Source organism: Hemiscyllium ocellatum, chromosome 14, assembly GCF_020745735.1.
Source record: "Hemiscyllium ocellatum isolate sHemOce1 chromosome 14, sHemOce1.pat.X.cur, whole genome shotgun sequence".
NCBI lineage: Eukaryota > Metazoa > Chordata > Chondrichthyes > Orectolobiformes > Hemiscylliidae > Hemiscyllium > Hemiscyllium ocellatum.
Genome location: NC_083414.1, coordinates 24563102 through 24707280, shown reverse-complemented (window position 1 = coordinate 24707280; position 144179 = coordinate 24563102). Strand labels below are relative to the sequence as shown.

Genomic DNA, 144179 nt, shown 5'->3' with positions numbered 1-144179 from the left:
TTAAGAAGGGTGGCAAGGACAAGCCAGGGAACTTCAGACCATCGAGCCTGACGTTGGTGGTGAGCAAGTTGTTGGAGGGAATCCTGAGGGACAGGATGTACATGTATTTGGAAAGGCAAGGACTGATTAGGGATAGTCAACATGGCTTTGTGCATGGGAAATCATGTCTCACAAACTGATTGTTACTTCTTCAAAAAACTCAGAGGATTGAGGGCAGAGCAGTAGATGTGATCTATATAGACTTCAGTACGACATTCGATAAGGTTCCCCATGGGAGACTGGTATGCAAGGTTAGATCTCACGGATTACAGGGAGAACTAGCCATTTGGATACAGAACTGGCTCAAAAGGTAGAAGACAGAGGGTAGTGGTGGAGGGTTTTTTCAGACTGGAGGCCTATGACCAGTGGAGTGCCAAAAGGAATGGTGTTCAGTCCTCTACTTTTTGTCATTTACATAAATGATTTGGATGTAAGCATAAGAGGTACAGTTAGTAAGTTTGAAGATGACACCAAAATTGGAGGTATAGTGGACAGCGAAGAGGGTTACCTCAGATTACAACAGGATCTGGACCAGATGGGCCAATGGGCTGAGAAGTAGCAGATGGAGTTTAATTCAGGTAAATATGAGGTGCTGCATTTTGGGAAAGCAAATCTTAGCAGGACTTATACACTTAATGGTAAGGTCCTAGGGAGTGTTGCTGAACAAAGAGACCTTGGAGTGCAGGTTCATAGTTCCTTGAAAGTGGAGTCGCAGGTAGATAAGATAGTGAAGGCGGCATTTGGTATGCTTTCCTTTATTGGTCAGAGTATTGAGTACAGGAATTGGGAGGCCATGTTACGGCTGTACAGGACATTGATTAGGCCACTGTTGGAATATTGCGTGCAATTCAGGTCTCCTTCCTATCAGAAAAATGCTGTGAAACTTAAAAGGGTTCAGAAAAGATTTACAAGAATGTTGCCAGGGTTGGAGGATCTGAGCTACAGGGAGAGGCTGAAGGGTGACCTTATAGAGGTTTACAAAATTATGAGGGGTATGGATAGGATAAATAGACAAAGTCTTTTCCCTAGGGTTGGGGAGTCCAGAACTAGAGGGCATAGGTTTAGGGTGAGAGGGGAAAAGATATAAAAGGGAGCTAAGGGGCAACTTTTTCACACTGAGGGTGGTACGTGTATAGAATGAACTGCCAGAGGATATGGTGGAGGCTGGTACAATTGCAACATTTAAGAGGCATTTGGATGGGTATATGAATAGGAAGGATTTGGAGGGATATAGGCCAGGTGCTGGCAGGTGGGACTAGATTGGGTTGGGATATCTGGTCGGGCATGGACGGGTTGGACCGAAGGGTCTGTTTCCATGCTGTACATCTTTATGACTCTAATATGCAAACTCCACACAGTAATCAACCTGTTTATAAACTGGGGCTCCCCAATTTACAAACTTCCAACTTATGAACGTGATCCCATACCCATATGTAATTTTAAAGATCAGACATATAAATATTTCCTGTACATAAATGAAAGCTATTTTGTAGTGTCTTACATTGTGTTCTGACAAGAGTACAAATCAACTTGTAAATGGATTTGAAAAATGGAACCCAATTGCAATCCAATTGCCTGTGTTATAACATGCACCACAAGAACCAAACACTAATATGTGGTTCTGGATTGCTAACCCGGTGACAGTACCACTGCCACATCACCACCTCAGGCTCAAAAATGTACATTTTTCTGTAATAACCTGCCTGGTTGCATGTCATTCCTTCGAGGAGAAAGTGAGGACCTCAGATGCTGGAGATCAGAGCTGAAAATGTGTTGCTGGAAAAGCGCAGCAGGTCAGGCAGCATCCAAAAGAGCAGGAGAATCAACATTTCGGGCATGAACCCTTCTTCAGGAATGAATTCCTGAAGAAGGGCTCATGCCCGAAACGTCGATTCTCCTGCTCTTTGGATGCTGCCTGACCTGGTGCGCTTTTCCAGCAACACATTTTCAGCTCTGCATGTCATTCTTCCAAAACCTCAGGTACAAATTGCTTTCCTCGAGGGATCATCACTTCTACCCACTCCAGTCTTAATGCCCATAGGTCACAGAAAGTCTCAAGTGCATCACCAATTCTCCCACTCCAGGGCCAGGCCATGATAATGCAGGAAAAGCCTACTCATGTAAATACTCTGCATTGTAACCCTTTTCAACACACGTCAGTGACACAAATATGAAGATATCTCAAGAGGGCTGGTGAAATTATAGACTCTTTCCTCCAAACTTGAATGACATGTGCACGGTGGGCGGCCTGGTCGCACACATGGTTAGCACTGCTGCCTCATAGTGCCAGCAACCTGGGTTCAATTCCCGCCTTAGGTGACTGTGTGTGGAGTTTGCACGTTCTCCCCGTGTCTGCGTGGGTTTCCTCCGGGTGCTCCGGTTTCCTCCCACAGTCCAAAAATGTGCAGGTTAGGTGAATTCCCAACATCCCTCCTCCCTATCTTTTATCTTAGTCTGCTTGGCACACCTTCCTCATTCCTGAAGAAGGGCTTATGCCCGAAACATCGATTCTCCTGCTTCTTGGATACTGCCTGACCTGCTGCGCTTTTCCAGCAACACATTTTTCAGGTTAGGTGAATTAGCCAAGTTAAATTGCCCGTAGTGTGTTAGGTGAAGGGGTAAATTTAGGGAATGAGTATGGGTGGGTTGCACTTCGGCAGGTTGATGTGGACTTGTTGGGCCAAAGGGCCTGTTTCCACACTAAGTAATTAATCTAATGTGAAGGTGATATTTCAGTATCTGATCTCTGGAGTGATGCATGTGCAATTTGTTCATTCACTGATACAACTCAATGAAAAATGCTACAATTCACCAACCAAATCCTCATACATAAAGAGGGATAAAATAAGAGGTATGATTTTTATCCAAAAAGAAACAAACCAAAAAACAAAACTGAAACTTGGACTGTGTCCAATTCATTTCACATGATTTGCAAATAATGGGGATGGGGGAAGTCCAATTCTGATCATCGTCAAATTGCTGGAAGTGTACATGCACAGATCCTGACGCAAAGAAAAGTTATTTGCAATTTCTGATGCAATGGTAATGAACCAATAACTATTGAGTTTCGACATTAATTATAGTTTAAAATTGCCTAGTTGATCATCAAGTGCTTTGGATGTTCCAGCATTGTGAAAGTGTGTAATAAACATGCAAGCTCTTTCAAATTCATTGCTGTCATAGAAAACATTAGTCAGTGCTAATGTATGAACGTGAAAATCAACACATTTTCACCTCTGAATTTTGCCACACATAAAACATCCAGTTAATTTTGTATAGGCTTTCTACTATATTGAATTTTTTACTTGTATCCTTGCCAAATTCCAACTAACTAAACTTTTGAGAATGTTTTCACTAGACTTAGTATCATAGCAAGACATTGATGAACTTTGAAATCCGTGAACACAATTCTGATAGTTTATCCAATTATGCGGACAAACTGCACCTCCAGTCTTAATTCTCAGAATATTACACACCAAACTTAATTCCATTCCTAACCCAAAACAAGCAATTTGTAATAAAATATCATATTTCCTGAAAAAAAACTTCAATTTGCTTCTGCAAAAATGAAAGTAAAACAGAACCGTTTACTAACCCATTTTTTAAACTGCACATGCTGGAAATTTGAAATAAAAACAAAAACAGCAGACCAGACAGCAATCTATAGAAAGATAACAGAATTCATGTTTTGCGTCCAGAGACCCTTCGTCAGAATAAGTTCTAAACTTGGTGCCATACCTGTGTTTCCCGGCACTCTTGATTTACGTATTTTTTCTCCTAACTTAAAGAGTTGTTGATTAAAGCAAAAAAGATGTTTATTTTATTCAATTTCTCCACCCTTTTAAAAATGCACTCCAGCAAAAACATCAATATTTATTTTCACATTGACAGCTAGCTTCACTGATAATCACAAGTGAATCAAATTCTATGTGCACGTTATATTTTATAACCCTTACTATAAGACTAATTACTGGCAAAATATTCATTTGAAACACAGAATTTTACCAATGCAAAACACAGAGACATTGGAAGCAAGATAAGCAACTGGACAATGACATGTATAAGTATCATCATTCTTTTACAAACACAGATTTCAAAAAGTTAAATTCTAATATACCTACTCATGATATGTACCTTTTTTCATTATCTTTAAACATGTATCACTAGTCAACAATGTGCTTCAGCCTGATTGTACTGCTGTATTAATTAGCCACAGTGTTTCAAATAACAATTAAACTACAAATCACTGCTTTCAGAAAACAATTACATTGATTAAGTCTCCTTCCACAAATTAGAAATATTTGCAAATTCATACTAACTTTCTTTCCCTTGAATTTATATTCTTCATTTCATTATTATCAGGAATCAATTTGCATTCTGACTTTTTTTTCTCCAGATGCATTATCTTCCATTGATATATCAGGCCCATTTAGTTTAATTCTCGTGTTAAATTGAACAATGCAAAGGATAAGCATTGATACAACCCCTCTCAATGATCAAATTTAATAAGCAATAGTTTTTAAATTAATTATAATTCTATATATATACATATAAACAGCAGCCACTAGCTACTGAATTATTCTTTTCCTTATTTCTTATTAAAAAGATGAAGTCAATGCTGCAAGTGTCCAAAAAACAACACTCCTTTTCCTCAAAAGGTAAAACAGAAATCTTACATACATATATATACACACACACACACACACACACACACACACACACACACACACAAACAAACACAAACAGAGAAACTTTTTAAAAAGATCATGGCTGATCTGACTGAGGCAGAAACTCAGCTTTCCTTTATATTTTCTATATCCTCTGATTTTTCGTGTCAATCAAGAATCTGACCTAATCTTTTTTTTGAAAAAAAAGTCTGACTCTAGCACCACCACTCAACAGGAAAGAATGTCCTACATGGATATGCAATAAATTAATTCCTTTATGGTTGGGAAACAAATGCTATCCCACCAGCATGTCCACAAATTTTTTTTTTTCAAAAACTCACAACTCTTTTGAGAAAAAACATAGCTTTGCCTTCAAAGGGAAACCTCAAATATAAATGATTCCCTCATCCTGGTCCCTCCTACATTGATGAAAGATCCTCTCAACATTAACCCTTTCAAGTCCCATCTGAATCCTATAGTCTCATTTTTTGAGACTTCAATCTATGCAGGCCAGTCTGTCCAACATGCTTCAAGTTAAACAACTTCTCCCTACTTTCAACCCCCACTACCATGTGTCAGATCAATCAAATGTACCAAATAGTTTCCAAAACTGTTTTCTTCGAGGCCAAAATCATACACAACATTCTGAACATTGTCTCACTGAAGTTCTGTACATTTGTAGCATAACATTCCTACTTGTATTTAACTTGCCTTGTAATAAACAACATCCAATCTTCCATCAGTCTTAGACAATCTTAATGACAATGCTGTCACTTGAAAAAAGGTTATATTGTTCTGGGTTTTTTTTTTAAAGAGAGGTTGTAAAGGCAGAGGTACCAAAGGGCTAGATTGTTAACAGTTTAAATGGTGAAAAGGGATTGGCCAGTTCTCCCAATTCAGTTTTTTTTCTAATTTTGTTTTAGCTGTAGCAGTCACAAGATGTTTTGAGTACCAGAAGGGTTGCAAGCTTCAGTAAATGAATTCTTGCTGACTTTCTCTGAAATCTCTTTGGATGTTGTTCCTTCCTCCATGTAAGAATTTGTGTTTAAATTTATTTTTTTTGCCAAGGGTGTGTTTATGGGATTTACTACATTGGAACAGTTGAGTTACTACATCAACTATTGAGTTAAGATTTCCAATAGTTAAATTATTATAAATTCCCCTTTTGTGTTTTAGTTGTAATGTTTAAATAAATTGTTTTGCTTAAAGCCAAATGGGTTGACCCATTGCATCACACCTGGAACATTCACTTCAAATCTACCTTTAAAATAAGAAAAAAGTTACAGTCTAGGCTATCTTAAAACATTTTGAGGGGGTCTGGCTTGGTCCATAACACTGTCCACTCTTTTAAAAAGAAAACATGATAATAGTATGTAGATCTTGAATCTAACAGGATCTCAACAACAAAAACTAAAAATTCTGAACAAATCAGGCAGTATTTGATGTGACAAAAGGTGAAGTCATGGCATAAGCTTGCCTTTCTGATACAAGACTCTTAGTGTGTTTTGAATAGTTTAGCTTGATTTGGAGGACTAAACAGCATTGTAAATAAATGCTATTCCAATACAGTTACTCATGTACAGTTCAAATTAATTTAGATTAATTTCCATATACTTTTAAAATATGGGATTAAGCCTCTGCTATACACTATTTTGGAATACATTCTTAATGTATTGATCATTAATTGCAGCTAATTTTTTTTTGTATTAAGGCAATGGATGCAAGGTCAAGTATGTGAACATATTGTGTTGGGAAATAGGAGAAAGCAAATGGTCTCTCTCAACATAAGATCCCCTAACAACTTAAATTAAATTCACTTACACACTTGGGGTTCTGTCTTAAGCACTTTTAAAAGTCAAAGACCATAAATGGCCAGGAATCAAACCCAGCCAGTTACTTGTATGCTCATCCCTACTTAAATTAAAATGCCACCAGCTACATTATTTGTACCCACATCCCCAGAGCATTATCCTGTGCCTCTGGATTTCCTTTACCAGTCACCCACCTCTCCAATAAATAGCTACCAATCAACTTACTTTTTTTTCCCTTACATCTACCTCAAGCCTTTTCTGCCTATTTAAGATTTTGAATTGCTAATTGAAATTAAGCAACTAGTTTAACTAACAAGACACAATGTTTAATTATACAATGGGTGTAGTGGGTTCCCCTCCACTCCCTCCGCTCCAATCCTCTCACCCTCAGAACGTGCAACCCTCCACTCCCTCCGCTCCAATCCCAACCTCACCATCAAACCCGCAGACAAGGGAGGCGCGGTGGTAGTTTGGCGCATTGACCTGTATACCGCTGAAGCCAAATGCCAGCTCGCGGACGCCTCCTCTTACCGCCCCCTTGACCACGACCCCACCTCCCACCACCAAACCATCATCTCCCAGACCATCCAGGACCTCATCACCTCAGGGGATCTCCCATCCACCGCCTCCAACCTCAGTCCCACAACCCCGCACCGCCCGTTTCTACCTCCTGCCCAAAATCCACAAACCTGCCTGCCCCGGCCGACCCATTGTCTCAGCCTGCTCCTGCCCCACCGAACTCATCTCCCAATACCTCGACACGGTTCTGTCCCCTTTAGTCCAAGAACTCCCCACCTACGTTCGGGACACCACCCACGCCCTCCACCTCCTCCAGGATTTTCGCTTCCCCGGTCCCCAACGCCTTATTTTCACTATGGACATCCAGTCCCTGTACACCTCCATCCCCCATCACGAAGGACTCAAAGCCCTCCGCTTCTTCCTTTCCCGCCGCACCAACCAGTACCCTTCCACTGACACCCTCCTTCGACTGACTGAACTGGTCCTCACCCTGAATAACTTCTCTTTTCAATCCTCCCACTTCCTCCAAACTAAAGGAGTTGCCATGGGCACCCACATGGGCCCCAGCTATGCCTGCCTCTTCGTAGGATATGTGGAACAGTCCATCTTCCGCAACTACACTGGCACCACCCCCCACCTTTTCCTCCGCTACATCGATGACTGTATTGGCGCTGCCTCGTGCTCCCACGAGGAGGTTGAACAGTTCATCAACTTTACTAACACCTTCCATCCTGACCTGAAATTCACCTGGACTGTCTCAGACTCCTCCCTCCCCTTCCTAGACCTTTCCATTTCTATCTCGGGCGACCGACTCAACACAGACATCTATTATAAACCGACTGACTCCCACAGCTACCTGGACTACACCTCCTCCCACCCTGCCCCCTGTAAAAACGCCATCCCATATTCCCAATTCCTTCGTCTCCGCCGCATCTGCTCCCAGGAGGACCAATTCCAACACCGCACAACCCAGATGGCCTCCTTCTTCAAGGACCGCAGATTCCCCCCAGACGTGATCGACGATGCCCTCCACCACATCTCCTCCACTTCCCGCTCCTCCGCCCTTGAGCCCCGCTCCTCCAACCGCCAAGACAGAACCCCACTGGTTCTCACCTACCACCCCACCAACCTCCGCATACAACGTATCATCCGCCGCCATTTCCGCCACCTCCAAACGGACCCCACCACCAAGGATATATTTCCCTCCCCTCCCCTATCAGCGTTCCGCAAGGACCACTCCCTTCGTGACTCCCTCGTCAGATCCACACCCCCCACCAACCCAACCTCCACCCCCGGCACCTTCCCCTGCAACCGCAGGAAATGTAAAACTTGCGCCCACACCTCCACACTCACTTCCCTCCAAGGCCCCAAGGGATCCTTCCATATCCGCCACAAGTTCACCTGTACCTCCACACACATCATCTATTGCATCCGCTGCACCCGATGTGGCCTCCTCTATATTGGTGAGACAGGCCGCTTACTTGCGGAACGCTTCAGAGAACACCTCCGGGCTGCCCGAACCAACCAACCCAATCACCCAGTGGCTCAACACTTTAACTCTCCCTCCCACTCCACCGAGGACATGCAGGTCCTTGGACTCCTCCACCGGCAGAACATAACAACACGACGGCTGGAGGAGGAGCGCCTCATCTTCCGCCTGGGAACCCTCCAACCACAAGGTATGAATTCAGATTTCTCCAGTTTCCTCATTTCCCCTCCCCCCACCTTGTCTCAGTCGGTTCCCTCAACTCAGCACCGCCCTCCTAACCTGCAATCCTCTTCCTGACCTCTCCGCCCCCACCCCACTCCAGCCTATCACCCTCACCTTGACCTCCTTCCACCTATCCCACCTCCATCGCCCCTCCCCCTAGTCCCTTCTCCCTACCTTTTATCTTAGCCTGCTTGGCTACTCTCTCTTATTCCTGATGAAGGGCTTATGCTCAAAACGTCGAATTCTCTATTCCTGAGATGCTGCCTGGCCTGCTGTGCTTTGACCAGCAACACATTTGCAGCTTGCTTCTATGTCAGTGTCCCTGCCTCTGGACCAGAAGCCCTGGGTTCAAATTCCACACATTCTAGATGTGTCATAACATGTTGATTAAAAATATTTACAATAAGTTGAAAGTTCATGAAAAGGCATTTACTCTGGATGCATTATAAAAATAACCATTTTCTTAATAGAATTACTGAAAAAAAGATGCACAAAGTTGCCCATTGCTTTCAAACAAAAAGGTATAGATGTTTCCCTCTCGAGGATGTGGAGGTGCCGGTGTTGGACTAGAGTGGAAAAAGTTAAATATCACACACCACCACATTATAGTCCAGCAGATGTATTTGGAAGCATTACTCCTTCATCAGGTACGAAGGAGTAGTGCTCCAAAAGCTTGTACTTCCAAATAAACCTGTCGGACTATAACCTGGTGTTGTGTGATTTCCAACTTTATCCCCTTCTAGAGGGGCAAAGGACTAGGTGATGTGGCCACTGCTTCCCAAAAAGTGATGTGTCACTAATTATTTTATCCATCATAACATAAGAAATGATGTAGTTGTGTTGAAGGATCGATCAGTCATGTTTTACAACCAGCTTATTATCACAGCCACATCAATGTCTGACCTAATGTTAAAAAAATTAGATTACAACTGAGAAGCATGCTTCATGTGATTCCCAGAATAAGATGGAGAACGAGACCTTTATTCCCTCAGATTACATTCTATGACACACAGACAATATAATAAGGATTATCTTAAAAGGAAAGAAGGACATACTATGTCTCCTTAAAGTATGCTAACATGCTGACCATGAGACAAGACACAACATGAAGTGTAAAAACAAAGGAAACAGAGTCATAGAGATGTACAGCATGGAAACAGACCCTTCGGTCCAACCTGTCCATGCTGACCAGATATCCCAACACAATCTAGTCCCGGCCCATATCCCTCCAAACCCTTCCTATTCATATACCCATCCAAATGTCGCAATTGTACCAGGCTCCACCACTTCTTCTGGCAGCTCATTTCATACATGTACCACCCTCTGTGTGAAAACGTTGCTCCGTAGGTCTCTTTTATATCTTTCCCCTCTACCCTGAATCTATGCCCTCCAGTTCTGGACTCCCTGACCCCAGGGAAAAGACTTTGCCTATTCATCCTATCCATGCCTCATATAATTTTATAAACCTCTATAAGGTTACCTCTCAACCTCCGACGCTCCAGAGAAAACAGCCCCAGCCTGTTCAGCTTCTCCAAATCCTCCAACCCTGGCAACATCCTTGTAAATCTTTTCTGAACCCTTTCAAGTTTAACAACATTTTTCCAAAAGGAAGGAGACCAGAATTGCATGCAATATTCCAATAGTGGCCTAACCAATGTCCTGTACAGCTGCAACATGACCTCCCAACTCCTGTACTCAATACTCTGACCAATAAAGGAAAGCATACCAAACACCTTCTTCACTATCCTATCTACCTGTGACTTCACTTTCAAGGAGCTATAAACCTGCACTCCAAGGTCTCTTTGTTCAGCAACACTCCCGAGGACTTTAACATTAAGTGTATAATTCCTGCTAAGATTTGTTTTCCCAAAATGCAGCACCTCGCATTTATTTGAATTAAACTCCATCTGCCACTTCTCAGCCCGTGTCCATCTGGTCAAGATCCTGTTATAATCTGAGGTAACCCTCTTCGTTATCCACTACACCTCCAATTTTGGTGTCATCTGCAAACTTACTAATTGTACCTCTTATGCTCACATCCAAATCATTTATGTAAATGACAAAAAGTAGAGGACTGAGCACCAATCCTTGTGGCACTCCACTGGTCATAGGCCTCCAGTCTGAAAAACCCTCCACCACTACCCTCTGTCTTCTACCTTTGAGCCAATTCTGTATCCAAATGGCTAGTTCTCCCTGTATTCCGTGAGATCTAACCTTGCTTACCAGTCTTCCATGGGGAACCTTATCGAACGCCATACTGAAGTCTATATAGATCACATCTACTGCTCTGCCCTCAATCCTCTGAGTTTCTTGAAGAAGTAACAATCAGTTTGTGAGACATGATTTCCCACGCACAAAGCCATGTTGACTATCCCTAATCAGTCCTTGCCTTTCCAAATACATGTACATCCTGTCCCTCAGGATTCCCTCCAACAACTTGCTCACCACCAACATCAGGCTCGATGGTCTGAAGTTCCCTGGCTTGTCCTTGCCACCCTTCTTAAACAGTGGCCCCACGTTAGCCAACCAATAAAATATTTCATTTTCATAATAATCAGATCACTACAGTTGTTTTGTTTCTTAGCTTAATTTTTACATTTTTCCTTTATTTTATCTAAAAACTGTTTTCTTCTTCTCGCTTTGTACCTCTTTTCAAGCTATGAAGCATATTTCATAACTAAGATAGATAACCTGGAAACCTACTTCAGAGTCTCCATTCATGCCCTTCATTAACCAGTTGCAAGGAGGTACATGATAAAATAAAGATTGACTTGTAGAACTTGCATCTTTTGCGAAATGTTAAAGATAAAGTCGGACTCACTCCACAACAAATCATAAATGCAAATTCTTAGTCCAGCACCTCATTGGGGAGAGTAGTAGAATATCACAGCTTACTTTTAATTGTGAATTAATTGTTCTCTAATCCTTTATGAAGGTATGGGATTACATCCTGATTAATGGTACATGGTTAATCATGTACAGTATATATTGTTTTTACTTAAATTAACAAGGAGTTGTCTTATAATTCAGAAGTTGTAATTCAGAATATTATCATAATTAGCCTACATACCTGTGAGCCTTTTTCATTATAATGTCTTGCGTTTCGAAACATTAATTCAAGTTGTTATATTTACTTACATTATTCCACTCACATCCATTATGCTGAACTCAGAGGGCCTTAGGCACATGCACCTTGGGTACTGAGGTTGTTGGGAGTGGTAGAGGATACACACGGGGAACAGGAAAACTCAGAGATGATGACCACAAGCCGCATGCAACCTGCATCTATGGATAGAGATTCAATAATAGAACTGGACAAAACCTTATATCATCTCATTACCATGTAGGCTTTATGATGTTTTTACATCAATTTTAACCACATGCGTGATGCCTGATTCATCTCAAAATACTTCAACAAATTCAGAGTAATTTTAAGTTTTAGTTTCAAGCCATAAGATACCACAAGTAACAAAATTAGTAAATTAACTCTTCTTGCAAAATCACTAAAGAAGTGTACTAATTTGTGATGAACAAATGAGTACATATACATTAGAAAACTGCAATTTAAAGTTAGGTATATGAACATCTAAAAGATATGAGTAAATGTAGTTGGTCACTCAGTAATGAAAAACCAAAACTTAAAAACCAGTCCAGAGTTATTCATTTCAATAATGAATGGCTGAGGTTAGACACAATTTGATATATCACTCCACTAGGATTACTGGATGTTGAGTATTAACTCTAGCAGTGATCACCATTTGAGATTACAGATTCCTAACTCTTAAGATATCTTACTAGTAATCAGCTTTTGGATAACTGATTTATTGGATTGACACATATCAACTGGTAATTAGCAATGTTTCAGAGTTTACATGACCTTAGCCCTGTGGGCTACATGGGTGCATCAATCTTTTGGCATTTGTGGGAAAAAGCAAATGCTTCATAAGAAATTGGAGCAGGGGAATTGTAAAAAAGATACACATTTTATCCTAGCTTAAAAACAGCTACAATTCAACAAATAGAGTTAAAATACAAAGATTATACATATGCAGTATCATAGCAAATGAAGGGAAGTGCAAACTTCTTTTATTCACTCATGGGATGTGACCATTGCTGACTGACCAATATTTATTACCTATCTCTAGTTGCCTGTGGGAAGGTGGTGGTGAACTGATTACATTTGGCCACATTGAAATGCATAGTGCACCCAATCACACTCCAAGCACATTCTAACTCAATTTGGCTTTATGCTTCTCTTAAATGCATCGGTCCGGATCTCCTGCAGAGCAGCAGTCATTGTTGATATCACAAACATATAGTTGTAATGTTATAGATTTTGTAACAAACTGTAATCTCCTTTTAATAATAGACATCACTTTCAGAAGATTTTTTTAACCCTTTTATTGATTCAACTGCATTTGAAACTGGACTAGTTATTTCAAAAAGGTTCAGAAGAGATATCTGAAATTCAGTGTGCATCTCCACAAGGGTGAACAGAAACTCATTGGCATTGTCTTCCTAACAGGTGGGAATAGCTCGTCCAATGTCACCAAACATGGAAGAGTTGGATTATTCAAGTTAATGACTGAGACAGCTAAAAAGTTAATTACCTCAGCCAAAAGACAATGAATGGGGCTGTGTTTTGGCTAAACCAATGTGCAAAATGGAAGTACAATTCAACAATTTGGGATAGCAGCCATTTTGAATTTTTAACTATATAATGAGAGCTGCTGAGAACAGTCACTTATTGAGAATCAGCTAACGATCATGAGATAAAGATTTTAATACGAAAACAGCTTATGACAGGAAAGACAGGAGAGGGCATCCAGGGTAGGAAAAAAACACAAAGGAATGCTGTACCAAACCAGGATAGCAAGACCTATGACTTGTCCAGCCATAAAAGTGAAACAAAGGAGCTTCAGTCATTCCATGAATCTGTTCCATTGACTAAGTCCAGCTGTAGGAGCAACCTTCAACTATGTGGCATAGTGGCTCACTGGTTAGCACTACAGCTTCACATTGCCAAGAACCTGGGTTCAATTCCAGCCTCGGGCGACTGTCTGTGTGGAGTTTGCACATTCTCCCTATGTCTGGGTTTCCTCCAGGTGCTCCGGTTTCCTTCCACAATCCAAAAATGTGCAGGTCAGGTGGATTGGCCGTGCTAAATTGCCCATTGTGCTAGGTGTGTTAGTCAGAGGGATATGAGTCTGGGTGGTTATTCCTCAGAGGGTCGGTGTGCACTTCTTGTGGGGAAAGAATAGGAATGTTGCAAGACAAGGGGTAGTAGTGTCAGGAGAACTAATTTCCCTATGTAGACCATGATCAATCTGCTTCCACATACAGCTGCAGCCTCTCAACAAACTCATCAATCCATTGTACTTCCTGTGTGGACATGAAGTTTGGAATCCTGCTAGCACAGTTCCATTTGGGACTATAGAGAGAATCAAACATTCAGATATAAGGTCCAAGCAGTGCAATTTATAGACGTAATAAATGATGCACTTTACATTATCACTCGTGTCTCCGAGAAGTTATCTTCTTTCTATCCCTCCCACTGGATCTCAGTGTAGTCCCTGGTTCCACAGCCCGGTGAAGTTAGGTCAGGTGACCCCAGGAGCGGTTGTGTTTGGATGGCTCAGATATGCTGAGGATCTTCTTGTTCAAGGCAAATAGGGTGCAGGTGGAAGGTCCAGCTATCTCTGCCTCCTGTCACCACTCAGTCTCCATTCAGGAAGTGGTACCTGGAGTGTGAGCAGGGCTCCTGTCCCCTTGTCACCATGTCTTCGATCCTGAGGCTGGGGCAATAGAATGTAGATAGAGTCATAGAGATATACAGTACAGAAACAGACCCTTCGGTCCAATCCATCCATGCTGATCAGATATCCCAATCCAATCTAGTCCCACCTGCCAGCACCCGACCCATTTCCCTCCAAACCCTTCCTATTCATATACCCATCCAAATGTCTCTTAATGTTGCAATTGTACCAGCCTCCACCACATCCTCTGGCAGCTCATTCCATACACATACCACCCTCCGTGTTAAAAAGTTGCCCCGTAGGTCTTTTTTATATCTTTCCCCTCTCAACCTAAACCTACGTTCTCTAGTTCTGGATTCCAAACCCCAAGGAAAAGACTTTGCTTATTTACCCTATCTATGTCCCTCATAATTTTGTAAACCTCTATAAGGTCACCCCTCAGCCTCCAAAGCTCCAGGGAAAACAGCCCCAGCCTGTTCAGCACCTCCCTATAGCTCAAAACCTCCAACCCTGGCAACATCCTTGTCAATCTTTTCTGAACCCTTTCAAGTTTCACAACATCTTTCCGATAGGAAGGAGACCAGAATTGCACACAATATTCCAATAGTGGCCTAACCAATGTCTTGTACAGCCGCAACATGACCTCCCAATTCCTGTACTCAATACTCTGACCAATAACGGAAAGCATACCAAACGCCTTCTTCACTATCCTATCTATCTGCAACTCCACTTTCAAGGAGCTATGAACCTGCACTCCAAGGTCTCTTTGTTCAGCAACACTCCCGAGTACCTTACCATTAAGTGTATAAGTCCTGCTAAGATTTGCTTTCCCAAAGTGCAGCACCTCGCATTTATCTAGATTAGACTCCATCTGCCACTTCTCAGCCCATTGGCCCATCACTTCTCAACATCTATTTCCCAACAGTCTATATGCTGGATCCTGGCTCTCTACAGCAACCACCAATCTGTCCAATCAATGAAGACAGCCTGACTGTCACATGATAGCTACAGTACTGTCACATTGAGGTGCTCACTATTGTGTTCCCCAAAATGAGGGAAGACATTGAATGAAGCAGTGATAATAATGAGGTTCTTAATGGGAGGTGGGGGTAGTTGCAGTTTGAGTGTGTGTGTGTGTGAGGTAGCAGATGCAACGAGAAATTTTCAGGGCCTTCTCATCATGTCTTCACAAAACTTAACATATCTCACATTTTATATAAAAAAAGCTTCAGCCTCTAGTTTCCAACTCAAAACATGAAACTTCCATGGAATTGAAGTTTCCACGGCTTGAGAATTCATGGAGTTAATTGTTTGCACATAACTTTTTAGTGTGACTGTGGGAAAATATTCACTAAAATTAACAAATGCAAAATGTAATACCCTATATATTTACATTTAGCAATGCAAAAGTTGTTTCTTTGTGAATGATGAATAGCTGTCAGCTTAAAGGTTGGCTTCATTGCATGTTTATAAAATCATGAAATAGGATAATGTCAGGCATGCATTATGCAATTCTCATTATGTAATTTTCAAACACCTTTAATGAAAGAGTAAATGAGCCAAACTCCAATTTATATTTTTTGTTTACTATTTTGTTTGTACAAAGACACAGATAAAATTAATTTGTGGATTAATTCTAAATACATTGTCAGAAAAGAATCTTGTCAGATTAAACTAAAAATTGTTACTGTAAACTTTCTTTTTCATTCCTTCCATCACTTTTTAATTTGACTACAAGCAACCAAACAAACAAACAAATTGATCGAGTTGATTAGCTAACCATTATCAATTTTTGTGGGAAAAGATGATTAAACAGGAGACTTCAATTCACATCATCTATAGTTTTAGCAATATTTATCCTCTGCTGACATTAATCCACATGCAAACACATTAATTATATTGAATATCAACTCATTACCGACTTAAATTATGACACATTTAAGAAATTTGAACTGGCACTCTTTATAAGGAATAATCTCATGTTCAGAATTGGAAACCTTAAGTTACTTTACAAGAATTTATGGTCTCATGGTCTAATGTATAGACCATTATATACATTATGGTCTAATTTCACAATATCTGGATAAAAGATATTTTTCACAATTTAATACCCTTGTTTAACTCAATTACTTGAATTAAATTCAGCAATATTTTAAATATAACATAACACAAAATAATTAAAATGATCAAAGCAGCATGTATTCCAGTAAATTATATGGTCTTTAATTTTGTTCTTTCTCCAAAACCTTTATATTAAAGTTAATTATAACAGAAGAAAAATAGTGCTGACACAACTAAACAAAACCTTTCTAACATGCTTACACATTGAGGAGGGCAAAGTCAACAGTGATATTGAAATATCTGTGCAGATGTTTTAAAGAGACATTACATAAACAACATCAAAAACAGCTTGTAAACAATAAAAATCTTTGAAAGGGCATCCGAAACCCAATGCTGAACACAAGACTCCGCTAAGTGAGAGAGGCAGTTTATTTCAGGGAATGAAGTTTGGTGTAGGACCATGGGAATGACCCTGCAGAGGTAAGAGGCATGGTTGACACGAGGTCAGGCCCAGTGATGTATAAGGTTCGGGTATGTGCTACAATCCTGAACAGACCCGTGGACTTTATGAATGCTGCAAACTCGCAAATGGTGCAGGAGCAATACACTTCTGGCTCCTCAACTTTTCCGAAACCTGTGGGTTCCCCCTTTCCATTAAGTGTTGAAGATACCTCAGAATCTAGGATGGACATGTTGCATGTTGCTGCCTCAAAGTCTTTGCCACCTGAAGAGAGGAATGAATTTCTTTTGAGATGCTCTGGGTGCAAGAGGCAAGCTAATATGCATCACATGCTGCCTGTGTCAGCGGCAGAGTCAGAGGAACATAACCTAGTGCTAAAATGCCCCGGGAGCAGCTGCAAAATAAAACTAGCCCATGTCCTCAGATGGAGAGGGAGAGAGATGTAGTGATTGTAATGAAGTCAGCCAGGTTTGGAAGCCATACATCCCAAAGACCTTGTGGGTCATACTAAACAGTGTATGCTTAGCTGTTTGCAACAAGCAATCTACTGACTGTATCAAAACAGCCCACTCTTACTAAATTCACAACACGGTGCTGAACGTTGAATGTGATTCTACAATTGGACAATATTGGTGGCTAATTCTAAATGTGAGACGAATTATGCTGACAACCAATTAAAGATTGTCAGTTAGGCTCGCAGTATGTGTATTGGAAGATGATCAGAGTCAAACTTTAAAAACACTCCACAGATCCTGTCACCAAACCCCCCCTTTATTTACATGTGGAAAGTCCTTCACCACTGTGCATGGAATACAGGTGCCCCCCACCCCCCAACCAATCCCACCAGCAAACCAGCAAGCCACCCGTCCTTCCCACCTTCTGGCCATTCTAAGGCAGCCTGCCCTTAGCCCTCTCCCGGCTCTCGGTCCAAACTGGGACACCTTCTGGCCACCTCTAGGACAGCCCGTCCTACTTCGCAGCCTCCCCAGGACAACAGCAATCAGGATGGCCTACCCACCTTTCGGCTTCCCTAACCGCCCTTTGCACTTTCTGGCCAGCTCTAGGACAGCCCGCTCCGGTACCTGCCCGGGGTGACAGCACTGAGGACGGCCTACCTGCCTTCCGGCTCTCAGTCTGCCCCTACATACCATCGGGCTCTCGCCCACCCTGATGCACCATCCGGCCTGTGGACTGCCCCGACACACCTTCCAGCCACCTCCAGGACACCCCGTCCCCTTACCTGGGACGAGAGTGCACAGGGCAGCCTTCCGGATCTCAGCCGCTCTGACACACCTTCCGACCACCTCTAGGATAGCCTGTTCCGACTACCCCTTCCTGGGACGATAGCACTCGAAACTGCCCACCCACCTTCTGGCTCTCGGGGCGACCGTGATCAGGGTGGCCTACCCACCCTCCAGCTTTCAGAGGTAGCCTACCAACCTTCAGGCTCACAGGTTGTCCAACCACCCTCTGGCTCTTGGGGTGACAGCTTTCAGGAATGACCTATGAGCCTCCCAGCACAGAGTAAGGTCCATCAAACCCTGGGACACACAAGACAGTGCAGGTGATAAACCCAAACACCAAGACAGAATCAATTATCCACAAACAGAGTCCCTTCTGGTACACAGAGTCCATTATCATAAACAATTCTCTTCAAAATGTAGAGTCCGTTCCCAAGATTAGAGTTCACCCCAGTGTACAAAGTGCATTGACAGAAATAGAGTCTACTCCAATGTGCAGAGTCCATTGTCAAAAACAGAGAACACAACCGGGGGCAGAGTCCAGTCCTGAAGAGAGCGAGTGCACACCCCCCAGCACACACACGTGTTCAGTCTCTATAGAGACCTGACCTATCCATAGAGAACCAGGCCCACTCACAGGAACACATTACATTGTGAAGCTGCGGTTAACTCACAGGGGGGTTTGGTCCACTCCCGCAGGCAGAGTCCACTCCCAAACTCCATGATGCAGCAAATGCTCACCTCCCAGCACACATACAGGTGTTCAGTCTTTACAGAAGCCTAGTCCACTAACAAAGGGCCAGGGCTACCCATACAGGAACAACTCATCTGGAAAGTTGAGTTCCCTAACGAAAATTGAGTTACACCGCAAATGCATTGACTGTGTAGATCAGGCAGTTTAAAAGTCAGTCCTCAATAAAGAATACCAGTTAACAAACTGATTATATAATTAAGCCAGTTTAGGAATCAGGTTTCCTCCAAAAACAATCAGAAACCAACTGTAGCAGTCCACACAGGATGTGGGCAGCAGCTCAGAGTCAGTCCCCTCCCTGACACAAATGGAGAGTCCTTCACCACACACTGACCTAGCTCCCTCAGAGCCAGCTCTCAGAGCAAACAGAACCTCTGACACTGCTGTTTTTTAAAAAAAAAATTCCATTAAACAGTACAAAATACTGTTTACAATAAACAGAAAGGAGCACTTCACAAAAAAAACACTATATACAGTGGAAAGGGCAACTAAGCCAAACCCCACCGTTCAACCAGTTTTCAGGGAGATGAGGACAAACCTCAAATCCCACTTCCATTCATCACAAAGATAACAATAACAAACACAGACAAAACAGTGCAAACAAATGAGAAATAGGGCATTGAGCACAGACCCAATATAGCTATAAAAAAGACACATGAGACCCGCCCACACCACATACTGATCAGACCACCCTTGGCTAGTCTTCCTGCAGGACAGTCGTCGGCCTTCCAGTCTCTGCATACGGACTGACTTTCCACAGGCCTGCTTTCCTCCAGACTGGTCATCGATTACCCAGCTCCCAGTCGCTGGGCGTACTGACTGGACTACCCCAGCCCACTTTCCTCCAGGACGGATATCGGCCACCTGCTCCCGGTCATCCTGCATACTAACCAAGCCATTACCGACCTGCTTTCCTACAGTCGGGCTGTCGGCTCCGCGTACTGACTGACCCTCTCCCCTGGCCAGCTTTCTTATGGAGCGGCCATCGGCTGTCCGGCTCCCAGCCTCCCTGTGTACTGAGCGGTTCCCCCTCTCCCCGTCAGCCGCTTGGCTCAGCGTCCCTGCATACTGACCGGCCTGCCCTATACCAGTTTTCCTGGAGGACGCTATCAGTTGCCTGGCTCTGCCCACTGACAGGCTCCTCCTGCCCTGCTTTCCTCCAGGCCAATCTTCAAACATCTGGCCCCAGCCATCCCACATACTGGCTGTCCGTCCCTTGAGCAGCTTGCCTATCAGCACACTGTCGCTGCCTAGACCCCAGCCATTCTGCATACTAGCAGACCCCTTGCTCCTAGCCCACTTTTCCCCAGGCCAGTCATTGACCCTCCAGCTCCTGGTCACCCCAAGTACTGACTAGCCCACCCTGGCCTGCACTCAAACATAAGTAATTACAAAACCCACATACAGTAACAGAATTCACAAAATCCTCAATACAGTTTCCAGTTCAAGGACAGAGTCCATGCACGAAGGCACAGACCACGCCTGAACTCCAGGATGTTGCAAATGCTAACCTCTCAGCAATACACAGGTGTTCAGTCTCCATAGAGGCCTGAACCTTCAAGGGAAAACCAGGCCCAGTCTCAGGAACCTAGTACATTGTGAAGCTGCAGTTAACTCACAGGGGTTTGATCCACTCCTGAAGGCAGCGTCCACTCCCGAAGGCTGAGTCCATGCCATACACACAGGTGTTCAGTCTTTAGAGGTCTGGTCTATCCAAAAGACCAGGCCTACTCACAGGAACACAGTTCATTGTAAAATTGCAGTTAACTCACGGGGATTTGGTTCACTCCAGGATGCAGCAATTGCTCACCTCCCAGCACACACATCAGTGTTCAGTCTTTACAGAGGCCTAGTCACCCACAAAGAGCCAGGCCTACCTATATAGGACTAGCTCATCTGGAAAGATGTATTTTCTCACAAGGGCTCAGTCCAAACACCAAAAAAAGTGAAAACACGTTCAAAAGAAAGAAAACTAGAGTGCAAAGGCTGAGCCCTGCCACAAAATCAGCATAGTCCTTCTCTCAAAGTAAAAGAGAAAAGAGTAATAAACAGGCAGCCAGTGAAACAGCAATTCCCTAATGAGAACTGAGTTACACCTGAACATTGGATAGGCGTATGGATGAGAATGGAATTGTATAGGTTAGACTAGCTTCAGATTGGTTTCATTTGGCAGCAGGATATCAAGGGCTGAAGGGCTTGTACTGCACTGTAATCTTCCATGTTCTATATATGAAACACATTGACTGTGTGGATCAGACAGTTTAGACATCAGTCCTCACTAAAAAAAGGTATGCCAGTTAACAAACTGGATTTATAATTCAGCCAGTTCAGGAATCAGGATCCCCCCAAATAAAAACAGAAAGCAACAGCAGCAGTAACACACTAATTGCAGCCCAGTCAGTACAGAGTCAGTCCCCTAAAATGAGGAGATTCTAAATCTCCTGTTTATACCTGTCAATTAAGGCTCCCTGTTTGGACCAGATTAATAGCCACAAATACTATGTACTGGGCTGATCTTTTTACAACCATACAATCTTCTCCTTTCTCCTTCTTTATTCTATCATAGAATAACATTTCCTTTTTCTCTCAAAGCAATTTCAATTTCTTACATTTTCTGCTAGTTTGTAAAATTATCATACTTGTCAGTAGGCTTCACACAATCATTAAAGAGACATCACATACAAAGTGAGATAAAGCCAAAGTTAGTACATACTTGGAGGGTCATAGAGCTATACAGCACAGTAACAGACCCTTTGGTCCAACCAGTCCATGCGGAACATAATCTCAAACTAACTAGTCCCACCTGCCTGGTCCCGGCCCATATTCCTCCAAATTGTAATTGTTCTCAAATTCATCATTTCCTCAGGGACTTCAATCTACATGTGAAACACCCTAAAGAATTTGTTTGTCATTTCTTTTTAAAATCTTTCTCCTCTTATCTTAAAATCTTGAAATTCCCCATCCTAGGGAAAAGACAACTACCATTAGCTCTATCTATACCCTTCATTATTGCATGTAAGTTTGCTTGCTAAACTGGCAAGTTCATTTTCAGACATTTCGTCACTGTGGTAGGTAACATCATCAATGAGCCTCCAGTGAAGCTCTAGTGTTAGTGACCCACTTTCTATTTATGTGTTTAGGTTTCCTTGGGTTGGTGACGTCATTTCCTATGGTGATGTCATTTCCTGTTCTTTTCTCAGAGGGTGGTAACTGGTGTGCAACTCGATATGTTTGCTGATAGAGTTCTGGTTGGAATGTCATGCTTCTAGGAATTCATGTGCATTTGGCTTGCCCTAGGATGGATGTGTTGTCCCAGGTGTAGTTCCTCATCCATATGTAGTGATACTAGAGAGAGTGGGTATGTCTTTTTGTGCCTAGTTGATGTTCATGTATCCGGGTGGCTAGTTTTCTGCCTGTTTTTCCACTGATGATATTACCTGGTATCATGATGAAACGTCTAAAACTGAACTTTCTAGCTCAGCGAGCAAACTTACTTACAGAACCTGAACCTGAGCTACAAATCTTCTCAAAACTCGCTAACACCTATTGGCGCAATACTCTAAAACTGGCCTGAAAATGAGAAACCAATGCCATCCGACACAGCGCCACCCGCAAACAGCTGTACTTACTGCACAAATGCGTAAGGAAACAGGTACTACCTAAATGTCTTGAATATAAACTTCCCCTTAACAACCCACTAGCCAAAAGAATAACAGAGCAAAATGGCCACAGAATGCTTAAAGAAATTATTAATGATGCCACAGCAGATTCCATTAATAGAACCAGGAAATTTTGTATCAAAACTTTTACTCACTAACGCAATAGACCACAAATGGACAGACACAGTATAAAAATCCACTGACATTAGACAGTGGCAAACACAGAAGATGAAAATACTAGACCTGCAGAAAAAACTAGACAAACCCACACAAAATAACATCACAGCCAACACAGAAGCATGGATTAAAAAAAAAATTACCTGACCAACTTTTAACAGACACTGAAAAGCCGTCTTAGTAAGAGGATTAAATTACAACTTCCAGGATGCAGACAAGGAAAATTTCTTAGCAGTATTAAAAACAACACCGAAAAACAACAAACTCATAGAAGAAACCCAGCAAACCATTAGACAGACAGTTGCACCAACATTAAGCAGGAAAAAGGAAGAAAACAAACTCAACAAACAAGAAAGGAAATCACTAGAAGGACACAAACAATATCAAAACATTGTTATCCTACCTGCAGACAAAGGACATTTGACAATCATTTTAAACTGAAGAGATGACATTGAGAAAGCAAACACACTGCTTGCAGATACTAACACTTACCAAAAGGTGGCGATAGACCCAAACAAACAGCTAGAGAACCGAATCACAGCCTTACTCAAAACACTTCAGGAATCTGGAAAATTAAATAAGACAGACTTTCAAAAAATGAAACCAGAAGGATCCAATACACCATGCTTCTACGGATTACCCAAAATTCACAGACCAGGAGCCCTCCTCAGACCCATAGACTCGCAACCTGGAACACCAACATACAGATTAGCCAAGGAGCTACACCATTGACTAAAACACTTAGTAGAAGACTCAGACCACTCCATCCACTCCATCCAAGAATTCCTGAACACCATCAAAGGCACCAAGATAGAAGAGGATGAAATAATGGTCTCCTTTGATGTAACAGCCCTGTTTACATCCATTAACAGCAACCTGGCCAAGGAAACACTGACTACACTATTAGAAGAGCCAAAGACACATACACCAAACACCACTAACTTCATCAGCAAGGAGAACATCGTCAAGCTAGTGGACCTATGCCTTACCACCCACTTCACCTTCAATAACAAAATCTACAGAACACCCATGGGATCTCCTATATAAGACTTATTAGCAGAGACAGTAACGCAGAGACTCAAACAAACAGCTCTGCCAACAATCCAACCCAAACTTTGGGTCCACTCATGTGGATGACATGTTTATCAGCACTAAATGAAACGAATTACAGGAAACCTTCAAGACTATCAATAATATCCTTACTGGCATAAAATTCACTAAAAGGGAGGAAAGCAACAACAGACTGCCATTCCAAGATATCACAGAAGAGAGAACAGCCAATGGGGAACTTCAAACCAGTGTCTACAGGTAAACAACACATACAGACCAAATATTGAACTACAGAAACAATCAGGTAAAAGTAAGGACTGCAGACGCTGGAGATTAGAGTCGAGAGTGCGGTGCTGGAAAAGCATAGCAGGTCAAGCAGCATCCAAAGAGCGGGAAAATCAACATTTCGGGAAAAACCTTTTCATCAGGAATCAATCATCCCAACACCCACAAACGAAACTAAATTAGAACATTATTTCAATGAGCCACCACACACTGCAGCACAGAGGAACTACAAAGAGCACAGGAAAATTACCTATACAGTGTATTCAAAAAGAACAGATACCCAATGAACATAGTCTGCCAATTTCTCAGCAACAAACCCAAACAAGCAGACAAGCGTTTGGGAACTCTAGCCACTCTCCTCTACATCAAAAACACCTCAGAAATGACTGCCATACTGCTCAGATCTCTTAGCATCATGGTAGCCCTCAAACCCACCAATACATTAAATCAGCAGCTAATGAACTTGATTTCATACAGACAACAAGCAAACCTAATGTCATTTACCAAATACCTTGCAAGAACTGTAACAAACACTACATTGGACAAACAGGCAGAAAACTAGCCACTAGAATACACGATCATCAACTAACCACAAAAAGACATGACCCACTCTCACTATTATTCTTACATACAGATGAGGAAGGCCACCATTTCGACTGGGACAACATATCCATCGTAGGGCAAACCAAACAGAGACTCACACGAGAATTCGTAGAAGCATGGCATTCCAACCATAACTCAATCAACAAATACATCAACTTGGACCCCAGTTACCATCCTCTGAGAAAAAGAACAGGAAATGACATCCCCACAGGAAATGACATCACCAGTGCCAGGAAACCTAAACATATAAATAGAAAGCAGGTCACTAACACCAAGGCTCACTGGTGGCGTTACCTAGCATGGTGACAAAATGTCTGAAATGAACTTTCCAGGTCAGCGAACAAACTTATATACAGAACCTCAACCTGAGTTACAAATCTTCTCAAAACTCGTTAATTCTTCATTATTTTATGAACTTCTATCAGGTCTCCTCTCAACCTCGTACCCTCCAGTGAAAATGCACAAGCATCCCATGTCCCTTTCTGTTGCAGCTTTCTGCATTTTTATTTAATTTAAATAATACTGTTTTTTTGTTCTTCCTTCCAAACTGAACAAATTTACACTTTACTGAATTTGCCATCTTTTTGTCCATTTTTTAACCAATCAATATCTCTTTGTAAATTATTTGCATCCTTCTCGCAACCTGCCTTTTTATTTATTTTTGTGTCATCTGTAAATTTGACTACAGTCTATTTGCTTCCTTCATCCACATCATTAATATATATTCTAAACAGTTCCAGTCTCAGTAATGATTCTAATGTACACCACTGGTCACAGGTCACCAATATGAAAAAGAACTCCTTACCTCACTTGCTATTTTCTAACCATTAGATAATTCTCTATCCCTATCAATATATGGAGAAGTTGGGCCGAAACGTCTGTATGACCCTATGATAATATGATAACTTCCAACACTATGGTCTTATGTTATGACCCTAACCTTTTGTGTGGTACCATGTTGAACACCTTCTGGAAGTCTAAATATAAAACATCCACAGGTTGCCCTCTATCTCTTCTGTTGATATTCTTCAAAAACTCAAATAAGTTAGTTAGACATGATTTCCCTTTCATGAAGCCATGCTGACTCTACTTGATTAGATTATGGTTTTTCAAATGCTATTACTTCCTTCATAATTGATGCCAATATTTTTGGTCTTATCTTTCTGAACCATCTAAAACATACCAGTTTAAACAAGCTGAAAATTTCTCCATCTGCTGTGGATGCCTGAACATGGCTATACTTGGCACACATACAACAGTCATTAACAATGTCACTTACATTACACTGGTCACATGAGCTGCAGGAACAGATTACCACTCTCCAACTTCCCTTTGGGTTGAAACAAACTGATGTTAACATCTTCTTCCCTTTCTGTGTTTTACTTTTTGATATTTCATTCTTAGTCAGTATTTTTCTTTTATCTCACATTAAGTCTGCATGTTCCACCACTCAATTTTTCTAATCTTTTTAATTCCAAAATTGTGGATCAATGCAAGGAATCTTCTCTCGATATTACATAACTGAAATCTTGTGTCTGTCTGTCATATTAAACCACGCACCCATGAGTCAACTTTTTTTTAGCTGTACAGGGGTGTTGTAGCTTCTCAACCCTAATTTGCTTTGAGAAGATGTTGGTGAATGCCTTTTTGAATTATTGAAGTCCATTCAGTGCAGTTACATTTACAGTGCTTTTCAGTAGGTAATTCAGAAACAAATCATCCTGTGAATTTGTCTTTGAACCCAGTCAGTGCTGACTTTGAACTATTATTCAGACTGCTTACAAATGAAATAGTTGTGTACAGCTACATTAACTGCAGCACAGTCACATTCACAATATTTTGTGTAGAATTTCATCTTGACATTCCATGTTCATGAAAAAAATGAGTAACTTATGTGAGATTCAGCCTTGGTATCAGACTACAGGAAATATTGAACAATGTATGTATGCTTTATCTCAGCTATATAAAAAAGAGAAGTTAAAATATTTAAAACATAGTAAAAGAGATACGACCTGTCAAAATAGTCTTGTGGTAGCATGTTCAGTCTGGCTCTGAGAACATTTTAATTAAACTGGGCTTATGTCTTCATCAAATCACTCACGTATTATGGAAACATAAGCCCATTTATGTGCCTTCATGTCAATAGATTTCAATGACTCTCCAAACCAAATAGTCTCATAACCATTCCCACAAATTCCAAATGGTCATGCATAGCCTATTATAGCTATATTCCCATAATACAAGGAAACCACAAAAGACAAAATATCCTCTGATGTAACTATACATTTGTCCAATGTGTTGACAACTTTGAATTTAATGATCCCACTGAAATTTTAGAAACCTCCAGCACAGAAAGAGTTTATTTGCCCTATCATGCCTAAGCTAGTTCTTTGAAAATGTCTTCCTGCTCAGTCCCAAATCCCCCTTTCCAATTCATCATCTTCAGGTACTTGTCTAATTCTTCTCATATTATTTATAAGATCAGCTTCCAACACCATTTCAGACAGGGCAATCCAATTTCTGATAACATTTGAGTGAAAGTAGTTCTTGTTTCCCCTTCAGGTATAAAGCTAAGAACTTTTTGTCAATTCAGTCAACATCTTTCATCTATGTTCCCTCTAAACTGCATAGCTGCTTGGCAGTTATGGACACTCCAATTGGTATATCGACACCATTCTGAGCATTGACTTCCAGTTCCAAAAGCCAATGCCATTCACTGACATCGGAGGCCACACAGCAGATAAAATAATTAGAAGAAATATTGCTTGCCATCATCTTGTAAACCTTAATTAGTAAACCTGTTGAACCTGCGCTGTTCCAAGGGGAGCTGTCAAAACTTTTCCAAACTCTAGGAATCTTACATGCCTGATAAGTGCAGGGAACTGAAGTTCTTTATGCTGACATCAGTGAACTTCTAATGCCTTTAGGTCATTCCTGAAGATTGGAGTCTATAATTATCAGGAGTATTCCAGTAATAACTAACCAGTGATTTATGAAGCTCCAACATGTTTTTTTTTGCCCTTAATAAACCCAAATAATCTCACCTATGTTTTAACCACTTCAGCGACTTGCTCTGGCACATTTTAAGAATTTATATGACACCAGCATCTCTCTATATATCTATATGTTTTAAAATTGTACCATTTTCATTTACTGTCTTTCCTTTTTAAACTTTCAAAATGCACCAATTTACACTTTGTATACTGAACGCCATCTGACATGCCTCTTCCCATTTAACCAACCTGTCCATGTCATTCTGAGATCTACAACTGTCTACAATCATTCCAAGTTTTATACCATCTGTAAGCATTATAATGCTGCTCCCTGACCTTGAGTGTAGGTTGGTATAAAATTTGGAAAGAACCAATAATCCAAAATTGACCATTATAAGACATTGCTGCAAATATTCTTCCCATTTGAGAAACATTCATCCACCACTCCTCTCTTCTTCTTGTCATTGACTAATTGCAGACCCACAGTGCTATTTTCCTTTCATTTCATGGGGCTCCATCTTCTTAGTAGGTCTCTTGTATAGTACTTTGTCAAATGACTTCCAAACATTCATTCAGATATCTCTGCCATTGCCTTGATCACCTGTATCTGCTAAATCATTAGAAACTTTAGTCAGACATGACATGATTCCTCTCTAACAAACCCATGCTGATAGTCCTTGATTAATCATGCCTTTTTATTTCGATTCTTAATTATGATTTCTCATAAAGGAGGGTTGCTGACTAAAGAGACCTTGGAGTGCAGGTTCATAGCTCCTTGAAAGTAAAGTCGCAGGTAGACAGGATAGTGAAGAAGGTGTTTGGTGTGCATTCCTTTATTGGTCAGGATTTGGAGATGCCGGTATTGGACTGGGGTGTACAAAGTTACAGATCACACAACACCAGGTTATAGTCTAACAGGTTTTAATTGGAAGCACTAGCTTTCGGAGCACCGCCCCTTCATCAGATGCTTGTAGAGTGCACAATTGTAAGACACAGCATTTATAGCAAAAGTTTACAGAGTGATGTAACTGACATTATACATTGAAAAATACCTTGATTGTTTGTTAAGTCTCTCATCTGTTAGAATGACCATGATAGTTTCACTTCTTTCATACGTAAATCACAAAACTTTATTTTTAAAAGTTACATTCTCATGTTAACTGTAGCAATTGGTGTCAGCACAGATAAGATGTTGAGATGTTGAATGTGTTAGCCCCCTGTGTTCCCTGTCTGTGCCATAATGCTTAGACTGATTCTAATCTAAAAAGTGAGTTAACAGAGTCTTACATGGATTCATGCAGTATTTGAGCAAAGTACAATGTAACTCTGCAAGTACAAATTCACCCCACAAACGTATATGTGTATGTGTGCATGTGGGTTTTTGTATGTGTGTGTGTGTGTGTGTGTGTGTGTGTGTGTGAGGGGAAAGGGGTCTAAGTCTGTGAGAGGGTGCATGTGTGAGTGTGGGAGTATGTGTGTGTCCGTAGGAGTGTGTGTGAGTGTGTCTGTGTATAGGAGTGCATGTGTGTGCACGCGCACGCATGCATAGGAATGTCTGTGTGTGTGTGTATAGTGCAATGGTGGTCACCTGTAGTGTGACATGAACCCAAGATCCCAGTTGAGGCCCTCCCTATAGGCACCAAAATTAGCTCTCAGCCTCTGCTCGGCCACTCTTCGCTGCTGCCTGTCCCGAAGTCCGCCTTGGAGGATGGTCACCCGAAGGTCCAAGGTTGAATGTCCCGGACTGCTGAAGTGTTCCCCAACTGAGAGGGAACACCCAGTCTGTTGATTGTTGTGCGGTGCCCATTCATCCTTTGCCGTAACCTTTGCTCAGTTTCACCAAAGTACCATGCCTCAGGCATCCTTGCCTGCAGCGTATGAGATGGACAACATTGGCTGAGTCGCATGAGTACCTGCCATGTACAGGGTGGGAGGTGTTCCCAAGCTTAATGGTGGTATTCATGTCCACACTCTGACACAGGAGCCAAAAAACTATGCCATGTTCTTTGTGACCTGCAACACATTATCAATGAGGATGAGCACCTTGCCAAGACCTTCCCCACACCTCCACTACTCACTTTTTAAACAATCACCAAACCTCAAACAGATCATTGTTCATAGCAAACTGCGTGATTTTCAGGACAACTTCATACAACCCTGTCATGGTAGGCGCTACAAGACGTGTCAGGTACTCATGCGACTCAGCCAACATTGTCTATCTCATACGCTGCAGGCAAGGATGCCCTGAGGCATGGTACATTGGTGAAACCGAGGAAAGGCTATGGCAACAGATGAATGGGCACCGCACAACGATCAACAGACAGGAGTGTTCCCTCCCAGTTGGGGAACACTTCAACAGTCCAGGACATTCAACCTCGGACTTCTGGGTGACCATCCTCCAAGGTGGACTTCGGGACAGGCAGCAGTGAAAAGTGGCCGAGCAGAGACTGATTGCTAAGTTCCGTGCCCATTGGGAAGGCCTCAACCAGGACCTTGGGTTCATGTCACACTACAGGTGACCACCATTGCACTATAAACACACACAGACACTCCTGCGCACACACACATACACTTACAGGTCTCCTATACACAGACACTCACACACACTCCCACACTCACACATGCACCCTCTCACAGGGTTAGACCACTATACACTCACACACACGTATACATTCTCTCTCACAGACTCTCACAACCCCCCACCCCAGACACATGCACACTCCTATAGACACACAGACTCCCACACTCACACATGCATCCTCTCTCAGACTTAGACCCCTTTACACTCACGCACACATATACACTCTCTCCCACATACACTCACAAACCCCCAGACACACACTCACAAACATAAAAACCCACATGCACACATACACATATAGATTTGTGGGGTGTATTTGAACTTGCAGAGTTACATTGTAATTTGCTCAAATACTGCATGAATCCATATAAGACTCTGTTAACTCACTTGTTAAATTAGAATCAATCTAAACATTATGGCACAGACAGGGAACACAGGGGGCTAACACCTTCAAGATCTCAACATCTTATCTGCGCTGACACCAATTGCTACAGTTATCCTGAGAATGTAACCTTAAAAAAAAGTTTTGTGATTTTCATATGAAAGAAGTGAAACTATCACGGTCATTCTAACAGATGAGAGACTTAACACACAATCAAGGTATTTTTCAATGTATAATTTCAGTTACATCACATTGTAAACTTTTGCTATAAATGCTGTGTCTTACAATTGTGCACTCCACAAGCACCTGATGAAGGAGCAGCGCTCCAAAAGCTCGTGCTTCCAATTGAACCTGTTAGACAATAACCTGGTATTGTGTAATTTGTAACTTTATTGGTCAAAGCATTGAGTATGGGAGTTGGGAGGTCATGTTGCAGCTGTACAGGGCATTGGATAGGCCACTTTTGGAATATAACGTGCAATTCTGGTCTTCTTCCTATCGGAAGGATGTTGTGAAACTTGAAAGGGTTCAGAAAAGATTTACAACAATGTTGCCAGGATTGGAGGATTTGAGCTATAGGGAGAGGCTGAATAGGCTGGGGCTATTTTCCCTGGAGCGTCGGAGGCTGAGGGGTGACCTGATAGAGGCTTATAAAATCATGAGGGGCATTGATAGGGTAAATAGACAATCTTTTCCCAGGGCGGCGTGTCCAGAACTAGAGGGCATAGGCTTAGGGGAAAGATACAAAAGGGACCTAAGCACCAACTTTTACATGCAGAGGGTGGTATGTGTATGGGATGAGCTGTCAGAAGAAGTGTTGGAGGCTGGTACAATTGCAACATTTAAAAGGCATCTGGATAGGTATATCAACCAGGAGAGTTTAGAGAGATATGGGCCAGGTGCTGGCAAATGGACCAGATTAGGTTGGGATATCTGGTCAGCATGAATGAGTTGGACCCAAGGGTCTGTTTTTGTGCTGTCCGTCTCTATGACTGATGTGAGCTACCTGGCAGTGTAGTTTCCTGCTTTATCCCTCTGCTTTTGAACAATGGTAAACTATCTACAGTCTACTGCAAGGCTTTCAAATCTCACAAGTAGCAACATCTGTTTCTCTCAACTCTAGCCTCTTCTGCATGATTGCATCAGCTTCTTATTCTCTCTCCTCACTCTAAAAACTGTCTGAATATAAGAAACCTTTTCATCGTGTTACTAAACGAAGATTTACCAGATTGTGGCAGCGAATGCTATAAACAGACGTTGTGGTTTGGCTGGCCAGTAAGCCGTCTCTAGCACGGCTTTCCACATCTGCAACCTCCAAAACAGGGGGCAGCTGGTGCATGGGAACTAATATGCTGTAATTCTTATGTGTGAGCTGTGGGAGGCAGTGTATGAACTTTTGAGATATTTATGGACATCCCCCTCAGAGATGACTCACTGACGGTCGCTCTCATGACTGGAAGCGAGTGTTGGCGGATGCATGTGTGTGCGGAATATCCGCGGTTCGCCCACACTCCCATTAGAAGGCAGACGGGGGTCCGTGTCCGCTGAGTAGCAACTTGGCTGTTGCCTGTTGAACTTTCCAATTGTGTGTCCTTTGGGAGTTGCAGTTGAGCAGTTAAAGGGTCTATTTGTCTTACTAAATGGCGTCTACGTGCTCGTTCACTGCTAATGTCCTGTGGTGCACGGTGATACTTTTGCCTGTCGGTGAGTTTTTAAATATCTAAAACATCCGTTTGTAATTATTTGTTGCAGATTCTTTATCCACTCTTAAGAGCCGGAGTTGTATGGGACTTTGGTTGAGATGTTGTTTAACTCTCCCTTTCTGTGCAGCCGCCTTTAATAAATAGGTTTCGTGTTTTTATTCTCACACTACCTCTCCCAGATTTTCTTGAATCCGGCACTCATGAAAAAATATATTTTCAAAGTTGGTACCCAAAATAACTCAAGACGGGAAGGAATGGGATCTCATCTGATGTACCTGTTGATTAGGGTCAGAGAAGGGGGAAGTCGGCCGGAATTGGTATGAGTCATGATGCCCTTTGTAGTCAAATAGTTAACTTGGTCATGTCAAGCCTCCTCCATTCGAAGAACTGACCACGTGAACCAATTGCTGAACCCCTCAACTTGCGAGAGCGGCATACATCATTTAAAAAAAGGGTCGAAATCAGCTTAGGTTGGATGGAGGTGACTATCCATCCAGCAGTTATGCCAGCCTTGACAAGTAAGGAATGTCCTTTGCTCAGGAGCCAAGTGAAGCAGCTCTGCATTTTCTGTAGTGATGGATGTGGTCACACTAATACAAACCATGGATCACATAATACATGAACTAAGCTGCTGACCCACCAGTGAAATCTATTGGCTGCATTGAATGTGACACTTGAATTGTCTACTTCCCTGACCCTCAATAAATTGCTGAGTTGGCTAGGCATGAATATGTGCTTTATTACCATGTGGCATTTCTTCCTTGAGCACACAAGTAAACATTGATATCGCTTTTTGATATGTTGCTGGGTAATAGTTAGAGGTGGGAAGGGGAGGAATCAGGCAGTGCAGGGATCCCCTGTGGTCGTTCCCTCAACAATAAGTATACCGCTTTGGATACTGTTGGGGGGGAAACGGCCTAGCAGGGGTAAGCTGCAGTGACAGGGTCTCTGGCACGAGGTCCGGCTCTGAGGCCCAGAAGGGAAAGGGGGAGAGGAGGAGAGCGCTAGTTATAGGAGACTCTATAGTTAGAGGGACAGACAGGCAGTTCTGTGGACATGGGCAATACTCTCGGATGGTTTGTTGCCTCCCGGGTGGCAGGGTCCGAGACGCCTTGGACCTTGTCTTCAGAATCCTTAAGGGGGAGGGTGTGCAGCGAGAAGTCGTGGTGCACATTGGCACCAACGACTTAGGTAGGAAGAGGGTTGGGGAGGTCATTCAGGAGCTCAGGGAGTTAGGCTGGAAGCTAAAAGCTAGGACGGAGAGAGTCGTCATCTCTGGGTTGTTGCCGGTGCCACGTTACAGTGAGGCAAGGAATAGGGAGAGAGTGTAGTTGAACACGTGGCTGCAAGGATGGTGTAGGAGGGAGGGCTTCAGGTATTTGGACAATTGGACTGCATTTTGGGGAAGGTGGGACCTGTACAAGCAGGACAGGTTGCACCTGAACCAGAAGGGTACCATTATCCTGGGAGGTAGGTTTGCTAGCACTCTTTGGGGGGGGTTAAACTAATTTGGCAGGGGAGTGGGATCTGGACTTGTAGTCCAGCAAGTAGGTTAGCTATTTTTCAGGATGTCCAAGAATGTAGGGAGGCTGTGGAGAAGGTAGCACTGACAGGGAATACTTGAAGACACAGAGATGGGCTCAAGTGTGTATATTTCAACACAAGGAGTGTCAGAAATGAGGAGGGTGAACTTAAGGCATGGATCGGAACTTGGGACTACGATGTTGTGGCCATCATGGAAATGTGGATAGAAGAGGGACAGGAATGGTTGTTGGAGGTTCCTGGTTACAGATGTTTCAGTAAGATAAGGGGGGTGTGGTAGAAAAGGAGGGAGGGGTGGCATTGCTAATTAGAAATGGTATAATGGTTGCAGAAAGGCAGTTCGAGGGGGATCTGCCTTTGGAGGTAGTATGGGCTGAAGTCAGAAATAGGAAAGGAGCAGTCACCTTGTTGGGTGTTTACTATAGGCCCCCCAATAGCAGCAGAGATATGGCGAAACAGATTTTAGAAAGGTGCAGAAGCCACAGGGTAGTAGTCATGGGCGATTTCAACTTCCCAAGTATTGATTGGAAGCTCTTTAGATCAAGTAGATTGGAGAGGCGGTGTTTGTGCAGTGTGTCCAGGAAGCTTTTCTAACTCAGTATGTAGATTGTCCGACCAGAGGGGAGGCCATATTGGGTTTGGTACATAGTAACAAACCGGGACAAGTGATGGGCTTGTTAGTGGGTGAGCATTTTGGTGATGGTCACCACAATTCTGTGACTTTCACCTTGATTATGGAGAGAGATAAGTGCGTGCAACAGGGCAGGTTTTACAATTGTGGGAAGGGTAAATACGATGCTGCAAGACAGGATCTGAGGAGCATAAATTGGGAGCATAGGCTATCGGGGAAGGATGTCGTTGAAATGTGGAACTTTTTAAAGGAACAGATACGACGTGTCCTTGATATGTATGTATCTGTCAGGCAAGAAAGAGATGGTCATGTGAGGGAACCTTGGTTGACGAGGGAGGTTGAATGTCTTGTAAGGAGGAAGAAGGAGGCTTACATAAGGTTGAGGAAACAAGGTTCAGACAGAGCGTTGGAGGAATACAGGATAGCCAGGAGGGAGCTGAAGAAAGGGATGAGAAGAGCTAAGAGAGGGCATAAAAAAATCTTTGGCGGGTAGGATCAAGGATAACCCCAAGGCCTTTTATGCGTATGTGAGAAACATGAGAATGACGAGAACGAGGGTAGGTCCGATCAAGAACAGTAGTGGGAGACTGTGTATTGAGTCGGAAGAGAGTTCTTGAATGAGTACTTTTCTTCAGTATTTACAAATGAGAGGGACCGTTTTATTGAAGAGGAGAGTATGAAACGGACTGGTAAGCTAGAGGAGGTACTTGTTAGGAAGGAAGATGTGTTGGGCATTTTGAAAAACTTGAGGTTAGACAAGTCCCCTGGGCCTGACGGGATATATCCTAGGATTATGTGGGAAGCAAGAGAGGAAATTGCCGAACCATTGGCAATGATCTTTTTATCTTCACTGTCAATGGGGGTGGTGCCAGGGGACTGGAGAGTGGCGAATGTTGTGCCCATGTTCAAAAAAGGGAATAGGGATAATCCCGGGAATTATAGGCCAGTTAGTCTTACTTCGGTGGTAGGCAAAGTAATGGAAAGGGTACTGAGGGATAGGATTTATGAGTATCTGGAAAGACACTGCATGATTAGGGACAGCCCAGCATGGATTTGTGAGGGGTAGGTCTTGCCTTACAAGTCTTATTGAATTCTTTGAGGAGGTGACCAATCATGTGGATGAGGATAGAGCAGTGGATGTAGTGTACGTGGATTTTAGTAAAGCATTTGATAAGGTTCCCCATGGTAGGCTTATGCGGAAAGTCAGGAGGCATGGGATAGCGGGATGTTTGGCCAGTTGGATAGAGAACTGGCTAACCGGTCAAAGTCAGAGACTGGTGGTAGATGGTAAATATTCAGCCTGGAGCCCAGTTACAAGTGGAGTTCCGCAAGGATCAATTCTGGGCCCTCTGCTGTTTGTAATTTTTATTAATGACTTGGAAGAGGGAGTCGAAGGGTGGGTCAGTAAATTTGCAGACGATACGAAGATTGGTGGAGTTGTGGATAGTGCGGAGGGCTGTTGTCAGCTGCAAAGGGACTTCGATATGATGCAGAGCTGGGCTGAGAAGAGGCAGATGGAGTTCAACCCTGTCAAGTGTGAGGTTGTCCGTTTTGGAAGGACAAATAAGAATGCGGAATATAGGATTAATGGTAGGGTTCTTAGTAAGGTGGAGGAGCAGAGGGATCTTGGGGTCTATGTTCATAGATCTTTGAAAGTTGTCACTCAGGTGGATAGAGCTTACAAGAAGGCCAATGGTGTATTAGCGTTCATTAGCAGAGGGATTGAATTCAAGAGTCGTGAGGTGATGTTGCAGCTGTGTAGGACCTTGGTAAGGCCACATTTGGAGTACTGTGTGCAGTTCTGGTCACCTCATTTTTGGAAAGATGTGGAAGCTTTGGAGAGGGTGCAGAGGAGATTTAACCAGGACGTTGCCTGGAATGGAGAATAGGTCGTATGAGGATAGGTTGAGAGTGCTAGGCCTTTTCTCATTGGAACGGCGAAGGATAGAGGTTTATAAGATGATCGGGGAATAGATAGAGTAGACAGGCAGAGACTTTTTCCCCGGGTACAACAGAGTGTTACAAGGAGACATAAATTTAAGGTGAAGGGTGGAAGGTATCGGAGGGATGTCAGGGGTAGGTTCTTTACCCAGAGAGTGGTGGGGACATGGAATGCGCTGCCTGTGGGAGTGGCAGACTCAGAATCATTGGTGATCTTTAAGTGGCAATTGGATAGGTACATGGATAGGTGCTTAAGCTAGGACAAATGTTTGTCACAACATCGTAGGCCGAAGGGCCTGTTCTATGCTGTATTGTTCTTTGTTCTATGTTCCAATGATGCTGTTGTAGATGAATGCATTTAACTATAAACCTTTCACCTACTTATTTTCTATGTCAAGTTCCTGACTTGCCAGTTTTTTGTTTATTTCTTCCTGCTCGGAAATACACTTTTCTATTTTGCCATGATTATGCACAGAACAATGTAACCTACATAAAATGAGAAAATAATGTGCAGTCTTCCATGCAACATTGGAAGTCCCCTATATTCAGTCTATCTTACGAACTTCAATTGGATGGGCATCTTGTATAATTGTGAAAATGAACTTTTCTGCCAGCGGGGCTTGAGATTAAATATTATGTGTTATCATAATATCATTTTCTTTTTGTCACTGCAAGATTTGATATGAAAGGAACTTTAGTCGCTATGAGTTTACAGCTTACTCAAAGTTTGGTATAACATTAGGACTGTAGAATGGAATAGCATTTCATTTTGGCAAAACAGTGTGTTTCCTCTGTAACTGGCCACTCTGGCCTCATAAGCACCCTCTATTTCCTTCACCCCTCAGTGGTGACCATACCTTCAGGTGAGCATGTCCTTAGCCCTGGAAGTCTCAGCATAAATCTGTTTCTCAAAAACTCTGTTCATCTGTTTTGTTCTGAATGCTACATTGATTCAGATGCAGTGTATTTAGCTGTATCCCTTTTACCCTGTTTGTAAAATCAAGTCTTATCTGAAGGTTGACAGATTCATACTCTTCATACCTTTCTGTTACAGTTTGTTTCTCATGTTAATTCCTTTCCCTTTGGTCTTGACTCTACACTTTGATTCCTCACATCTCCCCAAATTTAATCTGTTGCCTCCTCTCTATTTTCCAAGTTATGCAGTTTGCAAAAACAGTGTCCTTACTGTGGTTCAGGCAGAGGCTGAATTGGTGCCTGTGCCCCACGAACCAGAACCTATTTCTCCCACACCAGTCATTGAACTACGCATTCCTCTCCCTAAACTAATTTTCCTATTCCAATTTGCATATGGCTCAGGTAAAAAGCAGCAATTATGACATTTTGAGATTCTGCTTAATTTGGCCCCTAGCTCCTAGTACTGACCCTGCAGAACCTCTTTTATTCAACCTATGTTATCAGTACTTACAGGAACCACAACAACTGGCCTGTCCTCAACCCACTACAGGTTCCTCGGCAGATGACCTGAGCCCTGGCTCTGGGCAGGCCACGGAGCCTTCAGGACTCATGTTTTTTGCTGCAGAGAACAGTGTCAAACCTCCTCACTATACACTCCCCTAAGACCACTAATTCCTCTTTACTCTTTCCTTTTTGAGTGACTTCCTTTGCTATAATGCTGTGGTCTGTTATGTCATCCCCGCCTTGCAGTCCTCTCACTCAGACAATCTGAAAGAACGTTCAGCTTACTGGACAATTTTAAAGGCTGAGGCTCCTACCGTCTGAATCTGCTTATCTGCCTCATTTGTCATACTCCCCCATGCATGAACACTGACCAAATCAAATCCAACTCTGACATGTGGTTGCCTCCTGGAATAAAGAATCCAGGGTCCCTTTCAACCTCCCTGAGGGAGTTGGGCTTGGGAATCTCTCTTTCAAAGGTATTTACTGCCTGGTTGAGGGACCTGGAATTGGGAGTTCAGTTCCATGCTGAGAGTGTCTTTCCCCTAATTTTCCTTCTGTACCCCTCCCATGAACCATCCTGCCTTCCTTCACCTGTGGCCTAGAGGTTTTGGTAACCACTACCAACAGTAGTCACTTCTCCTAGATGAGTCAGGACACTATTTTAAAATACAACAGATGCTGTCTGACCTGCTCACTGGATAAGTTCTGCAAGGAATTATGACATTGATGTTTAAACAAATTGCAAAGGAACTGACTTGCATTAAGAAAGTTGAAATGGACAATACGGAACAGACCTCTCATCTGTAGAAATGGCCAGACACAAAGAAAGTCTACTAAAAGTCATTATGCAGAGTAGAGGCTGAACCCCCTGTCTGTTTCAATGACATCTGTACAGTTTATAGAATGAGAGATCAAAGCTCCCATGTTCATGTAGATTGCCTTAACCGTATGCCAATAGCCAATTTCACAAGATCTGGGAAGAGCTTGCATTATAAGCTTATCTGTTAGCAACAGCAAGATGGCCTGTATGATGAAATGGATCGCAGTTTCCAGTCAACAGTTTTTGACCCCGTCTCTGTCACAAGTTGGAATACATCCCAGAAAAGGCCAGCTTTCAATTTAAAAGAGACTGTCTCCTTAATAACCCCAGTTTAAAGAGCTGCAGTCCCATGACCACCAAGGAACATGTAATTCTTATACAAATGGATTTTAACTTTTTTTTTCAACTCCCCTTCCTCCATTCTCCAACCTGTTCTATGTTGCATGCTAGTGTGTCACAGGATTCAGTATGGGTTTCACCTTTTGATAATGTTTATACTTTTAACAGAGTGAGGGTTTTAATTTTTTACTTGCTCACTTGAATACTGAATTTGAAAAAGTACATGTTGTTTTAAAAAATCAACTTCTGTTACATCAAACTCCAGTGAAAAAGAAGAATTTATTCTCCCTACTGGACTTTGGTTGTCACAGCGTTGTTTATGCACCACAACATTTGTTTCAATGCTTCAGCAGTTTCCTCATTTTGAAGCTTCTGTCCATATAGCTATGTGAGGCAGTAGCAGACAATTATCACTCTGGATACCCTGACTTTTACACACTACCATCCAAGGTCTGTCCAGACACTTGAACTGCATCTCCAACATCTGATGGTATGTTTTGTTGATCATGTGACTTGTACCATTTCTAGCTGTCTGTGATAGAGATCCTTGCAGGATTCATCAGCCAAATCTTCAGGGAGCAATAACATGAGTCTGCAGGGAGCTATCCTGAAACTCAGCCTGACATTGAATACCTAGGAGCTTTAATTGGGATAGAATTTACACATTATGGTAGCTTTGAGAACTTTGAACCACACATACCTTTGAGGTAAAAACAATGACTGCAGATGCTGGAAACCAGATTCTGGATTAGAGTGGTGCAGGAAAAGCACAGCGGTTCAGGCAGCATTCGAGGAAGAGGAAAATCGACATTTTGGGCAAAAGCCCTTCATCAGGAATACAGGCAGAGTCCCTGAAGGGTGGAGAGATAAGTGAGAGGAGGGTGGGGGTGGGGAGAAAGTAGCATCGAGTACAATAGGTGAGTGGGGGGTGGGAATGAAGGTGATAGGTCAGGGAGGAGGGTGGAGTGGAAAGGAAGATAGGTAGGTAGGACAAGTCATGGGGACAGTGCTGAGCTGGAAGTTTGGAACTGGGGTGAGGTGGGGGAAGGGGAAATGAGGAAACTGGTGAAGTCCACATTGATGCCCTGGGGTTGAAGTGTTCCGAGGCGGAAGATGGGCGTTCTTCCTCCAGGCGTCTGGTGGCGAGGGAGCAGCGGTGAAGGAGGCCCAGGACCTCCATGTCCTCGGCTGAATGGGAGGGGGAGTTGAAATGTTGGGCCACAGGGCGGTGGGGTTGATTGGTGTGGGTGTCCCAGAGATGTTCTCTAAAGCGCTCTGCTAGGAGGCGTCCAGTCTCCCTAATGTAGAGGAGACCGCATTGGGAGCAACGGATACAATAAATTGATGTGCAGGTAAAACTTTGGATGTGGAAGGCTCTTTTGGGGCCTTGGATGGAGGTGAGGGAAGAGGTGTGGGGAACAAGTTTTGCAATTCCTGCGGTGGCAGGGGAAGGTGCCAGGACGGGAGGGTGGGTTGTTGGGGGCGTGGACCTGACCAGGTAGTCACAGAGGGAACGGTCTTTGCGGAAGGCGGAAAGGGGTGGGGAGGGATATATATCCCTGATGGTGGGGTCCGTTTGGAGGTGGCAGAAATATCGTTGGGTGATTTGGTTTATGCAAAGGTTGGTATGGTGGAAGGTGAGCACCAAGGGCATTCTGTCCTTGTTATGGTTGGAGGGGTGGGGTCTGAGGGCGGAGGTGCGGGATGTGGGCGAGATGCATTGGATGGCATCTTTAACCACATGGGAAAGGAAATCCAGAATATTAGAATCTTTTGCTGATTACAGAAATCTGATTATTAGTCGAGTGGAATCTCTCTCAATTAATAACTCTAGGCTGATCTAGACACAGGAACTACGTCTGTGGCTCACAATGATGATTCCTTGGACTTGTGGGAATCTAGTCAGAGTGGCAAAGCTGAGCCCATAGGAGTTCTGATTCAGCTGAGAATTTTTGGGAGCTATATTTTAATTTTGATCATAATTAAAGTAGTTGCATGATTTGATGGAAGGGCTGGACTGGCAACCCGACATTCCAGGGTAAAAAATCTTTAGGTGAGACAGAGGACGGTATAAAAAGGGTAGCGGTGTACCAGTAATGATTAAGGAGTAAATTACTGCAATAAGGAGAGATGATACCTTGGAAGGATCTTCAAACAAAACCTCGTGGATAGAACTTAGAAATGTTAAGGGAGTTTCTGCTTGATTGGGAGTGTATTATTGGCCCCCAAAGAGTCGGTGGGAAATGGAGGAGCAAATATATAGACAGTTCACAGCAGTGTGTAAGTGTGATAATTGGCTAATTACACTAAGAAATTTCAATTTTCACAACTTAAATTGTGATATTTGTAGTGCTAAGGATTTAGAGGGGACAGATTTCTTGAAATGTAACCAGGAGAGTGTTTTGTATCAATAGAAGGCCCAATAGAAGCGCAGTGCTGGTTCTAGTCTTGGGGAAAGAAGCCGGACTAGTGTTCAATGTGGCAGTGGGGGAGCATTTTGCAGATTGTTACCACAAAAACTGCATGGTTCAAATTTGTGTCTCAAGGAAAAAGGTGGTCTGCAAAATATGACTTTGGATTGAAGAAAGGCTGATTTTATTAAAGCAGCATGTGCCAACAGTTGACTAGGAATAGCTCCTTGCGGGTAAGTCTACAGCAGAGCAATGGGGCAGCATTCAGAAAGGAGCTGGGGAGAGCACAGGTCTAACATGTACCCTTCAGAGGCAAATGTAGGAGCAATAAGTTCAGAGAACCCCAGACATCAATGACAGTTCAGGACTAGCTGAAGAAGAGGAGAGCTCTTAGCAAGTCCAAAGAGAGCAATTCCACTGCAGGCTTAGAGGAATATAGAGAGTGCAGGAAGGCACTTAAGAAAGCAATTAGAAAGACGGCATGAAGAAAGCACTTGCAAACTGGATTGGGGAGAATCCTAAGATATGTATAAATACATTAGAGGGAAGTGTTAACTAGGGAAAGAGTAAGGCCCATTCGGGACCAAGAGGGCAACCTGTCTGTGAAACCGCGTGAGATTAGAGGCATGTTGAATGAATATTTCCTTTCGGTCTTCATTCTGGAAAAGGAGAACATAGGTATAGAATTTAGGACAAGGGATTGTGAGGAATTTGCACAGTTTGACATAGAAAATGGGGAGGTATTTGAGGCTTTGTGAGGCTGAAAAACAGACAAGTCCCCGGCCCAGATGAATTGCATCCCAGGCTGCTGTGGGAGGCAAGACAGGAAATTGCAGGAGCTCTGACATGTTTTTTACTTTCCCATGGCAGAGTCCCAGGTTCAATTCCAGCCTTGGGCAACTGTCTGTGTGGAGTTTGCACATTCTCCTAGTGTCTGCGTGGGTTTCCTCTGGGTGCTCCGGTTTCATCCCACAATCCAAAGATGTGCAGGTCAGGTGAATTGGCCATGCTAAATTGCCAGTAGTGTTAGGTGCATTAGTCAGAGGGAAATGCATCTGGGCGGGTTACTGGATGTCTGGTGCAGTTCTGGTCACCTTACTAAAGGAAGGATAGAACATAGAACATAGAAGGATACAGCGCAGTACAGGCCCTTCGGCCCTCGATGTTGCGCCGACCGAATCCTACCTAACCTATACTAGCCCAATAACTTCCAAATGCCTATCCAATGCCCGCTTAAATGACCATAAAGAAGGAGAGTTCACCACTGATACGGGCAGGGCATTCCATGAACTCGCAACCCGCTGTGTGAAGAATCTACCCCTAACATCTGTCCTATACCTACCACCCCTTAATTTAAAGCTATGTCCCCTAGTAACACCTGACTCCATTAGCGGTAAAAGGTTCTTAGTATCTACCCTATCTAAACCCCTAATCATCTTATACACTTCTATCAGATCTCCCCTAAACCTTCTCTTCTCCAATGAGAACAGCCCCAAGTGCCTCAGCCTTTCCTCATAAGATTTTCCTACCATTCCAGGCAACATCCTGGTAAACCTCCTCTGCACTCGTTCTAAAGCTTCCACATCCTTCCTATAGTATGGCGACCAAAACTGCACACAGTACTCCAGATGAGGCCTCACCAGAGTCTTATACAACTGCAACATGACCTCAGGACTCCGGAACTCAATTCCTCTGCCAATAAAGCCCAGTACACCATATGCCTTCCTCACAGCACTATTTACCTGGGTGGCAACTTTCAGAGATCTGTGTACATGGACACCAAGATCCCTCTGCTCATCCACCCTACCAAGTAGCCTACCATTAGCCCAGTAATCCATCATCTTGTTATTCCTACCAAAGTGAACGACTTCGCACTTAGCTACATTGAATTCCATTTGCCACATTTCCGCCCAGCTCTGCAACTTATCTATATCCCGCTGTAACCTACCACTTCCTTCCTCACTATCCACAACTCCACCGACTTTTGTGTCATCCGCAAACTTGCATACCCAGCTTTCAAGTCCTTCCTCTAGATCATTTATAAAGATAACAAAAAGCAATGGTCCCAAAACAGATCCTTGTGGTACACCGCTAGTAACTGCGCTCCAAGATGAACATAATCCATCAACTACTACCCTCTGTCTCCTTCCAGCCAGCCAATTCCTAATCCAAACCTCTAATGTATCCTCAATGCCATACCTCCGAAGTTTTAGCATTAGCCTACCATGGGGAACCTTATCGAACGCCTTACTAAAATCCATATACACAACATCTACTGCTTTACCCTCGTCCACTTCCTTAGTCACCTTCTCAAAGAACTCAATAAGGTTTGTGAGGCACGACCTGCCCTTCACAAAACCATGCTGGCTATCCCTGATCACGTTATTCCTACCCAGATGTTCATAAATCTTATCCCTTACCATTCTCTCTAAGACTTTGCCCACCACTGAAGTCAGACTCACTGGCCTATAGTTACTAGGGCTATCCCTACTCCCTTTCTTGAACAATGGGACCACATTCGCTATCCTCCAGTCCTCTGGTACTATTCCCGTTGACAATGACGACATAAAAATCCAGGCCAATGGCTCTGCTATCTCCTCCCTAGCTTCCCATAGGATCCTGGGGTAAATGCCATCAGGCCCAGGAGACTTATCTATATTCATCCTTTCCAATATTCCCAAAACCTCTTCCCTGCATATTTGTCCACGTTGGCACCAACGATATAGGTAGGAAGAAGGGTGAGGATGTCAGACAGGCTTTCAGGGAGCTAGGTTGGAAGCTCAGAGTTAGAACAAACAGAGTTGTAGTCTCTGGTTTGTTACCCGTGCCACGTGATAGAGAGTCGAGGAATAGGGAGAGAGAGCAGTTAAATGCGTGGCTACAGGGATGGTGCAGGAGGGAGGGATTCCGGTTTCTGGACAACTGGGGTCCTTTCTGGGGAAGGTGGGACCTCTATAAAAAGGATGGGCTACACCTGAACCTGAGGGGCACCAGTATCCTTGGGGGGAGGTTTGCTAGTGCTCTTTGGGAGGGTTTAAACTAACTCCGCGGGGGCATGGGAACCAGGACTGTAGCTTTAGGGTACAGGACCTTGAGTGTAGGGAGGTTAGGAATAATGCAGCGATCTCTAAGGAGGGTGCCTGTAACCAGAAGGGTGGATTGAAGTGTGTATACTTCAATGCCAGAAGTATAAGGAATAAGGTAGGTGAACTTGCAGCGTGGGTTGGTACCTGGGACTTCGATGTTGTGGCCATTACAGAGACATGGGTAGAACAGGGACAAGAATGGCTGTTGCACGTTCCAGGGTTCAAATGTTTTAGTAGGATCAGACATGGGGGTAAAAAAGGGGGAGGCGTGGCATTACTTGTCAAAGATAGTATCACAGCAGTGGAATGGACGATGGAAGAGGACTTGCCATCTGAGGTAGTTTGGGCTGAGGTTAGAAATAGGAAAGGTGAGGTCACCCTGTTAGGTGTTTTCTACAGGCCTCCTAATAGTCCTAGAGAAGTAGAGGATAATATTGCGAGGATGATTCAGGAAAAGAGTGAAGGTAGCAGGGTGGTTGTTATGGGGGACTTTAACTTCCCAGATATTGACTGGGAGAGCTATAGCTCGAGTTCATTAGATGGGTCGGTGTTTGTACAATGTGTGCAGGAGGGTTTCCTGACACAATATGTCGACAGGCCAACAAGAGGGGAGGCTATATTGGATTTGGTTCTAGGTAATGAACCAGGCCAGGTGTTAGACTTGGAGGTAGGTGAGCACTTCGGGGACAGTGACCACAACTCGGTGACTTTTACTTTAGTGATGGAGAGGGATAATCGTGCGCCGCAGGGCAAGAGCTATAGCTGGGGGCAGGGAAATTATGATGCAGTGAGGCATGACTTAGGATGTGTGGATTGGAAAAACAGGCTTCAAGAGAAGAACACTAATGAGATGTGGGGATTGTTCAAGGAGCAGCTACTGCGTGTCCTCGATAGGTATGTACCAGTCAGGCATGGTGTAAAGGGCCTTGTGAGGCAGCCGTGGTTTAGTAAGGAATTGGAGTCCCTTGTGAAAGGGAAGAAGGCGGCATATGTAAAGATGAGGCGTGAAGGTTCAGTAGGGGCGATTGAGAGTTATAAGGTAGCCAGGAAGGAGCTAAAGAGGGAGCTAAGAGAAGCGAGAAGGGGACATGAAAAGTCTTTAGCTGGTAGGATTAGGGAAAACCCAAAGGCTTTCTATAGGTATGTCAGGAATAAAAGGATGACTAGGGTAGGTATCGGTCCAGTCAAGGATAGTAGTGGGAAGTTGTGTGTGGAGGCGGAGGAGATTGGAGAGACATTAAATCAGTACTTTTCATCAGTATTCACTCAGGAACAGGACACTGTTGCTGATGTGAATATGGAATCACAAATAATTAGAATGGATGCCCTGGATGTGATCATACTAGATGGGATACGGAGGAGGTTCACCACAATGTTTTCTGGGATGATGAAATTGAGATCTAAGGTGATACTGGATAGGCTTGGATTGTTTTCTTTAGAGTAATGAAGACTGTGGGAAGATGTGATTGAGGTGAATAAAATTGAGAGAGATATGGACAGGGTGAATAGAGAGCAGCTGTTCCCCTTGGTTGAGGGGTCAATCATGAGAGGGCATAGTTTTAGGGTAGGGGGCCAGAGATTCATAGGGGATTTGGAGAAAAGACGTTTTCATTCAGAAGGTGGTGGGATTCTGGAATACACTACCTGGGGAGATGGTGGAACCTGGAAACCTTACAACTTGTAAAAGATATTTGGATGGATACTTCAAATATCATAACATTCAAGTATATGAGATTAACAAAAAAATTTGGGATTTGCGCATTTTAGTGGTAGTTCAGTCGGTGCAGACTCAATGGGCCAAAGGATTTTTTCTGTGTTGTATGAATCTAGGAGTCTATATGTTTAAAATTAAATTATCTAATAGCGTAAAAAATAATTCCTGGAACTCAAATCTTCCAAGTGTCCATTTTAAAAAGAAAGCTTGGTTTGGTGTATTATCAGATTATTATGGATTTCAGTAAGGCATTTGATAAGGTTGAAAATGTGTTGCTGGTCAAAGCACAGCAGGCCAGGCAGCATCTCAGGAAAGGAATTCTCTATTCCTGAGATGCTGCCTGGCCTGCTGTGCTTTGACCAGCAACACATTTTCAGCTGTGATCTCCAGCATCTGCAGACCTTATTTTTTACATTTGATAAGGTTCCCCACGTAGGCAATCGCACAAAATACTGAAGCATGGGACTGAGGGTGATTTAGCAGTTTGGATCAGAAGTTGGTTAGTTAAAAGAAGACAGAGGGTGGTGGTTGATAGGAAATGTTCGTCCTGGAGTTCAGCTATAAGAGGTGTACAGCAAGGATCTGTTTTGAGGCCACTGCTGTGGCTTGGATGAGGGCACAGAAGGATGGGTTAGTACGTTTGTGATGACAGTAAGGTTGATGGAGTTGTGGATAGTGCTGAAGGATGTTGCAGGTTTCAGAGGGACATAGAAAAATGGAGTTAAATGCAGAAAAGTGTGAGGTGGTTCCCTTTGGAAGAAGCAACAGGAGTGCTGGGCTAATAGTGAGATTTGTGGTCACGTAGATGAGCAAAGAGATCTCGGTGTCCATGTACATAGATCCCTAAAAGTTGCCACCGAGGTTGATAAGGTTATTAAGAAGGCATACAATGTGTTAGCTTTTATTAGAAGAGGAATTGAGTTTCGGAGCCACGAGGTCATTCTGCAGCTGTACAAGACTCTCTGGTGCGGCTGCACTTGGAGTATTATGTACAGTCCTGCTCACCGCATTATAGGAAGGATATGGAAGCTTTGAAAAGGGTGCAGAGGAGATTTACTAGCATGATGTCTGGTATGGGGGAGAAGGTCTTATGAGGAAAGGCTGAGGGACTTGAGGCTGTTTTCATTAGAAGAAGGTTGAGAGGTGGCTAATTGAGAATATAAGATAATCCGAGGATTAAGTAGGGCAGACAGTAGGGCAGAGCCTTGTTCCTCAGGTGGTAATGGTTAGCACGAGGAGACATAGCTTTAAATTGAGGGGTGATAGATATAGGACAGATGTCGGAGGTAGTTTCTTTGGAGGTAACTTTGGAGTTCATTTTCAAATGTTTCGTCATGATACTAGTTAACATCATTAGTGAGCCTCCGGTGAAGCACTGGAATTTCTTTACTCGGAGAGTAGTAGGGGCGTGGAACGCACTGCCTGCAACAGTAAGAGATTCACCAACTTTAAAAGCATTTAAGTGGTCATTGGATAAACATATGGATGAAATTGGAATAGTGTAGCTTCAGATTGGTTCCACAGGTTGGCGCAACATCGAGGGCCAAAGGGCCTGTACTGCATTATGTTCTATTACAGAACCAGAATTCCATGTTATTGCACCTCTGATACGTTGATAAGATGCAATTGTAGGTTAGAAAAGAGACAACAATGTCATCTCCCAGAATCTCTTATCTATACTTACCCTCTACTTGTGGGAGCAGTTATCAATTAAAAATACTCAACACAATTAATGGCATGAGCTAAAAATGTGTTGCTGGAAAAGCGCAGCAGGTCAGGCAGCATCCCAGGAGCAGGAGAATCGACGTTTCGGGCATGAGCCCTTCTTCAGGAATGAGGAAGAAGGGCTCATGCCCGAAACGTTGATTCTCCTGCTCCTTGGATGCTGCCTGACCAGCTTTTCCAGCAACACATTTTCAGCTCTGATCTCCAGCATCTGCAGTCCTCACTTTCTCCTAGAAAATTAATGGCATGCTCAATCAGGCCCATGAAAGTACTTGCCATTTTAAAACACAATCAATCCATAATATCCTGGGTGGTAGGTGAAAGAATTGGGGAAATTCCAGGATTGGAAAAGGAAGAGAAAGGAGACTGACTTAACATGTAAGAAAGATGTTTTCTACTTCACCCCACCTCCACCCCCACCATGCCATTTATGAGTGAGTAAAATTTTATGATTTTAATGTGACATATTGGAAACATTCTTAAATTTGTATTTACCATTTTATATTTCGATTCTTCAATTATGGTTATTGAATCTGAGTTCTGATTCTGCAGCTTGCAAAATACAGGAAGTAGGTCTGTTGAAAATTACTTTCAGAATTTCATTAGCCACAAAATTGCCTTACTAAACACCCTGCAATTGAATTTGGGTGGAGATGTCACGGAGTGTAATAAAGACTTGTCCTAGAATGAACTATACTGCCAGATGCACAATCTAACTTGCTGTTAGATTGCTCTCCCATCTTCTAGGTGTTGACTCCACTTCACAGTAGCACTTAGGGGAAAGCCTAGTTCTTCACAGGTTCAATCATCTCTTATCCACAAAATCTCATCTGACATTTTGGAGCGCATTCAATACAAATACCTAACTAAACAAACCTAGCATTACTATTGTATTATTAAGCTTGATGTTGATCTATCTTTTAATCCATCATTTGTAATAGGAGCTGAGATTAATATGGTGACGTTATCGCAGATTTCAACATTTTCAGTAATGCCTGTGGAGTGGATCTTTTGACCAAATGTGATTAATCTGGCTCTGATCTCATTAGACATGAAGGCTTATATTAAAGAACACTCTGGTATAGCATTTGTATTTGAAATCCTGGATAGTTTTGTTCTTTTTTTTCTCTCTTTGCACTTCTCTGCTGTACTCCAACGCTAGTGGGTTGGCCACTTAAGAAGCCCCTAACCCCTGTCCATTGTAATGAATACTCACAATATATTGTTGCTATTTGAGAACTTGGGTTGTAAAGTGAAGGAAAAATAGATTTTAGTTTTCAGTTTTGTGGAAATCTGACTTGTTTTTCTTACAGGTGAAAAAGTAATTTTGAACAGTGAGTTAATTAATAAGTGAGCTGAGTTATAGAGTCTTAGAGATATACAGCACGGAATCAGACCAGCTAGTCCAACTTGTCCATGCCGATCAGGTATCCTAAATAAATCTAGTCCCATTTACCAGTGCTTGGTCCCTTTTAAACACCCTCTATTCATGTACCCATCTAGATGCCTTTTAAATGTTGTAATTGTATCAGCCTCCACCACTTCCCCTGGCAGCCATTCCATAACCTCATCATACTCTGTGTGAAAAAATTGCCCCTTAGGTTCCTTTTAAGTCTTTCCCCCCTCACCTTAAACCTATGCCCTCTAGTTTTGGACTCTCCCACCCTTGTCTATTTACCTGAACGATGCCCCTCATGATTTTATAAACCTCTATAAGGTCACCCCTCAGTCTCTGAAGCTCCAGAGAAAATAGCCCCAGCCTATTCAGTCGCTCCAAGTAGCTCAACCCTCCAACCCTGGCAGCATACTCGTAAATCTTTTTTGAACCCTTTCAAGTTTCACTACACCCTCCCTATAGCTGGGAGAGCTGAATTGAATACAATACTCCAAAAGTGATCGAACAAATGTCTTGTACAGTTGCAATATGAACTCTCAACTCCTATACACAATAAAGGAAAGCATACCAAATGCCACATTCACTATCCTATCTCCCTGTGACTCCACTTTCAAGAAACTACAAACCTGCACTTGAAAGTCTGTTTGTTCAGCATTACTGTCCAGGACCTTACCATTAAGTGTGTAAGTCCTGTCCTGATTTGCCTTTCTAAAAGCAGCATCTCACATTTATCTAAATTAAACTCTATCTGTCACTCCTCAGCCCATTGGCCCGTTTGATCAAGATCCCATCGTACTCTGAGATAACCTCACTTTGTGTTAACTACAGCTCCAATTTTCTGCATTTAAAAACTTACTAACCAATGTTCACATCTAAATCATTTATATCAATGACAAAAAGCAATAGACCCAACATTGATGCTTGTGGCACACCGCTGGTCACAGGCCTACAGTCTGAAAAGCAACCCCCCAGAACCACTCTCTATCTTCTGTCTTTGAGCCAGTTCTGAATGCAAGTAGCTAGGTTTCCCTGTATTCCGTTTTAGCAACTTGCTTCGGTACCTTGGGGGAAACCCATTGACTGATAAAAATAGGATTGAGCGAATGCACTGAAATCTGCCAAAAGGAAACCAATTATAGTTGTGCCAACTGAGCAACAAGCTCTTGTGTAGAGATAGAGATGACTTTTCACTGAGTGTTCAGCTCTGTAACACTATTGCTGGAATAAAAGGGTTGAATCTCTTTTTTCAGATGTTTATAGTGAGATTTTACCAGCTGAACTTTTATAATGTAATATAGTTTCTGTTCTATTTTTTGTGTAATAAACTTTTGTGTCCTTTTGTTAAAAGTACATCAAGAGCCTTTTGGTGAATATGTTCCGTGACTGACTTTCATGGTAAACAAAAACTTTATTCGGCTTGCGGTTTACCAAGTTAGGTTTCACTCTGGAATTCGTCTGGTCCAGTATTACCATCAGCTGGGATCATAACACCTTCAACGGTGAATGAAAATTGATGGATAATCCCGAGTCCATAAGTTTTGATCTTACATCTATGGTCTACCAATACACAAAATGCTCAATAAAAGTATTTTTTTATTCAAAGGCAGGTCTCACCAGCAGAACAGGCCTTCCACCATGTGTAAGGCAAGGAGACAGCCCTGAAATCCACCCCATCTGTCCCTACTTTTTCTATGCCTCTATCAATCAAGGAAAGTATTCCATATGCCGCCTTTACAACCTTCTCTACATGCACTGCTACATTTAGGGACCTGGGCATGCCAAGATCTCTCACTTCATCTACCTCTCTCAGAATACTTGATTGATCCATAGTAAATTCTGAGGGTGTTTTGACAGGATAGATATGAAAAAGGATGTTTCCTATCCTGGGAGAATCTAGACTCTATAGGAGTAAAAAAGAACCAGAAATTGCTAGAAAAACTCAGCATCTATGGACAGAAATCAGAGTTAACATTTCCAAGAACTGTGATGGGATGGTGGGTGAAGACAAGAGAGACCCTAATGGTGTTGCGGGAGGGAAGAGAGGGGGTGAGGGCCGAAATACAGGAGGTGCGTTGGACTCATCTGAGGACATTGAGGAAGAATTTGGACATTTAGGAGCCTCTCTTGTCAAAGTCAGAACGTGGAGTCAATGTTCAAAAGCTGGGATATCACCCATTTAAAATAGAGATAAGGAGAAAATGTTACTTTGAGGGTCATGTGTCAATGGAACTCTCTCTTCCATAAGAAGAGGGGGAATAACCCTTTTCAAAGCTTTTAAGGCAGAGGTAATGGATGCTTTATAAGCAAGGGAGTGAAAGACCTCCAGGGTAGGAAGCAATGTGAAGTAATCAGGTCAATCATGCTTCTGTTGAGGCCTAATCTGTCTGTCAATGCATGTGTTCAACATAAGACTAAATTTGGAAAGGCCTGTAGTAGGGATGGGTTTGAAATTACTATTGTGCCAAATGCTTAAAAGATTTCCCAAAGTGTAACTATCTTTGAGAATATTGGAACCAAACAAATGTAAACATGCTTGCATCTGCTTAATACTAAACTTCTGGAACATTCTTGGGGGGGGGGGGGGGGGTGGGGGGGGGGTGGGGGGGGGGTGGGTGGATGGTGGTCGTATGTGTAGCAGAGAAAAGGATGGAAAACAAAAGCAAACTTGAAATGGCAAAATCCATCCGAATAAAGAATTTCTTATATTAATAATGAAACTCTCAAAAAGCCACCAGCATTTAAGCATTTATTTGAAACATTACGATAAAATAAGATCGTGGATTTGCCACCAGGCAGGTTAAATCTTGCAAAAATTCTACAAGCTGTCTGGAAAAATCATGACAAATTGTAAACGATGAAAATCATGCTGAACAAGCATGGCTGTGTCTGCACATGTGCTTATCCTGTCGTTGAGCAGCTATGATTTTGCATGCTTGATCAGATGCATTGAATTTTGTTCCCATAAAGATTTAGATCTCACCTTGTTCGAGAGGTGTTGGGCTTAATTTTATCAGAAATTGAGTATCTTAGACAGGTTTCATGGAGGGTTTCTTGGTGGTTTCCTCATATTTTGGATCTAAACTCACCTCTGTAGTTACATACCACATCCCCAGACTGCCCTGCTCATCTGATGGAGCTTGATCTCCCTCTCGTTTCGGCTGGAGTCACTCTCCACTGTCTGAACATCCTGACGCCATTTTTAAAAGGCCCTTGTGCACCCAGTCACCCACTGTCATTCCCTGCACAATTAGTGAGATCTGCCCTGGACATGGCAGTTACAGGAAAACTGGAAGCCTGCCTTTGGGAACAGAGCTGTGGAGCTTGTCAGGGCCCAGTGCCTTCGCATTATCCACTTCCTTCAGTTGTTGATATTAAACAATGTAAATTGAATTGGCTGAAGATGGGGCACCCGTGATGCTGGGAAAAGGCTGAGATGGATTGCCAGTTCAGCATTTCTGGCTGAAGATGTTTGCAAAAGTTAATTGGATTCAGCTGACACCATCTCTTTTAAGTATTTCAGGGAGAAAAGGAGTGGTTAGGGTGACGATAGAAAGTTCTTGGAAAAGCTCTGGCAGCATCTGCAGACTGGGAAACAGTGTTAATGTTTTAAGTCCAATGTGAGCTGTTTTTGAAAGGGAGTTGAAGATGTACTGGTAGTTTGCAATAACTTAAGTAGATGTGAGCCCAATTAATACAAACTATTCCAGCTCTGCTACTGAGCCAATTGACAAGGGATCTTTCTGTGTTCTATATAATAAACCTCTTCAGACATGTTATGACACAACTCTAAAGCAAGTGCAATTTGAACCTGGGCCTCCTTATTAAGAGATATGGATACTACTACTGCACCACAAGATGCCTTTTCAATCTGCTGTTTCAGTCTGGGCTGGAGTGGAGCTGTTATAATAGACTATGATATCAAGGGGCTAGGGAGGCAGACCTATCCAATAGGTGATGGGCTAATAGTATTGTTGCTGAACTGTTAATCCAGATGTGATCCAGATTCAAATTCTGCTACAGAAGATTGCGGAATTAAAAATCAATAAAAATCTGGAAATAAAAGTCTGATGATAACCATGAATCCATTATTGATTGTCAGGAAAACCCATTTGGTTCACTAATGTCCTTTTTAAAGGAAGGAAACTTTCATCCTTACCTGGTCTGGCCCTTATGTGACTCCAGACCTCCCACACATTTGGTTAACTTTGGGCAATTAGGGCTGGGCAATAAGTGCTGACAACGCTAGAGATGCCCATCTGATGTGGATGAATTTTAAAAAAGGGTTTCTTCCATTGACTTGTACTACAAATGTGTAAAATGGGAGAATAAAATTGGCTTATTCTGTGATTTCCCCATTATGTTCTGGTCATTGTTTGGATGCTGATTTATACGAAATAAGGTGTCTACTTTATGTAGAGGCTTTCAGGACCTTATGACTTCTCAAGGTGCTTTACAGTCAAAGAAATGTAGTTACTGCAGGGGACAATTCATGGACAGCAAAGTCCCACACATAGTAATGAAGCTTCTCATGGCACTGAATGCCTGTAAGAATCATGACCTTTAGGAGGTAAGGAATAGAACACAATCAAAACTAGGATTAGTGTTAGAGAGGAGTCAACTGCTCAAACTTCCAACTCAGTCAATTATTGAATTAGGGCAAATTCTGAATTTAACCAGGTTAGCATTAGTTCACAATTCGTACATTACCCTTAGTGCTGAAACTTGGCGTAACTGGATAACTGTGCACGAAAACATGTGTCTCGTATTCTGTTTAGAGAGAGCAAGTTCAGAGTTGAGCAAAGTACTTGGCATTACGAATGAGAATAAATGAAGTCACCAGATCTAATAGCTTAGACTTCTACTGTGTGAAACTGAACTGGCTGTGAGGATAATCATGATTTGAAATCTTTTGAATTGTTGAAATTGAAACAAACTTTAACTTCCAGTTTAATTGCAGAATGAGCGGTTTCTACTTAATTATCTTGTAAAATGGAAATTTCACTTACCTGTAACATTTGACAGCTACATTTTTTCCCACTTTCAGAAATCTCCATTTTGATCTAGATTTTTGTCTCTTTGTTATCCCCCAGTTTCGGCAGGCACTTGTGATGACGATGATTCGCCATTCTGTCGCCACCAAAACCAGTAAGTATTTGCACTTTCTTTCAATAATTGTAAGGCAGAATTTGAATTTTTTTTCATTCTGGGGCATTTGCTTTAGAAAGAGTTACCCAAATTAACCAGCATTTTAGTCGTTGAACTTGTGGTTTTGGTTTGCTGATCACTAGAATGTGTTATTTGTCAACAATGGTTAAGTAGCGTGGCTTCAGTTTACTGGTTTACTTAACAGCTCAGACTACAGCTTACGTTTACAGATAACTAGGTATGCAACCTGATTCTGACATTCTTCTGCTGGACTACACATGGCAGCTGGTCACATTTTTATACTAGTACTTAGCTGGTCAGTGCATCCTAAAGCAATATCCTCTCCTAAAACATACAGTTTCAAAGCAATAATACAGTGTCAAACCTGTGGTCTGAGTGGCAACAGGATTGAGTCGAGTCAGAGAGTGGGAGGAGTAGTGCGACAATGGAGTGAGGTTGAGAAGTGAAATTCCCAACAAAACTTAGGAAACTGTCACTTGTTCTTCATTACAATCTTGTAAGAAAATTGCTGGAATCTGGATGTCACTTTGAGAATCCGATTTCATAATAATTTTGCCTTAAGGGAGGAATTCAAGCCCAAGGTGATGCAAGACCATGAGAATGTTTTAAAAAAATAGGAATAGCAGTAGGCCATTCAGTGCCTTGGAGCCTGCTCTGCTAATCAGTAGGATTGTGGCTGATCTGATATTCCTCACTTCCACTTTCTTGCCATTTTCCCCATAATCCTGGTCTTTCCTACTGATCAAGAATCCCTCTACCTCAGCCTTAAATATACACAAGGAGCCTGCCTGACAAGTCTCTATCACAAGGAGTTCGAAGATTCTCAACCCTTTTGAGGAAAAGAATTCCTTCTCCTCTCAATTTTAAATGGGCGCATCTTTGTTTTGAGACTATACCCCCTGGTGCTAGACTCTGCCATGAGGGGAAAAATAGCCTCTCAGCTTTTGCCCTGTCATGTCCCTTAACATATGCAATCATTTGTAACTGGAAATCAGTTGAACGGGTCATAAATACCCTTTAGCCATTCAATAAGATCATAGGTAGCTCAAGTTGGCAAATTTCCTGATTCAGCTGAACCACCTTGATTCAAAGAGGCCTGTTAGATCCAATTTATCTCTGTGGAGGTGGGTGCAACAGAGAACTAGGTCCTCCAACCCCAGAACTGGGACAGAGGCAGCCTGGGGATGGGTAAACATTGAGGAGGACTGGTTAGAAGGCCACATCCAATCACCTTATGTTTGGAGACTGAAGCGGTTAGTTGGAGATGATCATGGAGAAACGTGTGTGCAGTTATGAAGGTAAAGAATGTCCCATGCTTCCTGAATACCATAACCAACATTTCCTGAAGAAGGGCTTATGCCCGAAACGTCGAATCTCCTGTTCCTTGGATGCTGCCTGACCTGCGCTTTTCCAGCAACACATTTTCAGCTCTGATCTCCAGCATCTGCAGACCTCGCTTTCTCCTACCATAACCAACACACAATCGAGCATTATGTTCTACCCCAACGATATCATAACAATGTGTGGAGTTTCACTGATAGTTTTGTACAGTAGAACTGAAATGAGGCTGTTCAAAATCGCTTACATTTTCAGGCCATTGCAACAGAAATCATTCTAGTAATCTGATCTGGAATCAAATCCAGATTCTAGAGGCCAAATGCCCAATGCAGTGAATGTCATTTTTGCAATGCCTTGCTATAATTGTTACATCAACAGGGTATGATTGGCTTTTTGGTGATGTGAAATCTGCAATGAAGGTTGATGCCAGAATTAGCCATTAAACCTACAGGTCGAAGATGAAAGGAATGATGAGTTGTCTGGCTTCACTTCCTGGGAAAAATTACTGCTTGTCCTCACAAAGTTACTCAGCTTCCAAGCTGGTGCAGTGTTGACAGTCGAGTAAGCATCATTTATGTTTTTAGCAGTGAATTTTGAATGCTGTCAAGCAATTGATTTAATAGGATGTTTGGACACGTCATTTTTTTTCTTGAGGTGTGGCTTTGATTTAACTGGTGCTTTAGAATCTGTTTTACAAAATGCTGTTTACAGAGTGGTGCATCTGTGCATTCTTACAAAACAAATGTCACAAAGCTGGTCCTTTTTTTCCTAAAACATTATTCCTTTTCTCAAAAGCGTGGAAAATCATGTCTCATGAATTTGATTGAGTTTTTGGAAGAAGTAATAAAAGGGATTGGTGAGGGCAGAGTGGTGGATGTGATTTATATGGACATCAATAAGGCGTTCGACAAGGTTCCCCATGAGAGAATGGTTAGCAAGGTTAGATCTCATGGAATACAGAGAGAACTGGCCATTTGGATACAGAACTGGCTCAAAGGTAAAAGACAGGGTGGTGTGGAGGGTGGATTTTCAGACTGGAGGCCTGTGACCAGTTGAGTACCACAAAGATTGGTGCTGGGTCCACTACTTTTCATCATTATGGAAATGATTTAGATATGAACATAGGAAGTTTAGTTAGTAAGTAAGTTTGCAGATGACACCAAAATTGGAGGTGCAGTGGACAGTAAAGAACGTTACCTCAGATTACAACAGGATCTTGATCAGATGGGTCAGTGGGCTGAGGAGTGGCAGATGGAGTTTGATTTAGATAAATGCGAGATGCTGCATTTTGGGAAAGCAAATCTTAGCAGGACGTATATACTTAATGGTGAGTTCCTAGAGAGTGTTGCTGAACAAAGAGACCTTGGAGTGCAGGTTCATAGCTCCTTGAAAGTGGAGTCCCAGGTAGACAGGATAGTCTACATTTAGTATGCTTTTCTTTATTGTTCAGAGCATTTGAGTATACGTGTTGGGAGGGCATGTTGCAGCTGTACAGGAAATTGTTTAGGCCACTGTTGGAATATTGCATGCAGTTCTAGTCTCCTTTCTATCAGAAGGATGTTGTGAAACTTGAAAGGGTTCAAAAAAGATTTACAAGGATGTTACCAGGTTTGGAGGATTTGAGCGATCGGGAGGCACTGAACAGGCTGGGGCTGTTTTCCCCGGAACGTCGAAGGCTGAGGGGTAGCTTCATATAGATTTATAAAATCATGAGGAGCATGGATAGAATGAATAGACAGTCTTTTCCCTGGAGTGGGGGAGTCCAGAACTGAAGGCATAGGCTTAGGGTAAGATGGAAAAGATATAAAAGGGACCTAAGGGGCAACCTTTTCACGCAGAGGGTGGTGCGTGTATGGAATGAGGTGCCAGAGGATGTGGTAGATGCTGGTACGAATGCATCATTTAAAAGATATCAGGATGGTATGTGAATAGGAAAGGTTTAAAGGGATATGGGCCAAGTGCTGAAAAATGGAACTAGATTAAGTTGAGAAAGCTGGTTCAGCATGGACTAGTTGGTCCGAAGGGTCTGTTTCCATGTTGGACATCTCCATGACTGATACGGTGTCCTTTTTCTTCAGAAGGGTCATAGAGTCATAGAAATGTACAGCATGGAAACAGACCCTTCGGTCCAACACGTCCATGCCGACCAGATATCCCAACCCAATCCAGTTCCACCTGCCAGCACCCGGCCCATATCCCTCCAAACCCTTCCTATCATATACCCATCCAATTTTAAGTTTTGAAATTGTACCAACATCCTCCACTTGCACTGGCAGCTCATTCCATAACTGTACCACCTTCTGTGTGAAAACGTTGCCTCTTAGGTCTCTTTTATATCTTTCCCCTCTCATCCTAAACCTATGCCCTCTAGTTCTGGACTCCTCGACCCCAGGGAAAAGACAATGTCTATTTACCCTATCCATGCCCCTCGTAACCTCTATAAGGTCACCCCTCAGCCTCTGACGCTCCAGGGAAAACAGCCCCAGCCTGTTCAGCATCTCCCTATAGCTCAAATCCTCCAACCCTGGCAACATCCTTGTAAATCCTTCTCTGAACCCTTTCAAGTTTCACAACATCTTTCCGATAGGAAGGAGACCAGAATTGCACGCAGTATTCCAACAGTGGCCTAACCAATGTCCTGTACAGCCGCAACATGACCTCCCAACCCATGAACTCAATACTCTGACCAATAAAAGAAAGCATACCAAACGCCGCCTTCACTATCCTATCTACCTTTGACTCCACTTTCAAGGAGCTATGAACCTGCACTCCAAGGTCTCTTTGTTCAGCAACAATCCCTCAGACCTTACCTTTGAAGTGTATAAGTCCTGTTAAGATTTGCTTTCCCAAAGTGCAGCACCTCACATTTATCTAAGTTAAACTCCATCTGCCACTTGTCAGCCCTTTGGTCCATCTGGTCAATATCCTGTTGTAATCTGAGGTATCCCTCTTTGCTGTCCACTACACTTCCAATTTTGGTGTCATCTGCAAACTTACTAACTGTACCTCTTATGGGTCAACAGTTCCTGGCTCCGAGGTGGCTAGTTTGGTACAGAGATGAAAAAGCATTTTGAGAGGCCTTTTATTTATATGTAAACAGATGCGACTTCAGGCCAAAGTGATCATGTTTTAGAAGTGACCTGTATAATGAAAGGAAAGCGGTCAACTCTCTAGCTGAGCAGTTCAGTCCAGGCCTAGTTAGGAGTTCAGCTGTGTGGAAACAGGCTGCTAGACTCTCTCCTCTTCTGCCCTTCTAACTTCAATCTTGTTTCATTTTTACTGTGTTTCAGGGGTTTGCTTATTCGGTATATTCAGAACAGCTTAATTAAGCCAAGATTAGATAGACTGAGTTCTGTAGGGGTTCTTTATTCTGTTCTTTGTGTTTCATTGTGTAATTTTGTGAATAAATTTTTGTCTGTTTTAAAACCTGGTAGTCAACCTAGCTAACTTACTCCAGGTCATTTTCACTGTGCATTTACCAAAACAAATTGCAAAGTTATGGTCTTGGCTGCCTGCTTAAGAATGTTTTGAGTGGTCTGACCTAGTCCATACCAAAACCTAAAAATGGCAACAAATAGCAGGTTTCATAGTATTTTCAAATACTTTCAAAATGAAATATGAATATATTTTTTTCACAAGAATGACTCATAAAGATGCTCTAACTGTTCTTCTTTGCTTTGCAATTGAATGAATTGTGTCTGGCAGCTTTGTTCCTCCCATTGTTACAAACAAGATTAGGGAAAAAGACCTCAATATTGTGGACAGTAGCCAGTAAACAGTACCAAAAGCTTTGCAGCATTCTCTGCAGGGAATCTGTGCAAACTGGACAACAGTTTGTGTCTCAGATTAAAGTAGCCTTCTTAAGGCGTGCAGAGCCTAAAACAGGAAGGGTAAGTTAAAACATCAATTCAGTCTAAAATCCCAGACAGAAAGTGTAATAAAGAGTAGGAAAGAAAGGTGGCATTGAGAGAGAGAAAGAAAAGTAGAATTGAAAGAGATAGAAGAGACAAACCATTGCAATAGTTATGTTAGAACTCCAACAATAAATACCATCTGAAGTCATGGGGATTTGACTTTAGGTATAAGCAGTTTTCAATGCCTGAGACAAAATTTGATCACAGGTCCTTATGTCAGTTCCTAATTTAATCCATGTTTTTGCAATAGAATTGTGATGTTACCTTTTATGTGCAGAGCAAAAGGGGACTGTGCTCTCTATGATCCATTTTTTTATGTTTGCCTTGAGAAACTCCATGCATACTAAATCAGCCTTCTGAGTTGAGCAAGGGCTAATGTATAAACAGTGAAGAACAATGTGTACAGGAAGGGCCCGGCATTCCTCTCCTAAAACATTGACGAAGCATGAAGGTTTTCCCACTGTTTGCATTGTCATTTTAAATTAACAGGCTTGCTGATGCATTTCAGCCCCTTGTTCGTTGTCAGTAACTATTGTAAATCTAACCTATACACACTTACAAACAAGTTAAGAAATTATCAGAATCAAAATGACATTTACCTTCATAATCTGGTCAGGATAGGGAAATCGCTGAATAATTAATTTGTATAACAGCCATCATTATGGCGTGTGCATTCATACTAATTAATTCAGTGCATATTGAATATTCTTAATGTAGTTTAAACATGTTTGTTGGCAAGTGAATATTCATCTGGGCTATTAACTTTGGAGTAATAGTTCTTCAAAAGCTTCTTTCATATTGCCTTGTGTAGGGAGAGTGTGTTAACCATTACACAGTCTGTTATTCAGTCATTTGCAATTTGTAGCCAGCCTTCGCAGACTGTAACTCTGGTCTATTCACTTGTGTAGATTTAGTGATATTGTGACAATGGAGACTTGATTGCAGTGTGTTTGTGTGATAAAGTCATACTGTTGCTGCCACTCACATGTTTGCTAGTCTCAGGACTCCATCAGCAGTCAGAAAGACCCAGTTCATATGAGACCAGTGGATCAAGAACAAGATGCCAGTAACCAATGGGAAACAGCTTCAAGCTAATACATTGTTCTGGAATAGGACCAGATCTGTATTTAGTTTTGAACTTGTAGCTAATTCTTTGGGTGAAATCTTACAGCGGTTTGGGTGACATATTTAATGGTGTGATTTTTGGCAAAATTTAAGACCATAAGACATAGGCATGGAAGTAAGGCCATTTGGCCCATCGAATCCACTCCGCCATGCAATCATGGCAGATGGGCATTTCAACTCCACTTACCTGCATTCTCCCAGTAGCCCTTAATTCCTCGTGACGTCAAGAATCTATCAATCTCTGCCTTGAAGACATTTAGCATCCCGGCCTCCACTGCACTCTGCAGCAATGAATTCCAACTCTCTGGCTGAAGAAATGTCTCTGCATTTCTGATCTGAATTGACCCCCTCTAATTTTAAGGCTGTGTCCTTGGGTCCTAGTCTCCTCGCCTAACGGAAAAAATTTCCTAGCGTCCACCCTTTCCAAGCCATGTATTATCTTGTAAGTTTCTATTAAATCTCCCTTAATCTTCTAAACTCCAATGAATACAATCCCAGGATCCTCAGCTGTTCCTCATATGTTAGACCAACCATCCCAGAGATCATCTGTGTGAATCTCCGCTGGACACGTTCCAGTGCCAGTATGTCCTTCCTGAGGTGTGGGGACCAAAACTGGACACAGTACTCCAAATGGGGCCTAACCAGAGCTTTATAAAGTCTCAGTAGCACAACGGTGCTTTTATATTCCAACCCTCTTGAGATAAGTGACAACATTGCATTCGCTTTCTTAATCACGGACTCAACCTGCATGTTTACCTTTAGAGAATCCTCGACTAGCACTCCCAGATCCCTTTGTACTTTGGCTTTACAAATTTTCTCACCGTTTAGAAAGTAGTCTATGCTTTTATTCTTTTTGCCAAAGTTCAAGACCTCACATTTGCTCACGTTGAATTCCATCATCTGTTTCCTGGACCACCCTCCCAAACTGTCTAGATCCTTCTGCAGCCTCCCCACTTCCTCAGTACTACCTGCCTGTCTACCTAACTTCGTATCATCGGCAAACTTCGCTAGAATGCCCCCCAGTCCCTTCATCCAGATCATTAATATATAATGCGAACAGCTGTGGCCCCAACACTGAACCCTGCGGGTCACCGCTTGTCACTGGCTGCCATTCCGAAAAAGAACCTTTTATCCCAACTCTCTGCCTTCTGTCAGACAGCCAATCCTCAATCCATCCCAGTAGCTCACCTCGAATACCATGGGCCCTCACCTTGCTCAGCAACTTCCCGTGTGGCACCTCATCAAAGGCCTTTTGAAAGTCTAGATAGACCACATCCACTGGGTTTCCCTGGTCTAACCTACTTGTCACCTCTTCAAAGAATTCCAGCAGGTTTGTCAGGCATGGCCTCCCCTTACTAAATCCATGTTGACTTGTTCTAATCAGACTTTGCTCTTCCAAGAATTTAGAAACCTCATCCTTAATGATGGATTCTAGAATTTTACCAACAACTGAGGTTAGGCTAATTGGCCTATAATTTTCCATCTTTTGTCATGATCCTTTCTTGAACAAGGGGGTTACAACAGTGATCTTCCAATCATCCGGGACTTTCCCTGACTCCAGTGACTCTTGAAAGATCTCAACCAATGCCTCTGCTATTTCCTCAGCCACCTCTCTCAGAACTCTAGGATGTATCCCATCGGGGCCAGGAGATTTATCAATTTTAAGACCTTTTAGCTTTTCTAGCACTATCTCTTTTGTAACGGCAACCATACTCAACTCAGCCCCCTGACTCCCTTTAATTGTTGGGATATTACTCATGTCTTCCACTGTGAAAACTGACACAAAGTACTTGTTAAGTTCTCCTGCTATTTCCTTATCTCCCATCACTAGGCTTCCTGCATCAGTTTGCAGTGGCCCAATGTCTACTTTTGCCTGTTGTTTGTTTCTTATGTATTGAAAGAAACTTTTACTATCATTTCTAATATTACTGGCTAGCCTTCCTTCATATTTGATCCTCTCCTTCCTTATTTCTCTCTTTGTTATCCTCTGTTTGTTTTTGTAGCCTTCCCAATCTTCTGATTTCCCACTGCTCTTGGCCACTTTATAGGATCTCTCTTTCTCTTTAATACATTTCCTGACTTCCTTTGTCAGCCATGGCTGTCTAATCCCTCCTGGATAATCTTTCTTGGGCATGAACCTCTGTACAGTGTCCTCAATTCCTCAATTATACCCACAAACTCCTGCCATTTTTGCTCTACTGTCTTCCCCGCTAGGCCCTGCTTCCAGTCTATTTTTGTCAGTTCCTCTCTCATGCCTTCATAATTACCTTTATTTAACTGTAACACCTTTACATCCGATTTTGCCTTCTCTCTTTCAAACTCCACCATATTATGATCGCTGCTTCCTAAGGGTTCCCTTACTTTAAGATCTTTTACAAAGACTGGTTCATTGCAAAGCACTAGGTCCAGAATAGCCTTGTGGGCTCCATGACAAGCTGTTCCAAAAAGAGATGGGTGTCGCTTCATGAAAGAAGGGTGTCGCTGGCTAGGCCAGCATTTATTGACCCTCTCATGTTGCCCAGAGAGCTGGTTAGAGTCAACCACGTTGCTGTGGCTCTGGAGCCACATGTAGGCCAGACCAAGTAAGGATGGCAGTTTCCTTCCATAAAGGATATTAGTGAACCAGATGGGTTTTTCTGGCAATCGGCAATTGATTCATGGTCATCATTGGACTCCTAATTCCAGATTTTTATTGAATTCAAATTCCACCATCTGGCATGGCAGAACCCAGATCGTCAGTACCTGGCTGTCTGGATTAACCGTCCAGCGATGATAATAACCAGCCACCACCACCTCATAGGAAGAATCAGACGGGAAGTCAATTTCATGATCACCTTGCTGCACCTTTTATGCTTTTGCCAAGTGGCATGACAAATTCGAGTTACCTATTACTGAGATTATAATTGGGTAAATATCTTATTAATGGGACAACTCACCTCATTAATATCCAGCTTCCTATCTTAATCGGTATGTGAAACATGGAGAAATCTCAATATGGCAAACACCTGGTGACTTCAGCTCACTGCTGCCTCTGAAGGACCTCCATGTTGGACACTGGGCACCCATGTTTCAGGGCATTGGATGATAGTTTTGTTGGGCACTTCACGTACTTCAAATAAAAGAATTGAAAAAGAAAAGAAAGCTAGTGCCAAGTTCTGACAGCAAAGTAGTGAAATGCAGATGGAGCTGAACACTATAACACAGCTGGAGAATGATTTATTGGAGACCAATAACAGACAGCAAGAGTGCTGGAGGGTTTGAAAGAGGAAAGCTGTGGTGCAAGAAGCCAAGCAAAGTGGGCACAGCAGGAAGCTGTAAAATACCAACAAACAGGCAGGAAGGGTGATTCGAACTGAAACATAAGCTGCAGCTTCATGACAGAGTTTGAGAGGACTTGCCAGGCCAAAGACTGACTGCAATCTGCAGCTTTAGATCTGAAGAAAATGGTTCCATTGCAACAATGTCCTTTGTTCATTTAAAAAAAAAACTCCTGTTTTTGTAGTAGCAGGAAGGGTGGTGAGAGTGAGGACCAAGGGGCTGCCAGGAAGGTAAACTCCTCCTCAAGTCCCACAGTCACTGCTTCCTGGAGTTTTATTCTTTTCTAAGGGCTTGAGGGCCTTGGTCAGCTCATCAGAGATGAACCTTCCAGCCTCTCCCATGTGCTGTCATATCAGACTTTCGATCAGAAGAAAAGCTACATCTTTCTGTCACCCATGTGATACCATGAAAAGTTTTTTTTACATAAAAGCAAAACCAGAGTTGTAACTGTTTATATGCTGTGACTAACAGACCCACACAGGTTTCTTGTAAGTGTTAAAATGAAAGTATATAGTATTTATGCATTAGCGAGTTTGGAGAAGATTTGTAGTTCAGGTTGAAGTTCTGGGTGTACATTTGCTCACTGAGCTGGAAGGTTCATTTTCAGATGTTTCATCACCATACTAGGTAACATAATCATTGAGCCTCTGGTGACTCACTGATTTATGCATTTAACACTCAGTATGTAAAAATTATTTAGAAAAACACTCCAACCCTCACTTAGTTATGCTTTCAAGAGGTTCACATACAGCACATGTGGATGTAAGTTACAACGTGATAGGGCAAGTTAGGTTGTTTTGTGAGCCAGAAAAGAGAGTCAGTCATATACTGATCCTGTAGTCTGATGTCTTGGATGGTTGCAGGCAGCACTTAAAAATCTTTCTTGATTCTACATCAAGATGATTTAAAATGTTGACCGATTAATCTCTTGTCCTTTGCTGACCCCACCACCAAGAATCTCTTTCCCTCCCCTCTCTATCTTCCGCAAGGACCACTCCCTTTGTCACTCATTGGTTCGTGCCACTTTCCCCACCAGCCCCCACAAAACCCCACCCCCAGCACCTTTCCCTGCAACCGGAAAAGATGCAAAACCTGCAGGACACCACGCCCCTTATCTCCATCCAGGGCCCATATAGTCCTTCCAGGTGAGACAGAGCATCACTTGCCCCTCCTCCAACTTAATTTACTGTATCCAGTGCTCCCGACGTGGCCTTCTCTACATCGGGGAGACCAAGCTTAAACTCAGCACGTTTCACTGAGCGACTCAGCCAGGCTGACTTGACCTACCAGTTACTGCCCATTTTAATTATTCTTCCCACTCCCTTTCTGACATGACGATCCTTAGCCTCCTCCATTGCCACAGTGAATCGAACCGCAAATTGGAGGAACAACACCTCATCTTCCACCTGGGCATCTTACAGCCCAGAGGATTCAACATTGAGTTCTTCAATTTCAAATAACACTCTTTTCCCCACCCCACCACCACCACCACCACCACTCCTGATTGAGCCTTCCTTCCAATTACCAACTGGATTCATTCCTCCTGTCGACCAACCAGATTGTACTCTCTCCCAACCTCACCACCTCCTCCAAACCTGCTCCCTCCCTTTATCTGCAGTTTCCTTTCCTCCATCCACAGCCTTGAAGAAGGGTTACACTCGAAACGTTGACTTCTGCACCTCTCTATGCTGCCGGGTTTGCTGTTTTCTTCCAGTCTCTTCCTTGTCTAACTTGGTTTCCAGCAAGTGCAGTATTTTGGCTCTGAATTTGGCAGTTGTTTGATTTACATTGAAGATGCTGCCTATATGTCAGAATACAGGCAGGGGATACAATTACAGAATGGCTGGAAACAAGGGAATGAGATCATGAGTCTTCTTGCTGTGTTCTTCTCATGGTCCTCCTGACCCGGGAAAAGCAGTCCCTTCAAATACAAAGTGTTTTCTTGCTGTCACATGACCTCTCTCCACAAACTGGCTGTTTACCAAATATAGTCACCGTTAGCTGGAAACCCAGTTATTGCAGGGCTGCTGTTTAAAGAGTTTTGGATTACATGGCCAGTGGAATCCCTTTCTCAGCCAGGCACAATTGTCCAAAGTGCATTTCATGGCTTGGTCTGCATCCACCTGAATAAACAGATTATCTCTGGATGATTGTGAATAGCTCAGGGAATGGCCAATTTGTACTCATTTAAACTGATTGGTGTCAGCATACTTTCAGCCAGTCTGGTTCCTTTCTGATGGCTCTGTAATTTATAAAGTGAAGTTATATAAACGTTATGGCTGTCTTAAGAGCTGCCGTTTAAGTTTCCTATGATGCTGTTGTCAGTCCTTTCAGACTTATCCCAGGGTTTCAACCCAGTAGTCAATAGTCATTTCTGAAATAATAACTGGTTCCATAACTTAACCTGAGGTGTTAAATTCAATTATAAAAGCCAGTTGTTAATCATCTTTAGTTTTGACCTGATATGTCAGAATTGTTAATGATTGAAACAGTCATTGATATATCGAGGCATTATGTTTATAAAAGAATGATATTATATTGTTCTCTTATTTGAAAAATGTTTGAAGCTGTATAGTTATGCTCATCAGTTCATCATGATGCCACAGTACTCACTGCACTGCACGCTGTACTAAACAAAAAAAGTATAATTCTTGAAGCATGTAGTGAGATCTGAGAATGTTTGTTTGCTGTCAGCTGCAATATCTCTGTCAAACAGTGTGATTATTTCAAACTTCTAAGAATCATGAGACAGAGCAAGGTTGGGTGGAGGGAGAAAGAAGGTGAAACTGGAATTGAAGCTAAAGTTGAGACTTGAATCTATTGAATGGTGGAGAATGTGTGACAGTACCTCGGTTGTACTTTCCTTGACCATCTGCCATTGGGCAGAAGATACAAACGTTTGAGAACACCTATCAACAGATTTAAGAACAGCTTCTTCCTTGCTGTTACCAGACTTACAAACACATTTCTCATATATTAGAGTTGATCTTTCTCTGCACCTTCTCTGTAACTTAAAATCACACAACATCAGGTTATAGTCTGACAAGTTTATTTGGAAGCACTAGCTTTCGAAGTGCTGCTCCTTCATCAGATAGTTGTGAAGCAGAGCCAAAAGACACAGAATTTATAGCAAAAGATGACAGTGATACAAGACATATTGAACAAACATAGATTGTTAATTCTTTCATCTTTTAGAATGGATTTGCTGGTTTTGGTTCTTTAATATGTAAATCGCAGAACAACTATTAAGTAACCTTCTCAAGATAATTGAAGGTTTTTAACCAAAGATAATGTCTCCGCTCAGACAATGCTTTAAACATATGAGTCAGATCAATCTTAAGTCAGATTGGATCTATTTTCAAAGTGAAATTTATAAATATTAGATGGATCCACTGTCTGCATTGACTGCTTGCAGGTTCTGCATTTTTGAGTAAAGTAGAATGTATCTGCAAATACAAATTCACCCCATAAATTTGGGTGAGAGTGTGCAGGAGAGAGAGAGACAGACAGACAGACAGACCGACAGAATGAGTGTGTGCATGTGAGTGCACGTGAGTGTGTGTGTGATGGCATGTGTACGGGTTTGGCAAAGTGAGTGTGATGGGGCATAAGCCTGTGAGAGGGTGCATGCGTGGATGTATGTGTGGGAGGTGTATATCTGCTTATGAGAGAGAGCTTGTGTATGAGAGAGGGTCTGCATGAGTGTGTGAGAAAGAGTTTATAGTGCAGCGGGATCACTTGTATTGTGACATGAACCAAAGGTCCTGGTTGAGGCCATCCCCATGGGTGCCGAACTTGGCTATCAGCCTCTGCTCGGCCACTCCACTTTGTTCCCTGTCTTGAAGTCTGCCTTGGAGTATGGTCACCCAAAGATCTAAGGTTGAATGTCCCTGACTGCTGAAGTGCTATAAATTCTGTGCCTTTTGTCCCTACTTCACAAACACCTGATGAAGGAGCTGCACTTCAAAAGCTAGTGCTTCCAAATAAACCTATTGGACTATAATCTGGTGTTGTGATTTATAACTTTGTCCACCCCAGTCCAACACCAGCTTCTTCAAATCACTTCTCTGTAGCTGTAATACCATATTCCATTCTGCTCTATTACCTTATATAAGTACAGTACATCAGGTATGATTTGTCCGCATTTTAGCATGCAAAGCAATATTTTTCACTGTTCCTTGGGACATGTGACAAAAATAAATCAAATCCAATCAAAACCATATGATCTACTCTTGCTCTGTGTCCATGAGAGGCCTCCTGAGTTGAGAGAAGAAGCTTATTATAGTAAAGAGAGTAGGTAACTGAGAAGGTGCCTCAATGTGGAGGCACACAATTTTTTTAAAGCAACTAGAGTTATTCAGCCCCTCAAGCCCATTCTGCTGTTCAAGGAGATCTGTGGCTGAAATCCATATACCTGTCTTTGGCCCATATACTCTTACTACCTTGGCTAACAACAATTTGTCTATCTCCTATTTAAAATTAACAACTGATCCTGTATCCACTGGTAGAATAGAGTTCTAAAATTTTACTACCTTTTACCTGTAGATATGCTTCCTCAAATCACTCCTGGACAGTCTGGCCCTAAATTGAGTCTATGCCCCCTAGTTCTAGACCCTCCAACCAGTGGAAATAGTTTATCTTTATATACTTGTCTTTTCCTGTTAATAACCTGAAGATTTCAGTCAGATCACTCCTTAACTACCTAAATTCAAGAGAAAATAGTTTTAATTTGCCTAATTTCATCTTGTAACTTAACTCCCAAGGTTCAGATGCCATTCTTTTAAAGTTATATAGTACTCCCTCCAAGGCTCATGTATAAGGCAAGGGTCCAAGTGCTGGAAAATGGGATTGGAATAGTAATAGAGTCACAGAATCATACAGCACAGAAACCGATCCTTTGGTTTGACCATAATCCCAAACTAAACTAGTCCCACCTACCTGCGCTTGGTGTATATACATCCAAATATTTATTATTCATGAACTTCTTCAAATGGCTTTTAAATAGTCATGGAGATGTACAGTTGTAACTGAACTCATATCCACCTCTTCCTCTGGAAGTTCATTCCACACGAACCTCTCTCTGTGTAAATAACAATAGCTCCTCATCTTTTTTTTTAAATCTTTCTCCTCTTGCCTTATTAAGCTCATTCATCTTGAAATTGCCCACCTGCTATTCACCTTATCTATGACCCTCATGATTTTATAAACCCCTTTCAGGTCACCTCTCAATCTCCAATATAGCAGTGAAAAGCCTATCCAACCTCTCCTTATAATTCAAACCTTCCATTCCAGGCAACATTTTGGAAAATCTCTTCTGAACCCTCTCCAGCTTAATAATATCCTTCCTATAACAGGGAGACCAGAACTGGACACAGTATTCCAGAAGAGGCCTCATCAATGCCCTGTATGTCCCAACTCCTACATCATAGGGCTGAGTAATGAAGTTTTATAGTTCTGAGGAAGGGTCCCTTGACAGGAAATGTGAACTGATTTCTGTCCACCGGTGCAAGACCTGTTCAGCTTTTCTGGCAATTTCTGCTTTTGTTTCTAATTTACAGCATCCACAGTTCTTTTGGTTTTTATTAAGTTATATAGGTGTTTTTGACCAAAGGGTTTTTCTCCTGTGCTGTGCACCTTTTGAGGTATAAGGCAAGAACCTGCTTTCTGGCACGTCAGGATTATCTCTGGACTGGGTTCACAGGAGAACGCCTTCTCACGTTTTACAGTGGAGTGGATCTGTGTTGTGTGGTTGGCTTTGTATTTGATGTCATGACAGCATAATGAATCATTATGATAGACTCTGTAGTTTTGAGGAATTCTGGTGCTGTCTGCCCATCCCTAAGGCTTGCATGGACATGTCTGGATGTGAACATTAGTATCCTGTGCTGGTAGAAAGCAAATTGGATTAAGTTTCCGTTACCCACCAGTTGCACTGGGATGTGCCAGGCTCATTTGACCAGTTGCTTTGGCGGTTATTATTGAAACGATATTTTTGCGACAAAAAAAACAATAAATAGCCAGACAATAAAATTAGCTCATCGGTCCCTTTTAATATTACATCTGACGTGGAAAATGAATCACTGAATGAAAGGCACTTTCACCCATTCTCATTCCTTCTACACTTTCCAGCTCGAAGGAATGCTCCTATCCACTGTTGCTGTAGTTTTGTTGGTAAAAGAGCAGAAACACGCAGGGGAGTGTTTGCACAGTTCATTTAAAGTGATTATATTGAAAAAAAATTATTCGCCTAGAAGATAGATGCGTTACTCTGAGACTGTTCCACTGCAGCTTGGGAAACTCTTGCATGCTGTAAAAGGAATTGGAAGATTTGTACACGAGAGGATTTTTCATTCCTGCCTCTGAACTGAAGATGTTTTAAAAATCCCATATTTAGCTTTAGCAGGCGGTAAGGAGATGAAGTGGCTCCTCAGAGCTGCTTGCAACACGGTTCCAAGTCCCAAGCATTTTTTTTGTGAGTGAAGACTGCTTGACTTTAACTGGCTGATACCCAAGTGTGATGCAGCCTAAGCGGGCGTGGCTGAACCTGGTTATTTATCTGCTGCCAACGTAGCAGTCTAGTTTGTGTCTCTGCTGCTTTCAGTCTTGTTCATGCTTAACGACATCATGAACGCTCATTATCTTTAGGGCGTAGAGCCTGGATGATATTTTTTTCCCCTTCCCAGCAAGGTTTGAGTTACGGATGGTGCTACATTTCACTGAGTTCTGAGCATCTGCTGCACACACAAGATTTCGGATACTGTGCTTGGCTTCTTTCTTGAATTTAATTCAAAATGAGTTTTAGGTAAGTTTTAACTTTGTCTGTTCCTTTGTGCCCTGGGTGTAATTTGCAGCAGTGTACCAAAAGTGATCGGATTTGAGATTAAGGTTGACAAGCGAAGGACGAAGAACAATGCATTGTGTGACTTCCTGCAGTAAAAGACGGCGTTTGTAGTGGCTGAACCTTTTTTATTTCAGGAAGTATGCTTGGAATCTGCACGTGTTAACACTTTTGTTTACTCCTTAATTGGGGGTTTCTCAATTTTCAACGGTTTGGGTGGAGCTCTCAGTGGTTAGGTTAGGTTAGATGAACTTTGTACCACTCACAGCCTCCATAACACACGTTTGGACGTAAGAGAAGTAAAATTCATTGCCCCTTTCCTCTGGGATCCAAAGATCAACATTGAAGGGGAACAGTCCTGACTACTGTTTTTGCATCCCTAGTTTCCGTTGGTGCTGTTCACTGGTTTTGCTGAGGGAGAATGAGACTAGGAGCAGCTGGCAAAACAGTCCCCTGTAGGGATCAGTATAGAGTCATATTCGGTGCTTGTCAATGGGAAAATTCTGAACTAGATAGTGGGTAGGCCCTGACTGAGGCCAAATTTAGTGATGGTTGGAGGTTGGCAAGGCCCACTAATTTTCTCCTGTCCCTTCAGAGCTAGGGTACCAAAGTGTCACTGTTTTGCCCCCGGCCACTTGCCCACCAAAACTAAAGAGATAAGATTCTGGCTATCATTCAAGTAAGCTGTTGAACCAAACTTATGTTTTGCCTGTTCTATTGATGAAGTAGATAATGAGACCAGGATGGGTATTTTGCTTATTGGCCTATAATTCTTCCACAAACCAGGGTCACTAAAGCCAGACTAACTAGTTTTTTTTTGTGTGGGACAGTATGGGCAACTTAAAAATAATTCATCATTGATCTTAGACTATTCTGAAAGGTATAATTTGTTATGCAAGTGTAATTTCATTCTTTATTAATTCATTAGAGTAAGAAGGTCATTGCCAGTTACAGTTCTGCACATTATCTGGGATAATGCTAAGGACTGGATTATAGTGGTCTCCTCAAGCTTTGCTGAATATTTTTTAGGGATTGGAGAGGAATTTTCCAGAGTTTTCCAATTAGGTGGTAATTTCTGTTTCTGCCATGAGATTGCTTTTATCATCAGGGTAACTGATGGACATGGTGGCTCAGTGATTAACACTGCTGCCTCGCAAACCAGGGACCTGGGTTCGATTACAGCCTCAGGCAACTGTCTGTGTGGAGTTCGCTCGTTCTCTACTTTCCTCTAGGTGCTCCAGTTTCCCCCCACAATCCAGAGATATGTAGGTTAGGTGAATTGGCCATTCTAAATTGTCCATAGTGTTCAGGGATGTGAGGATTAGGTGCATTAGTCAGGAGTAAATGTAGAATAATAGGGTAGGGGAATGGGTCTGGGTTGGTAACTCTTAGGAGGGTCACTGTGGACTTGTTGGGCCAAAGATCCTGTTTCTACACTGAAGGGATTCTGTGACATGTCTGTATCTAACGTATTTAGGAGGTATATGATGGGCTTATTCTGTCGTTTTTTTTTCAATTTATATATTATTAATTAATGTTAAGAATCCTTTCAACTTTAAAAATTTGTATGTTGCTAATTTTGTGCAGTATTCTCATGCATCATTTCTGGAGCCAAAACAAAGATCAAATAAGAGTGATTACTGGCTGTAGTACTACTAATGTTAGTGTCTCTTCCCACTACACAGGAATGGGATGTGAATTTAGATAGTTTTACTGGGAAGAAATTTAGCGGGCTGATGTGTTTAACTATATCCGTGAATATAAATGACCCCACCTGCCAATGGCCATGGTAATGTGGATCTTTTAACAACTTGGCTACACAAGTCAGCTGTTTGAAGAAGCATCTTCTAACTCATTAAACACTTCAAATATCGGAGTCATAGAATCATACAGCAGGGAAACAGACCAGTCCAGGCTGACCTGACATCCCAAACTAAACTAGTCCCACCTGCCCGTGCTTGGTCCATATCCCTCCAAAACTCTCTCAATTCAAGTACGTTGTCCAAATGTCTTTGAAATGTTGTAACTGTACCTGCAACCATCACTTCCTCTAGAAATTCATTCCACGCACGAACCACTCTGTGTAACAAAAAAAATTGCTCCAAGTTTTTTAATCTGTCTCTTCTCTGCTTAAAAATATGCTCCCTAATCTGGAAATTGTCCACTCTAATGAACAGATACCTGATATTCACCTTACCTATACCCTTCATGATTTTATAATCCTCTATAAGGCGGCACAGTGGCTCAGTGGTTAGCACTGCTGCCTCAGCACCAGGAACCTGTGTTCAATTCCAGCCTCGGATGACTGTCTGTCTGTATGGAGTTTGCACATTCTCCCCGTGTCTGCATGGGTTTCCTCAGGGTATTCCAGTTTCCTCCTGCAATCCAAAGTTTGTGGGTTAGGTGAATTAGCCATGCTAAATTGCCTGTAGTGTTCACGGATGCGGAGGTTAGGTGCATTAGTCAGGGGTAGATGGAGGATAATAAGGCAGGGGAATGGGTCTGGGGTGGGTTACTCTTGGGTCGGTGTGGACTTGTTGGGCCAACGGGCCTGTTTCCATACTGTATGGATTCTTTGAACCCCTTGACCACCTATGCTCCAGTGAAAAAAAAAGTCCCAGCCTCTACTTATTAACTCAAACTTTCCATTCCTGACAACATCCTCGTAAATCTTTTCTGATCTCTCTCCGGCTTAATAATACCCCACCTGTAGAGGGTGACCAGAATTGGACAGCATACTCCAGAAGAGGCCTCGCCAACATCCTGTACAACCTCAAACTGACTTCCTAACTCCTATGCTGAAAGGTCTGAGCAATGAAGGCAAGTGTGTTAAATGCCTTCTTAACCACCCTGTCTACATGTAAAGCAAACTTCAAAGAATTATGTACCCAAACTCCTTGGTCTCTTTCCTACAACATTACCCAGGGCCCTACCATTGATTGTATAGTCCTGCCCTTGTTTGTTTTACCAAAATGCAATACCTCTCAGATATCTAGATTAAACTCCATCTGCCACTCCTCAACCCCTTGGTCCAGCTGATTAAGATACTTTTGTAAGCTTGGATAACATTCTTCAGTTTCTCTCGAGGTTAGGGTAAGGTTGCACCCTAACATTCTCAATGGTCAATGTTAGTCAATAGAGGCATATCAGTCTTTAAATGTTAAGGCTGCACCACAAACAAATTGCTGGAGAGCTCAGTAAGCCAGCAGAGTTCTCCCCCACACCAAAAATAAAAATCGTGACTGTGAAAATGTTTTTGAGGCCCATATTTTTCAGTAGGGATAAAACAGGTGGTACTTCAGGGAAAACCAGGAAATCTTGGAGTCTGTTACCCTTGAGGTCTGTTTATCCTTTGATTTGGGAAATTGAGCCAATAGGAATCTAAAGTGAAACAGAGTCACCACAAGCATTATTAAAGAGAATGACATGAAAGAAAAAAGAGATTTTTTAAAAAAAAGTTGAGGGGGTTTGATTGGTCTAATGATAGAAATGTGTTTAATAAGCAAAGCTTGTGTAAAATTTGTAGACCACTGTCATTAGATGGTAATCCTTGTTGCCATTGAATTTTAACTGGTAGTTTTTTTCAGATTACAGTGTGCCTTTTGTGTCTTTCTTCCCCTAATCCACATAAAAGGCTTCGCTAAAGCCTGGGTATTGATTATTTTGTTAAAAACTTGTTGATGCTTCAGTAAATCTCTGCTGTGTTTGGATACTTCTAAGCCATATTTTGGCTACTGTGTTGGAAGCTGAAACCGGGAATTTTTCCAATTTGTTGGATCACCCTAAGTAAAAGCCTACACTTGCCACTCCAGGGAAGTGGCTGTGGAGTAGAGTCGGACAGGGCAACCCCTGGAGGCAGAACAGAGATGGGTGATCTCCAAGGTGAGAAGGCCCTTTACCGGTCTCTAGGACCTCATCTTAGAAGTTTTACTAACTGTTCAGACCATCCACAATCCTCTTAGCACACATTCCCTCCTTGCCAGCCATTCTCCAACCACTCCTAATAGCCTCTCACAGACTATATCTCAACTTGGTAACCACTCACCAGTAGTCACCATGGTTGGACAACTGGAGCTACGTGGAGCTAGAAAAGAAACTGAGCAACACAGCCTGTTCTCTCATACACAGTAATGGTTTTACAACCAGCTCCCATTTAGAACAAAGAAAATTTACAGCCCAGGAACAGGCCCTTCAGCCCTCCAAGCCTGAGCCGATCCAAATGTACAGTCTAAACCTGTTTCTGAGCATCCGTATACCTCTACTCCCCACCTACTCATGCATTTATCCAGACACATCTTGAATGAATCTACCATGTCTGCCTCTACCACCTCTGCTGACAACGCATTCCAAATGCCCACCACTGTCTGTGTGAAGTATTTGCCGCGTGTATCCCCCTTAAATTTTCCACCTCTCACCTTGAAAGTGTGACTCCTAGTTATTGAATCCTTCACCCTAGGAAAAAGTTTATTTCTATCCAACCTGTCTATACCCTTCATGATTTTATAAATCTCAATCAGGTCCCCCTTCAATCTCCTTTTTTCTAATAAAAATAGCAAAGCACCTTCCATCCTAGCTAGCACCTTCTATCCTCGCAAACCATCTCTGCACCCTCTCCAAAGCATCCATGTCCTTTTGGTAATGTGGCGACCAGAACTGTACAGAGTATTCTAAATGCGGCCGAACCAATGTCTTGTACAATGTTAACATGACTTGCCAGCTCTTATACTCAATATCCCATCCAATGAAGGCAAGCATACTATATGCCTTCTTGACCACTCTATCCATCTGTGCAGCAACCTTCAGGGTACAATAGACCTGCACTCCCAGATCTCTCTGCCCATCAACTTTTCCCAAGGCCTTTTCGTTCATTGTATAATTCGCTCTAGAATTAGACTTGCCTAAATCCATCACCTCACATATTTGACTGGATTGAAAGCTATCTGCTACTTTTCTGCCCAACTCGCCAGTCTGTCTATATCCTCCTGTATTCTCTGACAGTCCCTTATGCTTTCTGCTACTCCACCAATCTGTGTGTCATCTGCAAACTTGCTGATCATACCAACAGTGCCCTCTTCTAGATCATTTATGTACATTACAAACAGCAGTGGCCCCGATACTGACCCCTATGGAACACCACTGGTCACCTTTCTCCATTTTGAGAAACTCCCTTCAACTACTATTCTCTGTCCCCTGTTGCTCAACCAGTTCTTTATCCACCTAGCTAGAACACTCTGCACACCATCTGACTTCACTTTCTCCATTAGTCTACCGTGGGGAACCTTGTCAAACCCCATTACTAAAGTCCATGTATATGACATCATCGGCTCTTCATTCATCTATCAACTTGGTCACTTCCTTGAAGAACTTTGGTAAGGTTCGATCTCCCCCGCACAAAACCATGTTGCCTATCACTGCTAAGGGCTTATGCCCAAAACGTCGAATTTCCTGTTCCTTGGATGCTGCCTGACCTGCTACGCTTTAACCAGCAACACATTTTCAGCTTATCACTGCTAAGCCCATTCTTTTCTAAATATAAATAGATCCTATCCCTCAGTACCCTCTCCAGCAACTTTCCCATCACCGATGTCAGGCTCACTGATCTGTAGTTACCCGGAATGTCACTACTACCCTTCTTGTACAGGGGAACAACATAAGCAACCCTCCAGTCCCCCAGCACTTCCTGTATTTGTAGCATCTATTCAAAACTTTTATTCACAAGTGGTTAACCCTGCTCGAAAACAAACCAGCTTCTACTCCGATACCCAGACGAGGTAATTGTTTATTAGACTTCTCTTTAAATTAGGCAAAAGCGAGGACTGCAGATGCTGGAAACCAGAGTGTAGATTAGATTGATGCTGGAAAAGCACAGCAGGTCAGGCAGCATCCGAGGAGCTGGAAAATCGACGTTTTGGGCAAAAGCCGTTCATCAGTCCTTCCTGTTGATGTCATATACATGGACTTTAGTAATGGGGTTTGATAAGGTTCCCCATGGTAGACTAATTGAGAAAGTGAAGTCATATGGTGTGCAGAATATTCTAGCTAGGTGCATAAAGAACTGGTTGAGCAACAGGAGACAGATTAGTTGTTGAAGGGAGTTTCTCGAAATGGAGAAAGGTGACCAGCACCACTCTAATATAGACTCTCCTTTAAATTGTCTAACTGTGAATTCCAAACCCCTCTAGTTAATTGTAAAGAAATGCTGGCCTCCCAGCCTGCTCTCTCTCTGCAGGCCACAGCTGTTGCTCTACCCCCCAGTGACCCTGCTACTGCCTCAACACTTGGTCTTCTCCAACCAGCATGATTTCCAGGGAGAGGTCCTAGAGCTGGGAGGGTGTTCCTGGGGGCTATGGCTGGAGTTATGCCCACTTCCTCCATTCTTCTCTTCAAACATCTCTCTTTTGCACCCCTCCTCTCCCAACAACTCCTGTGACTCCTCAGTGCTGTCAATGTTGAAGAAGGAATCATCCACCTTCGGGTTCAGGTTCTTGAATGGCTGCTGCCAGTGTGCATGCATAGATGGGGCCAGTGATGTTATCTGCCCACAATGCAGTGTCCCAGGTGTTCTTGCTGGGCTGTGTGACCAATGTATGCCCTCGGTGATCTACGTGGGGGTGGTATTCACTATAAACAAGACCATATTGAAGTTACATGACTTGATGCTATTTGCTTTCTAACCTGCAGCAGATGGCCTGTCAATCAAAGATTAATAGAAGTTTTTTTTAAACTGCATTCCTTTTTTTCAGTTTTAAAGACCTGGAGATATAAACTAAACAGGATTTTTGACACTGTGTCATGATGCCATACCTGTCCTTCAAAAAGGTTTATCTTGATTTCATCCATTTGTGACTCTCATATGGCAGATTGTTATCCTTCAACCTCTCATCTCCTACTAGAAAGAACTAGATCTGTCAGAAATCCAGGTGATTTCCATCTCTCAGCCCTTTGCATCATTTATAAAGAACTGCAAAGAGTTGTTAGTTCCACAAAAACCCAAGCTACATGATAGTGTTATGAGACCAGGAGGAAGTGCAGACTTCCCTTACCCAGTACAGTAAGTAGAGAACATTTAATTACAGTAACATTGACTTCTTTGTGAATAGAAATGATTTTTTTTATTGGAGACTAGACCAGGATATGAAACAAAAGGCAGAGTTTGCCAAATAAAGAAAGACACTATATAAAGACACTATTGTTATTATTTAAGGATGTTAAGAACAGTATGCTATTGATGTAGCCTCCTTCCCTAAACCCAAGTTAGCATACATTTTTAACAAATAGCTTTAGGACAGAAGAGGAGGAGGAGGAGGAGTAAATGATTCAGCCCCTGCTTCACCATTTGATACGATCATGGCTGATCTCATCTCAGCTTCAACTCAACTTTCCTGTCAGTTCTTCGGATTCATTCAACTCCATTACTAATTAACTAACTCGAAAAGCATTTCTGAAGAAATAGTAATGTAATTATAGATTTTAAGAATGTTTCTGAGGGATTGTAAGTACTTTTCTTAGGACAGCTTTGAAGGCAATCCATGTCATTTGCTTTACGTTTCTTCCACTTGTAGTAGTCTTAGTGTTTACGTCACAGAAATGCTTTTCTATGCAACTATGTTAGGAGTTTGATTTATGCACCGAATCTCTCCACTGGACTTGACAAAGAAAATGCTGAGAGGCTGTTTTCCCTTTATAGACAATCCCTTTATAGGAGTTATGGATGGGAAAAATGTTCAGTAATGTTTCTAGTGAAGCCACAGGCCAGTGTTGATTCTAGGGGCAGGCAATGCTGCATAGCTGGGAGGGGCGGTCTTATCTGAGAAGTTGTCAGCCCCACTACACAGCCCAGTCCATCACACAAGCCAATCTTCCATCCATTGACTCCATCTATACTTGCTGCCTCAGGAGAACAGCGAACATATTCAAAATCTCCTCCCACCCTCGTTACAATCTCTTCCGACTTCTTCCTGTGGGCAGAAGGTACAAAAGCTTAAGCACATGTACCAACGGATTCAAGAACAGCATCTTTCCCACAATCTGACTTCTAAATGGACTTCCAAATTTTGAAATTGAGATATTGATCTTGCTCTTTGTGCACCTTCTCTGCAGCCATAACATTGTACTCCTCACCCTGTTCTATTACCCGAATGCATTATGTGTGGTATGATCTCGCTGTACACACAAAACAAAACCATTCACTGTACCTAGGCATGTGTGACGAGAATAAATCCAATCAAATCAAAAGCTCTAGAGAATTGAGGCAAGTCAGATTTGGGCACAGATGTTTCAGGGTATGGGGTTGGCCGTTTAAAGCTGAGATGTGCATAAATTTCTTCACTTGGTTGTTAATCTTTGGCATTCTCTACTCTGAGAGCTACATCATGAGTATATTTGAGATAATGGCAAGATTTTTCTGAGTATAAATGGAATACTGGTTTGCATGGAAAATTTAGAGTTAAAAAAGAATTGGCAGAATTCTGTATTAACTGCGAAAGAGATTTTATGGGGAAATCCAGCTGCTCTTACTCCTTTTTCTTTTCTTCTTCGATTTCCCCTGCTATTTTATAGTAAAGTCGCTGTTGTCCCAGAGTACCGTAGGGCTGCTCTCTCAGGGAGATGACTAATGGTGGTTTAACCTGAGGGTCACCATGCTTTAGATGAGTGGAAGAGGTTGAGAGGCGGGGCCTTTGTGATAACCTAAGCCGATATGGGAATTGTATTTGTGCTATTGGCATCACTCAGCATAACAACAAATCAGCCATCCAACCAACTGAACTGACTCCTTGGTTACAAATATGGGACAAATTGTAGTTTTTATTCATTAAATATGATAATTAGAGTGGGCTTCACTGTAGCTGCACTCTGTGAGAAGCTTAGGTTCAAGTTTCAGTATTACGTGCTCCAGCTAAATTGCCCTTTTTGTCCTTCCAACTTCCCTTTGTGTGCATGACCTGCTTCTTACTTGGTGTGGTCACATTTAAGATTGCCGTAGGGCCTTATACACTCGTATCTTTAAAGGACATTGAATTGTGTGTGTTCTGTTTCCCAATTTCCACTTGGCTGTGTATCCCACAGTAATCATTAGTACTGAGTATTCTTGTATTGTGAAAGGTACTGCCTTTCAGTTGAGATGATGTTATCAGTGTGTCGGGTTCCTCTCATTATCTCGGCTAATGATTTGCACCAAAAGAGTACTCGTTTACGCACAAATTGCATTAAAGTGACTGGACACCAAGATGGAAAGATCTGTGGGCATTGTAGGTGTGAAGGTGTAATATGCAAATATTTTCTATTATTACTTAACTGAAGGAGTTCTCCAGATGCTTTGCATGTAAAGAATGTTTTACAATTGAGATTTGCTATTTATGCTTGAGGGAAGTTTTTTTTATAAAAATGACTTGCATTTATATAATGGCTTCTGTGACCTTGGAAAATCCCAAAGTGCTTTGAAGCCACTGAAGTGCTTTTGAAGTGCATTGCTTCTAATGCAGAATTAGGTTGAGATGAATAGAAATAGCTGAGATAATGGAAGGTTTTCCCATTATGATCATTAAGAGAAATCATATTAATACATAGCTTAAGAATGATAGCAACAGATAAATGCAATTTGGTTTTTAAAAAATGTTATTTCTTCACCATTATTAATTTCTTTTGGCACATAATGTGCAACATATGCCTATAGATTGTGATAACCCTTTTTGATTCTAAACTCTTTCGTTTATTATGAAGAAGAGCAAAAGTGTGAATGTAAGCTGAAGGCTTGGGTTCAGTCTCTCTCATGGGAACCTGGCTGCCAATATTCTGATGATTTCCAGGATGACATCATTTTATTGTTTCCCTGCATGTTGATAAATGGACTGGTAAATGTGGATATGTTCTGCACCATCCAGTACCCACTTGTGTACTTGAGAGAGACCTGTGAGCTCAGTTATTGATTCTATCGAATTCTTAAAATTCATTAATGGAATATGTTAATGTGCACTTTACTTGCTGGACCAGCATCTGTTGCTCACTCACAGTTGCTGTTGAGGTTGGTGGCGTTTTGCTTTGTTGATGGGAAGGTTGTTTGAAGCAACAGAATGTGGTTGGGCCTGGGACACTACTTCGAGGAACTCCTGCAGAGACGTCATGGAGCTGAGATGACTGACCCCCAAACAACCACAACCATTTTCCAATGTGCCAGGTATGACTCCAGCCAGTGGAGCATACTTCTCTAATTCCCATTGACTCTAGATTTGCGAGGCCTTCTTGATGTCACACTTAGTCAAATGCAGCATTGATATCAAGTACAGTCACTTCTACCTTTCATCTCAGTCTTACATCTTTAGACCAAGGCTCTGATGAGTTCTGGAGCTGAGTGACCCAAACAAGACTCATAATGTGTACCAGTGAACAGGTAATTTCTAAGTAAGTCCTGCCTGATGGCATTTCTGATGACACCTTCCATCACTTTAGAAGATTGAGAGTACACTGATGAGACAGTAATTGGTCATGTTTGATTTTTTTTTTTCCCCTGCATTTTGTGCACAGGGCATACCTGGGAATCTTCCACTTTGCCAATGTGTGGAACAGTTTGACATAGGATTGCAAGTGCTGGAGCACACGTCTTCAGTACTATTGCTGGAATTTGTCAGAATCTAGCTTTTGCAGTATCCAGTACCTCCAACCGTTTCTTGATCTCACATTGAGCGAATCAAAGTGATTAAAGGCTAGCATTGTTTTGCTGTGGACATTCGGAGGAGGTTAAGATGGATCGTCCACTTGCCACTTCTGGTTGAAGATTGTTGCAAATGCTTGAGCCTTATCACTTGTACTGATGAGCTGGGCTTCCCCAGCATTTGACAATCGGGATGTTTATGAAGCTGCCTCCTCCACTGAGTTATTTAATTGTCCACCATCAAAATGGATGTGCCAGGACTGCGAAACTTAGGGTCTCTACAGATTGGTATGTTGCAGGTAGTCCTGTGTTATAGCTACAGGTTGACCCCTCGTTTTTAGGTATGCCTGCTGCTGCTAGGTTGTCCTTCTGCACTCTTCATTGAATCAGGATTGATGCCTGCCTTTATAGTAATGGTAGAGTGGGGAACATGCCTGGCCATGTGGTTATAGACTGGGACACCAGCAGAACTGTACTTGAACACGAGTGCCCAGTGGATGCCCTGTCTTATTGGGATACCAATGCAGAGAGCTCTATGGAAATTCTGGTGTTTGCATATTAATCAATTGAAACCTCAATTCTAACTGATTAGCGATTTAAGAGCCATCTTAGATGAGCTCAATTTGTTCGCTGGATCTTTTCCTTCTAAATTCTGTGACTAATGTCCTGCTCCCTCACTTGCACCTGATGAAAGAGCAGCATTTTAAAGCTAGTGTTTTCAGATAAATCCATTGGACTCTAACCTAGTGTCATGTGATTTTTCAGCTTGTCCAATCCATACCAATGCCTATCATGGCTTTCCATATCTGTCCATCAGGTTTCCATATAATAATGTGACTGGAAAAACAAGCTCATCTGCTGCTATTCAGCCAGGAGAGTTGTTGTTAAACAGAGTTCAGATTGATTCATTACAAGAGGTCTCGAACTTGTGCAAAGTTCGATCCTTCCATAAAAAATGGAGATAACACTTCAGACATATCAGGGGAAACCACGCTGTGTTGCTGGTGGGAAAAATTTGGATTGATAGCTGCTAAATTTTGGTTGAGTTCAGTTTGGTTTAGCGATTTGATGTTACACTTGTGATTTATAGAATAAAATGCCTTGCTTGATCAAAAGGTAGGGGAAATTCTATAACCAGGGTATTCAAAACTGCAGTTGTAGCACTCAACTGTAGACTGATGGCCATATTTAGTCCATAAGCCCTGGCAGTCTGGATCTTGAGGCCTGGACAACTACTTTCTGTTTATCTTCTGGACCAGCCTCTGGAAATGAGAAAGCTAGAGAATAACAACGCTTTAACATTACTCCTTCAGTACAATCTCCAGAATTGTTATCATGCAGAAGGAGGCTGTTCAACCTATTGTGCCTGCTTAGGCCTTGCACTGAGCAGTGTGATTTAGACGACGACTCCTGCCTTTCCTAATAACTCTCAACATTGTTCCTATTTAAATAATTATGCAATGCCTTTCTTGAATGCCTCAATTGAAGCTGTCTCTACCTCATGTCCTGGAAGTGCCTTCCAAACCCTAAGTACTTAGATTCAGAGAAATGTACAGCATGGAAACAGACCCTTCAGTCCAACCTGTCCATGCTGACCAGATATCCCAACCTAATCTAGTTCCACCTGCCAGCACCTGGGCCATATCCCTCCAAACCTTTTCCTATTCATAAACCCATCCAAATGCCTCTTAAATGTTGCAATTGTACCAGCCTGCACCAAACTCAGTTGCTCGTGCATTGACATAGGTTTATCAGCAGAAGGGTTGATGGACTGGATTTTGAGAGGTGTTTGGATCTGAGAGCAACCGGAAATTGCTGGACTCCATGGCCATCTCTAGCCGTGCCTGTTGGCCCCACCATGATGTTTATCATGCGATCCCACTTTGTACCAAATGTCCCCCATTTGGGTGCAGAAGTTGCTTTGGGGCAAACAGCAATTGATGCTTTGATGTAGTGTGATCCAGCAGTGTTCAAGGCCATGGATTCCAATCTCTGTTTCAGCCTTGGTTTCCTTGACAATTGAACTTGGTAATGTAGACACTTAAGCTCCTGTTGAAAAGGGAAACGGTCTGTCAAAATAGAAGCTTTGCCCACAGGTTCTACCTTGCCATAAAAGCTTTATTTTAATCACTCATCATCAATTTTGGCACACTCATTTGTTTCCTTGCTCCACATCCTGTTGCTTTCATGCTTCTTTGAAAACCTATCCCTGAAAATCACCCAGCAGGTTGATTATTGACTCTTAACCAGACGAGAAGGCCAACATGTAATGTTCCAGTTTGTCAAACATGGTCCTTCCCTATCTCTCTGCTAGGATTTTCCCTCGGGGCCTCCAATTTGGAGTCCTGCAAGTACATCCTATTGTAGTTTGTTTTGACACTTGCTGCAATTTACTGTTAGCACTTAACCTGTTTGGTCATCCAGTCAGACTAGATCCACCTTATATAATCTCTCATTCCTCAGTATGTTGTCTTTATTCTCAGTATTAAGTTGATTTGTATTCTTTTCGCGTTGAGTGCAGTTGTCACTCATGTCTTTGCCCGATCTAAGTGGGTTGTCCACATCCTCCATTATGTTGCTGAGGTCATTTGTTAAATAAATTACCCAGGAGACAATGTTTTCAAACCCTACTTGTGAGCCATATTACCATTACAAATGGATTTCTCAGTGAACCTGTGAATTTCAACCTGTTTTTTTTATTATAAATTAGTTGTTTTGATTTCCAAATTGCTGGTCTACTTGACCTAATTAACATTTTCATACTTTCATTTTGGAAGCTGCTCATTATTGTAGTTTTGTGCTGAATCCTTTGTCTTCAGTGTTACATTGGGTATGAGAATGTAATTTTGAGACTATAAACAGACCACATCTCAGCCTTTCGCACCACTGTTGCTTAGGGTTAATCACACTGAGTCTTGCTTGATGTTCTTTCACAATCTCTCCCAAGAAATTGCCATAATCATCAATATACCAAGGCAATATTTATCAGGATTAGGTCTCTGACCCTTGCTTAAAGATGGAATCTATGCAAGGACTGCACAAAACACTACATAGGACAAACAGGAAGACAGCTAACAACCCGCATCCATGAACACCAACTAGCCACGAAACGATACAACCAGCTATCCTTAGTAGCCATACACTCAGATGACAAACAATATGAATTTGATTGGGACAACACCACTATTATAGGGCAAGCCAAACAGAGAACAGCCAGGGAATTCCGAGAGGCATGGCACTCATCCACAAATTCTATCAACAGACACATCGACCTAGACCCTATATACCGGCCACTGCAGCGGACAGCAACTGACAACCGGAAGCGGCAGATTCAAACCACTATAAATGCCGGAGGAATCAGCACAGAAGCGCTTCACAGGAGGCTCCCAAGCACTGAGGATGTCACCTAGAAAGGGGACGAAACGTTTGCAACAAAAACTCCCAGCTCAGCGAACAGAACCACAATAAAGATGAAATCATTCTGACTGACTCTTCCTGTGATTTTAACTTTTCATATATGGTAAGTTTCACAGAAGAGCCATCACATACTTCCCAATTTACATTTTTTTTAAATGTAAAGAAGCACCCAAATCAGTTCAAAAATGGATAGGTGGAAGGGATGAAGATAGCGCTGGGGCACTTAAAAGAAAATGTTGAGTTCTTGGAAATCATTTGAAAATGAAGTGCAAAACTGCAAAACAGCAAAGCAGATGGAGTTCTAAAACAAGTTCAAGAATGCAGGGCCATGATGGATGCACTCTTGCCGAGCTGTTTCGAAGCCGATGTATAGCGCAGCTGCATACTGATTTTAAATTGAAATATGTTTCTCCCACAGGCAAAACTGTAATGGCTATCTTTAATATTTCCCTGTTTCAAGGTGGTTGTTGTTGTTGTTGTTGTTGTTTCAAACTGTACAGAACTTGATCAGTTAGCATTACAGGCTTTGAAACGTCAATAATTGCATGAGTGTCATTTACCTAAGCAACGTTAATTCCTTGAAAGTGGAGTTGCAGGTGGACAGGGTAGTGAAGAAGACATTTGGTACACTTGCCTTTATTGATCAGTGCATTGAGTATAGGAGTTAGGACTTCATGCTGTGGCTGTGCAGGATGTTGGTTTGATTACCATTGGAATTCTGCATACAATTCTGGTCTCCCTGCTATAAGAAAGATGTTGTGAAACTTGAAAGGATTCAGACCACATTTATAGTGGATGTTGCCAGGGTTGAAGGATTTGAGGTATAGGGAGAGGCTGAATAGGCTGAGGCTGGTTTCCCTTCAGCGTCAGAGGCTGAGGGCTGACCTTAGAGATTTATAAAACCATGAGGGACATAGGGTGAATAGCTAAGGTCTTTTCCCCAGATAGGAGAGTCCACAACTAGAGGGCATAGTTTTAAAGTGAGAGGGAAAAGATTCAAGAGTCCAAAGGGGCAACATTTTCGCACACAAGGTGCTGTATGTATGGAATGAGCTGTCAGAGGAAGTGGTGGAGGCTGAAACAATTATGATATTTAAAAGGCATCTGGATAGGTATATACATAGGAAAGGTTTAGAGGGATATGGACCAAATGTTGACAAATGGGACGAGGTTAATTTAGAATATCTGGTCGACATGGACGACTTGAACTGAAAGATCTGTTTCCATGCCTTACATCTCTATGATTCTATCGTATCTGGATGTCGTGGTCCTAAAGTAGCAGATGAAATAAACTTTGATAACATGCTCAAACAAGGCTGACAGTTACATAGCTGTATCAGTCAGCTTTAGTTGCCATGGTTTGTTGAGAGGGATAGCTGTTTGACAACACTAACAAAAGCCCGGTCAATTCTTCAGTCGATAAAAGAAAATAGCAAAGACCACTTAGGATGGATTCTGGATTTAAAAATCAACCACTGAATTTATTTAGCAATTATTGATGCAGTGTTTAAGTAGCTCTTTAGGATTCTTTCTTAGATTGAAATCTTGCAGATCTAAAGGGCCAACACTCTAATAAGATTATAATGTTTTCTACCTGTTGCTGTTATGCAATTGAAACAATCGTAATTGCTTAATAATGATTGCAGTCTGTGCTTCTAAATTGCATTTAATTGTCTTCTGCTTCCACGATCTGTTCTTAATTTCTAACCTCTGACAGACAGGGCAGATATGAAGCTAGTTCACAGAGTTTTGCAAAAGCTTTTGAGTTGTCCATTTTTTTTAAAAAGTGTTTAAAAGGAGCTCAAGATGACAAATTCCCTCTACTGCAAAACTACTGTCTTTCATCCAGTGCTGTGTGTTCTCTCAGCTTCCTATCAGTTATTCTGTTAAAGGATCATGTGATTTTTTTTGTCTCCACTGACTACAAATCAGAGGTCTGTGGCTTGTTTGTGACCCTATGTTACGTCTGTCAACTTGGCTGTGTGAAACAGTGACTTACTGTAATGAATTGAGTCACTTTCCCCATTGGGTTTCATCTGGTTCCTGAATTCAGTGGCATTGTTCTGCTTCTCTGCAAGTGGCTGTTTCATATCAGGAAGGAAATGTGTTTGTGATATAACTAATTGTCTTTGTCTTTCTACAGAAGAAAAATGTCAAAAGTGTAAGCTTTTCTTCCAAAATAAAACAATGTTCAAAGGTCATAAGAAAAATAATGCTTAACACGTCTGAGGTCAAATGAATAGGTGAAAACAACTCTTTTTGAATAATCCTTTACAGTGTAACTGTCAGTTAGGTAAGCCTTTCTCTCTTCAATCACTTTGAATTTGGACAGCAATCTAATCACAAAAGCGTGATCAATCTGGAGAAATTAATAAGGAAATTTAAAGGAATATAAATTTCCAGCAGCATCCTAGCTTTAATGATCTCTGTAGACGTTCACTGCATACAGTATAAACTGCTTTATAATCAGGTTGCTGTGGCATGACATGTTAACATAGATGCAATCTCTGTATATTCAGGATGCCTTCTTTTTTGCCAGTGTCGGGCAGTTTTAAAATGTCTCTCAGGATTTTCAGATAATAGAATGGTGTTTTCCTGTTTGTACGACTGACCATGTTCTTGCATAGTGCACTTAGGAACAGAAAATCTGGTATTGCAACCTATTTTCTTTCTATGTGTAAATTGTCTGCTGTATTTGCCTTCATAATAGCAGTTCTGTGCTTTAAAACAAATTAGTTGTGAGGCACTTTGCGATGACCGATTGTTGCCAGGGTTGGAGGGTTTGAGCTATAGGGAGAGATTGAATAGGCTAGGGCTGTTTTCCCTGGAGCTTCGGAGGCTGAGGGGTCACCTTATAGAGGTTTGTAAAATCATGAGGGGCATGGATCGTATAAATAGACAAGGTCTTCTCCCTGAGGTGGGGGAGTCCAGAACTACAGGGCATAGGTTTAGGGTGAGAGGAAAAAGATATAAATGAGATCTAAGGGGCAACTTTTTCATGCAGAGGGTGGTCCGTGTATGGAATGAGCTGCCAGAGGATATGGTGGAGGCTGGTACAATTGCAACATTTAAAAGTCATCTGGATGGGTATATGAATAGGAAGGGTTTGGAGGGATATGGGCCGGGTGGGCGTGGATGAGTTGGACCAAAGAGTCTGTTTCCATGCTGTACATCTCTATGACTTGAAGGACAGAACAAGATGTAAATGTACATTCTCTTGCTTTTAGCAATATCTTATTGTATTGAATCTGCTTTACACCTGCCTGTGCCTGATGTGCAGTGGGAGTTCCTAATTGCTGTATGGTAAACCATATACCCATTAACTCGTAATAGAAACAACTAAGATGGGTTTGTTCAATATATCACTTCAGCTGCATGTAAACTTTTGCTATAAATTCTGAATTATGGTCCTACTTCACAACCACGAAGCAGCACTTCGAAAGCTAGTGCCTCCAAATAAACTTATTGGACTATAACCTGGTGTCGTGTGATTTTTCTGATGAAGGGCTTACGCCCGATATGTCGATTCTTCTGCTCCTCGGATGCTGCTTGACCTGCTGTGCTTTTCCAGCCCCACACTCTTGATGTGTGTTTTTTTTTAACTAAGATAGCTAAGTATATGAGAACAGCTAAAGCATTTTACATTGTGTGAAAGTATGCCCAAGGTATAACATCCTATGCCTAAACAAGTTTTGCTTTAAGATTTTGTTTCTATTTGTCTAAATCCAGGTGCAACTATTGTTTACAAATCAACAGCTTTGTCATGAAGTGATCATGAATCTGATGACTAATTACCTAGATTCTACTGTAATTTGTTAAAACAGAGAAGTAAAAAGTTTATTTCTGATGTTTCCCTGTATACAATACTTTGAATTCATACACAGGATGAGGGCGTTGCCAGCATTTATTATTCATCCCTATTTGCCCAGAGGGCAGTTGAAAGTCACGTTGCTGTGGGTCTGGAGTCGCATGTAAGCCAAGTAGTGAACCAGATAGGTTATTCCTGACAATCTGCAATGGATTCATGGTCATTATTAGACTCTTAATTCCGTTATTTTATCAAATTCAAATTCCACCATCAGCTGTAGTAGGATTTGAACCAGGGTATCTGGATTTACATTTCCCCTTTGTAATGCTGCATCAGCCATATGCTGAAAATCTCTTGGTTTTACAACCTCTCCCGCTATTAAACAAAATGCATGCCTGATTTTCGTCACAGTTTTTCCTGGTAAAAAGCTTTATGCACAAGCTACTGATGAAATAGTTGAGGGAATAGAGCCAAATTTCTGTGACTGGGTGAGTCCACAATACAAAAATGTCCATAATTACTTCAAGTTGTACAATTTGGCAGCCTCGTTTACATGAACCCATGAGGATAACTGGTGTGGGAAATGGAAAATATGATTTGTGGTTGAGGACGTTGTGGCGTTGTGACAGGAAATTTATTTGGCTCACCATACCTGATCTGGAAGCACTTGATGCAGTGTGATGTGCATTTTGTTCACCTTTACTGACCTTCCATAGTCTAGTGAACTTTCAAATTTATCAAAGATACTTGAGCAAGGAAAAGAAACTGATCCTGTTTTCAAATTTTTAAATTGGAAGATTTTGCTGGCTGTTGCTTATTCTTGCTGGGTCTTTTTGTTCATTGCTTTTTAAGATCCTCCTTTTTTCAAGGTGACTATTGCTTCCTCATCCCCACCAAAGATGATATATCTCTCTTTTCTTTTCCTTACTCTTGCTGCAGTAAGCATCGAGAGGGGACAGCAGTCTGTCCAATCTCTTATCTTGTATGTGAACTTCAGAGGAGTTTACTTAACTATTCAATTACATGGAACAGCTTCGTCCGTTTTAATCCTCCTATTGAGGATTGGATCCGCATGCATATTTTTATCAGAGGATTATGTAGTATTGATAGGAATGCTTAGAAATCCTAGCAGTTTGTTTGCCAGGATGGCTAGTCACTGAACAGAGACAAGAGGCTGTCAATATACTTTTAAAAGTTTATTGCACACCAAACTTTGGTGGGGGGGGGATAGAATTATTTCGCACTACAAAGGAATTATTTGAAATATTATAACATTTCCACACTTTTATGCTCATTTGGCATGAATAAATTGTTTTCTTTTTGATAACATTCAATGAATGGAGAAATTTATTTCTTTAGCTACTGTCACGTCCTAAGGCTGTGAAACATCTAACGCATCTCACAATCATTAATTAATTTACTCTGCCATGCATTCTGGTTCTGGACCTTTACTCTTACTGACATTAAATCACTCTTAAGTATTTTCTTCTGCCCTGACTGTTTTGGAGACTGCTGATCGTCTGTGATACTGATGCAGGCTTTTTCTTCCTCTCCGAGTAATGTGCTTCTCTCTCTGAAAGAAATCCTCATGCTCTCATAATCTCCTGGGGGGAAAAAAACCCAAAGATCTATAGATGCTGAAAGTCAGGGGGGAAAAAAAAACAGGAATTTCTGGAAAATCTCAATAAGTCTGGCAGCATCTGTTTCGGATCCAGTGACCCTCCTCGAGAACAGCATGAAATCTTCTGGTTGGTTCTCTTTTTCAAATAACTTTTATTTTCCGTCTCCTCCTCGGACACCTTCCCCAATTATTTGCCCTTCGTTATAAAACACTCTGCTCAAAAGTTCCAACTTTCCAGAGATCTTTCACCACTCTCTGAACTCAAAATGAAACCAAAACTTGATTTAACCCATAGAATGCTAATCAAACATAATGCTGTATATGATTCTGTTCATTCTCAAACTCCACTTTCCTAATAATTATGCATTAGGAACCTTAATTGCTAATGAAACTTGAGATTCACTGGTAGAATGAAATAAGAGTGGAAGGAGGATGTGCAGCAAGCATACCAACAAACATCAATCCTGCACAATAATTATCTATTTTTGATGATATTTCTATTACTGAAGAAAAGAAAATTTCAAACCTTTGCTCTTAATGCTGTAAATTGCCCAGAGAAAATTGAAAGTGGATTACCTCATGGCCTTTCAGACTCTCCTGCTCCTGTTCTGTCACTTCTACATCAGGGAAAGTCCCACACCTTGTATAATCATGTGGCACAAATGGGTTTGATTACAACAAAGAGTCATCAGACAAATGGTTCTTGCATTGCCACACATGCACAACGTAAATGCACTGTAATAGGCTGTGTGTTAAGTTTTACACAGAAGAAATTTACGTAGCAAAGATATTCAAAACCAAATTTATGCTATCTTGCGGAGGTTCCCGTGTTGGAATGAGGTGGCAAGGTCAGAAACCGACGATACCAAGTAATAGTCCAACACGTTTATTTGAAATCACGAGCTTTCAGGTAACTGTGCAAACCCCACACAGACATTCTCTCCGTGTCTGCGTGGGTTTCCTCTGGGTGTTCCGGTTTCTTCCCACAGTCCAAAAATGCGCAGGTTAGGTGAATTGATACTAAATTGCCCCTAGTGTCCAGGGATGTGTAGGTTAGGTGCATTAGCCATTGGGTTACAGGGATAAGGGTGGGAGGGTGTGTCTGGGTGGGCTGCTCTTCAAGGGTCAGAGTGTACTCATTTGGCCAAATGGTCTGCTTCTACACTAGGGGTTCTATGATATCACCAAAATACTGGGATTTCCTGTTCTAAATTGAGATTTGGTTATTATCTACTATTTCTCAATAAAAATGATCTGTAAACAGACTTTGAACTTAACATTCACGATGTATGCGTGATTAACTCTGGGAAACAAAATTGTTAAATGGAGCTCGATGACATCTCTTTTTTTTAATTCATTATGAAAATTACAAATCACTGCATCCTTAATTTGATTTTACAATTGATTTTACAAATCTTCAGTATTTTTTTGTTAGTTCCTTGCTATTCCAGTTTCTAGTCATTTTTGTCATCCTGATGTATTTGGGAAGGAGTGACAAGCTAACAGTAAATTCACATTGTCAGTCCAATAGCGTGATTCAGCTGTTAGGAGATTAGTGAGGTCATGAGACAGGGAGCACAATGAAATAAAGGTTCCTTCTTTTATCATGATTTGGAGACCTCCCCGCTCTGTTCAGCTGACAGTCAGACACAGTTGGCAGAGAAAACAAATGTGTTTGTAAAGTTGCTGTGGTGATCCTAAGCGTAGTGCAATGTTCCAAGTTACTAATGCTAATGGCAGCTGCATTGTTTTAACTCAGATCATTTGAACTGTTCACATGCGTGATGACTGTTTATGGTCAGAAGATCCATATTTCTGCAAATTGACTCAATAACAGTTATAGTAGTGTAGAACTCTGCGAGAAGACTGAAAGTTAGTACACTACTGTGGTTAGTGCTGCTGGAGTCCCTGGCTGGTGGGGTGAGGTGGGAGGGCTGAGAATCTGGAAATCCCCATGTCCCAGGGAGGCCCTGCTCCTGTGCATCCAAAAATATTTTTTCTGACATTTTGACTTTGTATCCATGCAACATGGAAATAGACCCTTCGGTCCAACCAGTCTACGCCAACCATGACCTCCTATTCTGCCTGGACAGCCCAGTGGACTCGACATTTGAGTTCTCCTGTTTCAAATAACATCTCTTCCCCATCCTCAACTCCCTTCCCAACCCCTCCGCCTCCCTTCCACTGTTCCCTGCCACCAATCAGATTCATTCCTCCTATTGACCAATCTGCAGCTCCCCCTACACCAACCCCCAGCCCTGAAGAAGGGTTATACCTGAAACATCGACTTCTGTATCTCCTGATGCTGCCTGGCCTGCTGTGTTCTTCCTACCTCCGCCCTGTATATCCCAAACTAAACCAATCCCACTTGTTTAGCCTATATCCCTCTCAGCCTTGCCTGTCATGAATTTACCCTAATGTCTTTTAAATGTTGTAACTTTATCTGCATCAACCACTACTTCTGTCATCAACAAAATGTAAACAAATTGTCGAAATCTGATGTGTCTGCATAAACATGGTGTTACTATGTTTTTGAGAACGATCGTGACCTGGTTGGTTCATGCTGGTGACTAGGTATTATAATTATGAAAGATCCTTCATATATATAGTTCTGTCATTGTCTAAGTTTACACTGCAGCATTATGATTTAACTAACAGTGATTGGGAATCTGGACAGAGTTAAGACAAGTCATGCTTACACTATCGACCAGGCGAACACTGAAGCTGTGCTGTATATGTACCCAGATTGTAACAGCTCTAATAGATTGGGTGCTTCAAATGGCAGTTGATGCAATAAACACAGGGGTTAGACATAAATGTTGCCTTACCCCAACTTTGTGCAGAGTTCAAATTATTGTAATGATTTAGAAAGCATTGGATTGTGTCATCATCATCTTATCCCCATTTTTGTGCTTGATGCTGTCCAGAGTCTTCCCAAGTATAGACAGGGGTAGAACAGAGGGATTCCCAGTCACTGCCACATTAGTCCATGATTTCAGTGCACCACTTTGTGAATACACCATAAGAGATGTGAATTGGACTCTAGTTGTATAATGAAAGCAAAGAATTGCATTTCCATAGTATCTGCAACCTCTATAATATCTCAAAGCACTTTGTAATCAAAGAGAGAATTTTGAAGTGCGGTTAGTTATAATGCTGTAAATGTGGCTGTCAATTTCCCAATGCAAATTCCCACAACCATAATATGGTTGTAAAAAGATAATCTACTCCATAGGGGATGGTTATTTGGATATCAAATCTCAGCTACTTAGGTATTGGGTCTTTTTGCTTTTCAATTGATGTAGGAAAGCAGCGATCCATTGAGAGTGAACCTATGGAAAGCAACTGGCAGGATGGAGTCCCTGGCCAAGTCCTCCGATCCCATGCAGACCAACTGGGGGGGGTGTTCCATGGGAATCGGTGCTGGGTCCACTGTTGTTTATATAAATGACAAACTACTTTGGATGGGATATAGAGGGCATAGTTAATAAATTTGCAGATGATACCAAAATTGGTGGTTTAGTGGACAGTGAAGGAGGTTATCGAAGGGCACACAGGATCTTAATCAATTTGGTAGGTTGGCTAAGAAGTGATAGGTGGAGTTTAATTTAGATAAATAAAAGGTATTGCATTTTTGAAAAACAAATAAGGGCAGAATTTATACAAATAAAAGGAGGGCCTTGGGTAGTGTTGTAGAACAGAGACCTCGGGTTTCAGGTGCATATTCGTTTTGGAGTTTGCATCACAGGTTAGACATGGTGGTTAAGAAGATGTTTTAGCATGCTTGCCTTCATTGCTCAGTCCTTTTGAGTATAGCAGTTGGGAACTCATATTGAGGTTATACAGGATGTTGGTGAGGCCTTTTCTGGAATACTATATCCAGTTCTGGTCACCCTGTTACAGGAAGGATATGATTAAGCTGGAGAGGGATCAGAAAAAAAATCATGAGGATGTTGCCTGGAATGGAGGGCTTGAGTTTTAAGGAGAGGCTGGATTAGCTGGAACTTTTTCATTGGAGCATAGGAGGGTGAGGGGTTACCTTGATTGAGGTTTATAAAATCATGATTGGTATAGATAAGGTGAATGGCAGCCATCTCTTCCCTAAAATGAGGGATTTCAAGACTTGGCATTTTTTTTGAAGGTGAGAGAAGAAAGATTTTAAAAAGAACAGGAGGGGCAATTTTTTTTACACTAAATTAGAGTACCCTTTAATGTCATGTGGTAGTTCGTGAGTGGAATGAACTGGCGAAGGAAGTGATGGATGTGGTGCAATTACAACATTTAAAGACATTTGGATAAGTATATGAATAAGAATTGTTTGGAGCGATTATGGACCACGTGCAGGTAGGTGGTACTAGGGGTTTCAACATGATATCCCCAGAACACTAGCCTGGGGTTCTGTGTTAAGAGGTCAGTGATGTTACCAATACATCATTGTCTCCCACATCATCGAGAAGAATGTGTTTTTGTGGACTAATGGCTGCAGCATTGGGCAAGTGTTAAGAGAAAATCTCCGGAAATAGATTTAATTACATTGGCAACCCTTATGTTAACTATAGCAGAAAGCAGAGGCAACCCTGTCTGAACTCATGCCGATATTAAACCTGTGGATAGCAGCCTTAACTAAATTCAGGATCAAATGTACCAGGAGGTCCTTTAATCCATTCATCCTGAAGAAAGGAACTAACATAGTTTTTAAAACTATGTTAACCATATTTGCCTTTTTCAGATTATCATCTATTGAATATTTATTTTTTTTAAAATGGATCTTGAGATGGCAAGTTGACATAAAATGAGTTGTCTTGGTATGTTCAATTAATTTACAGGGTGATTCATTTAGAATATTAGTGCACTGATAGATGACTTTTTGTAATAAAATTGAATTCTAGGAGTAATTAATGCTGTTGATCGAGAGAAGAATTGAGTCATCGGTGCAAGTGATAATTTCATTAGATCTCTGCTCCTCCATTATTGAGTGGTCAGTAAGTCAAGCCAGTATCCATTAAAACAAAAGATTTGTGTGGTGATTGACTGACTGCTTTGAGGAAATTGTTGAGTGTCTAATGCCAGTACAGTATCCCATGTGGCAATATAGTATATGTTGCTAGTGGGAGCAAAAGAATATCACCTGTGTAATGCAAATGATAAAAATTTAAAATAGTATTTCAAGCTTTCTCTGGATGAAAAATTCTGTGGTAATTTTATCTTTTCAGGAAGTAAAGGCAGATTGAGTGTGTTTTCATCAATAATCTTGTTTGGCACAAAATTGCAATTTGCTTATACTATTTATAACCATGCTTTTACAGGGTGATGGTGTATCGTGATGTTAATGTCACTGGATTAATGAGCCAGTGGCTCAGACTACTGCATCGGCAACCCACGTTCATATCAAACTATGTGAAATTTAAATTCAGCAATTTTTTAAAAAGCTATAATTAGAAAGCTAGTGTCAATAATAGTGACTGTGATTGTCGTAATGGTTGATCTAGTTAATTAACGTGCTTTTGGGGAAGGGGAGATCTGCTGTCCCTAACAACCAGTCTGGCTTATTGATACCAGACTTGCAGTGATGTGGTTGCCTCTTAAATGCCCCCTGACATAACCAAGTGAGCCATTCATTTCAACAGCAATAAGGGATAGACCACAAATTAACAAATTCTGACTTTGCCAGCAATGTTCACATCCTTTAAAATGACTATTTTAGATCCTGATGTTCTAAATCTGTAAATATTTTAATATTTTTAATATTGTTTGTGACAGCTTTTAGTGAAGGGTAGATGAGAGTGATTGATCTATTAATGAAATTGCTGTGCTTTATAGCTCATTCCTCTCTCAGTTCTTCTGCTAACCTGTTTTGTTTTGTTTCTCCCTCAGTTTTAGCTCTGTTGTTGCAATCGGAGTGAGCTTCTTTGGGATTTTCCTCTTCTCGCTTGTGCTCTGTTTATGCTGCCCTTGTTGTCTTCTGTACAAGATGGCACGAAGGGGACGTCAGCGTGAGTAGCCCAGCTTTATCATTTTAAGCAGGTTCCTTGACCTTGGATTGTTCTTTTGTAAGCAGGTTGTACATCTCTTTGGTGAAAAGCACATGAGAAATACCAAGTTGCAGTGAAATCCTGGACGGACCATATTGTCTCTTGTACCACTATCCAAAGGATCAGTATACTTCCGCTTGGATGAAAAATGTGCATAAATTAATAATACTTCAGGAAAATTGTTTCAGTCCATCCAATTCACTCACCTAGACATCTGCTAACCGTTCCAGACTCCGGCCAAACTGTGTTCTCTATTTCCATATAGTTTTGACCTTTTGCCTCTATTGCCCTACTTAGAAGCTTTTTCCAGTAATGTGGTGAAGAACTTTGCCACATCTGCCCTTGGAAGTTTAGGTCAGAAGTCAGGCGACACCAGGTTATAGTCCAACAGGTTTATTAGAAATCACAAGCTTTCGGATCACTGCTCCGTCATCAGGTGAAGTGAAGGCAAACGCACAGGTGCAGAATTTACAGGCGGAGAGATCAATAGATACTACAGACGGTGTGAGTGAAGTATTCACAGGCTGAATAACAAGTCTCTGTGGGCGTAGAATCAGATGGTGTGAGTAAAGTGTCAGCAGCTGAATAGCAAGTGAAGGAATAGTCTATGATCTGATTGAGACACAGAGATAATTACAAAAAAAATTAAAAACAAATGGTGCTGGAGACAAACCAAATAACTGGGATAACATAATAGGTATAGACACCTGCACCAACCAACCCAACCGCCCTGTGGCTGAACACTTTAACTCCCCCTCCCACTCCGCCAAGGACATGCAGATCCTTGGCCACCTCCATTGCCAGATCATGGCAACACGACGCCTGGAGGAAGAGCACCTCCTCTTCCACCTAGGAACCCTCCAACCACAAGGGATGAATGCAGATTTCTCCAGCTTCCTCGTTTCCCCTCCCCCCATTTTATCACAGTCCCAACCCTCAGACTCAGCACCGCCTTCTTGACCAGCAATCGTCATCCCGACCTCTCCGCCCCCACCCCCTCTCCAGCCTATCACCCTCACCTTAACCTCCTTCCACCTATCGCATTCCCAACACCCCTCCGCCAAGTCCCTCCTCCCTACCTTTTATCTTAGCCTGCTTGGCACACCCTCCTCATTCCTGAAGAAGGGCTTATGCCCGAAATGTCGACTCTCCTGCTCCTTGGATGCTGCCTGACCTGCTGCGCTTTTCCAGCAACACATTTTCAGCTCTGATCTCCAGCATCTGCAGTCCTCACTTTCTCCCATAAGAGTCACGTGCCAAGGATCTAACCAAGTAGCAGATAATCCAAAACTGTACAAACTAATTAAGGTAGAAAGATCATAACAAGTTGTCAAGATGATGGTGTCAAAACAGGGTAGTAAGGAAGATTTAACAGATACAGAATGATATGGTGGGGTCACATGTAGCCTGACATGAGGCTGTCTTTATGGGTACTGAACTTGGCTCGGTTTAAAATAAAAAAGGTACTTCGTCCTCTACTTCAATTTAAAGTCATATCCTAGGTGTATGTTTTCCAAACAAGCATTAAGCATGCCTATAAAATCATCGTTTGGATTCTTCTGCTGTCTTACTACATTGCTCAGATTCTTGGAGATTTGTGAGACTTTTCTCCACTGCCTCCAGTTCTAGATCAAGAAATTGAGCAGCAGCATAATCAATAATTATGTAATAATTGTAATTCTTAATCAAGAATGCTAATTGAGTGTCTGTCTCTCCCTGTCTTCACCTGACCCGTGCATGCTCGCTCGCTCTCTCTGTCGCATGGTCTCTGCTTCTCTCTCCTGCGTTTGTCTCCCCCTCCCCCACTCTATTTATTCATAGTGTATGTAATTCATCTGTTCTTTTGTTCTTTTAAAGGACTACAATTAAGAAAATCCCCAGCATCTGATGCCTCAACCCAGGGTTTTAAAAGAGAGAGTTGTAGAGAAAGCCAATGTGCTAGATGTGATTTATCAAAATTCCCTCGATTCTGGAATGGTTACAGCAGATTGGAATTGAAAGTTAGCAAATCTGGCATTGCTATTGAAAGGGAAGAAAAGAGAATCCAAATGACATGTTAGCTTGGCGTCAGTTGGAGGTGATTAAACACGTGTTAACAAGGCACTTAGAAAATCAAAGTATGATCATGCAAGGACAGTGATTTTCCAAAATGAGAGATTGCATTTGACAAATAGTAGGAGTCATAAGAGGGTGCAACTAGTGAATTGAGAATAACCAGAAGACATGGATTTCCAAAAAGCCTTTGATGACATTCCATACAAATCAGTAAATGAGATGTGGGCTTATGGAGTTGGGAGTAATATGTTAGTATAGATAGGTAGACTGGTGATTGCCTGTTAACCAAGAAGTTGAGAGATGGATTAGGCGTTTCCAGGTTGGCAGGTTCTAACTAGTGGAGTGTCCTGAGGATCAGTACTGGGGCTTCGGGTGTTAACATTCTGTATTGATCAGTTTGAAGAAGAGTAAGGAGCAAGTTATCGTGCTTACTCAGAATAAGGTGCAGGGTGAGATTATAACCTTTTGCAGCCTCTTTATGTCCTTCTCACCACTTAGTGAGTAGACAACAAATTGGAAGATGGAATACAATGTGGGGGAAAATGGTCAGCTTTTCACTTTGGTGTAAGAACAGAAAGATAAACTTCTTTTTAAATCCATAAATGTTGATCTTCAGAGGGATTTGGGTATCCTCTAACAGAGCATAGTACATTTGCGTGCAGATGCAGTGAGCAAACAGGACGACAAATCACACGCCAGCCTTTATTGCAAAGGGCTTAGAGTGCAAGAGTAAGGAAGTCTTGCTGCAGAAGTGTCCTGCTTTGAGACTCCATCTATAATACTGTGCAAAGTTTTCATAGTTATAGCAGTGATCTATTTATATGGTATGTGGCACAGTGAAGGTTTATTATAATGATCTGTGGATTCCCGAGTTGATCTTTGATGATTGGCTGTGTAAATTTGGCATATGTTCATCAGACTTTAGAAGAATGAGAGGTGATTTCACTGAAACATACAAGAGAGAGCTTCAGAGATATTGTTTCCCCTGACAAGGGAAGTCCAGAACACACACACAAGGTCTGGGAATGAGGAGACCAATTCTTTAAGACATAGATGAGAAATGTCTTCACTGATACAATTCTCTAATTCAGGGATTTGAATTGTTGAATATGTTTAAGACTGAGACATATAGACATTGTTTTCGTTTCTCAGGTAATGGAGGGATATGGGAAGCAGGAATGCAAGTCAACTTGAAGCCAGTGATTTGTTCATGATCTTAGATTAGATTTTACTTAGATTGCTTACAGTGTGGAAACAGGCCCTTCGGCCCAACACGTCCACACCAACCCGTCTAAGCGCAACCCACCCAGACCCATTCCCCTACATTTACCCCTTCACCTAACACTAGGGGTAATTTAGCATGGCCAATTCACCTAACCTGCACATTTTTGGATTGTGGGAGGAAACTGGAGGAAACCTACACTGGGAGAATGTGCAAATTCCACACAGATCGCCTGAGGCGGGAATTGAACCCGGGTCTCTGGTGCTGTGAGGCAGCAGTGCTAACCACTGTGCCACCATGCCAATGATAGAACGGGGTTGAGGGCTCAAATGTCTAATCTTGTTCTTACCCCTTGAGTTCCTATGCTGTTCTGCTAGGACTTTACATTTGTCTTCATTAAATTTCATTTGTCACTGTTCTGCCCACTTACATAAGGTCATAGGGATGTACAGCATGGAAACAGGACCTTCGTCCATGCTGACCAGATATCCTAGACTAAGTAATCTAGTCCTATTTGCCAGCACTTGGCCACCATCCCTCTAAAATCATATGCCTATCTAAGTGCCTTTTTAAATGCTGTAATTGTACCAACCTCTACCACTTCGTCTGGCAGCTCATTCCATACATGCACCGAAAAAGTTGCCCCTTAGTCCCTCTAGTTCTGAATTCCCCCACCCAGGAAAAAGACCTTGTCTATTTACCCTATCCATGTCCCTCATTATTTTATAAACCTCGGTGAGGTCACCCCTCAGCCTCCGATGCTCCAGGCCTATCCACACAGTTTATAAATTGAGTTGCCTCTTCCAATTTTCACTGACCTTCTCTAGGCTACCGTTATCTGCAAATTTAACAATTTTGTCAGGTCTTTGACCTTCTGGAATTTGAAGTAACCGTAAGACTCTGAGAGCTCACCACACTCCACATGGATTGCTTTGACAGCTGTGTATAGTTGACCTGTTGCATATGGACATTTTTAATTTTATGTTGTTACAATAGCTGTGTTTGGATTTTGCATTTGCATCATTCTCCATCTAAGCTATTGTGGGGGATCTCCTAATTATATGTACGTCTGAAAACTGAAATCTGGTGAGTAAAAGTAAGAAAGCCATCCAACTGAGAATGAGTACTATCAGGCAAATGCAAGCAAGTTGTGCAGTGTAAGTACACAAAGCTCATGAAAAATGGATTCTGACTGTTTATCCTATCTTTTTTTCCCAGAGTTGAAATGTCTAATAGTAAGCGGATACATTTAAAGTGAGAGAGGGAGATAAGTTAAAAGGCAATCTGAGGTGCATGTTTTTATACCGAGTGTGGTAGGAGTCTGGAACGCCCTGTCTGTGGTGTGGTGGAAGCAGATATGATAGGGGTATTTAAGGGACTTTTAGATAAACATGTAAATATGCAAGAAATGAATTAAATGGACCAATGGCAGGTAGAAGGGATTAGATTAATTTAGCGCCATGTTCATCATAACATCGTGGGCCAAATAGCCTGTGCTGTACCGTTCTAAGTGTTTCTTGGGTTGCTTTGTGAGTAGAAGCTACAGAATTATTCCTAATTGAGTTTTATCTGTTTTACCATAACTGGTTGCAAATAAATGCAGGTGACTGTGGATGAGCTTGCTCACCCTCTCCAAAGATGTTACAACCCACTACCCTGTCCCCTTCCCCATTTTATTACCCAAGTACCCCTGGGTGTAATGAGGAACGTTTTATCACTTGTGTGGGATTGTACTGTCACTAATACGTTGCTGTGAAGTGGAAATCATTTTCACTTGAGTTGCTAGCTCCGGGTGAATGGACACTGTCACGTGACCAGCTACTGCCACCTGCCTTTCCCCTTCAATCCAACAGCCTTTGGTCTCCACTCTAATCTTCTTTGACCATTTTTGACATTAAAATTACAGTTTCGGTTTTCAAGTGCACCCGTAACCATTCTCATGGTTCCCTTCCAGCAGCAACTTGGAGATGTATCAGTAACTCTTTAAAACTCTGGTCCTGGAGGGCTGACTGCCCTATTTTGCACTACTAACTATTGGACTCTGTCATTTTGAATACGGGCCTTTTTATAATGTTTTGTCTCATTGCTGTACATCCTGAAATAAATTGATTCCATTTTAGATAATTGCCAATGGAAACGCCACTCACTGAAGTCAAAAAAACCAAAACAACGTTTTCTCAATAATATTTGAGTAAAAGTGTCGGCTTCCCAAGTGCTAACTTTCTGTTTCCAATGCTAAGTATGTGTCAATAGGTTTCATGCTTGTGCAGTGAAAGGACTTTGAGGGTTGGGTTCCAGGGCTATGTTGTTACTTCCCATGTCACGTGATTGGAACTTAACTTCGTGTGGCCTTGATTAATAGTAAACATTTCAAATTAATAGGACGTCAGTGCTTTGCATTTATGGAAATGGAACAGGGAAATCTCTGGAACCCTGTTGTTCTATTTGTTTAAGAACCAAGCTGTACTTTTTAACTTGAGCTTCCTAGAATCTAAAAATATTCTGGGCAATGCGCATGGAGGGGAAAAAGTTTGATTTCCGTCACTGATTGTAATTGACCACAAGCTGCTGGCTTCCTGACTGAGTCATTCAGCTGAATCTGTGCATGCAGCATCATCCAATCCAAACTGGCAAATATTTCACTGAGCAGGAGCCTGAGAGAACCTTTCAAATGGCCACAGTAATAACATTCCACCTTATCTGTTACTTATTTAATCAAAGCAAATCTAATACAACACTTCTAGTAAGAAGTTGAGACATTATAGTGCTTCATAGTAACATCCGTAACTAAAATTGAATCATATGCTCGTCCTTTATTGGTCAAACTAATTAAAATTGCAACACCTGTGTTAAACCAGAATCCTTTCACATTTTGTCAGCATCTACCAACTTCCACAATCTTGTTCTTGGGAGCTAATGAAGAAAGGATTTGATCTAATGGTCTCTCAGAAGTACTTTTGACTTTACCAACTAATGTAATGCAGTGGTCTTTGTCCACTTCATGAGGTCGCACAACTAGAAGATGAATAAACCTGTCATGTTGAGGCTGTATAGAACATTGAGGCCTCTTCTGGCATACAGTGGCCAATTCTGGTCACCCTGTTACAGGAAGGATATTATTCAACTGGAGAGAGTTCAGAAGAGATTTAGGAAGAAGCTGGATAGGCCAGGACTTTTCTCTCTGGAGCGGAGGAGGTTGAGCTTTTGGAGGTTTAAAAAATCATGAGGGTATAAATAAGTTGAAAAGCAGGTGTCTTTTCACTACGATGAGCAATTTCAAGATTAGAGGGCATTTTTTTTTAAGGTGAGAGGAGAAAGATTTTTAAAAAGATGTGGAGCAATTTTTTTACGCAGTGTGGTCCTTGTGTGGAATGAAGTGGTGGACGCTTAGAAGTCTAGATTATACATGAACAAGAGGGAATATGGGCCAAACACAGGCAGGTGGGACTAGTTTAGTTTGGGATTATGGTTGGCATGGACTGGTTGGACCAAAGGGTCTGTTTCTGTGCTGTATGACTCTGCTTTAAATGGTCGGGTGAGATGGGGAGAGGGGCACATAACATTTTGAAGATGAAAGCAGGATATGCCATCAAAAACATAAGTACAGAAGTTGGAAGGTGAGACAGATGAACACATAGCTGGAAAGATGGTGAGGAATGGGGGGGCTTTAATTTCCTGGGATACTGTGACTCACTCTTGCAGAGATGGCACTAGCAGGAATGGCTGCATCTGAACAGAGCTGGTCTGAGTTTGTTGCAAGGTGTTTTGGTAGTGAGGAATTAAACTAATTTAGCAGGGGACTGGAAACCAGGAGAAACTACTATCAAATAAAAACAGGATGCATGAAATGCTGGGAGAGGCTGACAGTGCTCAAGTAGAGAAATGTAGCTGAAATCAAAATAAGGGAGGAAATGGTGAGTTGCACTGCATGGCGTATAGTTAACAAGGTTGGAAAGTTACAGGGACAGACAATCTTGTGGCACTGTGATTTTGTAACAATAAAGGATCTTGTTCAAGACAGGGTAGGTATAGATGCTAAATATTCCCAGGTCAAAGTGTTCAGGAAAGATAGGAAAAGAAATTAAATAGGAGGAGGAGTGGCATTTTTGGTTAAGGAGAGCATTGCGATACTGGAGAAAGAAAGAGGACGGAATTGGTTTGGTGACAGTTAAGGGATAAGAAGAGTACAATGACGTTGCTTGGTGTAATCTATAGACCCATTAGCTAGTGAGACGAATATAGATAAACTAATCTGTAAGGAATTTATGAAGAGCTTTAAACGTTAGAGAGTAGGTATTATTGGCAATTTTAATTATTCCTATAATGACTTGATAGTGAGAGAGGCAGGCATTTCTGGATTATCTTCAGGAGAGTTTGGCACTGCATTGTGTCCAGCCAACAACAAGAGACAGGGTGGGTTGTCAGGAAGAAAGTAGGCCAAGTAAATGAAATAACAGTGGGGGAGTAATAATAATTGCATGATGTTTAGGATAATGGTTGAAAATGATATTTAGTTATTTCTTCCAGAACCTGATAGTTGCGTCCTTGTGCGACCTCATGCTATATAAAAATTGCGCAGTGCAAATACACTTAGTTGGCAATGTAATCGCATTATAGCCAACGCACACTTTAAAACTTCCTGTTTTAGGAACAGTGTTGAGAGTGTGTTGCTGGAAAAGCACAGCTGGTCAGGCAGCATCCGAGGAGCAGGAAAGTCGCTACATAGAACAGTCCGCCTTCCGTAGTTACACCAGCACCACTCTCCACCTTTTCCTCAGCTACGTTGATGACTGCATCGGCGCCACGGAACAATTCATCAGCTTCACCAACACATTCCACCCCAACCTTAAATTCACCTGGATGACCTCTGACACTTCTCTCCCATTCCTAGACCTCTCTATCTCCATCCACGAGGACCGACTCAACACTGACATTTTTAACAAACCCACCAACTCCCACAGCTACCTAGATTACACCTCCTCCCACCCTACCTCCTCCAAAAATGCTATCCTGTATTACCAGTTCCTCCACCTCCGCCGCATCTGCTCCCAGGAGGACCAGTTCCACCACAGAACACACCAGATGGCCTCCTCCTTTAAAGACCACAATTTCCCCTCCCACATGGTTGAAGATGCCCTCCAATGCAGCTCATCCACATCCTGCATCTCCACCCTCTAACCCCACCCCTCCAATTGCAACAACAACAGAACCTCCTGGTCCTCCCCTTCCACCCCACCAACCTCTGCATAAATCGCATCATCTGCCAACAGTTCATCCACCTACAAATAGACCCCACCACCAGGAATATATTTCCCTCCCCACACCTATCTGCTTTCCACAAAGACTGTTCCCTCTGCGACTACCTGGTCAGTTCCATGCCCCCTGATAAGCCACCCTTCCATCTTGGTACCTTCTCCTGTGACCGCAGGAATTGCAAAACCTGCACCCACACTTCCTCCCTCCAAAGGAACCTTCCACATCCATCAAAGTTTCACCTGCACTTCCACACGTGTAATTTATTGTATCTGTTTCTCCCAATGCAGTCTCCTCTATGTTGGGTAGACTGGACACCTTCTCACAGAGCGCTTTAGAGAACATCTCTGGGCCACCCTCAACAATTTAGCACACCGCCCCTTGGCTTAACATTTCAACTCCCCCTTCCACTCTGCTGAGGACATGCAGGTCCTGGGCTTCCTCCATCACCACTCCCTCACCACCCGACGCCTGGAGAAAGAACGCCTTATCTTCTGCCTCAGAATCCTTCAACCCCATGGCATAAAATGTGGACTTCACCAGTTATCTCATTCCCCTCCCCACCCCCCCACCTGACCCCAGTTCAAACCTTCCAGCTCAGCACCACCCTCATGACCTGTCCCACCTGTCAGTCTTCCTTCTCACCTATCCACTCATCTACGACCTTTCACCTTTACTCACCCACCTATCGCACTCTCAGCTACTTTCTCCCCCTCCCCCGTCCCCGTCCCCGTCCCCGTCCCCATCCCCATCCCCGTCCCTGTCCCGTTTATCTCTTCACCCCAGAGGCTCCCAGCCTCACTCCTGATGAAGGGCTCCAGCCCGAAACGTTGACTTTACTGTTCCTCTGATTCTGCCTGATGTGCTATGCTTTTCCAGCAACAGACAGTCAACTCTAATCTCTAGCATCTGCAGACCTCTGTCACCTTAGGAACAGTGTTACCTATTCACCCGATTGCATTACAGCCAACTCATGTTAACAAAAGACGCGTTATTGCAGAACCGACTGTTAGTCAATTCAATGAAGAAAATCAACCTCTGGAGAGCCAACTTCAGTGGGCCAAGCACTAGGGCTGTATTCTCTAGAGTTTTGAAGAATGTGAGGTGATTTCATTGAAAATTACAAAATACTTAATGCGATAGTGAAGGTTTAAACTTGATTTTGGGGGTGGGTGGGGGGGGGTCTCTCGGATTAACAGTCAGTACTTAACATTGATGGGATGAGATGCAGGTTGGTGATAGAAGTGAGAGTAGAAATTGCAAAGGCACTGACAATTGTCTTTCAGTCTTCCCTAGATTTGGAGATGGTGCTGACAGATTGGAGAATTGCAAAATTTATGCCTTTGTTCAGTACCCTGTTCTTGCTTTCTCCCCATACTGTTTGACTCATTTAGTCCTAATATCTAAAGGCTCCTTGATTCAATATTCTAGCTTCAGCTGCTTTCTGTGGCAGACAATTCCACAGATTCTCTTGGTGAAGAAATTTCTCCTCATCTAAGTCCTAAATGGCCTACTCTGAATCATTAAACTGTGATCCTTCATTCAGGATAAGATACCAGTTGCAGAACGAAATGCCAATTGGAGGAGTTGGGGGCGAAGAAAGTTTGAAATTGTTAAAGTTAATGGCCACAAGAGTGTGTTGCCAGAGATTTGCTGTCTTCATTAATCCAGTGGTTGCAGGTGTGTGTGTGTGTAAATGCAGTAAATGGATTTTACCAGATTACTACTTTTAAACAGGATCATATTGTAGGTTAAAATTGATGCCTTATAACGTGAACCAAGTTGTAAGTGCAGTTAAGCAACTTGCATTAATTATGAACATCAACCTTTGACAAAGTAGTGGCTACTTGAGGTTGAGAGGAGAGAATACAAAGAAACCCTGTGTACATTTTAAGTTGGCTTGAAATGTTGTTGCCTGCTGCATACTTGTAACCTGTTAGGATAGTCTATTGTTTTGCTTTATCTGCTTGGTAAAAGTGTGATTTTTCTTTGAGAGAAAGGTTGCTACCCATTGTGGTCATTGTACTGTGACAAACTTAGCAAATGAACTACTGACCATGTCATTAAATCAGTATTACTGTAATTGACGTGTTTTTAGGTAGTTTTGATTGAATTTTTTTTCTGGTGTGGTTGACAGTGTGATATTTTATGCTCAAAATCCCTTGATCACTTTCAATTTGAAAAGGATACTTTGAACTCCATGTAAGTAATTTTTCCAACATAGACCAGAGTTGTATGGGGACCTTGCAGAATCTCCATCAAAATGTATTCTGAAGGAATTGTGTGGAAAATTGAACTTTCTGCTGCGCAAATTTCTATACCTTGGAACCTTCAATCTCATTAAAAATCAGAATTCTTATGGTTCCAATGAAATTAACCAAAATGTTGAAGTCCTGAGTAATTATTCAGCAATTGAATTGGTGAGCTCATTGTTGGATGGCTGGTTTACAATGCAGAGTGCTGCCATTAACATGGGTTTCATTCACGCACGGACTGAGGTTACTGTGAAGGGCTCTCCTTCTTGAGTTCTCCGCTCACCTGAGGTGTGGTGATCCTGTGGTTAATGAGAGAGCAGCACTGTGGTTCAGCAGGATAATAGCGCCTTACTATATTCAACTGACTCCAAGCTCATCTCTTGTACCCCTAATTACATGTAGACTACTGATACCCCAACCCCACCAGGCCCAGGCACTGTCCTGACACTGTCACCCTGGGACCCAAGGACCTGTTGTTGTTCTGGGGCAGGATTGGACTGGACTAGACCTGAACATCATCACCACCAGCCCCACTGCCCCCCTCCCCTAGCCTAGCCCCAACCCCCACTTCCACCTCCTCTCAATACTTAACTGGCTCCCTTACCACCTTACACTCTGGCACTGTCACCCACCTGCATGGCCCCCCCATCCATCTGGCACCCAATCCTCCCGGCACCCCAGCATCAGACTTATCTTATAAACTTGACCTCAAAATATTACAGCTGACTGCTGTGAAAGAGGGAATGGTTTTCATTTTGCTGACTGTTTTATTCTGTCAAAGAACTCTCAGAATGAAAGCATTACGGACCAGTCCAAACTGCTTCAAAATATATGAAGATAGCCCAGTTACTCACCAGCATTCATTACAGCAGCAATAATCTGATCAATTAAGGACATCTCACTGATCCTGCAACCTTAACATCTTGTCCTCTAGACATTAGATTTGCAGAATGGACTGCAACAAACTGATGTTTAACTATGGACATGACAGGAGTGAGTGGAATTTAAAGGGCTCTTGCAGTGTAGTAGTAGTGCCCTTGTCTCTGAACCAGGCAGCCAGAGGTGTGTAATAACATCTTTTAAACAGGTTGATTTAGAAAATAGTAAGTCTAGTTACTATTCGCTTGAAACAGTTCCCATTCCAATAAAAGCAAGTAACTGAGCTAATATATTCCAGGCTATCATAGACTGAGTCCCTTCTACACATTTCATTCCCCTCCTTTAAACTTGAAAATATTCTTTCCCCAGGCCTATTTACACAATGTATTCCATGTTCAGGTGAAAACTGCTTTAACTTGTTGTGTTTTGATCCCAGGGCATTGAGATACTTGGGATCTCTTCTTCTGTAACAGGTAGTTTCAGCCACAGGATGTGACTGCATCTGTGGAGAGAAATCAGTATTAACATTTCGGGTCAAATTACTTTTAATTCTCATCTGACATGGATGGGTTGGCAGTTTGAATTCAATTTGGTCCACAGCACAATCTGCGACTACTTTTAATTCAAATTAACCATTAGATTATCAGTTTCAACTATGCCTTTTATTTTTAATGTGAAAGATTTTGTTGCTATTTCTACACCAATGTCTTTACACCTTTTAAGCTATCCAAACTCTTCCTATTTAATCCATGTCTATGTCTATGAACAGTGACCTGATTAGTGCCTTTAAAAATATCCAGAGGATATTATTTTCTCTGAAACTGCTACGATATCCTGCTGATTCTAAGAGTCCACCTTGAATGACACTTATGGTTATTCCTGAGATGAGATCCTCTCCGTCTTTTCTCTGGATCCAAATCCCAGCCCTTAAATCATGGTGAGGGTTGATATCCAGAATCAGAGATGCCAATCCCCACTTCAACCAATAAAAGCCGAGAGAAAGACAAATGAACAAATCCTTGCCACCCCACAAAGGGGGGCAATGTATGCTGTTCTTCAGTTCACTTCAGCTGCAATATTTCTTCTAATGCAGGAGATTTAAAAGGTGATTTTGCCTTGACTATATAACCTATACCCCAGTCTGTTTTTGGTTGGGGAGAATTTTACAAATTTTGTTTGTCACTATTCTCCAAGGCCCCTTTCCTTTTTGACACATTTGCTGATAAAAGCTGAATTAGTTTTGATGAATGAATTGATATTTGTCTGTCATTCTCTTTTAGCTGTGGTTACAAGTTCAACTACAACTACAGTGGTACAGTCTACATACCCACAGCAACCACACGTACCAGCACAAGGTTTCGTTCCATACCAAGGATATTCTCCAATGCCAATGCAGCCAGCACCAGCTATGGGTCCCTATCCTCCAAGTAGTGCCTATCCACCACCATATCCAACTCCATATTCTGGACAACCACCTTCATATCAAGATACTGTGGCAAGTAAGTAGATTATTGTAACACTTCAGGAATAAACTGCTTAAGTATGAGTAATGTGATATACAGACTGGTTTGTAGCTTGGGAGTGGAATGTTATTACATGTTGTAGGCAGTGCTCCAGTACACTCAGTAAGCAAGAGTTGCCAATGGATTTGTAGAAACATGTAAACTTAAAGGTAAGAACAAGAAACCAAACATAACTTTGAGAAAATATTTAGAAAATATTAGCCCCATTGCAGCTAGTAAGGTCTCATAACTGTGTCTGTGCAGCGGCTTCCAAAACTGAAATGAAAAAATTGTGAAATTGAATGAGACACCTGAATTGACCAGGCACCCAAACAAGATGCATTGCCAGTTTTAAGTTCTTAGAATTGAGTACGATTATGAAAACTCCCCAAGTGGAAGGTATGACTTGGGCAATCAAAACATTAAGAAACTTAACATGGAGCATTTTGTTCTGAAGTTTCAGTCATTTGAGCGGTGACAGGAATGTGAAACCTATTTAGTTTTTAGTTATCCTTCTTAAGCAAATCTGTGAAGGATTCTCAAATGTAGATGAGTTTATCATTTTTCTTTTTGGAGAGACCGGTAAGTGTTGTCCTTTTTTAGCTTGAGAAGCTGAAAGCATCTGAAGAGTGAATTTTTTTTTTTAAAAAAAACCTTTTCTAATAGCAGAAAGCTTTTTGTTCAAGTGATAGTGATAATGTTGTTTTTGGTGAAAATATTGGAATAAATTCTAAAAGGATTCAGTAGCAATACCCATTGAGTGCTACATTGGTCAAAAGCCCCTATGGGATAATATATAATCAACAAAATGCATGAATGGAAGAAGCCAGATTGATATTGCAGTTTTAAAACAGGCTTGTGAACAGGCAAATCTTCAAATTGAAGTGGGTGGATAGTGCAATCTGACTGCTTTACAAAGGAAAGAGCAAATTTTGAGAAACTTTTAGAAATACTGGATAAAGGGCATTTGGAATTTAATGTACAGCAAAAAGAGGAATATAATGTCATATTGCACAATGTTATTTTTTTTATTTCTTGTTTTTCATGATTATTGTTCAGCATATCAATTTCTTTTAAAATGTTTTTTTAAAAGGGGGAATTTATTTTCTAGTCACACCTGGCAGGGTATCCTGAGGCCACATTAGACTAAGGGATAGGTGATGCTGATATGTTAACTGAGGGTCATTGGAGTGTGAACTCGGCATGTTGTAATAAAACTTTGACGAGAAAAGCATATGCTTGGACTCCTGTCCAATCAATAGTTAACCACAAGTGTTCAGTACATCCTGCCTTCATGAATTGCTATGGTGTTATTATTCTCTCAAACAGTTTCCACTCCAATAAGAAAAGCCAATGACCAAGCTAACATATTTTAGGCTATCATAGACCGAGTTTGAGTCACTTCTACACATTCCATTTCCCTCCTTCAACTTGAAGATATTCTTACCTCAAGCTCACTTTCACAGTCCATTACATACTCAGGAGAAAGCTGTTTTAGCTCATTGTTTGTTGATCCCAGGACATTGAGGTACTCTAGTATTGTGAGCTCTCATTCTTGTGACAGTAGTTCCAGGATATTGGCAGCATATTGAAAGAAATCAGAGTTAACGTTTCGGATTGCGTGTGCCTTCCTCACTTCCACAGCCCAAAAGGTTAACTCTGATTTCTCCACCGATGCTGCCAGATCCGCTGAGCTTTTCCAGCAGCTTCCAATTTTGTCTCTGATTTACAGCATCCATGGTTCTTTTGGTTTTTATTTAGTTTCAGGATGTATTGACCATCAATAATTAACTTTAAGGAGGTGGCAGTGGGCTGCCGCCTTGGTGGGGGAAAAAAGTCTGTTGTTTTAATTGCTCAAAAGAATAATAAGTGGCATAATAAGTTGGTGTAGGAGACAAACCTCTGAAAGACTGGACTGGGTTTACAGAGCTCACTTCCATCTGTAGAGGACATTAGTGAACCAGTTTTGTGGACAGTCCGATAATGTTGTTGTCTCTTTTACTTTACCTGTTGCAGATTTGTATCTAAACTGAAATCAAATTCCAAACTGCTATTGTAGGACTTAAATTCACCTTCACTGGATTAGTAATCAGGAAGTTTGGATTACTGCCTGAGTGACATAATCACCTACTTGGTTCTGGAACAAATGCTTGATTGTTGTTCTTACACCAGTGTGTCTCTGGTGTAATTCACCTTCACTGCTGTAAATTCCAAAAAAAGTTTAAAGTATTCCGGGTTTAAATATTTTTGGGTATTCCCACTCTCGAATTGTTGCAGTCTGTTTCCCCACTGCATGTTCATGGAGTGAGATCTTTCAAGACAGGTGAATCTGTAGGCTTTTAATTTAAAACAAAATCCCGCAGGATGACGATATGTGACTGCTTACGAAGATTGTGGAAAGAGGTGGCATATCTACAGCTACAAAACCGGTGACCCCTCCTGCATTTGATAAAAGTGGGGAGTGCAATGGGTTGCTCAATTACCAGGAATGGAAATGAGTAACTGCTCGTCAACTCGACAGTAATGCCACCTTCAAAAGTAGAGGAAAGTGTTGAGGACAATCCGACTGCGAGCAGATGGAACAATGATGGACAATAGTCAGTCTGCTGGAACTGGTGCTTAAAATACAAGCCGTTCTTACCTTTTAAGCGGTTAGAAGCAAGGAAAAGAAGTAAAGGATTGTGGGAACACATGGGGTCGGGATGAGGATAGACAGCTTCACTGTTTGTTTGTTCAGGATCCCTGTGTAACTTTAACAGAGAAATGTGTAAATGTCTTTACACTCTGCACTAATGATCTATTCTGTTTTAATTTCAGCTAGTGCAAATGTGCCTTATCCAGGACAGCCACCATACAATCCCGCTGCACAGCCTCCATATAATCCCGCTGCACAGCCACCATACAATCCCGCTGCACAGCCACCATACAATCCTGCCTATGGAACTCCAGAGAAGTCACATTAATAAACATGTGGCTGTGTCTGTTGTCAAGTACATTAACTGATTTATCTTAGCCTGTTACTATTTTGTACAAGATGAATGCTGGAAAGGAATTAACTTGTAAGAATTTCAGATATGTTCAGCAGTTAACTGTAAATTACTTGCTTTCAAAAGAGTTTATTTTTTTGTCCACCCCCACTTCAGTTCTTTAACTGAGGAGATATGAAATTTATTTTACCTTGGATATCTTCATTTTTTTTTCCAACTCTTCTTGACAGATGGAGCACAATTTTCTTTTTGAATATACAAAACAAAAATATTTGCTTTAAGCTACGTTTCAATGCGAACATAGGTGTTTTGATATCTGCCTAATTTCCCCTTCTATGAAGGCTACCACTTCCTTGCTTGCAGTTAAATAAATGTTTTTCATGTGTGGCTGTTTTTTTGGATCCTTTTTCGAAAAGGAAATAAAAATATGCTGTATCTTGTTAGCTGCCCTTCCTTCAAGGGTTTTTGGCTATAAACCGAGTGCAGAGATAAATCCCAGGTGTTTCATTGATAATGCCAGCAATTGTCATGAATTTTTTACTCCTGAAATATCACGAATCTGATGACTTTTTTTTAAAAACACAAGAAATGGGAAACAAAGTATTTATAGCTTTCTTTTATCCTTTGTTATTTTATCTCTACCCTCCCTTTCATGACCTACTTTGATTTTGCCTTCAACTATCTGGCACAACTTTAATCAGAGACTGAACTAAAGAACAGTTATCGTTTGTAAGAATTCTCTGCTTTTTCACATCTCGGGCTTTGGGGGGTCTTTCTTCACCCCCTCCTCCTAGGAGAAGGACCCAAACAGTTGTTGGTCCAGTTTCTGAAAGTGAAGACAAATGGGCACATGCAGTACATTATAAAAAGTAAAACTGACTGAGGATCAGGTCTGTTGCCTTACCCAGCGCACTGTCATGTAGTTCTGGAATCCCAGTTGTTTCCATGCAAGAACTGAAGGGAAGTAAAAGAAGCAATCTCAATGATGTAAAGACCAGTAGTACTGCTAGCAGCGTGCTGCAATGGAGCATCAGAAAAGCCTTTCACCCAAGGGAGCATGATGAACTGCAGAGGAAAGAAGGAATTAAAATCATTCCAAGTGAATAAAGACAATAACCTCATGAACTGTTTTCACGGTTTGTTTTAACATTATGACTTATAAACAGGAATGTTTGAAGATTTTACTGAAGAGATGTGTTAATATGCAGCTACACCAATGTCAAGGTAACTGCTTTGACCCCCCACCCAACCAATGTAATTAGATTGTGAAATTCACTAAATACAAGTTTAAATCAGCTGAGTACAGCATGTGTGCTGCCAAAAGCCACACTGTCCTCCCTATTTGCTCGACCACTTTAAATTACCTTCCTCCTCCATCCTCCTGTACTTCCATCCAGCATTCTGAGACTGAGAGTGAGCACTTTGCTGTCATTTGCTTTATAATTATTTTGTAACTGTTGTCGAATGAGTTTTTTTAAAACTCATACATTTTGATTTTGTTGCATTTATCAGGGGCAATTGGTTTAGTTCAGATGCTACAGTATCATTTGAAAAATATACATTACATTTAATGTTAATATTAGAATGGTTGTATTGTACAATAAAGTCAACATGTTCTTTCCAAGTACTATGAGTTTATCAATTGTTTTAAAGCTGTAATTGAATCAGCTGTAGGAAATTTGTACAAAACTTCTTTTTTTGTATCTTTTAAACTGGGGCCATTAGTATTAATATGGGCTTTCCCAGTTGGTTTTCTATATTTCATTAGTATTAAATATTCCAAGGATGGATATCAGATTTTGAGAACTAGGTAAAAACACTGATTCCATGTCCTGCATTAATCACAAACTAATTTTTTTTTGAGTTCTTATACCATCCTCCTTGTAGCTTCTCTTAACTATACTGTCGAGTAGTCATAGAATCCCTACAGTGTGGAAGCAGGCCATTCAGCCCATTGAGTCCACACTAACTCTCCGAAGACCATCCAATCCCACCCAGACCCAACCCTGCATTTCCCATGGCTAATCCACCTAGCCTCTACATCTTTGAACTCTGGGAGGAAACTGGAGCACCCAGAAGAAACCCATAAAGACACAGAGAATATTGCAAACTCCACACAGGCAATCACCCAAGGCTGGAATCAAACCCAGGACGCTGGCGCTGTGAGACAGCAGTGCTAACCACTGAGCCACCATGCCTCCCTGCTGAGGATCTGTCCCACTCCTTGATAGAAATACTCACCCTGACTGCTTAACCAGCAAACAAAGTATTAAACGCATGATAAAAACAAAATACAATGGATACTGGAGCATTATACTATAGGCTGGAAATGCTCAGAGCAGAGAGGCAACTGCTCAGAGAAATGGCCAACGTTTCAGATGCATGACCTTTCATTGGAGTGAGAAAAGATTGCTGGTTCACTATTCCTCCCATTATGGATTCAACTGTTAGCCACAACCAGAGGAAAACCCCTGGTAAAAATGATCCTCTGGAATTTTTCTTAAGACCACTCTAGGTTGTAGTCCATGCTTGCAAACCGTACTAGCAACTAGCCATGATATTTAGGCGAGTATCCATAATCTCCAACATATGACCTACAAACCTGTTCTTCATTGTGCTTGCATTCTTCAGTAGGATTATTCTCTGTTCACCCAAAATTCTTTAAACAAGTCTGAGAAACCATTTTAATTCAGTCAGCCTGCATTGGATACTGAAATGGCTTCTAAGAGATTAATCAGTGGTTTTTCAACTGACAAGTCTGACTCAGCCTCCTTCAATGGAAATAATCTAGCAATGTTGAGCAGCAATGAAGTATCATTTTGTATTGTTTTGGATAGCAAATGCAATTGATAGACCTGAGTGTTGCTCAATACCAGTAGTATGAATATAGGATATACAATTAGTGTACAAGTTCCATTTTTATGGTACTGAGGTGACAAACCAGAACCTCAACAAACTAAATCTGATATCAAGCTACAGAATGCAATATTACAACAAATGATCAAAGCTTGGTTGCAGCAGTAGGTTTTAGTGAATGCGCTAGAAGATAAAAGTGTGAAGGAGACGTTTAGGGAGCAAATTCCAGAGTTCAAGGTTTGGAAGGTAAAGCCTCTTAAAAATAGCCGTTTTAAAACCAGGTATTACAAAACCCCAAAATTGGAGGAGTGCAGAGTTCATAGGGTAATTGAACTGGGGGAGGGGTATGGTAGGTTGAGGCCATGGATGAATTTGGAAAATGATTTACTGATTTAAGTGATTAGCCATGTTAGATTTTCTGTGAAATTATAGGTGGGGCTACTTAGTTTCTGTAGGGTTCAGAGATCTGTACAGAACCTTGATGTGGTGAGCCAAATCTAGTTGCTGAGATTCTGGGCTATGAAGCAGTGCATTAAAAAACAGCTTGTTACCACTTATCGAATAAGTGTAAAAACAAAATACACATTTATTAACCCCACCACCACCACCTTTTATAACATGGGTGATTTTTAACTCCAATTTTGGTGTCTTGTGATAGCACAGTTTCAAACAATTCTGTTAATTCTGTTTTTGGAAACCACTTCTCGATGTCAAGCTCTGAAATTTGTTCCCTAAACTTCTCCATCTCTCTTTATTTTTTACAATGTATTTTCACTTAAATGAAGATTTAATGATTTGAATTTGTCTAAATTATTAACGTGCGCCTGGGAGTAGAATTAATCTGGATTTTCAAATTTGTTTCTAAAGTATTATTTAATGAATTCTTGCATTTCATCCAAACTGGAAGGTTTAGAGAGTGATGTCTGAATTTGGAATAAAATTTGCCACATACTCACCACTGCCCAGTGTCTCTGTAATAGTGTTGAGTCTTTTTCATTTCTGTCAAGTGAAAGACATATTCTACTGTATAAGTGTGGAAAGTTTACATGTTCACAATCAACTGGGTCCTCCACACCTCAGAGTCATAATATTAATTTGAAATCTACAAATACTCTTTTTGAAATGTTGTCTTACTCAGACTCCTTGTGGAAATTGAACCAAATTACATCTGTTTCAAGTTTTGGCTGTTGGTTTTTCTACCATGTGCTGCAAGTTAGCAGCAATAAGTTTATCACTTCTTGATAAGTCTTCATTCATTCATAATGGGATACCAGTTTGATTATAACAGTACTGATCATTTTGGACATTATGTAATCCTTATTCATCACACTATGCTTTCCTTAGCCTGGAAAAAATTCATTGAGATTAATGTTACTCCAACAGAACTGTCGGAAATATAGATTTAATTTGTTTAGTTAGTACCTGCTTGATCACTAAACTCGAACAAATTAATTGAAACCAAAGGAGAATTAATATTGGTGTAACTGTCTTCAACTTAATTCTAATTAATATTGTGAAGATATTATTAAAAGGTGGTAAGTGTGTTTGGTAAATTGCTGATTTTTAATGGAATATTGTAATCAGTCATGGGATTTATTTTACCTTTGTGCTGTTCACCTGGTCTGGATGTAAATTGATTCACTAGTTGGTGCATTGTCAGCAAACATAATGGATCTTTTAAACTCCCCATAGCTTTGCCCTCAATAACTTACTTATATTAAATGTCACAGTGGTAGAATAGAGAACTAATGTGGTAAAAATGTGCTTTTGGAATGAAGAGCTTTGCAGTGCATATACTGTGTGTTACTTCTGAGCTGATGTTGACAGTTTATACCATGGCAAATTATATTACTCTGCACCCAAGCAATCTTTAGCAGAGTAAAAAAGTTACTTTATACGGTTAAAGGAATCTGTTCTTGGACCTTAACTGTTGAGAATAGAAAGCAATCTATAACATAACTGACTGACACTATGCTGCATCTCTCCTCTTGCTAGACTCTGTATCCTTTCGATGAGCAGAGCTGATCCCAGAAGCACATCTGTGCTGGTACAGCTTCAGTGCTGCCCACAGTGAATGTTTGGTATTAACCAACACACAATTCCTATCTTTTAAGAATTTTCTTCCTTTTATCATCATTGTACCATTCATTATTTTTAGAATTGATTATTCCAAATTGAGGAGATGAAATAGAAATAAACCAGGAATTGGCTTCGAGATCAGAGGGGTTCTGGACTGTATTACTGACTGCCATAGAAGATGTTGACCCTGTTTCACTATAAGAGGAGTATGCAGTAGTTCTTGATGGGCAGGAATAGTATTTGGACTGATTTCAATTACATGAAGTGGTTGAAGAGAATTTTAGAGTATTTTTTTCCTGTAGATTAGATTGGATTAAGATTTTAGATTAAATTATGTACGGTGTGGAAACAGGCTCTTCGGTCCAACCAGTCCATACCGACCCTCCAAAGAGTAACCCACCCAGACCCATTTCCATCTGACTAATGCACCTAACACAAGAGGCAATTTTGCATGGCCAGTTGACCTGCACATCTTTGGACTGTGGGAGGGAACCGGAGTACCTGGGGGAAACCCATGCAGACACTGGAAGAATGTGCAAAGTCCACACAGACCAGAGGCTGGAATCTAATCTGGCACCCTGTTGCTGTGAGGCAGCAGTGCTAACCACTGAGCCACCATGCCTTGTATTAGATTATCTACCCAGGAGATTGCTAAACCATAAGGTACGGACATGGCAGCAGTTATGGAGGATTGTTGGAAATTTTGGTCATATTCTGTCCATTGAGTTTTGTAGCATACTATGCCTCACTCATTTTACTCATTCCACTCATTCCTGATGAAGGGCTCTGGCCCAAAACGTCGAATTTCCTGTTCCTTGGATGCTGCCTGACCTGCTGTGCTTTAACCAGCAACACATTTTCAGCTTCACTCATTTTACTCTACATACTGGTATTATACACACATGTTTACCCAGATTAAGACTGACTTGGTACTGAACTGAAAGTTTAGTGGGATATGGGCCAAATGCTGGCAAATGCGACAAGATTTACATTGGATATCTTGTCGACTTAGATTGATGGGACTGAAGGGTCTGTTTCTGTGCTGTATATCTCTGTCGTTTATTTTCAATTCCATGATTTCTATATTAACCTCTTATTGCCTCATACTATGCTCTCCCTCTCTTGTTAATCAGTCCTATAACATGCCTTCACAGACCTTTTCTCTGTACTTTCCTAGCTGAGCCTTTGCAGCACTTGTTCTTGCATAAGAAACCTCAAGTGACAACAGTTAGAATGTTGTGAAAGAGGCATAATTAGAGAAACAGTAAAAATTCGAATATCTGTTGTATCTACCTGCAAATTTCCTTTAACCAGACCATTTGTATATTTCTGTGGCTGAGTTGAAAAGATTTACATTGTTATAGCACCTTTTCTTGACCATATTTTGATCCCCAAGTTCACAACACTTAGTTGGGAAAGTATTTCCAGGCCAGCTGAAATAGCTCAGTGAAGAGAGTATTAAAGTGCCTGGTTCAGTTCTGTTTAGAGTCATAGAGATGTACAGCACCGAACAGACCCTTCAGTCCAACCAGTCCATGCTGACCAGATATCCCAACCCAATCTAGTCCCACCTGCCAGCACCCGGTCCATATCCCTCCAAACCCTTCCTATCCATATACACATCCAAATGCCTTTTAAATGTTGCAATTGTACCAGCCTCCACCATTCCCTCTGGCAGCTCATTCCATACACGTACCACCCTCTGTGTGAAAAAGTTGCCCTGTAGGTCTCTTTTATATATTTCCCCTCTCACCCTAAACTTATGCTCTCTACTTCTGGACTTCCCCACCCCAGGGAAAAGACTTTGTCGATTAATCCTATCTATTCCCCTGATAATTTTGTAAACCTCTATAAGGTCACCCCTCAGCCTCCGATGCTCCAGGAAAAACAACCCCAGCCTGTTCAGCCTCTCCCTATAGCTCAAATCCTCCAACCCTGGCAACATCCTTGTAAATCTTTTCTGAACCCTTTCAAGTTTCACAACATCTTTCTGATAGGAAGGAGACCAGAACTGCGTACAATATTCCAACAGCAGCCTAACCAATGTCCTGTACAGACGCAAGATGACCTCCCAACATTTGTACTCAATACTCTGACCAATAAAGGAAAGCATACCAAACGTCGTCTTCACTATCCTATCTACCTGTGACTCCACCTTCAAGGAGCTACGAACCTACACTCCAAGGTCTCTTTGTTCAGCAACACTCCCTAGGACCTTATCATTAAGTGTATAAGTCCTGCTATGATTTGCTTTCCCAAAATGCAGCACCTCACATTTATCTAAATTAAACTCCATCTGCCACTTCTCAGCTCATTGGCCCATCTGGTCCAGATCCTGTTGTAATCTGAGGTAACCCTCTTCGCTGTCCACTACACCTCCAATTTTGGAGTCATCTGCAAACTTACTAACCATACCTCTTAAGCTCATGTCCAAATCATTTATATAAATGACAAAAAGTAGAGGACCCAGCACCGATTCTTGTAGCACTCCACTAGTCACAGGCCTCCAGTCTGAAAAACAATCCTCCACCATCACCCTCTGTCTTCTACCTTTGAGCCAGTTCTGTATCCAAATGGCTAGTTCTCCCTGTATTCAGTGAGATCTAACCTTGCTAACCGGTCTCGAACGCCTTACTGAAGTCTATATAGAACACAGCTACTGCTCTGCTCTCATCAATCCTCTTTGTTACTTCACACAATCAAGTTTATGAGACATGATTTCCCACGCACAAAGCCATGTTGACTATCCCTAATCAGTCCTTGTCTTTCCAAATACATGTCCCTCAGGATTCCCTCCAACAACTTGCCCACCACCGACATCAGGCTCACCAGTCTATCGTTCCCCGGCTTGTCCTTACCACCCTTCTTAAACAATGGCACCATGTTAGCCAACCTCCAATCTTCCAGCACCTCACCTGTGACTATCGATGATACAAATATCTCAGCAAGGGGCACAGCAATCACTTCTCTAGCTTCCCACAGAGTTCTAGGTTACACCTGATCAGGTCCTGGGGATTTATCCACTTTTATGCATTTCAAGACATCCAGCACTTCTTCCTCTGTAATATGGACATTTTTCAAGCTGTCACCATCTATTTCTCTACAGTCTATATCTTCCCTGACCTCTTCCACAGTAAATACTGATGCAAAATACTCATTTAGTATCTCCCTCATTTTCTGTGGCTCCACACAAAGGCCGCCTTGCTGATCTTTGAGGGGCCCTATTCTCTCCCTAGTTACCCTTTTGTCCTTAATGTATTTGTAAAAATCCTTTGGATTCTCCTTAATTTTATTTGCCAAAGCTATCGCATGTCCCCTTTTTGCCCTCCTGATTTCCTTCTTAAGTATACTCCTACTGCCTTTATACTCTCAGGATTCACTCGATCTATCCAGTCTATACCTGACGAATGCTTCCATCTTTTTCTTAACCAAACGCTCAATTTCTTTAGTCATCTAGCATTCCCTATGCCTACCAGCCTTTCCTTTCACCCTAAGAGGAATATGCTTTCTCTTGATTCTTGTTATCTCATTTCAGAAGGCTTCCCATTTTCCCGTCATACCTTTACCTGCGAACATCTGCCCCCAATCAGCTTTTGAAAGTTCTTGCCTAATGCTGTCAAAGTTGACCTTTTTCCAAGTTATAACTTCCTTTTCCATCACTGTTTTAAAACTAATAGAATTATGGTCACTGGCCCTAAAGTGCTCTCCCACTGTCACCTCCGTCATCTGACCTGCCTTATTTCCCAAGAGTAGGGCAAGCTTTGCACCTTCTCTTGTAGGTACATCCACATACTGAATCAGAAAGTTTTCTTGTACACTCATAACAAATTTCTCTCCTTCTAAACCTTTACACTATGGCAGTCCCAGTCTATGTTTGGAAAGTTAAACTGCCATAACCACTATTATTCTTACAGATAGCTGAGATCACCTTACAAATTTATTTCTCAATTTCCCTCTGACTATTAGGGAGTCTATAATACAATCCCAATAAGGTGATCGCCCCTTTCTTATTTCTTAGTTCCAACCAAATAACTTCCTTGGATGTATTTCTGGGAATATCATCCTTCAGTACAGCTGTAATTCTATCCCTTATCAAAAATGCCATTCCCCCTTCTCTCTCGCCTCCTTTTTCTTGGAAGTGAATGTGTCTCTTTTGACTCCACTGATGCCACAATCTCTCTTTTCGTTTCTCTAATTTGTGGGCTCAGCTGTCTTTTTTATTGTCCTTCTGGTGGGTTCATGTATGTCCTGTTTTGAAATAATCAAAAATGTACAATAAATATTCAAGCAAAAGGACAGCGTAGCGGCTCAGTGGTTAGTACTGCTGTCTCAGCACCAGGGTCCCAGGTTCAAATCCATCCTTGATGACTGTATGGAGTTTGCGCATTCTTCCTGTGTCTGTGTGCGTTTCCTCCCACAGTCCAAAGATGTGCAGATTAGGTGGATTGGTCATGCTAAATTGGCCAGTGTCCAGGGATGTGCAGGTCAGGTGGATTGGCTAAGAGAAATGCAAGGATACATGGATAGAGTAAGGGGTGAGCCTAGATGGAATGTTCTTCAGGGGTCAGTATGGGCTTGATCGGCCGAATGGTCTCTCCCACACTGTAGGCATTCTATGAAACCACTAGACTTGGAAGAGGTGGCAGAATTAAGGGAAAGGAAAGTTTGGCTCCACATACCTGTGCTGTAATTCCAGACCATCTTCAACAAAGGTCTTTTACTGCTGTTAATTGGCTACCCACTACTAATGGGTAGTGTCCAAAATGTTCTGGAATGGAGCAATAAACTGAAATTTCGAATGTGTCTACCTCCACTTTCACTGCTCCAAAGCCTAAAGATTCTGATGAATGTATTTTGAGGGATTGGATATTTTATTGAATTCTCAGGGTTTAATATAGTTACCTGAAATGTACTGCCTCCTCTTCCCAAGGCGTAGCCACTTTGATACACTTGTTGCAGTACTGTATATTGGTAAATGAGCACTCAAGACAAGACATTAGGAGGCTACAGACTAATATTTTTAATCAGTGAACCATACAATACAGAAGGATACCATTCAGTACATCATGCCCATGATGTTTAAATTGTCCACTCATAGAATCATAGGGATGTACAGCACAGAAACAGACACTTCGGTCCAACCCGTCCATGCCAATCAGATATCCCAACCCAATCTAGTTCCCCCCCTGCCAGCACCTGGCCCATATCCCTCCAAACCCTTCCTATTCATATATCCATCCAAATGCCTTTTAAATGTTGCAATTGTACCAGCCTCCACCACATCCTCTGGCAGCTTTTCTCTAAAGCCCTGTTGCTTCATATATAGCAAACCATTTTTGAAAGTTTGCTACTGAATCTGTTTCCAATTGAGGTGGTGCATTCCAGATTGCGACATCACTGCATTTTTTTTACCAATTATCTTAAACCTTTCTTCTTTGTTTCTCACTGACTGCTCTGTCTTCCCTGACAGAAAAGTAGCCAATCAATTTTCATCACTCTGCATTGAATCATGTGTTGCTCTGAAGAGAATCAGCTTCTGTCTCTCTACGTAACTGCATATGTGGGTTACTGCTGTTAACTATTACACATAACTGGAATAAAATATTGGTGCTGGGACCATTTCCAGAGCCAGGGTACTGAAAGAAGATGTGGTGGCTCACCCTTTAACTTTGAGGAACTCTTAATTTTCAGCATTGTTTGTGTAAAGGAAGTGCATCCAGTGTCAGGTACAGTACAACGATGAATACAATCAGGAAATTTGCAACTTTAACATAAATATTTGTAAGTTTCAAAACAAAATAAAATGCAGCACCTAGGTGACAGATTTAATGATGAAGCGTTGAATTGTTTTAATTATTGACCAATAAACTTCAGAAAAGCTATCTGCCACCAGTGAAGCTATTGACAGCATCTGGTTTTGATTTTCCCAGCTGTAATGTTACCCAGAGGCTCGATCGGAAAATACTTTGCATACTATAACTACTTAGTATGCACTACGTGTTGTATCTGACCTTTACTGAATCGCTGGAGAGTGCACTGTGTGGAAAAACACAAGGGTGGTGCAAACCTCTCATTTTGTGAATGATCAGTTTGTTGCTCCCTCTGTTGGTCTGTTGGGTGGTGGCAGAGATGTCACACTTTGTTCAAGGAGTCATTGGACAATCATCAAACATTTAGCATGCAAATAATTCGGATGCACCTTTACAGAATAGAAACGAAAGGTGTACTGCACTCTTCAGCGTCATGGAGTTAATTAAATTCTCAATAATTGATATGCCGTTACTATGGTAATTTTCAGTTTTGTGTATTGTGGTCAGAAATGATAGAGAATCCAATGTTCTTTCTGCCAATTGGATCAAGTAGGAATCTCTCCACATTTGGTGTCTGTATAAATTGGAAGGATTTACCAGGAGATACTTGATCTGTTTGGCTGCATTTTTCTTGACATCAAGCCCTGGTAGGCAGATTCTTCCTCAGACGGACAGACATGGCCATGTGATCCATTGCACTGTCGGATCTCCTGGCATATTGTAAATAGAATAGAATCCCTATATGTCGAAACAGGCCTTCAGCCCAACTAGTCCACACTGACCTTCCAAAGAGTAACTCACTCAGACCTGTTCCCCAACCTTATTACTCTACATTTACCTCTGACTGATGTACCTGAACTAAACATCCCAGAATACTACAGGCAACTTAGCATAGCAAATTCACCTAAGCTGCACATCTTTGGACTGTGGGATGAAACCAGAGCACCTAGAGGAAACCCTGGCTGCAGACACGTGGAGAATGTGCAAACTCCACACAGGCAGTTGCCCAAGGGTGGTTTCAAACGTAGGTCCCTGGTGCTGTGAGGTAGCAGTGCTAACCACCGAGTCATCACGCTGCCTTATATTTTGAACATGGCATGACAAATGTTTGCAGCAGTAAGACTTGAACCCAGACATTCTGGCTCAGAGAGAGGGACATTTACCAATGCACCACACCAACTCTTTCTGGTCTATTGCTGACTGGGTATTTAATGCAGCAAATTCCTATAAATACAGCTATCAAACAAGCCAGTACTGTCCCTACAGAATAGGAATTGTCAATCAAGCAATCATGCAGAGGTTCTGAATCCAACATGTTTAAAGAGCCAAATTTCTCATTTTGAATTTTGTACTTACTTTAAAATGCCCCTGATGTCACCAGCATGATTTATGATTGTGAAACAATACACCATTGTACTAATGGGTGACACCTCCTCCACCTTAATCCTCAACACCAGTACCCTACAAGCTTGTGTACTTAGTCCCCTACCATACTTATACACTCACAACTGTGGCCAATTTCTGCCACAGCTCAATATACAAGTTTGCCGATGACACCACCATTGCAGGCCAGATCTTAAGCAACAATGAGATAGCGAGAGAAAATAGATTGAGTGCTAGTGCCGTGGATGTAAAGACTACAATCTCTCCATCAGTGGTTCACCAACTCCCAGCCCAACTGTTTATTTTGTTGCTCTGTGGGTCTCTGAACCATATGTGTATTGGTTGTGAATGATGGTGCTCTTTTTTTTAGTGACTTGAAGAATCTTTTGTGTTTCTGGTTGCACTTCATCCCCACGCTCTTAATATTTGGACATCTGGTGAGAAGGGAAGTGGGCAGAAAGGAGGACCTCACCGTGGGCCTGTCCCGGCTGGGTATAAACATCTCCAGGCAGCATGCTGTGGAAAGGATCATCTCTGCTGACAGTCTACCCCTCTTCCATGGTTACGTTTGTGCCCGGGTGTCCTTGGGAGAAGGAGCACACAATGTCCATAAATGCCTTTAGAGAGAGTGGGAGCAGCATAAGGGATGTGTGTCATCTTCCACAACTACACTGGCACCACCCCCCACCTTTTCCTCCGCTACATCGATGACTGTATTGGCGCTGCCTCGTGCTCCCACGAGGAGGTTGAACAGTTCATCAACTTTACTAACACCTTCCATCCCGACCTGAAATTCACCTGGACTGTCTCAGACTCCTCCCTCCCCTTCCTAGACCTTTCCATTTCTATCTCGGGCGACCGACTCAACACAGACATCTATTATAAACCGACTGACTCCCACAGCTACCTGGACTACACCTCCTCCCACCCTGCCCCCTGTAAAAATGCCATCCCATATTCCCAATTCCTTCGTCTCTGCCGCATCTGCTCCCAGGAGGACCAATTCCAACACCGCACAGCCCAGATGGCCTCCTTCTTCAAGGACCGCAGATTCCCCCCAGACGTGATCGACGATGCCCTCCACCGCATCTCCTCCACTTCCCGCTCCTCCGCCCTTGAGCCCCGCTCCTTCAACCGCCACCAAGACAGAACCCCACTGGTTCTCACCTACCACCCCACCAACCTCCGCATAAAACGTATCATCCGCCGCCATTTCCACCACCTCCAAACGGACCCCACCACCAAGGATATATTTCCCTCCCCTCCCCTATCAGCGTTCCGCAAGGACCACTCCCTTCGTGACTCCCTCGTCAGATCCACACCCCCCACCAACCCAACCTCCACCCCCGGCACCTTCCCCTGCAACCGCAGGAAATGTAAAACTTGCACCCACACCTCCACACTCACTTCCCTCCAAGGCCCCAAGGGATCCTTCCATATCCACCACAAGTTCACCTGTACCTCCACACACATCATCTATTGCATCCGCTGCACCCGATGTGGCCTCCTCTATATTGGTGAGACAGGCCGCTTACTTGCGGAACGCTTCAGAGAACACCTCCGGGCCGCCCGAACCAACCAACCCAATCACCCCGTGGCTCAACACTTTAACTCTCCCTCCCACTCCACCGAGGACATGCAGGTCCTTGGACTCCTCCACCGGCAGAACACAACTACACGATGGCTGGAGGAGGAGCGCCTCATCTTCCGCCTGGGAACCCTCCAACCACAAGGTATGAATTCAGATTTCTCCGGCTTCCTCATTTCCCCTCCCCCACCTTGTCTCAGTCGGTTCCCTCAACTCAGCACCGCCCTCCTAACCTGCAATCCTCTTCCTGACCTCTCCGCCCCCACCCCACTCCGGCCTATCACCCTCACCTTGACCTCCTTCCACCTATCCCACCTCCATCGCCCCTCCCCCTAGTCCCTCCTCCCTACCTTTTATCTTAGCCTGCTTGGCTCTCTCTCTCTTATTCCTGATGAAGGGCTTATGCTCGAAACGTCGAATTCTCTATTCCTGAGATGCTGCCTGGCCTGCTGTGCTTTGACCAGCAACACATTTGCAGCTGTGATCTCCAGCATCTGCAGACCTCATTTTTTACTCTGTGTTTTATCTCCCCCTTCCAACTGCATTGATCTAGTCTCTTCCCTCTCTCCTTCCTTCCCCACTCACATTTGATGGTTTGAATTGCCCTTAATAGGCTTTGCATTGAAATACCTAATCGGCTGCATGGGTGTTTTACTGGTGTTTATTAGTGTTTAAAAAAGAAAACAACAAAGAAAAGTCAATGATTTTGGTTGTGTCAATGTCACTCAGTTGTATGTGACAGCACTTTTGAGAATAAAAAGGAATAGAAGCAGCTCATGGGACTCTTATGGTGCAGTGATAGTCTCCCTGCCTCGGAGTCAGAATGCATAGGTTCAAATCCCATCTTCTCCAGAGATTTGTAACAGCATCTGTGAGCAGGTTGATTTAAAAATATCTAGAAGCAACTTCATGTGATTATATAATAGTTGCTGGTGTGCCCTGCAATGCAAATCAAAAAGTGTGTTGATGGAAAAGCACAGCTGGTCAGGCAGCATCCGAGGAGGAGGGGAAGGGGGCCGACAGAGAAATGTGGGGGTGGGGTGTGAGGATAGGGTGAAGGTAGCAGGGAAGGCAATAGATTGATGCAGGTGGGGATGATAGTGATAGGTCAGAGGGGAGGTGGGAAGGATGATGGACAGGTAGGACAGTTCAAGAGGGCTGGGTTGTAGGGTTGGATCTGGGATGAGGTGGGGGGGGAGAAAGGAGATAAGGAAACTGGTGAATTCGACGTTGATGCCATGTGGTTGGAGGGTCCCAGGGCAGAAGATGAGGCATTCTTCCTCCAGTTGTTGTGTGGCTTGGATTTGGCAGTGGAGGCGGCCCAGGACTTGCATGTTCTTGTCAGAGTGGGAGAGGGAGTTGAAGTTGTCAGCCACAGGGTGGTGCTTGTGTTCCAGAGATGTTCCCTGAAATGTTTTGAAATTTGGCATTTGTCTCCCCAATGTAAAAGAGACCATGTCAAGTGCAATGGACACAGTCGATGGAGGTGCAGGAAAATTGCTGCCAGATGTGAAAGGGTCCTTTGGGGCCTTAGATGGAGGTGAAGGGGGTATTGTGGGTGCAGGTTTTACACCTCATGGGGTGGCAAGGGAAGGTAGGTTGGTGGGAGGCATAGACCTAATGAGGGAGTCACGGAGAAAATGATCTCTGCGGAGTGCATTTGGGCTGGGGAGTGGTTGGGGGGATGTCCCTCAGTTGTGGTGAGGTCTGACTGTAGGTGGCGGCAATGGCGAAGGATAATGTACAGTATCCGGAAATTAGTGGGGTGGAAGGTGAGGACCAGAGGCTTCTGTCGTTGTGGTTGGAGGGGTGGGGATCAAGGACAGAGGAATATAAAATTCTGTCCTATGCTTCAGATCAAGAACTTTTATCAGGACGTATTCAGATTCCCAGCATCAGCAAGATTTCCCGAAGAAAGCTGTCAGTACAGAGGAAACTGGGTTGAGAATGCCAAAGGGCAAAATCACAGTAACTGAATAATAATGACTCACAGGGAGTGAGTATGAGGAAACATCCTGTGTTGTGAATACAGAGGGTACATGCAGGGGCATGTGGTAAATGAAAATTCTGACTGGTTTGCCTGTTTAATTCTTTGGACTATTTCCAGGCTGCTGTAATTAATCTGTTCGAATATCCCATACACACTGACATCTGTGAAAACTCATTCAGGACTGAGCCTGTTTAGTAATTTAGCTCATTACAACAGTGTCTGGCAGGGCTGATAACACCTCCCTGCTGAAGTGAGACACATCAACTTATCCAATGACAATAAAAGGATTCATTTCTGTCTTGGGGCATGCTATCCTGGATTACTTCATGTGAGCAATAAGATTTCAGTTGAGAGGGAATAATGGTTAATCCACGGCATATAGTTTATTGCATTGGGAGTGAATGGTTAAAAAAAAAAGTTATCAGGCACCAAATGACGGCCTCAACTTCCAAAAGCAGCTTGATCAATGTTGGCACAATATTGAACATCATAGGCCAACATGGGGCTTTGGAGACCAGCCTAGGAGTTGGGTTGTTACATATTGTGTTGTCTGTAAACAGTCAGGAACTAAACAACTAGGAACCAATTAGAACATGCAGGTGGCCCAGGAGACCACATTCATGGCTGCACTTGACAGGCATGTATCATGGAAGTAAATGGTGCACTAGGAACAACCTAGCTCTCAATGCCAGCAAAACGAAGGAATTTCAGTGGGATGTTATTCATGCGCTGCACCCCCCCCCCCCCCCCCCCCCAACCCCCAACCAGCACAGTGATGGAACGAGTGGAGAATGTCAAGCTCCTGGGAGTGGTCATCCACAACAAGCTTTCCTGGACTCTTCATGTGGACTCACTGGTTACAAAGGCCCAACAATATCTCTTCTTCCTCAGGCAGGGGAGGAGATTTCGCATTCTGTCTGGATGTAGGGCAATCGGAAACGGTCACAGAGAGCGGTGAGCTCGGCCCGGACAATCACAAACCTCCCATCTGCAGAATCTATCTACCAGGCCCACTGTCAAGGAAAGGCCGCTAGCATCCTTAAAGATCCATCTCGCCCTGGCAATGTTTTTCTATAACCTCTACCATCAGGGAGAAGGTACAGAAGTCTGAACACATGCACCAGCCAGTTTTAGAAACAGTTTCTACCCTACTGTTGCTAGAATACTGAATGGACTCAAACTCTTAACATTCAACTGTACCTGGGCTTTTGTTTTTACCACTGTTTACCTGTTATTTACTTACCTATGCTACTTAACTATGTGATCTGCCTGTATTGCTCACAAGACAAAGCTTTTCACTTTGCCTCGGTACATGTTCCATTCCGTTCCATTCAACAATGTAGCATGGCGAATCTTAAACAAAAATGTTTCTCATTTTTGATCATTTCAAACTTCTGGGAGTGAAAAAAGAACCAGGATTTGGGAGGAGGAAAGCAGGCTGTCAAACTCTCATTTTTGCAAGCTCTGAAGAGTACTCCTTAACCTTTTCTAGTTCCCTTTTGAATGAGTTGTCAAGTAACACTACTATTCGGAGAGCCTGACGTACACAGTAGTAGCGGCTGGGCACTCCAAAAGCACAAGCCCTGCCAAAGGTAACTTTTTACTCAATAAGACTGGTCAGCTTTACCCCACAATAGTAAAGGTTCTGCAGCCCTGTTTCAGTCCAGCAACACCAATGCATGCCTGCCCTTCCCCACCCAACAAATTAATATGGTTAATAAAAGCAGAAATCATTAGCAGGTCAGGTAGCAACTGTTGAGAGGGAAACAATATCAATGTTTCAGGCTGTTTGGAACTAGCAGGGGTTAGAGCCGTAACAAGTTTAAGCAAGTGCTGAGGCAAGAAACTGGGAGAGAGGGGGAGAGGAAAATAGCAAAGGTTAATGATTGGAGAGAAGAGAAATTAAATGAAAACAAGGGGTGAGCATTTAAGGTAAAAGACTGGGAAGGAATGAGGTGTGGGGTGGGGGGGGCGGGGGGGTGAAGGTGGTGGTGTGTGTGTACTTGTACAGAAAGGTGAGGTAGGTAGTTGAGTTGGGGGTGATTGAGGACTGTAGCCCAGGAAGGAAATCAAGTCTTTGGGATTCTAAAAGAGGAGGGGATATGTTGGGAGTGATATTGTGCTAAGGAAATAGTGGAAGTGATGCATTATGTGTGAAAGCTGGGAGACTGGCAGATGAGAATCAAGGAGCCCTAACAGTGTTTTGGGAGAGTCCGGATGGGGGTGAGAGACGAATTGTGGGAAAAGAGTCATGTTTGATGAAGATCCTTAATTGAGGAAAAAAGAAAGCTACATCACAGGCACTGGGAATAAAGTGATATCATTGGATTAGATGCAACAGAGATGGAGAAACTGGGAGAAAGGTGTATAGTCCTTACAAGTAATAAGGAGAAGGAAGTACAATCAAGGCAGCTGAGAGAGTCAGAGGCTTATAATGTATTGGCTACCCAGAGAAAAGGAAGGGAAGAGCCAAAGATGAAACATGTGAAGGGAGGAACTTGAAAATAAAGTTGGTGATATTTTCCAATTCAGGACTATTAGCAATACAATTGTCAGTATAGCAGAAAAATTACTGAGACAAAGGGAGTAAACTGGACTAGAACAAAGAATGTTCCATCAATCCTCTGAAAAGGCAGAAAGAGCAAATATCCATGTAGATTCTCTTAGGAAATCTTCTGTTTGAAAAGGGAGTAGAGACAAAAGAAGAAATTCTCCATTCTGAGAACAAGTGCAAGCAGGCAGAGATGGGTGATGGTTAGATCTCCAGTAATCGAAGAGGTCAAGAGACTTTGGACCATCTTGGTGACATTGAGGATGTGGAGAGATTGGATGACCATGGTGAGGAGGTGACAGGAGTATGATATATGATATAGGAAATGAAAGGGTTAATTTGAACAAACCTGAAACTCTACCTACTCAGATACACAACACAACTACTGGTTGAAGCATCAGTTGGTTTGGAAAGTCAGCATTTTGTGCTGAGATTCGTGACACGCTACTGGAAAACCCCTAGATTAGGAAAGGAAGAAAGATTGTGGCAGTGTTCTACCTAAGGTACCCAGGACTTACCATGATGTTTACAATACAAGAATCCATGAAAGGTATCATAAAAGTTGCAGATGTAGGAAGTCAGGCTAGATAAGGGGAAAAAAAAACAGATTCAGTGGGGTAGGTACAGATAGAAACAATAGGATAACCAGGACTGGTCTATTTGTGGATTTTGGAAGGCAGTACAGAAGCAGTGTTTGGAATTGGTAGATTATGAATTTGGAGATCATAAGTGGAACATCTCCATAGGATCAGAAACCCATGACTATCCATGAAATGTTGGCTTGATATTCAGTGGTAGGATCATGGAATAGCAAAGGTAGGAAGTCAGAAGAGGAGAACAGATATTGTGGCTAAAAGAATTAACTTAACCAGAATGAATATACTGAGTGCAGAAGCAGTTTTGTCCTTGCGATCTCCACTCATTGTGATCAGAGATATGTTCATTAACAAAAGCCAAATAATTAGTCTATGGCTGTTGCACTTTGACCACTCTCAGAATGACATCACACAGAGAAGACAGAACCGAGCTGTGCTGTTGGCTGCTGTCTGTGTGATGCTTCATCAGAAGACGACCAAATGACGTGCTCAAACATATGCAGATACTGCAGACATTCATTGATGGAACATTTCAAGCAGTAGTGTTACTCACTTCGTAACTTTAAATAAATTCCAGATTCACTTCAAAAGCGTCCAGAAATGCCCAGTTGGTCTACAAGCTGTTAGCATTAGAGCAGCTTTTCAGAGGTGATTAATATTTAAAAACCTGCAACTATCTTCCATCGAATGCTGCCCAGATTAAGTTAAAAGTCAGAGTGCCATAGGATCATTCAACACAGAAACAGATGCTTCAGTCCAAATAGTCCATGCTGACCATGTTCCCAAACCAAACTAATCCCATTTGCCTGCCTTTGGCCCATATCCCTTCAAACCTTTCCCGTTCATGTACTTATCCAAATGTCTTTTCAATGTTGTAACCATACCTGCATCCAACACTTGTTCAAGTCATAGAGCTGTACAGCATGGAAACAGACCTTTCAGTCCAACTCGTCTATGCCGACCAGATATCCCAACCCAATCCAGTCCCACCTTCCAGCACCCGGCCCATATCCCTCCAAACCCTTCCTATTCATATACCAATCCAGAAGCCTTTCAAATGTTGCAATTGTACTAGACTCCACCACTTCCTCTGGCAGCTCATTCTGCACATGCACTACCCTCTGCATGAAAACGTTGCCCCTTAGGTCTCTTTTATATCTTTCCCCTCTCACCCTAAACCTGTGCCCTCTACTTCTGGACCCCCCCCCACCCCAGGGAAAAGACTTTGTCTATTTTCCTCATGATAATCATGCCCCTCATGATTTTATAAACCTCTATAAAGTCACCCCTCAACCTCCAACACTCCAGGGAAAACAGCCCTAGCCTATTCAACCACTCCCTATAGCTCAAATCTTCCAACCCTGGCAAAATCTTTATAAATCTTTTCTGAACCCTTTCAAGTTTCACAATATCCTTCCTAAAGGAAGGCGACCAGAATTGCAAGCAATATTCCAACAGTAGCCTAATCAGCGTTCTATACAGCCACAACATGACATCCCAACTCCTGTACCCAATACTCTGACCAATAAAGGAAAGCATACCAAACACCTTCTTCATTATCCTATCTACCTATGACTCTACTTTCAAGGAGTTATGAACCTGCACTCCAAGGTCTTTTTGTTCAGCAACACTAAGGTTTGCTTTCCCAAAATGCAGCACCTCACATTTATCTGAACTAAACTCCTTCTGCCACTCCTCAGCACATTGGCTCATCTGATCATGATCCCCTGCTATCCAAGGTAACCTTCTTCACTGTCCCCTACACCTCCAATTTTCTGACAGTTCATTTCACAAACAAACTACTCTGAGTAAATTGTTGCCCCTCATTTTCTTTTAAAACCTTTCTCCTCTCACCTTAAAAATATGTCCCTTAGTTTTGAACTCCACCATTCTTGGGAAAAGAACCTGGATGTAGGTTTGCTCACTGAGCTAGAAGGTTCATTGCCAGATATTTCATCACCCTACTGGATAACATCTTCATTAGGCCTCAGGCAAAGCACTGCTGAAAATTCCTGCTTTGTATTTATATGTTTGGGGTTCTTTGGGTTGGTGATGTCATTTCCTGTGCTGATGTTATTTCCTGTGGTGAAGTCACTTCCTGTTCCTTTTCTCAAGGGGTGCTGGATGGGATCTAACTCAATATGCTTGTTGATAGAGTTTTGCTTGGAATGTCATGCTTCTGGGATTCTAGTGTGTAAGTTTGTTTGGCTTGTCCTGGGATGGATGTATTGTCCCAGTTGAAGTGGTGTCCTTCCTCATCCGTATGTGAGGATGCTAGTGAGAGAGGGTCATGTCTTTTTGTGGCTAATTGGTGTTCATGTATCCTGGTGGCTAGTTTTCTGCCTGTTTGTCCAATGTAGTGTTTGTTACAATCCTTGCATGGTATTTTGTAAATGATGTTAGTTTTGCTTGTTGTCTGTATAGGGTCATAGAGTCATAGAGATGCACAGCACAGAAACAGACCCTTAGGTCCAACTCATCCATGCCAACTAGATATCCCAACCTAATCTAGTGCCATTTGCCAGCACCCAGCCCATATCCCTCTAACCTTTTCTATTCATGTACCCATCCAGATGCCTTTTAAATGCTGTAATTGCATTGGATTCCACCACTTCCTCTGGCAGCTCATTTCATATATGCACCTCCCTCTGCGTGAAAACGTTACCCCTTTGGTCCCTTTATATCTTTCCCCTCTCACACTAATCCTATGCTCTCTGGTTCTGGACTCTTTCAAGTTCTTTAGCTGCTGTTTTGGTGTGTTGGTGGGTTTGTGAGCTACCATCATGCCAAAAGGTCTGAGTAGTCTGGCAGTCATTTCCAAGATGTCTTTGATGTAGGGCTAGTGTTTCTGGATGTGTTTTGTCTGCTTGTTTGGGTTTGTTACTGAGAAATTGGTGGACTGTGTTCATTGGGTACACACTTTCCTCTGCTCTGCATAGTTCCTCTGTGCTGGAGTGTGTGTTGGCTCATTGAAATAATGTTCTGATGCAGCTTCGTTTGTGGGTGTTGGGATGATTGCTTCTGTAGTTCAATATTTGGTCTGTATGTGTTGTTTTCCTGTAGACGCTGGTTTGAAGTTCTCCATTGGCATTCGCTCTACTGTGACATCTAGAAATGGCAGTTTGTAGTTGTTTTTCTCATCTTTTAGTGAATTTTATACTAGTAAGGGTATTATTGATGGTCTTGAAGGTTTCCTCTAATTTGTTTTGTTTAGTGATGACAAAGGTGTCATCCACGTAGTGGACCCAAAGTTTAGATTGGATGGTGGCAGAGCTCTTTGTTCAAGTCTCTGCATTACTGCCTCTGCTAAGAACCCTGATATCAGAGATCCCATGAGTGTTCCGTTGGTTTGTCTGTAGGTTTTGTTGTTGAAGGTGAATTGGGTGGTAAGGCATAGGTCCAGTAGCTTGATAATACTGTCCTTGTTGATGAAGTTAGTAGTGTTCGCTGTATATGTCTTTGGGTCTACTAATAGTTCTAATAGTCAGTGTTTTCTTAGCCAGGTTAATGTTGATTGATGTAAACAAGGCTGTTACATCAAAGGAGGCCATTATTTCATCCTCTTCTATCTTAGTGTCTTTGGTTTTCAGGAATTCTTGGGTGGAGTGGATGGAATGGTGTGAGCCTTCCAGGAAGTGTTTTAGTCTTTAGTGTAGCTCCTTGGCCAGTCTGTAAGTTGTGGTCCAGCTTGCGAGACTATGGGTCTGAGGTGGGGCTCCTGGTTCTTGAATTTTGGGTAATCCGTAGAAGTATGTTGTGTTGGATCCCTCTGGTATCATTTTTTGGATGTCAGTTTTATTTATTTCTCCAAGTTTCTGAGGTATTTTTGAGTATGGCTGTGATTCGGTTCTCTGGTGGTCGGGTCGGGTCTATTGCCACTTGTTGGTAAGTGTTGGTATCTGTGAGTAGTGCGTTCACTTTTTCAATGTAGTCTCTTCAATTTAGAATGACTGTCAGGCGTCCTTTGTCTGTAGGTAGGACAACAACGTTTTTTTTTAGTCTTTCTAGTGCTTTCCTCTCTAGTGTATTGAGTGTGTTTCCTTCCTTTTTCTGCTTAATGTTGGTGCAACTACCTGTCTGATGGTTTGCTGGGTTTCTTCTGTGAGTTGGTTGTCTTTTATTGTTGTTTCAAATGCTGCTAAGAAATCTTTCTTGTCTGCATCCTGGCAGTTGTAATTTAATCTCTTACTAAGATGGCCTTTTCAGTGTCTGTTAAGGATCGGACAGATAAGTTTTTTTTTAATCCATGTTTGTGTTGTCAGCATTGTTACTTTGTGTAAGTTTGTCTAGTTTTTTCTCTGCAGGTCTAGTTTTTTCCATTTTCCGTGTTTGTTGCTGTCTAATATCTGTGGCTTGTTGTACTGTCTCTGTCCATTCATGGTCTGTTGCATGAACGAGTAAAGTTGTTCGGTGCAAAATTTCCCGATTGTATTCAGAGTCTCTTGTGTGCATCATTAATCATTTCTCTAAGCATTCTGTGGCCATTTTGCTCTGCTATACTTTTGGCTAGTGGAGTGGTAAGGGGAAGTTTGTATTTAAGGCATTTAGGTAGTACCTGTTTCTTTAGGCATTCATGCAGGAAGTACAGCTGTTCGCAGGTGGCACTCTGTCGGATGGCATTGGTTTCCCATTTTGGGCCATTTTTAGCACTAGTGTTAATGAGTTTTGAGAAGATTTGTAGCTCAGGTTGAGGTTTTGGGTGTAGGTTTGCTCGCTGAGCTGGAAGGTTCAGGCAATAGGTTCATGAATGGAGAAACAGCAAAATCAACTTCACTGCGAAGTTAGTGAACTTACAATAGAGGTCTGTGAAATAGTGAAAGACCTCTGCTAAGCATGGTCTTGTTATCCTGTATTATACCATGACCTCAAAAATGTAGAAATTTTGGATAATTTAAAGAAGATAAAATGACGACTCTAAAAGCAGTGGAACAGTTCCTTGAAATAGCAAAGACAAAGAAATGAGACACAATATAACAGATCTAAACTACGCAGTTAGTTATACATTGTTTTTCAGCCACCCATTTATGTCCCATTCTGAACCGAAGGAAATGAAGATTCCTTTTCTGCCTTTATTAAGGAAGGATGTGAAGTTCTTTAATGTATTGCCACTGCCTCTTTTCTGGGTTGCAGGTTGGTTGTTAATGCATTGCATAACCACTGGAGGGCTCCCTCTTCAACATTATGATAAATTTATTTGGCTCTCATTCGTTTTGCTAACCCTTGGGCATCTTTCTGTCAGCTCATGGACAGGATTCTTATACTTCCTCACAGGTGATGAGTTTCGGCAATAAATATTTCTAGTATAAGCACTGGAGATTACTGCAGGGTAATTTTAAACACTGCATGATGGTTGATGGAGGGCTGGATCAGGAAGGGCAGTTACATTTAAAGAAGTGGAAAACTTGACCCCAGCCTGCTATACCATAGAAACATTGAAGAAGTGGGATCACTTGGCCCCTTTAGCCTGCTCCTCCATTCAATATCATCACTACTGATCATTAAGATCCCTAATTGCACCCTCCCCCATAACCCTTGATCCTTTTAACCATAAGAGCTATATCTACACCCTTCTTGAAAACTAAGGCACCTACTTCTGATTTAATCATGAGAGATTTTGATGCCATCTGAGTAACCCACTTTGCAGAAGTGGGTTGGTAATCATATCTTTTAAATGAGGCTGCGTGTCAGCAATTTGAAATAAATAATTGTGGTTTGGGTTTCCCCAAAATAAAAAAAAATGCAGTAACTAAAGGGAGTTGAGAGCATCTGCATCTAGTCGGTCAGTGTTTTTCCAGTGCCCTCTTTGGGGTCTTGAGGAGCAGGAGCATTATTCCCCACAAAACCTGCAGGGGGCAGGCATCCATGTGACTGCTTCCCTCCTCTGTGCTCTGAGTCATAGTCACACTGCACAGAAACAAACCCTTCTTGTCCATGCTGGCCAGATTTCCTATCCTGGACAAGTCCCATTTGCCTGCGTTTGGCCCATATTCCTCTAAACCTTTCTTATCAATGTACCTGTCCAATTGTCTTTTAAATCTTGTAGTTGTACTCATTACCATTTCCCCTGGCAGTTCATTCCATATACATGACAAAGTTGACCCTCTTAAAAATCCCTTTTAAATGTTTCCTCTCTCACCTTAAATTTATGCAGCCTAGTTTTGAACTCCCCTATCCTGGGGAAAAATCCTTGGCTGTTCACCTTATCTATGCCCTCATGGTTTTATAAACCTCTCTAAGGTTACTCCCCAACCTCTTAAACTCCATGAAAAATGTCCCAGCCTATCCAGCCTCTCCTCATAACCGAACCCCTCCAGTCTCGGTAACATCCTTGTAAATTTTGTTTTGCGACATTTCCAGTTGAGTAACAGTTCAATAGCAGGGCAAATGGGACTAGGCCAGTTTAGGAAACTTGGTTGGCATGGACAAGTGGGGTCTATTTCCGTGCTGTGTGATTCAATGACTCAGAGCACAGAGGAGGGAAGGACGTTGTGAAGGTGCCTGCAGGGTTTGTGGGGAATAGCACCCCGGCTCCTCATGACTCCAAAAGAGAGTGCTGGTAAAGCACTTCAAATGTGGCCTTGTGCAGCCATAACATGATGTCTCATCTCCTGTGTGTACTTAATGCACTGACTGATTAAGGCAGGCGTGCCAAATGCCTTCTTCACTACTCTATCTATGACACCGCTTTTCAAGGAGTTATGTACCTGAACCCTTAGGTCTCTCTGCTCAACAACACTCCCCTGGATCCTAATATTAACTGTGTAAGCCCTGCCCTGGTTTGTGTTATCAAAATGCAACACTCCGCATTTATCTAAATTAAACTCAGTCTACTATTCCTAAGTCCACTAGCCCAGTTGATCAAGATCCTGTTGTTCTTTAGATCAACTTCCTCATTGTCCACTATACCACCAATTTTGGTATCATCCACAATTTTGGAAATCATGCCTCATTTATTCTTATCTAATCATTTATATAAATAATGAAGAACAGTGGATCCAGCACAGATCCTTGTGGCACACTGCTGGTCACAGGCCTTCAGTTTGAATAACAACCCTCTACCAACATCTTTTGTCTCCTACTGTCAAGCCAATTTTGTATACATTTGTCTAGCTCTCCCTGAGCCAATAAAATGTGGGGCTGGAGAAAGCACAGCAGGTCAAATGGCATCAAAAGAGCAGGAGTTTCAGGCAGGAACCTTCATCAGGAGTTCTCCATGAATTCCTTGTGATCTAACCTGACTAATCAGTTTACCATGTCTTGCTAAAGGCTAGTTGCTCCCAACACTGAGATCCACACTTTGTTCCCAATAATCCCATTCCATCCTGTGCATTGAATCCATATTGCAATCAGGGTTCCTCCAATTTTCTTGTCAGATGGTGATTCTCCCTCCATTGGACCTGTGAACCTTAGGTTTTCTTACCTGGCAGCTGACCACCCTCCTAAACTAACTGAGAGCTAGGCTGGCAATGGACTAAAAAAAAGTCTTTATAATCATGAGGTCCTGCAAACTTTCCTGGTCTTTCCAAATTTCCTGGACATTTTCAACCTTCCTGTAACCATTATGGCTTTTGTGCCTGCATTTCTCGAGAAATAAGAAAAGACTCTCCAATGCTGGAGCCTGGAGACTTAAAATTACCGAATCATTCAGTAGAGGAGGCCTTTTGATTCATGGGATGGAATCTTACTGGGGACCTGAACAATGCAGGCCAGAGTGAGATCTGTGGCAGACTAGTATGAGAAGTCTAGTGAGACCTGTCTCAGTTCACTGTACCTTTGAAGTAGTTGTTGAGTTTGTAGGGGAGAGTTTCTCACTAGGCAGTGGCAAGTTGCCAATTAAGGAGAATTGTTGTTTGTTAAACTGCTAATTAACAGCACAACCCACCTCATCAATGTCAGCTTTGTATCTTGCGGAATGCGCTGAAAATTGAGAAATCTCAGTATGAAAGTCAGAGCTCAGTGAGTTTAGCTCACCACTGGCTGGGAGGAGTCTCCATGTTGCTCAACACCAAACAGCATGCTCCATGGCCACCAGCCACTGACACAACTTGTTCACAGGCATCTCACATTGGCCAATGCCTCACAATCCTCATGGCACCTCTCCCATCTACTGGCAGGACACTTAAGAAGCATAGACCTGCATTGCAGAGTACACAGGTAACCAGGCTGCAAAGAGGACACTTTGTATTCAGGTAAGTGCTCCCAGCATTGCATCTCAGGTCTGTTAACTCACATTAATTTCTTCATTTTAACCTAAATTAAAGAAACAATCCCAGAATACCTTAAGCTCTCTAAACTCTCAGTCATGTAATACCTACCTGCATGTTTGCAGTATCCATCCCTTGCCTTGCATTGGTGCTTCAGCCAGAGCTGCAGTGACTTTTGTCATGTTTGTATTCAAGTGTGATGAACTATTGAGACCTGCTGCCTCTATTTCTTTACTGCCTCTCTCTCTTTCTTTCACAGTTATTTGCAGGCTGACTTTGTGTGTGAGTGACGTTTTTAGTAAAACATGTAACTTAATCTTATAAAGGCTTCCAATGGATGCTTTGGCTCTCAAAGGCCATTTCTACAGCAATGCCAACCATATGTACTTCATATCCAGGCAGGTATGCAGAGCAGCCATGCTATAGACTCCCAACTCCATTATATCTTTGAATTAAGTATAATATGTAAAGTGTCACTGTTGCTAAAACTTGACATTCCTAACATCTCCCTGGGATGCAGTGACTAACTGTCTAGTTATTGTCAGCGTAGCTGTCTGATTAGATTACTTACAATGTGGAAACAGGCCCTTCGGCCCAACAAGTCCACACCAAAGCGCAATCCACCCAGACCTATTCCCCTACATTTACCCCTGCCCCTAACACAGGCAATTTAGCATGGTCAATTCACCTGACCTGCTCATTTTTGGACTGTGGGAGGAAACCGGAGCGCCCGTAGGAAACCCATGCACACACGGGGAGAATGTGCAAACTCCACACAGTCACTCGCCTGAGGCGGGAATGGAACCCAGGTCTCTGGCGCTGTGAGGCAGCATGCTAACCACTGTGCCACCGTGCCGTCTGGTTATTGTTTACATGTGTCAGTATGCTGAATCTCCATACCTTGGACTTTATTTTAACCTTTATCAGCAATGTCGCCCATGTTTGTTGGCAGTAGAATTCAGCTCACATCAATTTCTTCATTTTAACCAAAATTAAAGAAACAATCCCAGAATCCCTTAAGCTTCATATTTGTAACACCCTTTGAACCTCAAGTTGCTGGCCAGCTGTCAGTTTCTTAGAATGTATAAATGGAAAAAAGCAACTGGGATTCTAAATGCATGAGAAAGTAATATAGATCCTTCATCAAACAATCACTCCATACTTTATCCTGTGTCTTACTGCTCCATCTACTGGTGTTCTGTAGGGCAGCTACAATGAACATCATGAGTTGAATTTCCCCATTTCTTTTGGCAAAGTGATCCTTTAATTAAAATTCATGGTGTTCAGTCCACTATGGCCCATGTCAACTTTTCTGCTCTTCAACCCATTACTTATGCAAACTAGCTTCTGGTGCTAGTCTCATGGAACTATGCAGTAGGAGAGGCAGTCCTGTTTAACTCTGCTGGGAATCTGCAGGATCCTTTGCCATATCTAGATCCCAGCTTCAGGAACTGTCTGACACCAAAATTGCCCCTAAGCTGTGGCCACTGGGAGATTCCATGTATGCTGATTGGTAAGCTGACAAATTGGGTTCTGTTTCTGGGACCTGTTGCTTTGCATGCATCTTGGAGAGAGCTATAATTAGTGGGAATGTTGCCCCTCATACTGCAGTGCTCCACTGTCTTCTTTGGGTACATGGCCTAGAAAACAGAGCCATCACTCTGCTTCACTGACAGAAACCAGGGGTGGTGGATATGGGAACACTGCTTTCTCCTGCTGACCAGCAAAGGAGACCACACCAGCAGACAGGGCCAGCTTGGACAAAGGTAGCAGCTCAGGTCACTGCTGTGTCCCGGATTAAAAGGAACACCCAATCATGCAGGAAGAATATGAATGATTGTCTTCACTCTGCTCAATGTAAGGGCTATCCCACACACTAACTTTATCCCTGCACCTACCTGTCACCAAGGCTCATGGGCCAATCCTCTCAGTATTGAGGATGATTTGATTTATTATTGTCACATGTACCGAAGTACAGGGAAAAATATTGTTTTATATGCTATCCAGACACATTGTACTTTGCATAAGTACATCAGGCTAATAGAACAGAATGTAGAGTATAATATTATAACTACAGAGAAGGTGCAGTGAAACATCAACTCTAATATATGAGAGGTCCATTCATAAGTCTGATAACAGTGAGGAAGAAGCTGTTCTTGACTCTGTTGGTCCATGTTTTCAAATGCTGGAAAAGCGCAGCAGGTCAGGCAGCATCCAAGGAACAGGAGATTCGACGTTTCGGGCATAAGCCCTTTTTCAGGAAGCATCTGCAGACCTCACTTTCTCCACATGTTTTCAAATGTTGAATTGTCAGCTTGATGGAAGAGGGTATAACTGGAGTGGGAAGGGTCATTGATGATGTTGGTTACTTTCCCGTGGTAGTGGGAAGTGTAGACGAAGTCAGTGGAAGAAAGGCTGGTTTTTATGATGGACTGGGCTACGTTCATAACTCTCCGTAGTTTCTTGCAGTCTTGGGAAGAGTAGTTGTCATACCAAACCGTGATGCATCCAGATAGGATGCTTTCGATGGTGTATCCATAAAAATTACTAAGAGTCTTGTGGACGTGGCAAATTTCCTTAGGCTTCTGAAGAAGCGGGCGCATTAGTGTGCACGTACAAAGATTCTCGCCTCATGGGAAGAAAAGTGTTGCAATGGGCTAGAGGAGAGTTAAACTGCTCATGTGGGGATGTGGAGAATTCCAAAGGCAATCATCCCATTTATCTTCATTGTGCTGTGCTGCACCGTCTCCATTACCACCAAATACTAACCAATTCTTTATCTGTAAACTCTTATATGTTTTAATAATTAATTCCCTCTCTCATGCAGGCATTAGTTCACCCAGAGATCCTACATCTAAAGCGACCAATGGCATAGGCCATCAGTTCTACCTCTACCTCTGAGGAGGAAGCTCCTGAATTCTCCAAAGGATACACCTTCAAGGCTTTCACCTGCACCCAGCCATCCTCCACCAGTTCTGAGACTTTCAGTTCAGCGGATTTTCTATCTAGATTACATTCGGGAGCAAAATCTGGTGAACTCATCACTGACGTATCTCCAGGGCTGGCAGAGTACAAGTAATGCACCAGAACCTGCCCTCCATGGCTCTAACTATAGATGCTTAGTATTAATGGCAAGTCAAGAGGGGGACAAACAACTATGACCTCACTCATGATGCCTCTCAGGGAGACAGGGTATTGCTAGCAGGATTCCAGATGGGAGGAAGAACTACCCACGGAGACCTCTGGAAGTTTTCTCTCAGCACTCCCGGGGATGCCCAGTTTCTCCACCTTATCCACTTGTGATGCCAAAGCCTGAATAGGTTCCAAGCAAAGGAGGGGGAGCCTGCATCTGGACAGGAAACTCTCAACAGGCCCAGATCCTTTAGGGCCAACTAGCCACTTCCAGGCCACTAGAGGCAATGACAGATTAGGGTCTATGTACCCCAGATGTGGATGCTTGATATATTGGTCGAGAAAGCATGAAAAACATGTACTGAGAGTACATAGGTGGGTGGCATGAGTGATACATCACTATAATATTTCATATACTTCTTATAAACATATTTGTATTTACGAACGTAAATGTCTTTGACAATATTAATCCGAGTGAAGCCACACCGATTTAGCAGCCTCAACAGATAGCCCAAGGAAGAAAGAAGTTGTAATGACCAAGTGTTGCTGATTTCTCATGGGTAAACCAACTCCTTGACTGCAGATATCATTGACTTTCGGGATGCTTGAACTGCGATGATGATGACTACAACCAAGATGTACATGGATGTATATGCGGACATCACCGAGTCTACGAGCAATGTACAGGGATTGTGCTGGGACCTGCTCTGCACAATGTATCCACACTTACACCCAAAATTTGAGTAAGCGTGATATCCTCTTTAGCCGCAGACGATGTCCCAGAAGACTGAAGAATAGACAATGTTGTTCCTTTGTTCAAGACGGTGAAAGGGATAATCCAGAAAACTGTAGGCTGGTGAGCCTTACTTCAATGGTAGGGAAATTATTGGAGAATATTATTAGGGACAGGACATATTTGCATTTGAAGAATGGATTTACCAGGGATAGTCAGCTGAGCTTTGTGTTGGGGGGCGGTCTAGTCTCTCAAATTGGAGAATTTTGAGGAAATGACAATGGTGCCTGATGAGGATAAGGCAATGGATGTTGCCTACATGTATCTTCCTGAAGCATTTGACAAGATCTGTCATTCCCCAGTACATGGATGTATATGCAGATATCACCGAATCTGATGAACGGTC

The 144179-nt window shown here is 42.2% G+C and overlaps 1 protein-coding gene across 2 annotated transcripts; it reads left to right on the top strand.

The window, feature by feature from the left end:
* Positions 1-32178: 32178 nt before the first annotated feature.
* Positions 32179-114478, top strand: shisa10.1 (shisa family member 10, tandem duplicate 1). Of its 2 annotated transcripts, XM_060835507.1 has the most exons (5): positions 32179-32450; positions 54564-54618; positions 96541-96659; positions 109643-109861; positions 112682-114478. In XM_060835507.1, the coding sequence occupies exons 1-5, from the start codon at positions 32387-32389 to the stop codon at positions 112825-112827; spliced, it is 603 nt and encodes a 200-aa protein (XP_060691490.1). In that variant the 5' UTR covers positions 32179-32386; the 3' UTR covers positions 112828-114478. The 2 variants fall into 2 exon arrangements, with proteins under 2 accessions (XP_060691490.1, XP_060691491.1); XM_060835508.1 differs by lacking the exons at positions 32179-32450; positions 54564-54618 and adding an exon at positions 70893-71136.
* Positions 114479-144179: the final 29701 nt, after the last annotated feature.

Bases quoted from the DNA above. Each gene is read 5' to 3' on its own strand.
- shisa10.1 (XM_060835507.1), top strand. From the start codon at position 32,387: ATGGCGTCTACGTGCTCGTTCACTGCTAATGTCCTGTGGTGCACGGTG. The intron at 96,660-109,642 runs GTGAGTAGCCCA...ATTCTCTTTTAG, and splicing joins GGCACGAAGGGGACGTCAGC to CTGTGGTTACAAGTTCAACT. The intron at 109,862-112,681 runs GTAAGTAGATTA...TTTTAATTTCAG, and splicing joins ATATCAAGATACTGTGGCAA to CTAGTGCAAATGTGCCTTAT.